Here is a 144,179-nt window from a genome sequence, read left to right as displayed (position 1 = left end):
ATTTTTCATTCTTGGTTCTAGTGTATTGGCACATACAGTGCGAACTCCATTAAAACAGAAAAATCTACCTTGGGTTGACAATTAAATGTTGCAACCTTGGTCAATTAGGATTGATTAAAACAGAACTACATTTTAGCGCCGTTACCGGGGATGGCAGTTGACGATACAGTCAACCAAGTTGTTTGTTTGATGATAGAGTGTTTTTAGTCCATAATCGTTGGGCAGTAAGACGAGAGGTAAGAACCTGCACATCACTCTAGCACACTTGGGCAGGCTCACTGTTGTGATCACTAGGGCACTTAGGGTGTGGAATTTTGGTTTTTTTTAGCATGTCTTCAACTCTTTAGTCGTTGGGAGGTAAGACAAGAGGTAATAACCTACACATCGCTCTAACATACTTGAGCAGGCTCACCACTATCGAAGACTGAGACAATTAGGGTGTGAATCAATACACATAGGGTCCATGTGTGCAATTGTAGGAATTGTATAAATACCAAAATTACCGCCACTCTAATTAGTCATAGGAAAAACAGGTCGTAAAAAGAAAAGGAAGAGTGTAGATTTGGGAAGGAAAACATTTATCCAGGAACTGATCTCCAAGGAAGAAAAAGAACAATCAAGTTATCTAATTAGTCACAGGAAAACAGGGCCACAAAAGGTTGTTACTCCCATAACAAGGACAAAAACATCTGATTCCTCTATCAAGGGGCCATACCATTCTAAAACTAGCAAACATACTCCCAAGATTAAGCATCCAATTCAGGAACAACAGGGGGAAGCTAGTAGCCAAAACTTTAGGACTGAGGGACAAGGGGAAACTGAAGGGGGGCATCAAAAACCTGAGATAGGAGAGCACCTATAAGTCTATCAATATCCGGATTCAAGGAGTGTGGTGAAAAAATAGCCCTAAAGTCACCTAAGCCATCAAATCCACCTGTAATACAATCACAAGAGTAGCTTGAAGAACGTCTATTACAGCAAGGACTAGAAGGATTAGCAATGGGGGACAACAATGACAACAACACTAAAACAAATGCTATTGTCACCACCTTTGATTTCCCAATTAGGGATATTATAGGCGAGGCTCCCATGAAAAATATTCCTTTATCATCTTTACCATCCTTTCAAGGGATGACTGTGGAAGACTCAAACACCTTCTTATTTGAATTTGACATCTTATGCAGGAGTTATGACTATGTCTCAGATGCTTAGAGAATGAAATTATTTTGTCTTTGAGGTTTTTGTGAGCTTCATGATTGTGTAGATTATCTTCCGAATACATCGCATTAGGTTTCTTGTTGATCGACGTTTCGAACCAGCAAAGGTGGTTCATCTTCAGGATGTGAAGGATTATTGAAAGACTGGTCTTATTTTTCAATTTAATGAAATTATTTCCCGCTACTTTAAAAGGAGAAGCCTTGAGATGGTTCATGGGGTTAGGATCTTCTTCTATTCGAACATGGAGCGATATGAAGGAGACATTCTTATCAAAGTACCAAGACTATTGTAGAACCAGGGACTTAAGGGAGGAAGTATTCAGAATGACACAGAAGGAGGATGAGAGCCTAGAAGACTATGTAGAGTGGTTCCACTATAATTTGTAGAGGTATAAACACAATGATTTAGACCATGAAATCTTGAAGACCATATTTATAAGAGGAATGAGGGACGACTGCCTTGATACCCTGAACCTACTAGGAAAAGGGGACATATCTTGGGAACCATTCTCTGAAATTTTAAAGCTCTATCTAAGATGCTCTAGAGGATCATCTAAGGGGAGGAGCTCAATCAGAGATGCCTCTGTACAAATACAAAAATCTATAGGTAGAGGAGTAACCTGAGCATAGATCGGGAATTTATTCGAAAATTTCAAGACCGATATCCTTAGTGCTCTATCTTCCCAGATAACAACAGCACAGATCAAGAAAACAAAAGAAGAAGTTGATACACCTCTGGCTGTGTTCTGCCTAAATTGCTGGAAGAAACATCCCTTGAGGGAGTGTGAAATGAACATACCAGCTTGTGCAATATTTTGAGCTGGAACATTCGATAGGTCAATGTCTAGAGATTCCTAGACTGAAATAAGTACTTATAGAATCGAGCAAAGAAGTGCAGTCCTCTTATTTCATTGCACCTAAGAGACCATGGTAGCCATGACCTCTAAGTATGTCCCAATATTTTTCTTCTTTCAGTTCATGGAAAAAAGCATATAATACTCAACAATATCCATGGAAATATTCTTCTCCTTCTTTAGCACAGTTTCCTTCACCCTAGAACCAGTGGTCCCCCTCTCCCTCTATCCAATATCCTCCATCTCAACCATACTCTTGGAACCAGAATTGTTCCCCAGAATATAGCTCCACCTGGATTACCAATGCAACAACAGCTATAATTGCCTCCTTTCCAAACACCTGCTCCTACACCACCTGTGCAACCTAACCCTAACCCAAACAATAAATTAGCCAAGGGCATAGAGGCTTTGAATACCTTCCATACCTACCTTATTACCCCTGTGGGAATTAATGAAATTCAATTGCCTTCGGGTAAGGTAATTAAACCAAATGAATCTCCTATCATTACTGAGGAGGGAAGTGAACCTTCCAGAGGAGGTACCTGTTGATGCCTCTAAAATCCTAGCACCAACATTGGGGATAACCACCCGGTCCGGACCTTAGTATAGCTCCTTTTCCATTTGGTGTGGTGGCTCCGACTAGATATTATGGGACCAGTTTCTTATGTTATGAATGGTTTGATGGATGATTGTTTTATAATGTATAATAAAGATGATAAGTGTTTTAACCTATAACTCAAAAATATACAAATATACTTATCTAACTCGGGTAATGTATTAACAATGCGATTTCTGATTATTTCTAATAGACAAATAATCATATAGATGAATTACTGATCGATAGAAAGATGCATTCATAGATAATGATTACTTTGTTTAAGAAATTAAACAAAGTAATTATTAATAAAACATATTGCATTCATAACAATGTATATTGCTAACATATATCTTTAAAGTATAACAATTCTAAATCTTCAGAAATGACATCATAAATAATTATTTGAAGAGCATACACACATCAACATTAGCAACTTTTAAAAGGAATGCTTCATCACATAAAGAAATAAGAAAAAAGAACAGTGATAGAAATACTGCACGCATTTGAGTCTTGCCAATGCAAATAACACTCCGATTCTACTTTCTTATTTGAGAATATTTCCAGGAGATACAAAAGTGCAGGTCTTGAAAAAGTTTCTTCACAAAAATGTAAAACCTTGATCCACTACTGATAAAAATATATTCATAAGTACAAAAGTGTAACCTCTCAAATCAAGTTTTTATGCAATTTGAGGGCCCTTTCTTAAAAGACATGAATGGTTTTTAAATAATAAAATAAAAACGAACTGTCAATAAAAATCGCTTTGAGGTGTTGAAACTGCAAACATGAAAATCTGGGATTTGATTTATGAAAATATCAGTGTGATAGCCTTTTAACTGATTCATTGTATCTACTTCTCCTCTTGCATTCGCACCTGACAAATTGAGAGCATTTGTTAAACTTTCGGAGGATGGCTCAGCCTAGAATGTAGTTTAGTTGTGTATGTAGCATCTGAAAGTTTGGGAACCATGAGATTGAGAGCATTGGCAAGGCATTTGGTGGCAATTTGGTGGTTGTGTGGCTTGACCAGGAAAAACCAAAATGCATCCCAAGTCAAGTTTTGCACTTTTCCGATTGGTTCTTCTCTGCTAGCCAGATCTTGTCTCCATTGATCTTCTAGCGCTTTTTCCTTTGGGAGCTTTCCCAGGGAGCAATCAGAGATCAAGTTAGCTAGATATAAGCTGTCATTTACCAACTCAATCACATTGTTAATTGTAGCCCTGGCTCTGGAAGTATCTCTTTCGGCCTTTATTAACTGTGATTCCCACTCCCAAAACAAGATTTCTTTGTGCGATTCTTGGATTTTCAATATATTAGCAGCCATGCCTTCTTCTGAACTTTGCCAAGAGAGAAATTTTGTGAGCTTATCATCTATGTTTTCAAATTCTAGCCTGGTGTCAACTACCTATTCAATGAGTGATGCAGTGATAGTGCACAATGGGTCAACCAATGATATTTATGGGAAAGGATATTTAGTTTCCGAGATAAGGCTTTGGTCACTTCCAGGGCTTCTGGCTTGAATTCACCAACTTTCGGATAACCCATGAATTTCTCTACTTGTAACTGCAACTATGCAATTTTTTCTTCTTTATCCTTCTTTTCCTGCTGAATTGCCACTTGAAGCTTGTTGAGTTCTTGAGACAACTTTTGTTGTTTCTGGAGAGCCTGCCAATCGATCTTTTATTTCTCCAGATTTAACTGTTATTTTAGTTGCTCATTCTTTTGTTTTTGTTCCGCTAGCTGTTGCTTAAGCTGACTGATCCTTTGTTGTTCACTGTCATTTGCTCTTCAAGTTGGGTGATCCTTAGATCCTTTTCCTTGATCAGTTGGCTAACTTCGGAAGCCTTGTCCATTGTTACTAGCGGCTATATAGGCGCCTGCATATCGAGATAACTTAGTTAAATACTCAGAAGGATTAACTTCTGAGTCTTTCCATACCACATTCATAAGTTCAGCTTGAGGAGTTTCGAATGTTCCCTAGTCAATTTTCCTCCTCTTCCTCTTCTTTTGATCACAACCCTATGCTTTGGATTGTAAAATACATTTAGGGGTGGTATTTCCTCTACCTTCAATACAATCTCTTCTGAAGGATTCTCTCGAATTATTTCAATTTCATGTTGAGTGTTCACTGTGCCGACTGCCCCTTCAATTGCAGTACTAGTGACAATAGGCTCTTTTGCTACGGGTGATTCTGGTATAAAGATGTTTTGGGAGTCATTCTGGTTCTTGATCATTTGATCAAACTGCTCCTATTCTTTGATTAAGCTAGAATCAATATGCACATCGATATCTAGGAGCTCACTGGTATTTTCATTTTTCTGCTCCTTTTCAGGACTCTTCTCCTTTTCGAGACTCTTCTCAGTAGTTTGTTCTTCACTATGGCCTTCTTGCTGCACCATAGGGGTAGTGACCAATAAATCCAGAGGTAGTGTTTGTAACCTCTATGTATTGAACTGCATAAACTTATCTATTCCCTCTGCTCCCAATTTGATCTTTGCTAGATGTTTTACTTGTGAAAATAACTTAGCTAAAGTGAACAAGTCATCATAGTTATCTTTCTCATGTTCAAATTTGGCAAGTTTCACCTGAGTGGTAAAGTTATAAGCCATTGCTTTTGGATCATACTGTCTCTTAGGAATGACTGCTAACTAAAGAAATCATGCAGTGAATAAGTACCACAGTGGAGGGGGAATGAAGGCCACATTTGTTTCTTAGACTTATTGAGGTTCCTGGACATTCCTGTTTCTGTTATCTGATAAGTTATTTCTTTGGCCAATAGCTTATTAGGAATGTACAAGGGGAGAACATGTGGATCTGTGGTGTTGCCAAAAATTCTAACATAGGTGAACTTTTCTTCACCGAACCAACTGTCGATTGCTATTAGGTCAATGTTGGCCTCATCAGATAACCACGGAGTAGGTTTGTTGACTATGGCCTGATGAACGAGTAAAACAAAACCATGGAAAATTCTATATATGTGATATTTATAATGGGCCTTCCATAAATACCTATGATAAATGTGAATAGGAGTTGGGTCTTGAGGATTCCATTTCCATCCTAGAATGGGGTAGTCAGAATTGAAGCAGATGGTATCCATAATGTAGGTGCTCATATAGAATGGGGGTATTATCCGAGTAGTTACAAACCTATTTCTTCTATAATCAAGGATTTGGTTGGCCATTTTATCTGATAAAATGGTCACCCAATCCATGATATAAGAGTTAATTGTTGCTTCCATTAAAAGCACGATTTCTATGGAAAACCTAGTTGACTCAGAGACTCCAAGGAGTCTACATATCATAGCACCAGCATAGCAATAGGGAGATGCTAAGGAGTCCACGGAGTACATACCAGAGGATTCATGCTTATGCTTGTTTGGGAAATGTCTCCATTGCTTGATAGGGTCCGACTCTACATCGTTCTCCTTGGTGAAAGCTTCTAAAAATGCCTTGTTGTAATGTTTCTAGGGGTCCTGCAAATGATACATCCTCTTGACATCTTCTGCCCTTAATGACCTAAACATCATTCCATCGGCTGTACAGAATGCTCTGTCAATTATGTTGATACTCTCTATTACCCATCTCGCCAAGTCATTGTATGGTAACACTTTCACATGGGCTACTATTCTGTGGAGGAAGGAGCTGGCTAGATTGTTAAGAGTATTTTCTGATTTATCGGTTGAATCAATTGTTCCTCTTTCTTCTTCAATTTCACTTGGATCCTTGGCTTCAAGTAGATTATATATGCCCTCGCATGAAGTCTTGCCAAGGCCTGAATAGGTAGTATCAGCTATCAGTACCAACTTTGCTGGTTCATCTTTCACTATGACAGGGACCTTTGCTTTCAGATATCGCTTAGACATTTTTACTGGACTGATGATTTCAGATTCGCTCTGCAAAATGAAATAGAAGGATGCAACAGTAGAAAAAATTGTTCAAAGCTAATACATAGCGCACAAGACTAACAACAATTAAGCGTAATAGATGCTACGGATCTATGATATATAAAGCCACCATGGATGAAATCCTTGAAGGATTCAACCATAACTACTTCTTACTGATTTCCCCATAACTTACAACGTGAAACTTTAATTCTGTGATGGTATGTCACATCGCAAATTTATAACAGTCCTTTTTAGAATGGGTATCGTGACTTCACGATTGGTGATTAGCGATAATCGCATATCTCATATCGGGAGTTACAAGTGCCATGCTTAAATGGTTCCATTGCATGGTTGTGATTGCGATCAGTGGTGAGCTGGCATCGGGAGGCAACATGCTTTAAAATTGATAAATCATTTAAATTTTCTTTATAGTTGACTTATAACTTTAAACCGCACATGTTCGTAATACTTCATGTTTTTCCTTTATTGAAAGTGCGCTACACGATAATGAAATTGCATTGGAATATTTCAAAGGGCCTTTTGGGATGTGTTTTATGATTTTAGCGATGCGTGATTACGACTGGCTTATCACATCAGAGGTTTTATATGGAACACTTGGAGTGATTTGTTGATGAGTAGCGATATGTGATTTCCAATAGAGTTATCACATCGACAGATCTCAATGGAACACTTTAAGTCCACTATTGAAATAAAGGATGTGTGCGATGCGATATATTCCTTTTATAATCATTTTCCTTCAATAAAGCTTTATGATAAGGTTTTATTATAATTCAAATCGGATCGATCCTTATCAAGAGGACTTTCATGGGTTCGATAGATTTGCAAATTGCGATTGCGATTTAACCTAATCTAAAAGAAAATTTTTATATAACCTATTTTAAAAATTTATTTTCAAACGTTTTGTTGATTTTATTTATATTCTAAAGGATACCCATTAAAGTCTTTTATGAAAAATTTTGAAATGGGGAGGGTTGTTGTATAGCACAACGATTGGTGATTCACTGGAAGAAATAGTTATCTATGAAAAATAATGCAATATCTAAAAATTTCTTATTTTGGAAACAATTGAGGATAAAGAAAACCATCTAATAATAGCTACACAAAAATTAACTCTGAATAAAATAACAATTTTTTGCAATTTCTTTTACAATCCCTTAAAAATAAAAACATTTTTGGTTTCTTCAAGCTTTGATTGGTTGATAAAGATAAAGTAGGGGGCTCCTCCAACTTATCTTTTAAATTTACTCTTTTGTCACAAGTAGTGCCTCTGCTGCTAGCAAATATCTATAGTCTTGACCATCAGTCATTCATTGTCCCATCCATCTAAGAGTATAAATTTTAAAAGATAAATCCATAAGGATATGTTTACATATACAATTTTTAATTTTATATTCTTTTAAATTTTTTTATGATAAAAAGCCAATGTCCTGGTTTGGGAGCTAGCTGATGACAATGCCATTCACTGGTTATAATTGAACTGAACAAGCTAGCTCGTAATGAGACCCCTTGTCTTATGATTATAAGCCATTACCCTGTTTTGATATGCAGTATTGGTAACGTTAGTTTAATTAGTTCCCTATGATCATGGTAAGCAGGCTCATGACGAGACCTCTTATCTTTTATATTAGACATATTTTAGAATTACACTCTGAAAAATCATAGACTTAGTGGATGGGGTGAATGACTTTCTCCTTAAGAGTTTATGGATGGCAATTTTTTAGTGTTATGGATGCTAAGTTTGGAAAAGTCTTTACTTTTTAAAAATAACCTCTCTTAAATTTATAAAACTTAGAATGATTTACAGTATTTTCAATGTTTTGAAAGATTTTACAAACTTTAAAGAGGTTCTCAGAGTTTCATGTTTTATTCAACTTTCCAAAATTGTAATCATTTCCTTAAAAGTTTCCACCTATTGAAAGCAAGTATTCACAATATTCTCTCTAAGAGCTTTTCAATAGTATAAGGCCAATGGAATACTCTTCACAACATTATTGTCTAAAATAAACAAACTTGCATAAAGAATATTTACAGGTAAGAAGGGGTTACCTTCTTAAGAAAATAATTTCTTTAAGATAAGCCCATTCACAGGAACAAAATATCTCTTTCCTAATAAATCTTGCAGTATGAATGTTGATGAGCCTATCTTTTCAATGATTTGAAATGGTCCAAGCCACATCTTTTGAAATTTGGTATGTTTACCTTTGTCTTCATGTGCTTTGTCCCATTTCAACACAAGATCACCAATTTGTAATGTTTTTGAGCCAGTAGAACTTGCATCAAAAGAAGATTTAATGACTTGTTGATGTTTAGCATGAGTGATTTTGGCCTTTTCTCTTTCTTCATCTAATTTGAGGATTTGATCAAATCTTAATTGAATAGAGGAAGAAGGATTTTCTTCAATAAATTGTACTAGGGCTAGAGATGGGAGTGCTAAGTTTGAAGGTATTACAACTTCTTTCCCATACACTAAGTTAAAAGGAGAAGTACCTATTGAGGCCTTCTGAGTTATGCGATCTGCCCATAATGAAAATATCAAAGATTTATGCCAATTCTTTTGATTTTGATCAACAGTTCTTTTGATAATCTTAATGAGATTCTTATTAGTTGACTCTGCCAAACCATTACCTTGAGGATAGTAATTTGCAGAATATTTTAATTTAAAACCTCTCTTAAGAGAAAATTCAACTATACTACTCCCAGAAAAATAAGATGCATTATCAAAAATAAGAGCATTAGGTACACCAAACCTGGTAATGATGAATTGATCAATGAATTCAATGATTGCATCAAAATTGGCTACCTTTAATGGAATTGCTTCTACCCACTTTGTGAAGTAGTCCATGGCTGTAAGGATGTATCTGTGTTGCTTGGAAGAATGTGGAACAATCTCTCCTATGATATCAAGCCCCCACTGTTCAAATGGTTGCTCAATGTTTACTGGTTGTAAATGAAAGGTCGGTTTCCTTTGTCTCCCACCAGTAGTTTGGCATATCTTGCATTTCTTGACATAATCATGGGAATCTTTAAATGAAGTGGGACAATAATATCCAACATGTATTATTTTGTGAGCTGTAGTATCTTCTCCAAAATGTCCACTCACTGGACCATCATGTAATTCCTGCAAAACCTTTTGTGCTTCTGTTTTTTCAAGGCATCTTAATAAAATTGAATCATAATTTCTTCTGAATAACACATCATCAATGATTTCGAAGTGTTTTTCTTTTAATATTAAGGCATGTTTGTTTTTGTAACTAAAATTAGGGGGAGCATATCCATTTTTCAAGTAAAAGATCAGATCAGCATACTGAGATTCAGAATTTATGATACTTATCTCGTTCACTTGAAGAGTCTTATCTGAATCTTCATGTTCTGGAATATTAGAAGCTCCTGCTAATAACCTGCAAAAACCTTGCCCTCTCACAACTTTTTTTGGTTTAATATCAATATCATACTCCTATAAAGTTGTTACCCAATTAGCTCTCTTTTCTCCTACTTCCCTTTGCACTAGCAATTGCCTCACTGCGGAGAATGGGACTATTACTTTTGTGTGTGTTTTTAGGAGAAATGGTCTAAAGTGTTTGATAGATTTAAACACAGAAAAATCTTGTTTTTCTACTTCCGAATAGTTGAGTTCAACACCCTACAAATTGGAACTAAAGAAAGATATAGGTGCTTCTACTTGCTAATCATTGATTTGTGTTAAAACAACAACATAAGATGTTTCAGTGGCCAAAGTATACAAAATAAAATGATTAGAAAAATTGGGAGTATTCAATGCAGGAGCATTAATAATTGCCTATTTGATTGAGTCAAAGGCTTCTTTTTTGTTATGTCCCCATTTGAAAACTGAATTTTTCTTAATCATAGTTTGCAAAGGTAAGACTATATGAGAAAAATCAAGAACAAATCTTTTTACAAAATTTATCTATCCCAAAAATGATTGCATTGATTTCTTGTTATGTGGCAAAGGAATATTAGAAATCTCTTTTATCCTGTTAGGATCAATATATATGCCATCTTTAGATACAATAAACCCTAAGAGTTTGCCTTCATTTAGAGCAAAGAATGATTTCTTGGGATTTAGAGAAATCCCATACCTTTTACATTGCTCAAAGATCTGTTTTAAATCATGTAGATGATTGGCCCTTTTCTTGGAAAAGACAGTTATGTTGTCTAAGTAAACAACAACTCACCTATTGATCAAACCTTTGAAGGCTATATCCATGGCTCATTGGAAAGTAGCTCCAACATTTATCAAACCAAAAGGCATTTTCTGATAAGCATATGTTCCCCATTTAGTTCTGAATGTAGTTTTTAGTCTATCATCTAGATGCACCAGTATCTGATTGTATCCTGAAAAACCATCAAGAAATGACATTAAATCTAAACCAGCTACTGATTAAAGTATTTGTTCCATTGTTGGTAATGGGAAATTATCTTTTTGACATGCCTCATTGAGATTTCTTAAATCTATGCAAATCCTAATATCACCATTCTTTTTTCTTACAGGTACCAAGTTTGAAACCCATTTAGAATGTCTGACCAGGAAAATTATTTTAGATTTCAGAAGTTTATTCAACTCTGCTTTGATTTGACTTTCCAGATTTGGGTGAATTTTCCTTAACTTTTGTTGTACTGGTTTTTCATTAGAAATCATTGGAATTATGTGTTGAATTATAGAAGTATCATAAGTTCTCAGATCTTCGTAATTCCAAGAAAAAACATTTTTGTACTTGCTTAATAATCTGATGAAAGCAAATCTTTCTTTTGATGTGAGTTCAAGCCCTAGATTGACATTTTTTGGTTTGGCCTCAGTGCCAAGATTTACTAATTCAAACCTTAAAGTAGAACTTTGAAGTTTTGCATTAGTTACCTTTTTGAATCTATCTTTGATATCATAAAGATCTTTTAGCTTGACCACATATTTAGGAATAGAATTCTCATTTAGTCTTTGTTTTAGCTGAAGATCATGATTGCTTTCATCTATAATCTGATCATCATAATATTTTTCATAATTCAAGAAATTTAAGATGTATTCATCATGATTAAATACTCGTCAATTGGTGACATTGTCTGGGACAGATGGTTGAAAAATTAATTCAATTGAAAACCTATCTGGACTATAATCCTTGGATGGAAGGAGCTTAGAAGCAACATTAGCCAATAAATCAGTTGTTGCATTCTGAGATCTAGGAATAGGAGAAATGTTGAATGCCAGAAAATGAGTTATGAGATCTTGAACAAGGGATTGATAATGTTTGAGATGTCCTGAAAGACAATGGATAGTGTTCCTTACTTGTTTGATGACAATTTTGTAATCACCAAATATTTTCAGATATTGAATATTCAGTCCTATTGCCTTATAGAGCCCTTGAATCAATGCCTCATATTCCGTAGTGTTTTTGGTACACTCAAATTCTAGTCTGCATGATAGCATAATTTTTTCCCCTTCTGGACTAACTAAAATACACCCTGCTCCTGCACCGTCATTGGATTTTGATCCATCAAAATATAAAGACCAAAATAAAGGCTTATCTACATATTTATTTACAAGTTCATCAGCAATACTAACACATCTTGAGGTATCAGTATGAGAGAAATTTTCAATTTGTGATGTGATACTATTAACAGGAAAAGGCGATTGTTGAGCATTAAAATTTCCAAAGAATGACTCAGCTGAGTAATTTCCGAGAATGTTGTTATTGAAAGCTACAGGCTGGTTTTCTTGTTCAAACTTCGTTACTGTATGAGTCATGTTTTTCCCGATCTATTTTGATTTGATTTGGTTTCCCTTTATAGGGAAGCCACATGTGAGACCAATCAGTGGAAATGTAACCATGGAGTTTCTCAGACCAATCCCTGCTTAGAATTAAACCATAAAACTCAAGGATGTCAACAATCAATATATCAATTCTTTGAACTACTCTGGGATCAACTGATAACCTAATAGTAATTGAATTAATCTCTCCTAAAACTTGAACTTTATTCTGATCTAATTGAACAATATGAACTGCAAATTTATGGGGCTCAATGTTTAATTTGGAGCAAACTGAAGCTTCCGTTATATTTGATGAAGCTCCTAAATCTATCAGACAGTTATGCAGATTTCTATTATAGATCTCTTAAGTCAAGAGAAAAGGAGGAGTATGATAATTAGACCTATCTCCAATAAAAAAAACGTCAGTAGCATCTACTTTATCCGATGGTTTCTTACCTGATCCTTTAGCTTCCTTGGATAATACACTGGTTGGAAGAGGAGAAGAAGGTACCACATTCAATTCTTTTAGTAACAACTTTTGTTGATATTTGAGCTTGCTAAGTTCATGTAAAGAAATATTTGCTCGAGTCTTCTTCATGTCTTCCACAATGTTGTAATCCATAGAGTCAGAGACTACTAATGTTTTAGATGATGAGGGTGGATTGGAGGATGATGGTTGATTTTGGGTAGGCACAACTGGAGTTTTCTTCATGGGAGCTTTGTCTTTAGTAATAGGGCTTGAATTTTTCTTCTTTGGATTTGTTTGAACAAGCTCTGCTGCATTTTTACTTCTAGTATTTACTGGGAGAGCTTCTTGTTCACTTTCAGTATCAGAGTTAGGCAAGATAAAGTCCCACATTCCATGACATTCAACTGTTTCATCTTCTTCCGTTTCCTCCGATGACAAAACTGTGTCTTCATCTACATTGTCATCTAGATTTGATTTTGCATTGGATATAGCATTAGGTGGTTTAGGGTCAGTTGACTGATTTCTTCTAAAATTTCTAAATGGTTTTTTAGTAGAAGTTTTAGCTACCTACTTTTTTATTTCCAACATTTCATTGGACATAGTTTTGAGAACCTTTTGTAAGCCTTCCATGTCATATGGGTCTTTAACTGCTCTCTTTTTTGAATCATCTTTGAAAGTAACCTTTTTAGATTTTCTTTCTTCAAGAGAGTGTTTCCTTTCCAAAGCAATGATACATTTTTCAATAGTGATCACTTCCTTCATATTTTCTGTTAATGTGGGTTTGGTAGCCCTATCAACAAAGATGGCTATGTTTGAAGGCAAGGCAGAGATATACCATTCGCTTCGGACTTCTTCACTAGGCTTGGATGTTGTAGGAATTTTATTCAACAGTTTATTAAATCGGGAGTTGAAGTCTTTGATGGGTTCCTTTGATTCAGATTTCAGATTAGAGAGATCATTAATCAAAGTCATTGTGGACCTATCATCTCCAAAATTGGTTAGGAATTGCTCCTGAAAAGCATCCCAACTATTGATGGATCCTGGTGGTAATGAAAAATACCACGATCTAGCTACTCCTTGTAAAGTGTATGGAAATAGTCTAACAACATCATCTTCTTCTATTACCCCATTCAAGTTTATTGACAACATGAAATTGTTTATATGTTCTTCTGCTAATATACCAATGTCAGGATTAAACTTTGGTAACCAATTTTCAGGATGAGATGGTAATTGACTCAAGGGTGCAGGCATTGCAATAGCTCCTGGATTGGTCCATGGCCTTGGTTGAGGTTGTGCCCTTGTTACGCTAACAGTAGAAGAAGGTGAGGAGGCAGTTGAAAGTGATTGGGTAGAGGATGTTGGAGTACTTGTACCCTTATGGACTATGATATTGAGTTGGGGAATGGATGGATCGATTTGCAATGGTTTAGATGGAATGGATGATGATGAAGAAAAAGTCTCACTGTCGGACTCTAAAGGTGTCTTCCTAGCTCTTTTTCGACTTGGCAGAGGAAATTCAATTGGTGGAATACCAAGCTTTTCACTCTGTGCTCGAGTAAGTGGCTAACATGGAATATATTGTGAAGTCACACTACCTTGGGATAACTCAGATTGTTCTTGGGATATCAAAAACACTTGGAGTTTATGAATCGAGGACTGTACTTCAGGGGGTTCAAGAGAAGAAGTGTCAGGTGTGTTTAAGTTTTCAGCAGTGGGTGTTGTATTTTACTTTTCAACTTCTCGCTTAAAAATAGGAGATTTAGAATGTGAAGGAGAAGTTGGAGGAGATGGTGAGGGAGTTTTACTCTTAGAATGGCCTATGGATTTGGATTCGCTCGCCATTCATAGTTCATGCCCTCCTTCTAGCACCAAAAATGTTGATGCCTCTAAAATCCTAGCACCAACATTGGGGATAACCACTCGGTCCAGACCTTAGTACAGCTCCTTTTCCGTTTGGTGTGGTGGCTCTGATTGGATATTATGGGACCAGTTTCCCATATAATGAATGGTTTGATGGATGATTATTTTATAATGTATAATAAAGATGATAAGTGCTTTAACCTATAACTCAAAAATATACAAATATACTTATCTAACCCGGGTATTGTATTAACAATGCAATTTCTAATTATTTCTAACAGACAAATAATCATATAGATGAATTATTGATCGATAGAAAGATGCATTCATAGATAATGATTACTTTGTTTAAGAAATTAAACAAAGTAATTATTAATAAAACATATCGCATTCATAACAATGTATGTCACTGACATATATCTTTAAAGTATAACAATTCTAAGTCTTCAGAAACGACATGATAAAGAATTGTTTGAAGAGCATACATACATCAACAATAACAACTTTTAAAAGGAATGCTTCAACACATAAAGAAACAAGACAAAAGAACAGTGATAGAAATACCGCATGCATTTGAGTCTTGCCAATGCAAATAACACTCTGATTCCACTTTCTTATTTGAGAAAACTTCCAGGAGATACAAAAGTGCAGGTCTTGAAAATGTTTCTTCACAAAAATGTAGAACCTTGATCCACTACTGATAAAAATATATTTAGAAGTACAAAAGTGTAACTTCACAAATAAATTTTTTATGCAAATTGAGGACCCTTTCTTAAAAGACATGAAAGGGTTTAAATAATAAAATAAAAACTAATTGTCAATAAAAATCGCTTTGAGCTATTGAAACTGCAAACATGAAAATATGGGATTTGATTTATGAAAATATCAGTGCGATAGCCTTTTAACTGATTCATTGTATCTACTTCTCCTCTTGCACCCACAGCTGACAAATTGAGAGCATTTGCTAAATTTCCGAAGGATGACTCAGCCTGGAATGAAGTTGAGGTGTGTACATAGCATCTAAAAGTTCAGGAACCATGAGATTGACAGCGTTCGCAAGGCATTTGGTGGCCATCTGTTGGCTGTGCGACTTGACTAGGAAAAACCAAAATGCATCCCAAGTCAAGTTTTGCACTTTGCTGATTTGTTCTTCTCTACTGGCCAGATCCTGTCTCCATTGATCTTCTAGCGCTTTTGCCTTCGGGAGCTTTCCTGGGGAGCAATCAGAGATCAAGTTAGCTAGATATAAGCTGTCATTTACCAACTCAATCACACTGTTCATTGTAGCCCTGGCTCTGGAAGTAGCTCTTTCGGCCTTTATTAACTGTGATTCCCACTCCGAAAACAAGATTTCTTTGTGTGATTCTTGGATTTTTGGTAGATTAGCAGCCATGCCTTCTTCTAAACTTTGCCAAGAGAGAAATTTTGTGAGCTTATCATATGCATTTTCAAATTCTAGCCTGGTGTCAACTGCTTGTTCAATGAGTGATGCAGTGATAGTGCACAATGGGTCAACCAATGATATTTTATGGAAAAGGATATTTAGTTGCCGAGATAAGGCTTTGGTCACTTCCAGTGCTTATTTCTTAAATTCATCAACTTTCAGATAACCCTTGAATTTCTCTACCCGTAATTGTAGTTGTGCAATTTTTTCTTCTTTATCCTTCTTTTCCTATTGAATTGCCACTTGAAGCTTGCAGAGTTCTTGAGACAACTTTTGTTGTTTCTAGAGAGCCTGCTAGTCGATCTTTTGTTTCTCCAAATTTAACTGTTCTTTTAGTTGCTCATTCTATTGTTTTTGTTCCGCTAGCTGACTGATCCTTTGTCGTTCCACTGCCATTTGCTCTTCAAGTTGGGTGATCCTTAGATCCTTTTCCTTGACTAGTTGGCTAACTTCAGAAGCCTTGTCCATTGTAGCAGCTGTATAGGCACCTGCATATTGAGACAACTTAGTTAAATCCTCAGAAGGATTAACTTCTGAGTCTTTCCATACCACATTCATAAGTTTAGCTTGAGGAGTTGTGAATGTTCCCTGGTTAATTTTCCTCCTTTTCCTTTGTCTTTTGATAACAACCCTATGCTTTGGACTGTAAAAGACATCCAGGTGTGGTATTTCCTCTACCTTCAATACAATCTCTTCTGAAGGATTCTCTGGAATTATTTCAATGTCATGCTGAGTGTTCACTATGTCGACTGCCCCTTCAATTGTAGTACTAGTGACAATAGGCTCCTATGTTGTGGGCGATTGTGGTATAACAATGTTTTGGGAGTCATTCTGGTTCTTGATCATTTTATCGAACTACTCCCATTCCTTGATTAAGCTAGAATCAATATGAAAATCGGTATCTAGGAGCACGGTGGTCTTTTCATTTGTCTGCTCCTTTTCGGGACTCTTCTCCTTTTTGGGACTCCTCTCCTTTTCAGGACTCTTCTCAGTAGTTTTTTCTTCACTATGGCCTTGTTGCTGCACCATAGGGGTGGTGGCCAATAAATCCAGAGGTAGTGTTTGTAACCTCTGTGTCCTAAACTGCATAAACTTATATATTCCCTCTGCTCCCAATTTGATCTTTGCTAGATGTTTTACTTGTGTAAATAACTCAGCCGAAGTGAACAAGTCATCATATTCATCTTTCTCATGTTCAAATTTGGCAAGCTTCACCTGAGTGGTAAAGTTGTAAGCCATTGCTTTTGGATCATACTGTTTCTTAGGAATGACTGCTAACTTCAAAATTTTTATCTTCTCTGCTTCTTTCTCTGCATGTTTGAAATCATGCAGTGAATAAGTACCACAGCGTAGGGGAAATGAAGGCACATTTGTTTCTTGGACTTATTGAGGTTCTTGGACATTCCTATTTGTGTTATCTGGTAAGCTATTTCTCTTGCCAATAGCTTATCAAGAGTGTACAAGGGGAGAACATGTGGATCTGTGGTGTTGCCAAAAAGTCTGACATAGGTGAACTTTTCTTCACCGAACCAACTGTCGATGATGTTAGGTCAATACTGGCCTCATCAGATAACCGCGGAGCAGGTTTCTTGAATATGGCCTGATGAACGGGTAAAACAAAACCATGGCAAATTCTATATATATGATCTTTATAATGGGCCTTCCGCAAATACTTATGATAAATGTGAATAGGAGTGTTGGGTCTTGAGGAGTCCATTTCCAACCTAGAATGGGGTAGTCAGAATTGAAGCAGATGGTATACATGATGTAGGCGCTCATATAGAATGGGGGTATTATCCGGGTAGTTACAAACCTATTTCTTTTATAATCAAGGATTTGGTTGGCCATTTTATCTAATAAAATGGTCGCCCAATCCATGATGTAAGAGTTAATTGCTACGTCCATTAAAGGCACTATTTCTATGGAAAACCTGGTTGACTCAGAGACTCCAAAGAGTCTACATATCATAGCACCAACATAGCAATAGGGAGATGCTAAGGAGTCCACGGAGTACATACCAGAGGATTCATGCTTATGCTTGTTTGAGGAATGTCTCCATTGCTTGATAGGGTCCCACTCTACATCATTCTCCTTGGCGAAAGCTTCTAAAAATGCCTTGTTGTAATGTTTCTGGGGGTCGGACAAATGATACATCCTCTTGACAACTTCTGCCCTGAATGACGCAAACATCCTTCCATCGGATGTATAGAATGCTCTGTCGGTTATGTTGATACTCTCTATTACCCATCTCACCAGGTCATTGTATGGTAACACTTTCGCACGGTCCGTTTTTCTGTGGAGGAAGGAGTTGGCTATTAAATCGTTAAGACTATTTTCTGATTTATCAGTTGAATCAGCTATTCCTTCTTCTTCTTCAATTTCGCTTGGATCCTCAGATTCAAGTAGATTATATATGCCCTCCTATGAAGTCTTTCCAAGGCCTGAACAGGTAGTATCAGCTAGCAGTACCAAATTTTCTGGTTCATCTTTCTCTATGACGGGGACCTTTGCTTTTCGAGATCTCTTAGACATTTTTGCTAGACTAATGATTTCAGATTCGCTCTGCAAAATGAAATAGAAGGATGTAATAGTGGAAAAACTTGTTCAAAGCTAATACACAGTGCACATGGCTAACAACAATTAAGCGTAATATCCTGGATACGGGTGTTTGAATGTAGTACAGGTACGTGGGAAGTAGAATGGGTGGGCACGTGGCTCATCTCCACCGCCTCTCGGCCTCTCACAGAACAAGTCTTTATTTCCCCTGAGCTCAAATTTAATGATGCTTCAATGCATCCTGTCCCTCCTCTCCGGCTTGTTTACTTCTTAATCATGGCGCCCTCAACTCGCCTCATTTGCGCTTCACCTTTGCGCTCAAGTCCCTCCTTTGTAGTTGCATAGATTCGTTCTCGAGCCATCCCAAGGGAATGTTGGGCTCTGGTTCGATGGGTGGATTTCTGGCTAGGGCTTCAGGTTTCTCACTGCCACACCTGAAAATTCGTTGGCTATTTGTCCTCTGCTCTCCCATCCGCCCATCTAGGTGCTGAAGCCAAGCTAGTTCTTATCCTTTTCTGCCTCCTTAGTTTAGCAAGTCGCCCGGATCTTCCTGTTCTTTCGGTAATGCCGAAACCTCGCCAGAGGATGAGTTGCAGAAGAGGCAGCTCTTGGGGGAAAATGGGCCACCAAGTCTCCTCCTCCATGATGGATTCTTTGACTTTTTGTTCATACTTCTGCATGGACTGGTATCTGGCTATAAGGAGTGGTCAGGGAAGGGGTAGAGGAATGAAAAATTTGGTAGCGATCTCTTTCAATTCTACTACTAATGCCGCTCGGCTACAGTTCCCCTGCACTCATGGCAATTTCTCCTTCATGGCCACTGTTACCATAGAGCTTAGCAAGATTAATGCTGGTCAGGAAGCAGCTTCCCTTGGGGTGACTAAGGAAATGCAGGCGGAAGACAGATTTGGCACCATTCAGATGAACTACGAGTAGAGCAAGGCCTCAGGCTCAGGCAAAGGCATGGCATCCCAGATCATGAATGACTAGGCAGGCTCGAGTGTCCCTATCGGTGGCGGCTCTACAAGCAAAGAGGGCCACCCCTCTAAGGACGAAGATGACTACAAATATGGATGTCAGATCGTCGAAGAGTAGCCCTCCACTTCTCATGACATTTAAACAGGTTTGCGCTCTATGGTTTTTTGGAATTCAGTATGCTTGAGGATATTCACTTATCACCTACTTGACTGTCATGATAAGCGCACCAGCTCTAATTGTCGGTTTCCCCTGTGAGAGGAGCACTCCGCTAGCATATGGTTTTTGGTCTCGGTTGCAGTCTCAGGTGCTTCTGAAGTTTGTACTCAGTTCTTGTTCCAGGTAGTGCTTCTCGGTTCACTTGCCATGGTCTAATCATCCTGTTACGGATGTTGTTTGGTCTCTGTTTAAATTTTAGTTCCAAGCACAACAATGGGGGCTTTTTGTTTTTTTGGTAATAGTCATGGTCAGGTTCCTTGCGGTCCTTCAGGGCAATAATCAGCAGGGTATTTTTTGGTTTTTGATCAGCTATGCTATGTAAACATGCCGCTTCTTTGGGCTAGCTTCGCGAGGCCATGGCCTCAGTGTAAAAATATTTTGTATCAATAATAGGAGTAGACAAATTCATAAATAAATAAATAAAAAATAAATTAATTAATTAAAAAAATAATAATTAATTAATTAATTAATTAATTAAAATAAATAAATAAATAAAATATAAAAAAAAATAAAAATAAAAATTAAGCGTAATAGATACTATGGATCTATGATATATTAAGCCACCATGGATGAAATCCTTGAAGGATTCAGCCATAAATGCTTCTTAATGATTTCCCCATAACTTCCAATGTGAAACTTTAATGCCGTGATGGTATGTTGAATCAAAAAATTATAAAGGTCCTTTTTAGAATGGGTATCGTGACTTCCCGATCGGTGATTAGTGATAATCGCATATCACAGATCAAGAGTTACAAGTGCCACGCTTAAATGGTTCCTTTGCATGGTGGTTCCTTTGCATGGTTATGATTTCGATCAGTGGTGAGCTAGCATGGGGAGGCAGCATGCTTTAAAATTGATAAATCGTTTAAATTTTCTTTATAGTTGACTTATAACTTTAAACCGCACATGTTCGTAATACTTCATGTTTTTCCTTTATCGAAAGCGCGCTACATGATAATGAAATCGCATCGGAATATTTCAAAGGGGATTTTGGTATGTGTTTTATGATTTAGCGATGCACGATTACGATTGGCTTATCGCATCAAAGGTTTTCTATGGAACACTTGGAGCGGTATGCGATTTCCGATGGAGTTACTGCATTGGTGGATCTCAATGGAACACTTTAAGTCCACTATTGAAATAAATGATGTGCACGATGCGATATATTCCTTTTATAATCATTTTGCTTCGATAAAGCTTTATGATAAGGTTTTGTTATAATTCAAATCGGATCGGTCCTTATCAAGAGGACTTTCATGGGTTCGATAGATTTTCAAATTGTGATTGCAATTTAACCTATCCTAAAAGAGAAATTTTATATAAAAATTTATTTTCAAACGTTTTATTGCTTTTATTTATATTCCAAAGGGTACCCATTTCTTATTAAAGTCTTTTATGAAAAATTTTAAAATGGGGAGGGTTGTTATATAGCACAATAGTACCATAGATCCTGAGGTGGTTGTTACACCTATAACAGCCGATACAGAGAAAATTGTTACATCTATAACAACCGAACTGCGAAGGACTGTTACTCCTATAACAACCAACTCGGGTAAGGCTGATACACCTATAACAGCCGAATTGACTGCTATAACTCAGAATCCTCTGTATCCTCATAGATTAATTGAGCATGTACGAATATGCGGAAATTGTCTGAATTAATGTCTGCTCAACCTTTTCTAACCAAGTATAATGATCTAGGAAACCCTACGGTTATTGTCTACATTAATGACCAGCCCATAACTAACACATTGATCAATCTTGGGGCTGCCACTAATGTGATGACAAAGAACCTCTTTACCACCCTCCGGCTACATGGGCTTTGACATACTCCTACTCTACTTGAATTAGTAGACAGGTCATGTGTCAAACTCGAGGGGGTGTTAGAGGATGTAGTAATCACAATATCCTCCTAGAGGTATCCAACTGACTTTCCTATCTTACAGCCTAAATCTAACTTGGGGGGGGAGGGGCATCCTTTGATCTTAGGGAGACCTTGGTTGGCCACTGTAGATGCATTTATAGAATGTAGATTTGGATCTATGGTGATCTCGGATGGCCAGGCTACAAAGAATCTTAATATTTACCCCCAAAACCAAATGTTGATTTGTATAATCCCTAGTGGGATGAGTTTGAGGCCGAATCAGATCTTTCCCTATCGCTCCTCACGCTGGGCAAAGCCCAATACTTCAAGGATGAGACAGAAGATGATATCATTAATGGTTTTATTAGTAACTGAATGTATGTCTCTTCCATTGGAAATTTAAAGGAGGAAGAGGAAGTAGAAGATAAAGATTTTGAACAAATGAGAACCACTCTGAATATTGACAACAGTCCAATTGAAATAGAATAGAAAATTTTCTGAACATTAACCCCAACTTGACTGCTGAGCAAACCCAACTGTTGTTAAAGCTGTTACGAAAATACAAAAAGGCATTTGCATGGGACTATATGGATATGAAATGGATTCATCCTAACTTGTGCACTCACCGTATTTATTTGAAAGATGGCTACAAACCAGTTAGACAATCTCAATGTTGTATGAACCCTGCACTGAAGGAGGTAGTGAAGGAAGAATTATAAAAGCTCCTGAGTGCTAAATTTATTTATCTGATATCTAAAAGTCAATGGGTGTCTCCACTTGTCATCGTTCCTAAGAAGAATGGCAAGTGGAGAGTCTTTATGGATTGTAGAGAACTCAATAAGGCCACTCAAAAGGACCATTTTCCTTTACCATTTATAGATCAGGTCCTTGACACCCTTTTTGGAAAAAAAAATCCTTTCTAGACGGGTTTAGTGGCTACAACCAGATACAGATTGCCCAGGAGGATCAAGATAAAATGACCTTTACTTGCCCTTGGGGATATTTCGCATACAAGGTACTCCCTTTTGGTCTCTGCAATGTACCAGCAACCTTTCACAGGGCAATACTCCCAATTTTATTTTTTTTGATTTGTTGAATGACTACCTTGAAATCTTCATGGATGATTTTACACCTTATGGTGATGCTTTTGAAACATCATTAGCTAATTTAGAAAAAGTGTTGCAACGCTACGTATAGACTAATGTTTCTTTGAGCACTGAAAAATGTCACATAATGATGACTGAAGGGATCGTGTTAGGACACTATATTTTTGCTGAACGAATCAAGGTAGACCCTGCTAAAATAGAGGTAATTCTGAAAGTTCCAACTCCCAAGACACAAAAAGAGGTATGTAGTTTCTTGGGGCATGCAAGGTATTACAAAATATTTATAGAAAAAATTTCAAAAATTGCATCGCCATTATTTTCTTTCCTCATAAAGGATGTCAACTTTTTTAGGACAGGAAAGTGTGAGCAGGCCTTTTTGAAGCTGAAATGTTGTGTATTGGCAGCTCCGGTTTTACAAGGACCTAATTGGGAACCGCCATTTCACATAGCTACAGATGCAGCTAATATTGATGTAGATGTTGTTTTGGGCCAACTGGAGGACAAGAAACCTTATTCTATTTACTACATAAGCAAAAAATTTGACTTCGACTTAGCTCAATTACATAGTCACCAAGAACGAATTATGAGCAGTAGTACACACCATCAATAAATTTCAACATTATATCACTGGGTATCAATTATTTGTACACACTGACCACTCTTCCCTTCATTTTTTAATGAATAAGCCAATTACCAATGGTAGAATTACACGCTGGTTATTGTTGTTACAGGAATTCGATATCACAATTGTCGATAAATCTGGAAAATATAATGTAGTAGCTGATTTCTTTTCTAAGTTAACTATTGATGGTAATTGCATTCTTATTGAGGATTCTTTCCCTGATTAATATATATTTTCTATTTCTACTTACTCACCCTGGTATGTAGATATATCCAATTATCTTGCTACAGGGAAGTTTCCCCAATATTTGTCCTCCAAGGAGAACAAAAAGATCATACAGCAGAGTGCTACCTATACTTGGATAGATGGGAATCTCTATCACACTGGACTAGATTTTTGGATCAGACGTTGTGTTAGAGAATATGAGATCTTTGATATCAAAGAGGACAAGATACAAAATCCGTTTGACAGGGTATTATTGGCCAACAATATTTCAATATGCCAAGAAGTTCGTGAAAGGATGTGATAGTTTCCAAAGAATGGGCCAACCACTGCAATCAGATGAGATGTCATTACAGCCTCAAATCGTCTTAGAACCTTTTGAGAAATGGGCCTTGGATTTTGTGGGACCAATTAATCCTTCATCCAAACAGAAATCTTACATCTTGGTCTGCACTGACTATGTCACAAAATGGGTTGAGGCAAAAGCACTAACTAGAGCCACAGAGCAGCCTGTTTTAGACTTCTTATTTGAAGACATCTTTATTCATTTTGGTATACCTAGGGAGATAGTCATAGATGGAGGGCCCTAGTTTACATCTCATATGATCCAGAAGTTGGTTGAAAAATACAAAATCCATCATAGAATCACAACACCTTATCATCCACAAGCGAATGGCCAAGTGGAAAGCACCAACAAATTCATTGAGGGGATTCTTACCAAGACCGTGGCCAGTCACCAAAGGAATTGGGCCAATAAACTTCCAGAAGTGTTGTGGGCATACAAGACTACATGGAGGAATACCACTAGATTCTCACCATATGAACCTCTGTATGGTAAAAATCCCTTATTCCCTATTGATTTCTAAATCAAGACATTGAGAATAGTATTGCAGGTCATTTTGGATCTGGCTACAACACAAAAGTAGAGGTTGAACCAGCTCAACAAATTGGAGGAGAAATAGCTAGCTGCTATCCAGCAAATAGAGATTATCCAGCAGTAGAGAGCTAAGTGGCATGACAGGTTCATCAAGAAGAAGAAGTTCCAGAAAGGAGATTGGTCTCTCTTATATGACTCAAGATTCAAGGACTTCAAGGGTAAGCTCTGCACCAGATGGCTAGGTCCCTATGAGGTAGATGCAGTCTTTGACAATGGGACTATAAATTTGGTTACCATTGATAGTGCAAGGACACCATTGCTTGAAAATGGGAACCATCTTCAATTATATCATAAACCTGCTTCAAGGGATTCATTTTTCAACATTATCATGAATTCGAATCTCCATATTATAGGAATAGGGGAAAACCCCCCTGTGATGCCAAAATTCTAATTTTTCAATAAGTGTAACAGCTGAAAACTAACCGATGTTGGCAGCTGTTATACCTTCTTCAATAATATATATATATATATATCTATATATAGATATATATATATATATATATATATATATATATATATATATATATATATATATATATATATATATATATATATAATAAAACAATATGGTTGTGAAAACCACTCTGTGGCAGTTGTTACACACTCTGTAACAACATTTTTTATTTCAAGCATACTCTACAATAATGTTGTTACACGACCTTTTTCTCTCTTTTTTTTTTAATCTTTTGTGAAAATTAATAACATATAAGAGTCATCTTGGTTGTTACATCTGTAACAGCTGACGACTTCTAGAAATAATCCGAGTAAATTATTTATTGTAACAAACAGCATGCATCATCATGGTTCGAGAAGCAGTTGCCTTGACCACCAGAATTAAGTTCGCGCACTTCGCCACCAACGTCTTCTCCCCACATCACACCAGGTAGGTCATACAAAGGTAATATCGTTATTCACTTTTATTCAGTAATTATGGCAATCTAATGTGATATCCATTTTGATGGCCGAGGTCGGTTGTCACATTTAAGCCAAGGGGGGTGAATTAAATGGCGACATGACCTTTGCATGACCTGTGAGTATTTCAAAATTGCAACCAAAGCATGATGACTTGTAATCATTGTTACTTAATAATCGACCATGCCAAAAAACAGAATTTTACCTCTGACTAGACCTCCCATAACCTACCATTAATAAGGAAACATTATTGTGCAGTATGAATCATGATCACAAATCTTAATTTGAAATTCTTGCCTGTGTTACCCTACCATTTACCCCCTGATGGAGCATTGCATCCACATTCAAAGTGCTAAGAGAAGTGGACAAGAACAGTTGCAGGGCTAAAACAACTGAGTAGTGTGCTGACTCCTCTGGAACTTCTAAAGGAGGGAAAAAGAGAGGAGAACAACATTGAATTTGTGTAGCGATGGGTGGAGTAGAAATTCGGCATGAACTAGGGTCAACAGAGGCTTTGGAGAACTACCCTAAAGCATGTCAAATTTTTAAAGACGTTGGCTGTTTTGAGTTTTTCCAGAGGCTGGAAAGGTCAGACGGGGAATTTCCATGGAGTTCACGAAGAATTTATAGAGGAATCAGACAGAGGTTAGGGGATTAAAGCTAGTTTAATAGGAAAGTGAATGACCCCTCCTTGAAGGAGGATTTTCTCCAAGGGGAGGAACAACTGGTGAAGAAAGGAAGGGGGATTAACAGTTTGTCACTTACCCAGCCATGGGACGGTGTCGCCCTTTACCTCATCAAGTATATCACCTATTATGGAAGGGAAAAAATAGTATTCAATTACCACTTTATGTTGCTAAACCACCTTCGGCATTGACGACTGATAAATGTTCCCAAATTTTTGCTAGAAAACATTAAGCATATGGTCGTGGCTGTAAAAATAGATGTGCATCGAGAGACATGCGTCACAAAACATGGCCTCATTAAGGTTATTGTGATGGACACCCTAAGTCACTAGCGTAGGAGTTGGGAGGAATTCATGAGAAAGAAGGCCAAAGATACCCGCAAGAAACAAACTGGGATGTCTGAGGAAGCTTCGGCGGCAACCAAGGAGAAGCCCCAACCCCCAAAAGTAAGGGTTGGAAAGAGGACAGTTGATAAGCCAATTGGTGATAGGGGGCCAAAACAGATTATAAGGGTTAGTGGGAACCCAAAGTCCCCATCCATGTCTAAGAAGAATAAGGAGGAAACAGAGTAGAAAGATGAAAAGAAGGCTTAGCCGAAGGAACCTTCCTCACCTAGTAAGAACGAAACACAATCCTTGCTATTAAAAATCGAAAATTTAGAAAAGGAGAATGAAAATCTAAGGAAAAGGTTAGTAGAGGAGAAGGGAGAGGCAAGGGCCCCGAGGTTAGACACTTTGGCCGAGGCTATAGATAGGGTCAAGAAGGGAAATGTCCTGGGTGTTGTGTGTGTGACCTGTGCTAAGAAGATAGTGGCAGCGGGGTATAGAGTCTGTGTAGTGGACACTATCTCGAGGGAAACAAAAATTGAATCCTTGGTAGTTGACAGACAAAAATCCGTTGAAGACACTGCTATTACACAAGAACTAACAGCTTAGACGGTGTAGTCCATAGAAAATAATTTGGTAGCTAATACATAGGAACCCTTGGTTGACACGACTGTTACACAAGGACCAGCAGTGGAGGCAAAAGTCAACCAAGTGAAAGAAGAAGAAGGTGATATCCATGAACCTGTGGTTAACAATGTTGTTACACAAGAACTAACAGTGGAGATAGAAGCTTACCAAAGGAAAAATGATACACAAGAACCTATGGATGACACTATTGTTACACAAGAACCTATAGTGGAAATGGAAGTTGATCAGGGAGAGAAAGAAATTGTTACACGAAAATCCATTGATAATGTTGTTGTTACACAAGAACCAACAAGTGAAATGGAGCAGTTTCACTCCAAGGAGTTTGTTACACCCTCAATTGTTAGTGCATGTGGGAGAACACCAAGTCCTGACAAAGGATGGTGTTCTGAAAGAATGTTGTTGTTACTAGAGTTACGGAAATGGAAGCAGCAGACACTCTCTCTACAAGAGGGAATTATCTCCCTCAAGGCACATAAAAGGATGATGGACTCACTCAAGGATAAATTGTTAAATGAAGAGTGGGAGAGAGAATAAGAAGCATAGAGGCATAAGGAAGCCACGAAGAAAAAGCACGAACAACTGTAGATGTTATAGCGGCAGGTTTTGGGTCTGAAAAATGACAAAACAAAGCTTCATGAGCTTGCCTTGAACCTGCTAGGATGCAAGGGGCCTTCCCCATCATACCCATTGTTCCTTTGGGAATGTTATTATTTATTTCAGATAAAAGCAGTCTTTGGGAACATGCCTTATTTGGGTTCTTCTACCCGTACTTTTCTTTAAATTTTTCATACCTGCAATTTTAATGAACAGAGCTTACTTTGTGAGCTATTTTTTTATAACATAATGTGTGAGTATGTTAGCACAAATATGGTAGCAAGTGTCTTCTCCTATATGGGAGATTTGCAGTTGTGGGTTTTCCTTTCATTTATGAGAAACCAAATCGAATGGAATATTTCCATGAAATTAGCCCAAACTAATGAAGAAGGAGCAGTATTATGGGACAGAGTAGAACCATGAATGGTTTATGAACAAAGGCATGAGTTTAAGTTGTTCCTGAGCACCTTGGGGGTCAAGGAACAATCAACCACTTATAGAAAGAGGATTGTGAGGATTTTCCTCAATTCTCATGCATAGATGAGAAGTCGAGCACTAGCAGGGTGCCTTAACTGCACCGAGGTCTATAGCACTGAATTGTAAGAAGGAGATCCTTTTGAATACAGAAGTTTCATGGTTACTATTACTCGGGTGTTCGAATATGCTCAGGTAGTGCAAACATTGGGGGTATTCGGGATCGGACTCAAATTTAAATTTTCTTTGATTTGGTTACCAGTAGAAGAATATTAGTCAGAATACCACCTATGGGACTATGAAGAAGAATCCTCGCCGTGACAGTTGATGGATACTCAGGGATATAGGGCTTCACGTGAAGACACTGCTAGCACCTATAATTTGACTGATTTTCATCGGGGGTATAGCAGAAGAAGATGAGGCTTTGCATGGGGACATGCAGTTGCTTTAGTTGGGGGGAGATGTTGGGTGTGACTTTTATACCTATTTTCTACACTTTCTTTCCCCAGTTTTGATCCTCTTTTCCTCTAGGCCCATGAAAATTCACATGTTAATCACCCTTTTTCTCATTTATACAACCTATTCCACTGTCATGTTATTTTTCCATGTTTTGTTGAATATTACGATACTATATTCCTTTTGTGGCTAACTGGGGTGAGCATTGGAGAAGTATTTTGGAACCTATTCTCTTTTTTAGGTGTTTCTTTCAGGGACAAGGTTATGGAGTGAATATGCTACATTGATCGGTTTCAGAGCAGGGTAGAGTAGATTGTTGTTACACCCTATACGCTGTTACAGGTTGATGTTACACATTGTATGTTGTTACAGGTTGTTGTTACACCATGTGCTCATACAGATTAACACTGTTACACCAATGATGTTGTGACCTGTTGATGCCCCGAAAATCGTTGTATCAACATTGGGGGATAACCACCCGGTCCGGACCTTAGTACAACTCCTTTTCTGTTTGGAATGGTGGCTCCGACTGGGGATAATGGGACCAGTTTCCCAGTAAATGGATAAAAGGGATGAATGAATGATTGGTTAACTAATCTAACGATAGGCGAATAATTTTAATCTATCGGCGAAATAAAAGGACTACTACTAATCCCGGGAACTATTGTATTTTTAAAGTGTAGCGCTTGATGATCTATGTTTATAAACGGGCATGTATATGACTCTATTCAACAAACATGGACTTTTATTCATTCAGAATTACTCTGCTTAAATCGTTAAACAAAGGATTAGCGCAATATTGCTACACTATTTATATCATCGATGCACATATGATCAAAGGAAAGGCATCCCATAAACATCCAATAGTGGAAGGAATACAGAAATGCTATTAAAACACATACATATATTCGATAATAGCAAAGGTAATCAAATAACAATTCATATGAAAAGAATGGATTCAAACATAGATAATAGTACCATATGAGCTGCTAAACACTCCCAATATCAATCGCTATTTGAGATTCTTCTTCCAACACAGAAATACTTTCAAACGAAGACAATAGTGCACATTTGCATAAAAGCTTCCTCGTCAAAATTAGAATAACTGATCCAGTTTTATAAAAGAATATGGCTGAAGCACAGTAGTGCAACTTCAGTCTTTAAGTCAAATACAAAACTTTATGACCCTTTCTAAAAACATGAAAGGGTCTTTAAATACCTAATTAAGCTAACTATCTATGAAACTGAAATCCGACTTAATTGGTATCAATTGATTTTGATAATATTTTTCTCAGCAATCTGGCAGTCAGTGGCATGAATCATCAAGTAGGTTGTTTGCCTTTAAATCTGAGCTGACTTATCGCAAGCATCGGTTCCACTTCGGGTGGTTTGTTAAGGTGAGAGCTGATCTGGGCAGCATAGGTGGCATCCTGAATATCGGGGATAATATACCCGATTGCATCTGTAAGGCACTTGAGGGCGGCTCTCTGAGTGTGTGGTTTTACCAAGAAGAACCAATAGGTGTCCCACGTTAAATTGTTAATTCCAGCAATTAATCTTCCCTTTTCCTCTAGATCTGGATAACATGACTGCTCCAATGTTTTCATCGCTGTCAATTTTCCTGGTGTGCATTGGGAAATCATGTTTGACAAGTAGAGAGTGTTATTAACTAATTCAATCAAATTGCTTGAAGTTGATTTGCATCTTGAAACTGCCCTCTCTACTTTCATTAACTGGGACTGCCATTCTGTAAATAGTATATCTTTATGTGACTCTAAAATTCTTGGTAAATTCGCCGCTTGTCCTTGATCAGTATCTTGCCAGTCAAGAAATGTCGCTATCATTTCTTCAGCTTGATCCAATTCCGTCCTAGCCTTTTCTACTTTGTCACTTATGGATGTCGTTAATTCACATAGTGGCTCTGCCTGGGCGATTTGTTGACATAGAAGCTTAATTTGGGCTATCAATGCAATATCTATCTGTAGTGCTTCTATTTCAAATTCAGTTACTTGTGGAACGCCCTTTGTTTTCTCGAGCTGTGCTGATAGTTGAGCAATTTGCTCATCTTTTGTTTTTAGCATTTTCTCATTTGCTGCCTTCAATTGCGCCAAGGCCTCTAATAATTCTTTCTGATTTTGGATTGCACTGTGGTCAATCCTTTGTTTTTCCGCCTGCAATTGTTGAGTTAGTTGATTGTTTAATTGTTGTTGTGTCAACAATTGCTGTTCTGCCTGCTCCGCTTTCTGCTTTGCTTCAGTTAGCTGTGCCTGTAATAAGAAGATTTCCTGGTCTTTTGTTTTCAGTAAAAGACTCACCTCCGATGCCTTATCTATTGTTGCTGCCGAATAGGCTCCAGCATATTGTGACAGTTTTGTCAGGTCATCAGAGGGGTCAAATTCCTCCTTCCAAACCACATTTCCCGTGACCGTCTGTTCTGGGAAAAGAGAAGGTTGATCAGTCCTTCTTCTCTTCCTCTGTCGTTTTACTACAGCTTTATGTCTTAGGCTGTAGAAGACATCCAAGGGAGGAATCTCTTCTACTTGCAAAATGATTTGATCGGAGGGGTCCTTCGGTATTATCTCTGCTTCTTTTGAAATGGGTGGGCCGCTGGTTCCACTTAGAACCTGTTGTGAAGTGGTTTCCTGTGTGTCTGCTGCTTTAGAAGTTTCAGTGTTCTTGGAACACTCCAGACTACTGATAATAGAATCAAATTGCTACCATTCCTGGAGCAATTTAGGATCGATATGAGTATCCACATTTATTTCAATGTTGGTCTGTTTTTTCTCTTTAGTCTGGGTCTCCTCCCGCACTTTCTCCTGCTCTTTCTCCTGCCCTTTAGTCTGAGTTTCCTCCTGTGGCTTCTCTTGTTCTTTTGTTGTAACCGGAGGTTCCTTTGACTGTTGTCGTTCAGGCTCGCTTGACGATGTTGTTGGGGTTGTTGCTAATAGATCTAGAGGCAGAGTTTGCAACCTCTGTTCTCTAAGTCTGTTAAATTCAATCAACCCTTCATCTTGATATTTCATTCTGGCAAATGCCTTAACCTGCATTATTGACTCAGTTGAGGAGAACAGGTCGTCAAACATATCTTCTTTATGATCAAATTTTGACAATTTGGCCTGTTCGAGTGCATTATAGGCGACTTTGTTGGGATCAAATTGCCTATTAGGGAGAGTTGCTAGAGTTAATGATTTCATTTTAGTAGCTTCTTTCTCTGCATGTTTGAGATCATGCAAGGTAGAGACACCGCATCTCAAAGGAAAAGAGGGCCAACCCTGTTTTTTATTTTTCTTGAGAGTCTGTGTAACACTCTCAACAATGATATGGTAAGCTATTTCCCTCGCCAGCAGTTTATCAGGTATGTACAAAGGAAGGACGTGAGGTTCGGCTTGGCTGCCAAAAACTCTTATATAAGTGAACTTCTCCTCCTCGAACCATCTTCCTACTGATGTTAAGTCAATTCCGGCTTGGTAGGAAATCTTGGGAGTAGGTTTATCAAAAATAGAATAACGAATAGATAACATAAAGCCATTGCAGACTTGGTATAAATGGTGCTTATACGAGGATTTCCACAATTTCTGATGGTATATGTGAATCGGCATGGGGTCTTGTGGCGTCCACCTCCAGCCGAGCACAGGAAATTCAGAGTTAAAACACAAGGTGTCTAAAATATAGGCACTGTAATAGAATGGGGGAATTACCCTTTCAGTAACGCGGGTCTTATTTCTAAACTCAAGAACAGCTGTTGCTAGTTTATCTGAGAGAATAGTGGCCCAATCCATTATTTCACTGTTGCACGCCGCTTCCATCAAGGGAACCATTTCTATAGTGAAATTAGAAGAGTCGTGCAACCCCCACAATCTACACATCATTATTCCAGCATAACAATAAGGAGAACATAGGGAATCAACCGAGTACTTACCGGAAGATTCATGTTTGTGTTTTGTTGGATTTTGTCTCCAATCCCTGATGGGTTCGAATTCCACCTCATTCTCTTTTCGGAATTTCTCCAAAAATGCCTTATTGTACTTCTTCTCTGGCTCAGGCAAATGATACATTTGCATTAAATCATCAGCCTTGAATGACCCAAAAATCCTCCCGTCTCTGGTGCAGAAGGTTCTGTCCATGATCGGGATTTCCTCAATTGCCCATCGCACTACATCTATATATGGGAGCATTTGCTCCCGAGCTGCTATCCGATGAAGGAAGGAGTCAGCCAGGTCTTTTAAAGTACCATCAGATTTTCGAGTTGAATCTGCAGAAGCTTGTACTGTTGTCACTTTAGATTCTTCGACTTCAATCAGGTTGTAGGTACTTTGCCAAGTAGTTCTGCCGAGACCAGAACATGTAGTATCAGATATCAATCCTTTCTTTCTGTTTGTTGGATCAGCGACGGCTTGTCCTGTGGCTGGCGCAACAGAAGCGACTGTGGTTTTCTTAGATTTCTTCCCCATTCTGCTTGAGTTTTCTTCTTTGGAAGAATTCTGCACAGAGGTGAAAATGAACGTAACACAGAGAATTGACAATGAAAACCCAATATGAGAAAGATAAATTGATCAATGCGTGGTGAGGGATTATCTTTCAAAATGGCCGCGAATACAATCTATGGGAAGATTTCAGAACTTATTATTACATTAAATGGCCATTTAAACCTGCCAATCCTTTAAATGCCCATCATATCATTAATCGGCTGAATGATTCGCTTAAGCGTGCCTTGGATGTTTTGGTGGTTGAGCGCAGGTAAATCGTTGTTCGACAGATCAAGCTTTTAATATGAATTGATCGTAATATCCCTCTGTCTTAACGACTTTTTGAAATCTGCGCTTTTGGCTTTATCGCAATCGGGCGTCGGGGAAAGCTTAACTTCTTATGTTGGCACCTTTTGAAATCCCCGATCGTCGATAGCGATATCGCATCGCATCGGGAGTATGGGCGCTCTATGAAAATATGGATAACATACCGTCGATCGCCGATAGCGAAATCGCATCGCATCGGGGTGAATGGCCTGGGGCGCTTTAAGAACATGCATAGAATATTGCCGATAGCCGATAGCGATATCGCATCGGCGAAAACCAATGGGCCATCAACTTATGCTTCCTATGTCATTGCGATATGCGATCTTGCGACCGCTTTATCGCAATGATCAAGGATTGATTATTTGTTTTATTATGATCAAAATGGGTTTATCGAAAAGGTTTTCATAATGTTTTTCATTTTGTTTTCGGACCTTTTTGAACAATATAATATTGATACCAATCAAAACGAAAAGGGACCCATTTCATATGATAGTTTTTCTAAAGAAATAATGATAAGAAATGGGGGGTTGTTGTAAAGCACAACATGACCCAGTGATTGTTGTTACATCCCAAACTATCATTTGACCACAGGATGTTGTTGCAACGTAGATGACAAAGCCGTGGGTACTATTCCACACAACAATTGTGGGGGGTTATGAATTGTTTATTTACAAGCAACAAATCCAAGCGGTTGAAATCTTAACCAATGTATCTGAGAAGTATTTGTATATAGAAATAGGCTATAACTACTTCTATTTTATGATCAGTACGAGAATCGTGAGAATCTCATGACTTATCTATTCCTGATTTGGGCATGTAATAATTATAAAAGAAACTCGATTTCTCATGTACAAAAACGACATATAGAAAAGCGTTGTTACTCTGATCTTGTAACTTTTAATTGTTTTTAATATTGAAGTCACTACGGTGATGTTGTTACTGCTCCTCATCTGATTCTTTAACTAATCTTGTGTTTATTCCGACGCCCCTACTAGGGAGGAAGGGCCCTCCTCTTTAGCAAGGACTACAACATAGAAGTAGTTGTATATTATTGTTTCTTATATCACCATATGGTTTTCTTGTTGTTGCTATATAAATTGTAAAATAAATCCACTTCAGTTCCATATTATAATATGTTGTTACACTAGTTTTATTAAATAGAATGATAGTGACCATTTGGTGTAGTCATTAGTTTATTGCGTGGCGCGCCCTTGTTCTGGTAATTGTGAAGCGTGATTTCATTTTTGTGGAGTGTTTTAATTTATGCATGAATGATTTAATTTCTGCAATTGATTCAGTGACATCCTTTACTATTTCTTTCTTTTTTTCAGTCTTGGTTGTAGTGTATCAGCACAAAAAGTGCAAACTCCATTGAAACAGGAAGACCTACCCTGGGTTGAAAATTAAATGTTGCAGTCATGGTCAATTAGGATTGATTAAAACAAAACTAAACTCCTCCTTTTCTAGTTATGATGATGGTGCCTCCGTGTGATGATAATAAAGTTGGGAAATATGGAAATCAAATTCCTTATCCATATTCTCATTCTTACATTGTTTTTCATGACTCAAATTCAATGGAGGAAATCGCAGGATGGATCATGAAGCCCATGGTGAAGACTAACTTCCCCATTCTGCATGATGATGTTATTATTCATAACTCTAGCCTCAAATATGATTTGGATTTTTGTTATCCTATATCATCTACATGCCTTGACTCTTTGTATTGTGATTTTCCCGATCAATCTGCTCCACCAGCCAGTTTTTCACAATCTCTTGATTTTCGAGTTACTCGTTCAAATTGCGATAAGATAGAAGGAAGTCACATTACACAGATAGAGGAGTGGGCATGTGAATATGCTTTCAATATTTCCTCTTTTTCAAGATCCTCCATGTGAAGATGGTGTACTTCCATTCTTGGAATATTTTCAATCTACTAATCTCAGTGGTGAATCAAATGCAATCAATTATTTTGATCAATATGTAGCCTTGGGAAATAATCATTATGATTATGAAAACTCTATTTATATATGCGATCATGAATTCCCAAGTGCATCATATCATTTTACGATTCCTCCAGAAGGTGTTGATATGACAAAATTAGATATGGAATCTGATCTAGCAAAAAGAAAGTCCTTGTCGAAACTTCCTCTTTATCTCACTATCCCTCTTTCTCTATTGTTTTCGATACATCTAGTTGCAATGGAGACACTCCATTCTCTTCAAGTTATTCATCTGATCAGTTAACTTTTCAATTGACACAATGTGGTGAGATTATCCATGATGAAAATTAAAACAATCAAATCATTGAGTACTCTTTCCATCCCTCATCATATCTTCTCTTGCATGAAGACAAATTTCCAAAACAACTTGCTCATGAAATTTATCTAATTCATACATCTTAATATTTGAGATCAGATGGATCTTTCAACTTGAGTAATCTAGTTGTTCAAGTTGAAAAATTCATTCAAGTCAATGACAAAGATGGCTTCCATGCGGTTGATAGTGATCTCATTTAAATCAATGAAAGCAACTATCCTCACACCATGCATGATCTGGTTCCATATAAGTAATTATCCTCACACCATGCATGGTCTGGTTCAATGTTCAAAATGTGATTTTACAATCCTTGAAAGTTTTGTGACTTGTCATGGATTCGAGGCAATTCAACATCTATTGATGGTTATGTAAGGACCTCACAACTCTGGTGAGACTCCAAAACTAAGTCAAATCTGGTTTCTCTCGCAAAATATTTCTCTTTGCATGGTTTAACAAGATGTAAATTCTTTCTTGAAACATGTTTGGTATTGCGGATGTAGTCTTTCGATCTTTCAAGATTTCATTTCGGATCGGATCCATGAATATTCTTCAGTTGATTAATCTTCATGCAAATCTCTGGTATCAAACTCGGGTTTGAAATGTGTATATCTCATAGAATCATGGAACTGTGAATTTGATTATTCTAATGATTATATTTGGCCAAAGGAGTCATACCTGCCACATTATTTTGAAAAAAATCAGCTCCTAATCCTTCTTGTGAATATTCTAATGCCACTATTTTCCTTCATCGCACCTGAAATCCTCTTGAGTGTTAGTGAATGCATGGACTATTTGATGAATCAAATTCTTCTTCACTCATTTTACCCTGATTGGTTTCATGTGTCTATTGTATTGGCGTTCCTTTTTACTTCTTTCTATGATTACAATACTAGTGCAGTATGTAACTAGTTACAAGAAAAATGGTTTTTTACACTCATCACATGAGGAAGATGATTATATTATGCAGAGCATTTGCTAAATTGTTCAAATTGATGTATCCTTGTTAATCACAAACTAGGAATATGATCCTTTAATCGACACATCTAATCGTGATTCTATCTTTGATGACTATCATTGAACTTATTATTTTCCCATCAGCACATCCAATGACATTCATTTTACATCTTTTGAATTTTATGGTTTAACATCTCACTATCCATTTACTTGTCAAGCGGTTGAGGCACTTCCACACTCATGGATGGTTATGTCAAGTCCTCACTGTCTCGACATGCCTACTAAATATGATCAAATCTATTTCTGCTCACAAGTTTCTCATCGTAATCCCATACCTCTAATTAAAAATTCATTTTTTCAAATATTTCAAGGTTTTCAAGAGAATTATCATGAATTTTACAATCCAATCGTTGAATGGTTTGAACAATCTTACCTAGCAATCTCCGTTGCAAATAACAATTTTCAGTATTTCCTTGTGCTTGCTAAGGAGTTCAAAGTGGATGGAGAAACCTTCATGAGAAGATTCTAAGGTTTGTTGAATGATGATTCCAGTAAAAAAGGTAAGAATATAAACTGGTTAGAAGCAATTCCTATGGCCTATCTTTTTGCTGATAGGAAATAATTTCAAATCTTTGTGCAAGTTATTGAAGATCCTATCTTTTCTGTTGCACATTGCTTTAAATAAGTTTTAAATGTTTGTATCTTTCTGTATGGAGGTAAGGAGAAACTATGGTGGCTTCATTGAAAATTTCATTACACTTGACCCCAACCTTCTAACCGGTTATATTAGGAGTAGGCTTAGCTTCATTCTAATTTCCCCTTTCTTGTGTTCATCCTGCACTTTCTTTTTGTAGCCTTTCCTTATTTTCTAAATTCTGCCTCGTGTTCTTCTTGTGCTTTAGTTCTTATTTCTTGGTGTGTTGTGTCTTTTCCTTTTGTTCTTTCAATCAGCCTTTGCATGAAGGGTGTCCTATTTTAGCTCGAAAGACAATGTGGTCAAATAGAAAAGGTCTATGTGACACTGGAACATTTGGCTAACTATTTTTCCTTCTTCCTTGTCTTGGTTACATCTTTTGGTCAATGATGTTTCAATTGAAAATATGATCCTGGCATTAAGAAATTCGTGTGTCAAACCATGATATCCATGTCTATTCTGGAAACCTCATGCCTACACTCAGGTTTTTACGTTTCAGTGTTTTCAAGATGATCCAGACAAGGACAAGGGGAAAGTCTAAAAGAGAAAACCAATATTAGAGGTATTATATATGCTCCTTTGAATGGATAACCTTTCCTGCTCTCAATAAGCCAGGTTCCCTCTTCCACTCATGAATTAAAAAGTGTCGATGAATATTCATATATAAATAAAGGTGAAAGAAGAGAAAGGCTTCTTGTGCATAGAGGTGAAGAAAGAGACTCCATCGAGGTACTATCCAAGCTTGTTGGAAGCAGAGCAATGTTTGTGTTCTTGAAGTGACTCCAACGGGGTACTCTCTAGGCTTGCTAGTAGAGGAGAAACACTAGATATGAAAAAATATACTCTTGAAAATCTAAAGCTCATGAAATTCATTAAGATTTCCTTCTTTGAAACATTGTGTGATCATTGGTCTTATGTTTGTGTTTAACTGAGTAAATGAATGAAGGGGACTATGTTTATGCATGGGTTAAATAGGGAAGCCATAGTAATCTCAACGATGAATCAATACTCCCTAAAGAACTAGACCCTGCATGAAAGAATTGACCAAGGTCTAGAAGCTGGAGTTCTACCAGTGTGTCACCAAGTGTTTTTGCTATGACAAACACCTCCAAATTTTTTCCTATACTTGAATTTTGGAGCCTACTGTGGATCTCGTTATCAATCGTTTGGTATTCACTTCTTAGTCAGTTGATGCTTTTGAGCTCCCTTCTTGGATTGAAAGTGTTGAAGTAACTTGCTCACACATGCTCAATCTGTAACAAGTGCATGAGCACATTATTTTAGTCAAGCTTAAACAAGCATATCATGGTCCATCAAGATTGCACCTGTGTGATGTCAGATCCATGTTGAGAGTCAGTGTGCCCTGACATTGATAGTTTCTCACTTTTAGCTGCATTTTTACTTTCATTTCGGTGAGTTGTCACCTCTGCACACCTTTTTCTTTGAAAGTGTCATTTTCATGTTTTCAGTTGTCTCTTTCACTTGCTTTCACTCTAATTAGTGTCACTTTTATGTTATTTTTTCTTTGGCATGTGTTACTTTCACTGTTGTTCACATATCGCAAGTGGCATTCGCACTGTAGAAATCATCATCTTTTTGCATGATAAGTGTCGCACAATGTACATAAGCTTGTTTTGGTGGTTTCAAGAGTTTATATTTGTGAAAATGGGTTAATATTACCATGTAGAAATATTTCATACTCATTTCCAAATTTTTAAGCACTTTTGCACAAGTGTCGTCACAGTTGTCGCAAAGTGTACCTTTAGTGTTGCACTTGCCGTAATTTGTTGCAAAGGTTGCCGCACTGAGGGAATTATGTGTTCATGTGTTCTAGATTATCTATGTTGTGTCATCAAATGTCTAAGTGTGTGATCATAGTCAAGTCCTATCCCTGTTTATATATGTTTCATTGATCCCACACTTAGCGAAATTTCTCAAAAATTCCCAACATCTTAGCCTCATCCAACCTTCCTGAAATTTGCATTGCACAGTCTTAACCCTCAACTAGCAACTTTGTCTCTTGGCACTGTGCAATGCACAATATCTTCCTGCAAAAACTATGCATTTTGCAACTTGAGTGCTCAAGCCCAAACCTTGACCTTCAAAATTACGTAATGTTTATCTCCAGCCAAGCCAGCACTGCACATTGCGCAGTCTCAATCCTCAAGCCTCAATATTTATCTCTTGAATTGCATATCTACATAATCACCTGAGCTCTTGTCCTTCTTGTACTGTGCTTGTTGTAATCTCAGTGCTTAAGCCTAGCCCTTGAGCTACAGAACTTCGTAGTCCTTGTCTTTTTCCTAGTCAGTATTGTGCATTGCACAGTCTCAAGGCTCAAGACCCAACCCTGAGCTCTTGAGTTGTAAAATTGTGTAATCACTAGGTATCCTCTACTGCCTAGAACTATGCAGTTGGCTGAATCAGTGAAAAGCCCTACACCCAGGCTCACTGAGTCCCAGAACTCTGCAATATTCCGACCCATTCTAGCCTTAAGTACGCATTGCGTAGTCTAAAGGATCAAGCTTGAACCTTGACAGCATGAGCTACACAATTGCGCAATAACTGAGCCTCCCCCTTAGTCTTCCACCCGGTTTCAGCTCAGTTGGTGGATTATCATGCAACATCTTAAAGTAGGGGTTTAACAGACTTATGTCATTTCCATGTGTGGATTACAGATGCAGTTACTCTATCATGTTATGGAAAGATGATGAAGAATGAGATGGAGAAGGAGGACATGCTATAAGAAACCTAAGGAGTTGAGGAGATAAAATGATCATCGAGCAAGAAGATGAAGGAACACTAGACTATAACAGAAGATCGAATAGCAAGACGACATGAAGACTCCATCTGATTCACAACCCTTTGGAGTATGGTTATGAAGAAAAAATCATATCTCTCGTCAAGATGAAGTATTGGATACATATCTTATTGAAGAAAGAAAGAACTAAGCAGTGGGAAGGACAGATTGGCACTACCACATCATAATGTAGTCCATGTCATCAATGTCATGTCATGTATTATCACAAGTCATCGTGTGCTGCATCATTTGTGGATTATGTAAATTCTATATTGGAAATTTTAATGTAAAGTGGAAGTCCAAGAGTCATCCATGTAATGTGAAAAGTCATGTGGGATTCGAAAGGTCATAGAGAAGTCAAACAATCATGAGGGTAGTCGAAGAGTCACATGGGAGGTGAATGATCACCCAATTTGTTATGTATACACCCTCATTGTATATTTAAAGGAATTTTAACCTTGGTGTCCCCTACCAAGAATTAGAGAGGAAGACAATTATTTTGGAATAGTAAGTGATTGCTCTAATGCTCCACTATTGGGGATAGTGGTGTTTTTTGTCTCGATGTATCTTGGAACTTTTACTTAATTCAGAAGTTCATTGAATTAATACACTTTCATGAATATGTATGAATATTGTAAGAATATTCTTTGAATGTTTTTTATGCATGTTGTTTCCATATGTACTAAGGAAATTTAACTAATTCGATGGCTTTCGTACTTATCTTGTTGAAGGTGTTTTGTATATGCTTTAACAATAATTGTTTCCTTGTGAACTATTTTGCTGGTTGATCAATGATTCATTCTTATGTATGTGCTCGTGTGTCTTTTCTATATTATTATTATTACTTGTCTTTAAAGGGCCTACATTTCTCTCCCCTTTTAGTAGAAGGATGTTGATACTTTCCACAACTGAACATTTCACAATGAATACTAACTCGTTGACCCAAAGATACATGTGTATTACTCTCTTGTGTTGAAATTTGTAGCCAAGGAAAATCTACAACAATACATGGAAACCAAGTCAATACTCTAGATGGGGCTCCTACTCCAAATGGTGTGAGGTATAATTGGGACTTCACATTAGGGAGACCCCTTGGTTGACAGATTTCTAGCACCGTCAACAAGAAGGAAACACTGCTAGATGGAATGCATATATGTTCCTTCGTGAAGCCACCTGATGGTATATGGTTGTGGGTGGCGTGTGGTTGGAAGGCCAAACCATTAATGACCTTTGTTGAGATGAATTTATTTTGGATCTCACTATCAGCATTGAAATACAATGGAGAGCCCTTCACCCACATCTATGAGTGGAGGAGACGCTCCTCCTCCTCTAGATCTTCGTGATCAATCTTTTGGACCTTGGTGGTGGAAATGGTGGCATTAGGTTCTACATAAATAATCTAATTCACTTTGTCATTCCCTTTGTCAGGTTCTAGCTCATAGTTGGAAAATGCATCTAACTTTGAAGCTTTTATTTTTGCCACCAATGACTACTTAATGCAACACTCATTTGTGTTGTGGATGGGGCTCTTGTCGAACTCACACCACTTTCTGGTATCCTTCTTCATCTTCATGGTGTTATTATTTTCTTGTAGTTTCGATGGGTTGTCATGGGTCACTCCACCTTGGCTCTATCCTTTATTTTGTAGTTTGGAGGTGCCTGTTCCCTACTTTGGATTTGAAAATCCAAAGTAACACTTCTTCTTTCTAAATTTCTGCTCAATCCTCACAGCATATTGTTATGTTGTGCCAAGTAAGGAGATGTCTAGGAATTGCATTTATTTCTAGATCTATTTGTTCATACATTTGTGATACTTGAGTATCAGATACTGCTTATAATCCTTGATACCCAACCTCATGTGTAGGGTATGGAAAATGTTTGTGAACTCTAGCACATCTTGGTCCCTTTCATGATGTAGTGTGGTCCACTTTATGTATTTTCCTTCATAGCTCCCGATAGGGTAATATTTTTCCTTAATGACATCTTGGAAAGAATTCCAAGAGGGTGTAATGAAAAATAGTGAGGGTTCCTCCTCGTCCCTCTGCTCATAATAAGTTTCCCACCAGTCCTTGACATGGTGGGAGGATTTAACGAGTGCAAAATTAATCTTTTCCCTATCAGAAAAATTAAGGACTGAAAAATATCCTTTCAGCAAATTTAGCCATCTACCCAAGGAATCTACATCTATTTTTCCTTCAAATATCAAAATTTAAAATTTGACTTGTACCTTAAAGGGGGTGGTGCCTCCAAAGTGACTATTGGATGAAGAAGCTTAGCCCATTGATACTTGTCAAAGGATTTGGGAAAAAATTTCCATCATCTCGTTCCTTTCTTGCTGGAGGGTTTCTTTGAGAAACATTTTGCAAGGATCTCTTGCTCCCTCATATTTATTTTCTTCTACCATGGGAGACCTTCAAGGTTGGTTAGGTAGGTCTTGCAATGGTTCAACCAATTCAAGTCCCAACTCATTATACCCCGACCTCGTTAGGGAAATTTACAGAAAAACAAGGAAAGAGAAGACTACTCTGATACCACTAATCTAAATTTATAAAAGAACGAAATGAAATATAGTTTCAAACCAAGACACATACATATAGTTAAACAAAAGTTTAATTAATAAATAGCAACTGCTGAAAATTGTTTCCATACATAAGAGAAACAAACTAGCTCAAGCAATGGAAGCTTATCTCTTAGAAGAGATGTGATGGATACATACCTTCTGAAATATGTTACAATGAGGCTTGAAGGCCTTTATATTATTGATAAATAATGGAAAACTCTAAACATACAAAAACCTAACCCTAGGAGATAAAGCGGCAAAAGTTTGTGGACCCCATTGGTATTAGTTGGAATGCCAACTTCTCATGGTCGTAATTTGGCATATGATCTTCGTCTCGCATGCACGATACATCATTAGAAATATTTATCTAATGAAAACAATTTTTCTTGGAATACCCAACCCATAAGCTATGGGTTTGGTTTATTTTCCGAAGAAAAAAAATGAAGGCCTCAAAATGGCTTCAGAAGTTGAGGACCCAAAAAATAACTAAAAATAGAAAGTTGTGCTAGAATTAAAGAAACTAAAAGGAAACAATGTTGGGGGTCCAATTGGAATAGGTGGGTGGCCACCAATATCAACCTCTATCATTCCTCCCTCCTTAGGAATCAATGGTCCCCATTGTGTTGAGTTCCTCCATGAGATGGGGAAACTTCTATTGAACTTGGTCCCTAATGAGCCACTTGCCTTGGTGTAGGAGTTGGCCATTTTTTAAAATTTGATACAGTTGGACCCTCTGTTGGTGAGTGTTCTTGATTTGTGTCTCTATGTTTTGATTAGTTGTGGCGTGTTCCATGCATTCTTGGTTGAGGTTTGTTGGTGTTAGCTGCACAACAATTTCTATGTGTCCAACAATAGTGGAAAGTATGGCCAAAGGTGGTCCACATTAAACATTGGGTGTAGGCCAAGGAATGGGGCGATGCTAAGCTCAAAACAATTGTCACTCACATCCTTGGCGATGATGTAAGGCCCATATTAGAGTGGTTGAATATTTCAATGGGCTTCAGTAACGTGTTCCTTCTAGAAATGAAACCAAACATTGTCACCCACTTGAAACTTATGTGGAATTCGATGCTAACCATGACATTGTTTGTACTTGACATTGGATTTATCTAATTTTTCATGAAATTGTTGGTAGATGTGCTATATGGGTTCAATAAATTGGTGGCTTTATCAACTTCAGATTGAACTTGTGCATATTCTTCTAGTGTAGTCACAATAGGTATTGCAACATCAATGGGACGCAATGGTTGAGACCCCATGCCCACTTGAAATGGGTTATGGACATTCGAGATATGGAGAGATATTTTATAGTTTTGTTTCACAAAGAGATGACTCTCATCCCATGTTTTTGGATGCTTGGAGTTGTACATGTGTAGTATGTGCACTATAATCTTATTGACAACCCCTATCTGGCTATCGGTTTGAGGATGGAATGCAATAGACTTGGTGAGATTAGTGTCCAACAAATACCATAGGATCGAACATAATTCACTCAAGAACCTCATATCCCAATCTAATATAATGGTATATGGAATCCCAAAATGTATCCACACTCATTCGAAGAAGAGTTTAACAGTGTATTCTGGTGTGATGCTCTTCTTACAAGCCATCAATATAGCCAGCTTAGAAAATATATCAATGACCAAAAATACACATTCATTACCATGCTTCATAGAAGGAAGTCCAAACATATAGTCCATGGGCATGGATTCCCAAGCATGGATAAGAGTATGCAAAGGAGTGTACAAACATTACGCATTAATGGTTAGGTTGGCAATGACACAAGTAGGGTAGAATATGATATAATTTCCAAAATTTTCTCAAATTTTTGGCCAATAAAAATAATTTTGCATTACTGCCACGGTTTTTTCCAAACCAAAGTGGCATATGACCTAACTAGTGTTCCGCCAAAATCATCTTGGCATTCTCTCTTGAAGGAACACAAAGGTGCCCCAAGTAGCATAGAAATGCATCCTAGAGGTGTAAGTTTGGTACTTTATTTCCATCCATTAGCATCTAGTAGATGGTGGAAAAATATAGGTCATGTATGTATAATTGTGGCCATCAAGAATTCTCATGCACACAAGAGTTGAGAACAGTGGTTAGTACAACAATCGGGGGCCAAGTGAGGCAATATACAACATTATTGATGCTACCCTTCTTATATTTAATTTTGAAATGAAATTGTTGTAGGTATGTGGACCACTTTTTATAGTGATCATTATAAAACATCCCCTCTGTCTGTATAAACTAAATAGATCATTGATTTGTGTGGATGACCATCTCCTTCCTAGAATGTAACGTTTCCATTACTGGAAAGCTTGCACAATGGATTAAATCTCCTTATTATAGGCGGCGTATTTCCAAATAGTATCAGAGAGTGTCTCACTATGATAGGCCACTGAATGCCCTTGTTGGGTGATAATTGTACCAATAGAATAATCGTAGGCATCTGTCTCAATTTCAAATGGTTATTTTAGGTTGGAAATGTGAGTATTGGCATAGAGAAAATGTGATGTTTCAACTCAATAAATGTCGTTTGTTGTGCCTCAAACCAAAAAAACTTTTCTTTCACTTTGCCCTTCATAACTTGACTGAAAAGCCAAGTGATTTGAGAGAATCCCAACATCAACCTTCAATATAGATTGACAAGAACCAAAAATCTATGAAGTTCTATGAGAGTTTTCGGGGCTGCCCAATCTTGAATGACTTGGATCTTAGCCAGATCCATATGCATGCCTTTCTTATCAATTATGTAGCCCAAATATTGGACATGGTTAATGCCAAAGGATCATTTCTCCAAATTGGAACATATTTTGTGCTACCGCAAGATCTAAAGGACCTGTTGAATATATTGCAAGTTCTCTACCCATACCTTGTTGAAGATGAGGATGTCATCCAGATATAGAACCATGAACCAATTGGTCAAAGGCTGCAAATGTCATCCATAAACCTCATAAAATTTTTAAGGGAATTTTTCAACCTGGAGGGCTTGAAAAACCACTCAATGCGTTGGATTTGAATGTGGTATTCCATACATCTGTGTGTTTTATACAAACCTGGTGATAGCCATACTTCAGATTAATTTTGCTGAGGTACTTGGACCCCTTGAGTTGATCCAAAAGGTCATCAATCTGTGTGATCAGGTAGAGGTTCCCTGTAGTGATCTTATTTAGTACCTGATAATCAATGTCAAGTCTCTAGGTCCCATCCTTCTTCTGTACAAGTATAAATGGGCTCCCACAAGGTGAGGAACTTTGTGAGATGTGCCATTTTTGTAGTAACTCCTCGATCTACAACTTTATTTCCTCGTTTTCCATAAGGGAGAAATGGTATATTGGCCTATAGGGTAGAGGTTCCCTAGCAGTCAAATCGATCAAATGCTTGAATTGATAGTGCAAGGGTAGTCCCCTATGGGTGAGGAGAACATGTCCCTGTACTCCTCCATGAACTTGTCAACTTGCCTCTGCTACATGGGGGGGCCTTTTCTAGGGGCCATGATCTTCCCCTTATTTTCAGAGTGAATCAAAAAGAAAATAAATTTCCCAGTCTCGGAGTTGATATTACAATGTTGCTTAGTAGTAATCAAATAAATGGTTGTAGGCTAGGCTACCTCTGATATCTTGTATAGTTTGTTGTCCAAAGTAATAATAACAAAGCAAAGTCTAGGATCATACACATCATGACACTTCCACATATATGGTTGGCCTAATAAAATATCACATACTTTAAGACTAGAAACATAATGCAATACCTATTTCATGAAGGGCTTGATGCTCTAGGGAAGGAAACACTACTCACTGACACATAGATCTCTTCCTTGGTGAAGTCACCTGATAGTGTATGGTTGTGGTTGTGGTGTGGTCAGCAACCCCAAGGACATAGTGACCTCTTTTGAGATGATATTCTTTTGGCTCCCACTGTCAAAAATTAAATATAGTGGAGAACCCTTCACCCACATCTGTGAGTGGAAGAGACACTCCCCCCCTCTATATATTTAGGCTCAATGTTTTAGACCTTGGTGGTGACAACATTGGAAATAGATTTTGCATCAATAATATGCTTCCCATTTTCATTTCCATTGTCAGGATTTGTCTCAAAGTTGTAACATGCATTTGACTTTGAATCTTTTAGCTCGTCCATTAGTGAATACTTAGCATGGAAATCATTTTTGTTGTGGGTGGGGTTCTTGTGGAAATCACACCACTTTCTAGCATCCTTCTTCATCTCTGTGGTGTTATTCTTTGGCTTGCAGATTTAATGAGTTTTCCTAGGTTTCTCCACCTTGGCTATGTCCTTTGTTTTGCGATTTGGAGGTGGCTTTTCCCTGCTTTGGATTCACAAATCCAAATTCCCACTTTTTCTGTTTAATTTTTTTCTCGATCCTCACAACATATCAGTATGTTGTGCCAAGCGAGGGGATGTACAGTAACTCCATTTATTCCTATATGTATTTTTGTAGACAACCATGGTACTTGAGTATTAGATGCCACTAAAAATCCTTGATACCCAACCTCGTGCATAGGGTATGGAAAAATTTTGTGAACTCCAGCACATCTTGGTCCCTTCCCTGCCGTAGTGTGGTCCACTTTATGTACTTGTCTTCATAGCTTATGAAAGGGTAATATTGTTCCTTGAAGGCATCTCGGAAATAATTCCAAGAGGGTGCAACTGAAAATAGTGAGGGTTTCTCATCATCCATCTACTCACAGTATGTTTCCCACTAGTTCTTGACATGGGGGTGGCTTTGAGGAGTGAAAAAGTATTTTTTCCCTATCAAACAAATTATGGAACTTCCAACAAAGTTAACCATCTATCTAGGGCTTCGTCTATTTTTCCTTCAAATATAGAAATGTCAAATTTAACTTGTACCTTAAATTGGGTGGTGCCTCCAAAGTGACTTTTGGATAAAGATTCTTCGCCCACTAATACCCGTCAAAGGATCTAGGATAAATTGTCCATCATCTCATCCCTTGTCACTTTAGGGCTTCTTCGAGAAATGTTTTGAAAGGATCTCCTGCTCCATCAACTTTCTTCTTTTCTACCATGGGAGGTCATTAGGGTCGGTAAGGTCGGCCTTCCAATGGCTCAACCAGTTCAAGTCACAACTCCTTATACCCTGACCTAATTGGGGACATGCACAAAAAAACAAAGAAATAACAGACAACTTTGATACCACTGATCCTTATTTATGATGGAATGAAATTAAATATAGATTCAAACCAAAGAAAAGAGATACAATGAAACATAACTTTAATTAATAAATAGTAGTTGCTGAAAATTGTTTCCATACATAAGAGAAACATACTAGCCTAGGTGATCATAGCTTATCTTTTAGAAGAGATGTGATGGTTACATGCCTTCTGAATTATGTTACAATGAGGATCAAAGGCCTTCTTGTTATTAAGAAACAATTCAAAACACTAAACATCCAAAAACCTAACCCTATGAGATGAAGCGCCAAAATTTTATGAGCCTCATTTGGATTAGCTAGAATGCCAACTTCCCAGGTTCATTTGGGCATAATTTGGGTATAGATAATTTCAATGTTTGAACCTCTAGTGAACATAATTGTGCAATTAGCAATTCTTGGATGATATAAATGATTATACCTCTATTGTATATATAGGAATATAAGGGGCACAATATAACCAGAGCCTACATAACAATAATAATGTAAGGGAACAATAATAGCAATAGAGGACTTCTATGGAGCACAATAATAACAATATGGGGACTACATGGACACAACAATAACAATAAGGGGGCTACACTGACAATAACAGTGAGCGAATACACTAGAATTGTAGGGACCTAACAACATATTCTTCTCACCATTCTACTTATCAGCATAGAAATGCTTCTAAAAAGCCTTTTTAAAATTTAGACGTAAAGTTTGATTTTCTCATGTTTAAAGGAGAATCTAATGCAGAAAATCTAAACAATTGGATCATACATATTGAAGTGTATTTCTGGATATAACATATCAAATAAGATGACGCAAAGATATAGTTAGTATCTCTTCGAGTGGGAGGAACTGCTCTTGTATGGTGGGAGAGATAAATTCAGAAAGGTAGAAAGCATATGTGTAAAATCCTTTCTTCTTGGTCTAATTTTATTTTTGCATTAAAATGTCAAATTTATCCATTGGGATATTAGCAAAAATCCATGATAGAATGAAAACATTTGAGACAAGGAAAAGGTTAATATTTTTAAAGTTTCACATAAGAATTTAGGAAGCATGCTTTGGCATTGATCTAGGTGGATATTGGTTGACACCTACCTATTCCACTTGGACCCCCAACATTTTTTTCTTTCAATTTCTTTAATTCTAGCAAAAATTTCTATTTTTAGCAATTTTTTCGGGACCTAAACTTTGGGAGCCAATTTTGGGCCCTCACACCAAGCCTATAACTCAGGCGCAAGGGCTTGCTAAGAAATTTTTGCCTGCACTATCATTCAATTCCATTAACATGAATAGAAGAAAATATCTTGGATTATGTTGGTATTAGACACAGAAAACTTTAAGGATACAAATCTATTTTAAAGTTTAGAAATCTTGGTGAATCTTACTAGTCATTAACATGCAAAGTATAAAATGTTTGAATATTTTGTAAAAATATTAAAATTTATAATGATTTTATATAGTGTGTGTAAAATATTTGGCAATTTTTAAGGTAAAATTATTTTATACTAAAAAGTTGGGCGAATCATTTTTAGGAAAAATGAAAATTGGAAATTTTGTTTTTTGGAAAAAACATGGAAAATCATCCCACTTGAGAATATTAGCCCCTAAAATTTTCCCTGGTATCAGAGGCGTACTGAATTAGGTTTGGTATCAAAGAAGTCTTCTTTCTAATGTGAATTGTGAGTGTGAATGATAACTAGGGCCAAACTAAAAAAGGGTGAAGGAAAACTTAAGCCTTTTGAAACAGGTATTGGATGTGCAACACGAAGAAAGAAAATTGTAGATGAAAATGCCCATACCAAGGAGGAACAAGCTTTCTATAAATATTTCTACAACGTAGAAAATAAGGTAGATAATTTTTTTTTCAAATTATGAGAGGAAATTGATAAAGAAAGGAAAAAAGAAGGAGGAGAAAGCAAAGGACAATTATTTGGTAACTCAAGGAAATGGACGAGAACCTCTTAAACCTCCAACTCCATCTTCAAGTGAATGTTCTACTTTTGCATCTGTTATGAAACCGACTCACAAAATAGAAGAGATAGATCAATGACTTCAAAATTAGCCTCTACAAGGGGGAAACCTCCTTTACATTACACAAATGAACAATTATTGGATGATTCAAATGAAAAAACCATCCTTTCTATATATAGGATTCTAAGGGGTCACAATATAATCAGATCCTACATAACAATAATAATGTAAGGGCGTAACAATAACAATGGTGGGATTTTATGGGGCACAATAATAACAATATGAGGACTACATGGGCACAAAAATTACAATAAGGGGGCTACACTGACAATAACAATAAGGGGGCTACACTGACGATAACAAGGGGGGGAAACACTAGTATTATAGGGACCTAACATGCTCCTCTCATTCAAAAAAGTGTTTTCCTTAACACATGAGTAACTTTGGATGCTTCTGTATAAAATTATCATCCTCTCATGTGGAATGTTGAGCGGGTAAGTTCTTCCACTTAATGAGATACTTTGAAATTGATTGATTTCATAGCTGTCGAGTTCTTTTTTCCATGACTTCTTCAGGTTCCAATTTGATTTTTCCTTCCTCGTCAAGTTCTGGCAATATTGTTTGAACTGGGAGCTTTTCACATGTGATCTTCTTTAAGCATGAAACATGGAAAACTGGGTTCACTTGGGAAGATGAAGGAACTTCAAATTTGTATGCCATAGTACTAATCTTTTGCAACACCTTGTAAGTACCATAATACTTTGGTGATAATTTATTATCCTTCTTAGCTTTCTTGACGGACATTCGTTTGTACGGTTGTAGCCGTAAAAATACCGAGTCGCCTACATCAAAACTTCTTTCACTGTGATGTTGATTTTCCTATTGATTCATTCTATTCTGTGCTAAAGTGAGGTTATCCTTTAAAATTTGGAGAACTTGTTGTTGATGCTCGATGTGATCTTCCACTGCTTGAACCTTAGAATTTTCTCTTAAAGATGATGTGGTGGATCGTGGATGATATCCATAAAGTGCCATAAATGGGGTCATTTTTTATGCAGTATGGAAGGAAGTGTTATACTACCATTTAGCCAGAGGTAACCACTTGACCCATTTTGTCTATTTATCATATACAAAGTAATGCAATGTATATCCTTCTAAAAAAAAATTCACTTTCTAGCTTAGGGGGTACTGACGAGGTTTAGAGTTAGTTATTCCAAAAAAAACCCTACACTACTGGCCCTTTTGGCATCAATCCGCGATGTGCAGACTGAAGTCTCACTCAAAGTAGTATGGGGCTATGTTGGAACCAAGTTTCCGCACCCAGAGATCAGTGTGATGTCCTTTTGTGACCTAGATCTACCTCCGCGCAGATATCTAAGCCTTTAAGGCTTAGCGTTGTAATTCCCCTCAGTTGGCCTCTAGATCTCCACAAAGGTCTATGATTGATTTTTGCGGAAACTTAACATATAGATTATCTACTTACTCGTATCATAGGTTAATAACAGATTGAAATCCACAAAGACTTGCTTCAGTGCTTAATAATCTTAACAGAAAGTATTATGATCTTCGTGTAATAACCTAGCATTAATTACGTTCAGTTAATTGGATGTATTCAGTAAACTCACACATCAATACATCATTATTTCATAAAGACATCAATTCATCATAGCCTATATCGCATTCATACTTAACAAAAGTAAAGAGATAAAACACAAGAATTTCTATAACAATCTTCTTTATTCTTTATTATAGGTTTACAAACTCAAAAATTCATTGTGCACTTAGCTGCAAGGGTCTTGGCGCTCAGCTGTAGACACTACTCTATGCCTCTGTGCACTCAGCTACAGAGCCTTTCCCCCTCTAAGACTTACTTCTCTATGCTAACTCTCTAGACTCCTTACGTCGTACCCATAGACAAAATACTTCTATCTGCCTTAGACTCTCTAAGACATATCTATTTATACAATCCCATGGTACGGGGACAATGGGTAGATCTCAAAAACCCACTCAAGTTTACATAAAGGAGGGTAAAAACCATTTTTGACTCTTAACTAGCTATGCACTCCACATCCACAATTTGCGGAGACTTTACATCTTTTTACATCAAAACTTGGGCTTTTTCCCAAAAACTGTCCCAGGGGACCCCATCCCAACATACCCCCAACAAAAAGTTCATGACTCGCCCTCGAGTCACTCGGCTGGTGCGAAGATCCCCTAGCTCTACCTACACAACTGATACTTCAGTCGCCCTCTACATGGCTACCTACTTCACTTGCTCAACTAGTTGCTCTGTGGTTGGTCCTTCACTAGCCTACTTTATCTTTTGCTGCATGAGCTGCAAGTTCGCCAGCTTTTCCTATATATTGGTGGAGACTTGGTAGGCTTATTCCAACCAAGGATCCAACTTGGCTTTAGGTACTGCCTCTTTCTTCTATATTGCTTCCACCTGTGCGAGGAGTTGCTTCCCTTCCTGCAACTTGGTGAGGCGTTGCGTGGTAGAAATTGAGCGCGTCGTCACCCTAACCTTGTCACTGTTAGAAAATTATATATTACAAAGAAATGGAACACGTAAAATATATTGTAGAAATATAAACAAAGAAAATTCATAAAACAAGGGAGACACAGATATACGTGGTTCACCCAATTTGGACTACGTCCATGGAGAAACAACCAGTCCTTCCTTTTATATTATCCAGCAAAATGAAGAGATACAAACTACAACATATCCACTGTAATTCCCTCTTCGCTCTCACACACTATCCTTTCTCTTTCTCACTCAGAATACTGATGTACATAGACGCAATACAATTCCCTCATATATAACAAGGGGTTTCCTTCTAGGGCAAAAAACCCTAAATTAAACATAACTTCTACCATCAAATATCTGCCTAATGAATGGCCCGGATTGACTACGAAATTACAACATTTTACAAGGAAATTTTACATCTATTTTTAGCTTCGGGGGTGCTGCCCTCGATCCCCCGCCAGGGGGGGGGGGGCTCCCAAATATTGCAGCCACCCCCCTGGACCCTCCTTGCAATGCAAATATTATGGGTGGCATTTCCACCACATTACAAACTGGGGTCCAATGCGGTGAAACCCCTGAATGAAAGAAGGTAATCAGGATCCACACCCAACAGTCATACTGCTTTTGGAGTTCGAGGATCTCTATATTGAAAATCTATAGGTTGGGATATTCCTACACGGTTGTCACCAACTCCATGGCCTATTTGAACAAAGTTGTTTAGTCCACGACTGCGACATCCACAATATCCATGCCTTCCTTGATGGTGGCTCTGCGCTATTCCCTAACTTTGACGGATTCGAAGGCTGTGACTTAAGTTCCAATTCCGTGATTTTCATGTTGAGTTCAAACTGAACTCTTGCCACTTCTGCCTTTACATCATGGATGCCTACAACTAGCTTCTGGATATTGGCCTCTAGTTGTGCATCCTTAGGATGTACAACTCTAGCACTGTCTTGCATGCCTCTACAACCGTGACTGCCAGTGGAGCGCTCTGAACCTGGATCGTATCCCTCTCTTTTAGGGCCTGTGCCTTCTAGGTGAACATCTACTCATTTTTCACCTGATACTCGCTGATTAAACTGAGAGCACGTTGCTCCCACATTCTCAATTCCATTGTTACTCCTATCTTTAGCGCGTGAAGATACTCATTAGGGAGCGCTGCAATATTAAGGCAGATGTTCTTCAAGGTGCTAACTATGATCTTGTCATTGGCCGAATCCATGCTTAGGGACCCTTCTGGTAGCGCAACTTTCCTGAGGTCCACCGTCCTAACCAGCTCGGCAGCCTAACTTGTCCCTGGTACTAAGCTCATCTGGGCGGTCTTCACCTAACCTGCACCCACTTGTATTCTGCTGGTCTGGATCTGCAGTTCACAAAGATCCTTCTGAACATTACAGAGGGACTGCATGTACTGTTTCTCGAATTATTGCAACACCTCGACTGTAGTGTCACACAATTTGTCCCCAATGATGCTCACCTCCATCAAAACCCAAAAAAAAATCATTTCTATGACCCACGCGGGGTCCTTCATAGCCCAAATGGAGCCAAACTATGTGGCCTCCGCTAATCTGCCTCCAATGGAGGAAATTGGTTTTCCTCCGGCAGCTCCCAAGCAACCAGCACAATGGAGAGTGGTATAGACATTTTTGTGCCCTACAAAATCAAGCATGAAATGTCCATAAACTGAGGGCTCCTAAGTCCCTAAAAGTGTTGTTCTAACCCCTAAAGGAACAAGGTCAACAGATTACAGCTTCTCCCAGAAGTTCTCCACCAGAAACTGCTCAGAATTGGTCAAAACAGGATCATTGCAGATGCTCCGTTGGCTAAGTGCGTTGCATCTCACCTAAATACACTGTGAGGGTGCGTTGCATTTCAAAAGTCCCTTCTATGGGGTGCGATGGGCGAGAAATGAAAAATGGCAGTGTCATTCCGCGAGGTGGAGAGGCAATGGAAGCTTCCAGAATCTTCTCCTGTGACACTTGCCTCACTGAATTCGACCAAGGATGAGTAAGAGGTCCTCAGTCTCCAAGTGGAAGTAAGAACTGACAGAGAGAAGACACTAATCAAATCACAACCTGACTCATCCCCCTTACAGATATCTATATATGGATCCGTCATCCCAGAGATCCAAAGGCTGGAATTTTGCATATTGTAAGGAATTGTTGTTGGTTTCTAGAGACAAACATCAGATTGTTGGGTGATCTAAGCTTTGTTTGAGGTGAAGAGGGGCTTCTTTGCTGGGAGGTTGATGCTGGGTCGGAACCACTAGTTGTAACTCCTCCTGGATCTTTTCTTGTTTATCAATAAAAGCTATTTGAGTTTTCCTCCATGCTTTTGTGTCATTGATGCTTGTTACATTTGTATGGTCAATTTAAATCTGATCCTAAATTGTTTATGAATATAGATCCATGTCTTTGTATAGTGCTATGCTTCTGTGATCTTATAGGTACTTTGTGAAGTTGGGCGTGCTAGGGAGCAGGTAGCTGGAGACTATCAAAGAAGAGAGGGATCGAATCAAAGGATTAGCGCAAGACAGAGGTTGGTTCTTTTTATTCCTCTCTATCTATAATTCATAAAGGAAATACAAAAGTAGCTTTTCTCTGTTTGTTTCTAAGGAAGCTGTCACACCTCAGTGGGATAGAGTAGTTCTAAATAGACACTTTTCCCTGTAACAAAATGGCGACTCCACTGGGGATTAATTAGTTTGTTTGTTTATCATTCTTTGTTGTTTGTTTCATAAACTTACAAGTAGCATTCGAACTGCATTTGCCATACAAATGCAAAGTAGATAATTGCTGCTTCAATCCATTCACTGGATTTGTTTATGGTTTAAACAACTGATTCACAAACTATCTGATTGCCCTTGTGATAGCTCGTAGATCCTCCTTAGATCTACCCCTGACTGTTGCATTACTGATTGCTTTTTACTCGGCCAAAAACCAAGAACTGAACTGCAAACTGTGACCCGGAACCCGGACAGAGTCTCGTTTCTGGCCCAGCGCAGGTACTGTTTAGAGATTCTGAATTTCAGCGCACTTCTCGAAAGGACAACCTGCACTGCATTTCAGATTCTCTGTGTTACAGGTGCGCTGATCAGACTAGCTCTGTGCAGCTGTGGCTTCTGTGCTTCATTCTTTCCAGTTCTATTCCTGAATTTTGCTGCCTGTGATCAGTATATGCCTGTTTGAAACCCCTTTTCCTTGTTGTTATTCTGCCTCCTTTGTACAAAATAATTATAGATGTTTTTGTGTGTTTGTTGAGTCATTTACAGTTCTCCTTTGCAAAAGTAGCATAGTCGTACTGTCGTCCTTTGATTTGAATCTGTCGCAAGTGTCGATTTCAATCATAGGAAAGAGTTTGATTGTTGTTGATGGTCGATTATCCTGTTACTATTGCTTTTGGTCTGAATTTGTAATTTTCTAGTGTCAAAAACAAGTATTCATTTCAAAACCATAAGGTGTCGTAATCATCTCTATTTTTTAATTTCGAAAAGAAGCTTGTTTATATTGGTCGCTTGAAAAGAAATTCAGATTTGTACATCAACTTTCTTTTTAGCATCTATATACTAAGAAAGTCGAAAAACAAATACATGCATGTGCATTTGCATATAGACAGTCTGTTTGGCTTGATTTAGGAAAGTGCATTTACAGTGTGCTCTTTGCTCTTTGTGAAAAGATTCTGTCTTTCTTTTCCCTAGTAGCTAGGATTTTCATTGCACAAAAGAGATAAAAAGTTTGTTTATCATCTTTAGATTGCATTTTAGGAATTACATCTACATCTCGTGGTGAACCCGAAAGGCAAACTTCATAAACAAGATCAACTTAAAATAAATTCAATGAATCTAACAACGCTTTGGAACTTAACATACAACATTTAGAGGTCTAGGCTAGAGACGTATTCCGGCGTCGTAAAGCCTAGTAACTGTTGTTCTCACTGATGGTTGGGTGAGTCCTCCACTTTGAGACGATAAGTGCCAGTACGGACTTGTGCTCCCACGTACCGTCGAGTATATTTTGGGAGACCCCTATAGGCTTAAATCCTTTATCCATAGGAAGCCGCGTCTGCCGCCCTATCGATCGCAATGCACTGAACACAGCATTCGGGAAGATTGACTGCTGTACCGTAAAAAGTATTCTGCAGTTTCGCGATTGGTTTGGTACTCTCTCTACCTAGACTTCCAGAGTAGTCCCTTTCGTTCCTTTTCAGACTCCTTAACGGAAAAGGTCCATCTGAGCACTTGTCACTTCAGGCTCATTAAAAATCGAAGGCGACTAGAGTCATCTTTTGTTTTTTCTCGACTCTTAAAAACTGAAAAAAAAAGTTGTGTCAAAGCGTCTAAAATTTATTTTAAATGGAATATTCATTACCCTTTCCTGTGTTGATCTTGAGTTGAGAAAATGGAGTCCACCAACCAAGGAATTCCCCTTGGAGGAAATCCTAGTCCCTTCTCCTCTTGGGGAGATGTTGGTGCACCCCATATGGCCACATTGTCGCTTCCAGGATTGACAATTGGTTTGCCCGTATGGCTCTTCTCAACCTCTGTCGTTCAGAACACCACTATTCCTGAACAATCGAATCAGCAATTAGATGAGTCCAGAGTTACCCACCAACCTTCTACTTCCTCTAATTCTTCCTCTCCTCCTTCCTCTTCGCTTGATGAGGCTGGTAAAGCCAAAAGTCAAGTTCCTAAGGAGAAGAAAGAAAAGAAGAAGAAAGAGAAGAAGAAGAAGGAGCCAAAAGCGAATGGGGGCAAATGAGTGTCATCTAACGAAAATCCACACACTGCACCGACCAGGCCTAAATCGCCATGTGTCATTTGCAAGGGAGACCACTATCACAGATATTGTCCTTGTATCCCTCGGATCTTAAGGGACTGGTCTCCTCGATTGCACAACCCGGTGTCGTCAACCTCTGATGATCATGTTGAAAACACACCGTCAACTAGTGAAAGTGAAGCCCCAGGACAAAAACGAAAATATAGATTTCCTTGTAAACTGTGCGAAGGCGATCACGCCATCCACCATTATCCCTTCTTAGACGAGGCTAAAAGAGTTTTGGATGATCGTCCGGTTTCACCATTACGACTTCCTCCTGGATAAAAAAAACTCTTGCTGAGTCCGTCACTAGTTGAAAATCCAGTTGGCCCGCTCAGGTGGTCGGCCGAAGCATCTGTCATTGAAGATAAACCATCTGAATCCATACCAGACGAAAGTCAAAAAGTCGAGGTGGCAGTTGACCCGGTTTTTCCTTTAGAGATTCCATCTTCAGATGATACAATCACTGAAGAGAACAAGGATGACACCATCCAAATTCTTTTCATAAGCACAGACTCCAATGAACATGGGGGCAATTTACCCGTTCCTTTACCGCAGGAAGGAATTTCGTCATAGTCGTACCCAGCCGTCTATTCGGTCCCACCTCCAAGCAACCTAGTTGTCTCCTTCGACTGGAATCAACTAGGCAGACCCCGTTTACCAGCTAGTGTACCATTCCGAATTATTGTTCAAATATATAGAATGGTTATGGCTGGTACCATCATTGATGAGGGGGCTTCTGTGAGTATCCTTTCCTCAACTGCTTGGAAAGCGCTTGGTTCGCCATCGCTTTTGCCTGAGATGAGAAATCTAACAGGCTTTGATAAAGGAACCAGTCGACCATTAGGGATCCTTCCCAATGTGCCCATAACATTGAGAGGGAAAACCGTTCACATGAACGTGATGGTAGTTCAAAGACCCCTGGATTACAATCTACTCCTTGGACGAGACTATATTTATTGCATGAGAGCCATTGTCTCATCACTCTTTAGAGTGATGTGTTTTCCGCACGAAGGAAGAGTGGTCAAGCTCGTAGACCAACTTTCATTTCCCGGATCACACATAGCAAATAGTCATATACCATCCCTAAATGGTGTTTTCACGCAAGAAATGTCTCAATCTCCAGTTCGTCCACCCGATGAGCGCGAGTGATTTGAGAGGAAATGACTGAAACCCAGGGGGCATGCACCCTGGTCTACTTCGGCAGGAAAACTTCGGGTATAGGGTAGGTTTCTGCGGGAGAATATGACTAGTCTGTACCCTCGTCCGTGATTGGAAGAGGGGGTTATTCTAGAACAAGATTCTCTTGTCAAAGTTATGTGAGTCGGCGGGCATCGCCGCTCACCTTTGTTTATTTCGGTAGACATCGCCAAATAAGTGTTTTGTTTACGTCGTAAATAGAACTATCTTTGGTAACCTGTAAGAGGTAGGCCTCTCTCGCTAAAACAAATGTTTTATCGGAAAGAAGTAGGGGTAACCTTGAAACTCTGTTTTATACCTGGGGGCATGCAAACCTTTTGGAGTGCAAGCGAAGAGCAACTATTTATTTTTTAAAATTTTTAGGACCTCTAACCCTTTAAACTCGTAGGATCGGTCGTCTCCTAACTTCCATAAAGAAAGGATGTGGGGCAAAACTCTAAAAGTTGTCGTTTTATATGAGACATTCTTATCACACGACTGGATTAATCGAGCAGTTTTAGCACATAGTTCAAGCTCATTAAAAAATAAACATAAGACATGAGCAAATGTTTCCACCCGCGTTTAAGCTCGTTAAAAAATGAACTATTCCCCGGTAAATAACCATCGTGAATGTAGTACTTCAGCCATTAAAGCCTTGGTCGTGTTTGCACCGTCACCTCCACTTTTTCATTGGCCGATCATTCACCTCCATTTGATTGTTTACCCATTTTGAGGAACAACTGCGAAGAGTGATTTCACTAGCCATCCTTGTGACACTGCCGTGATTGGAAAATTCCAAACCTTACCTGGAATCAGCTGCTACCCGTTTTATCACTCGTTCCTCAAAAGACGAGTCTCCTTTAAGCTCTTTTCAACTGACTCGTAAAATATGAAAAGATTGCCGAGCCATTGGCCTATCCAGCTCGTTAAAGGGACAGGAAGTGCTATCCCTCCTCTAGATTTTAATCTTTTTGGACCTGAGGGATTATTACAGAAAAAGATCGAGCGCTTGTTTTGTTCGGCTCGTTAAAACTATCGAAAATTCATCCCTTCTATATTGTTTTATACTTTTTCGGACTTAAGGGATTAGATGACGAAAAAGGAATTTTGGAGTTACCTTTACGTTCCTTTTCAGACTCTCTAAAATTGAAAAGGACCGAGTTATCTTTGTCGTTAAACTCGTTAAAAAGATTAATAGCGACAAACTTGTCTTTAGACGAGAACGAGTTTCACTATCGCTAGGCTCGTTAAAACATAGCGATGGGTTTTCTCGAAGGGAAAATTATAGAACAAGCATATGTTATCCTCCTCAAGCTTGACAAAAATAAAGAGGTACTGGTCAGCGATGACTGGGGAAAAATTGGGAAGAAAACTCAAAGAAACTTTGTTGGTAGCAAGTCGCTCTTGAACATGACACTTCCACTCCGTGTCCGAGTCGGGTTGGGTTGTTTCATTCACCGGTCACTTCACGATGGTCACGCCATACCATCCATATTTGGGGTTAATGCTACCAATCCATCACATCAGTGTCGTCGATATGTTCAAGAGAAGTCATCCAGAGAAGTCACCTATGTCTCACCCACTACCATACATTATACTCCATTCTTTCATGACCGCCACCCTGAACCTTATATCACCAGATCATTTTCACCTCCATCAAAATCATTTGCTCCGTTCCGTGTCATTGATGTGGGATTCATTAAGGCCCTCCTGTGAGGGATCACTTCTTGTCGACATTAGCTCATTATCCAAGAAGCTGATCTAGGAACACCCCATTCAGTACTTTGAAGCTTGCATGCCTCAATGGCAAGTTTCTCACTTCTGGCGACAGGTTTACATCAATGGCCTTCGACCGAAAGATTTTGCGTGGTGTTCGACACCAAGTCCTTTATTCACACCACGTGAACTGTACTGCAGTACCTTGAGGGTCATTATCATTATCGGTGATTCCTCTCGCGCTTGTTAACAGTTTACATCATTGACTGGTAATCAAGCGACGTCTTTCCATGTTCGACTTCAGAACATTTCTCACATGGATCGACTTGTACTTCGAGTGAAGATCGGACGAGATTGAAGACCCCGGATCTAGTTTCATCCATCCGGGTTGCGATATATATTCAGGGAAATAAAAACATTAAATGTACATCAGTGCAGCACAGATAATCATCCTACCAAAAGGATGATGGCTCTATCAGAATCATCAATCTACACTCAGACGATTGTCTGTCCTATGTACATGAAAATGAATTTATAAAGCTGAGCATGGGAATGCCCGCCTCAGCTAGATCATGAAAATATTTATGAAGATAATGTATTGTATTGTATCTTATTACAGGTCTCCTCCCAGCATTGAAAGAACTTTGGATCCTCATAATAAAGCATTTCACCCAACACCAAAAGGTTAACGGCCTCATACTTTAGGGGGCAACTGTTATAGACATTTTTGTGCCCTACAAACTCAAGCATGAAATGTCCATAAATCGAGGGCTCCTAAGTCCCTAAAAGTGTTGTTCTAATCCCTAAAGGAACAAGGTCAATAGATTATAGCTTCTCCCAGAAGTTCTCCACCAGAAACTTCTTAGAATTGGTCAAAACAAGATCATTGCAGCTGCTCCATTGGCTAAGTGCGTTGCATCTCACCTAAATACACTGTGAGGGTGCGTTGCATTTCAAAAGTCCCTTCTGTGGGGTGCGATGGGCGAGAAATGACAAATGGCAGTGTCATTCCGTGAGGTGGAGAGGCAATGGAAGCTTCCAGAATCTTCTCCTGTGACACTTGCCTCACTGAATTCGACCAAGGATGAGTAAGAGGCCCTCATTCTCCAAGTGGAAGTAAGAACAGACAGAGAGAAGACACTAATCAAATCACAAGCTGACTCATCCCCCTTACAGATATCTATATATGGATCCCTCATCCCAGAGATCCAGAGGCTGGAATTTTACATATTGTAAGGAATTGCTATTGGTTTCTAGAGACAAACATTAGATTGTTGGGTGATCTAAGCTTTGTTTGAGGTGAAGAGGGGCTTCTTTGCTGGGAGGTTGATGCTGGGTCAGAACCATTGGTTGTAACTCCTCCTAGACCTTTTCTTGTTTATCAATAAAAGCTATTTGAGTTTTCCTCCATGCTTTTGTGTCATTGATGCTTGTTACATTTGTATGGTCAATTTAAATCTGATCCTAAGTTGTTTATGAATATAGATCCATGTCTTTGTATAGTGCTATTCTTCTATGATCTTACAGGTACTTTGTGAAGCTGGGCGTGCTAGGGAGCAGGTAGTTGGAGACTATCAAAGAAGAGAGGGATCGAATCAAAGGATTAGCGCAAGACAGAGGTTGGTTCTTTCTATTCCTCTCTATCTATAATTCATAAAGGAAATACAAAAGTAGCTTTTCTCTGTTTGTTTCTAAGGCAGCTGTCACACCTTAGTGGGATAGAGCAGTTCTAAATAGACACTTTTCCCTGTAACAGAGAGCAACAACCACGCATAGTGGAAGGTCTTGCTCTCGTCTTGAGCCTCGTGACAATTCACAAGAAAATCAGTACATAAATAGCGCGACCAGTTAAACTACATGCCCTTTGCGCATTGTGCAGCTAACAAGATCACAGGCACCGTAACCTCGTTCGTGCGACACTTCCTCATAACCTTGCCGGCTAGTATCTAGGTGACAATTTTTACCATGGGATAGTTGATGGACGTTATGGAGTAACTGCATAGCTTCTTGAGAAGCTCAAATTTCTTCTTCATCTTCTCAACCAAGTCCCGCTCACTTGTCTTTCTGCTAAACTCCTTGGTCATATTCAAGCCTTCATGCAGCAGGAGCATGATCCTGTGGATGAGAATGTCCATGATGGGGATAGGCGTGCCAAGCCATAAACACCCATCATGCACCAGAGTCAGTAGCTGCTATATACAGGTGGTATTAATGTTGGAGTCTTGGTAATGAGGCACCCACAACAGGTTCAACAACCCAGATTGCTTTACTCCATGGATCCACTCAACTGAATCCAACACAGTGACACCAGAGTCTTTTTAATACACTCGTTTCATATAGTTCTCCATCACGAAGTGGGGGAACCTCTCATGGTCAGTTAGTTCCCAATCCTCCATCTTTAAAAGGGGAACCTACGTCAGGTGCGGACCTTCAAAGGTTATCTTTTCTGGGAACAGGGGCATGTGGATGACAAATTTTTCTGAGTCTAAGACATTGGTGACCTTCGCCTTTCCTTTGCACAGAGGGATATATTCCGGAAACTTGGAGATGGGCTCCATAGAAAATTTTAGGGGCGAATGTTCGCCCTTTGGTGAAATTAAGGGGTCTTAAATTTTTAGTGGGCGAATATTCTGTATCATAGTACATTTTTACAAATCACCTCAAATAGCCCACCTTATTTTAAGGGAGAGGGTAAAAAAGGTAAATTTAGCCCTTGAAATTAGGAGTTACAACCTTCCATTCACCCATTTTCAAGAATAGGTTTTATTTAAGTGAATCCATTCGCCCATTTTCAGGAATAGGTTTTATTTAAGTGAATCCTATGGGCCAAAGGCCCAAATACCATATTTATAAAAGAGGTATGGTAAATTAATAAAAATATAAATAAATGAGAGGTATGGTAAATAAATAAAACATTTTTTATATTTACTCCATAAGTCACCTTATATACATGCAAGGGTCTAAACAAATAAAAATATAAGTAAAGTGGAGGTATGGTAAATAAATAAAAATATAAATAAACTAGACGCATGGTAAATAAATAAAACCCCTTCTTATATTTAGTCTATAACCCTCATTCTATTTATGAAGACTCAATAAAGAGGTTTTATTTAAGTGAGTCCTATGGGCCAAATACCATATTGTAAAAGAGGTATGGTAAATTAATAAAAATATAAATAAACGAGAGGTATGTAAAAAAATAAAACTTTTTTTTATATTTACTCCATAAGTCACCTTATATTTACGAACACTCAAAAAATGTGTTATATTTAGGTGAAACCTATGGGAAAAATACTATGGGACAAATACCATGGACTAGATTGTTATTAATACCATGCAAAAAAACATTATTAACCCTAATATTAGTATTAATAAAAATAAAAATGGCACATGGTATTGACCCATGGTATTCACCAAAATGGCACATGGTATTGACCCATGGTATTCACCTAGAATGTAGCCTATTTAAATGGGGGAATTAAACCAGCATAGATCCATCTTTACTCTGCATCTACGAGAGGTATCAAATATCATGATATGAAAACTAGCATAGAGTGAAAAAATATTTGATCCGATCAAGAGTAAAAATTGATGTTGTAATTTAATGTATGTTAAACATTTTAGCTTGGTTAAAATAAAAAATAAAATAAAAATCAACTATTAATTTTATTAATTTTTAAGCTCCAGGTTTATGATAACACATGGTATTGACCCATGGTAATACCATGGTATTCATGTGAGCATAGACTATTTAAAGGGGAAATTCTATCATCTTAGATCCAAGGTTTATGATAACACATGGTATTGACCCATGGTAATACCATGGTATTCATGTGAACATAGACTATTTAAAGGGGAAATTCTATCATCTTAGATCCATCTTAATTCTGGGTCTACCAAGTGCTCAGAGGGATAAATAGATTTCATCCCCCAACAGTGGTAGATGTGGAGTTAAGATGGATATAGGTTGGTTTTTATGATAATGAAGATATTAAATAGACTTAGGAAATTATATCGTAAAAACATCTTAAGGTGAATGGTTAAAGCAGAGACATTGGACAAGTATATTTGTATACTTCTGTTTTAAACTGAAACAAATCTAGGGCTAAAAGGAATGGATTGATTGCACTAGTCATCCTTCTATAACTTTCCAACATATGCTGGAGTAAACAAATTGTAATTTGGATAATTTTTCTAATTACAAATAGGAACATACTTGCGTATTGGTAGGGTGGTTATGAGGTCCCTAGAAGTGATGAATTTGAATATTTCTTGGTTTTATATATAGTATTAGGTTTTTTCTCATGCTTTCTGTGAATGGCACGGGTGAATTTTATCCTACACCCACTAGGTTATCGATATGTAATTTCGGTAATTTTGATTTCAAAAGATATTTTAAAGAAATGCAATGATTTCATTTGTGTATTCAATAAACACAAGATTTTATAATTGAGTAAAATATTCGCCATGCCTGGTGAGAGATTCGCCAAAAAATTATATATACATATCATATTATTGATAAAATCGCCTTCCATTTTTCCTATATACCATGGAGATTCGCCCATTTATTATACATGTAAATTTAGGGGGGGTTCTTAAAATTTTCCCTGATGGGCTCTGCACCCTCAGCATCTAGATCTTCAGCGCCCTCTTCATCTTCCAAATCTACAACCTTCTCAGGCTGCTTGTCCTTCTTCTATGTCTAGGTAGCAGAATGCTTTCTAGGTGACTCGTGCACTAGCACCGGCCTTGTCTTCTTATCTTTATTTGGCTTGTGGGTTTCGTGCACTAGTGTAGGCTTCAACCTAGGTGACCTCGGCATCGTAGGCATAGGAGTTGGAGCCTTCATGCTCACAACATCTGGAGCCGCTCCTTCGAAGGCAACAGTTCTTCTGGCGCTTGGAGTCGTAGTGGGACCTGGTCTTGACATAGTACTACAAATGAATTGACGGGTTTCCTCGGGTAAAGTATCAAACACGGAGCTTGTGACCAAATACTCAAAAAACTTACGATTCATAAGTGACGGAAAACACAACTCAAAAGCTCTAAGGGTGCAAAGTGTTCTCTGCTAGACTAGCATGCAAAATTTATAGAAGAAATTGAATTCAAATCTGATAGTTCCCCCCAAAATCTGTCCATTAATGATGATTTGGCAGTAGATATCTGAAGATTTTAGCCTTAAATTTTGCCCACCTACTCCTCTTAACCGTCTCTTGGCTATCAAATCATGAATAGTGACTCTAATGGTCATTTCCTTGTTGTGTTACGTAGTATCTCCCTCCTCCGCGCAGCTCCCTCCGTGTAGCTTCTGATACTGTGACATCACCGTTTTTCGCGCAGACCTTCTGTCGCATAGCCCTCAAAACCAGGTAGTGTAGTTTATAGTTCCATGCTCCCTTACAGTTTCCTAGAGCACTATGACTGTGTTGCCATCATGTCGTCATTGTGCCAGATCTCCTCTATACTGCTTCAATCTATTTCCATTCACCTTTCCCGGAAAAGGTTCTCCATTCAGCTTCTCAAGCTAAACTGCACTACCATTTGTAATTTCTTTCATAACATATGGCCCCAGCCAGTGCATCTGAATTTTTCCTTGAAATTTAGTGAAATTACTATCATATAATAAAACTAATTCATTTACCTTGACTGTGCGCATCTTGATGTGCCGATCGTGCCAACCTTTTTCATGTTCCTTCTGAACCTACTGATGGAATCCAACCAAGAACCTGTCATCTTCGAGCTCCATTAGCCGTGTGAGTCGTTCTTCCAAAGCTCTGCAGTTTGCCATTCCGATGAAAGCTGCTATGCGGAGACTAAGCACAATATATTCCATATGTATCACGACTTCTATACCATAGACTAGTTGGGAAGGTGTCTTACCTTGTAGCTTTTTACAAGTAGTCCTGTATGCCCATAATACTACCGGTACCTGCACATCCCAGTCATTCCATTGAACGTTGCAAATATTTGTCAGCACATTCTCCAATATCTTATTGAAGGCCTCAACTATTCCATTAGTCTGAGGATGATATGTTGTACTTTTCTGATGATACACCTGGAACTCTTTTGTTAGCACGTTGATCATTTCATTGAGGAAGTGCGTACCATGATCATTCATCAACACCTTTGGGCAACCTAACCTGGTTAACACATATTCAAACAAGAACTTTGATGTTGTGGCCCTTGTGCAATCCTTCACAGGTTATGTCTCCACCCATTTGGTCAAATACTCTGTCGCGATGATGATATAGCGTGCCCCTGTTTTCTTGCCTGGGAGTTGAATCGGTCCCACAAAGTTGATCACCCATTTCCCAAATGGCTGCAATGATACCTAAGGGTTCAGAGACAGCTCATCCCTTCGCGATGCCCTACCCATTCTTTGAGATGCATCACACACCCTACAATAGGTTTTGGCATCCTTATGTAATGTAGGCCACCATAAACCTGTGCGCAAAATATTTTGCGATGTTGCTTTTCCTGCATAATGCCCTCCCACAGCTCCTCCATGAGGTTTAGCAAGGACTGTATTTCGTTCAAAATCGGGCACACATCGTTAGAGTATCTCGTCCAATCCCATCTTATATAAATTTCCTACAATTACTGAGAAATTTGTCATGCACACTACCAATTCTTCCTTTTGTTGGCTAGTGTATACTTATGGAGTCATCCCGGTAGTCAAGAAGTGGATAATATCCATAAAATGATTAGCCACTACATGCACCACAAAGTGTTGTGTGTCGTGCAACCCTTCCTCCAAATTAGTAGGCTCCTCCCCTGTCTCAATGCACAACAAATGGTCAGGTCCCACATTCAACCTTCTTGGCTTCACAATTACCTCAAAGTCATACTCTTTAAAAAAAAAAAACCATCTGCATATTCCCCCCCCCCAACACAGGCTTATTGACTAGATACTTCAAGGCAGACTGGTCTGTGTACATCTTGAATGTCCGCCCAACAGGTAGTGTCTGAACATTTGGAGCACATACACCATAGCCAATCCTTCATGCTCTATCGTCGAGTAATCCTTTCAAGCCTTTTATAACTTTCTACTCGCAAATGCTATAGGATGATCCATCTCTCCTTCAGCAACCTGTTTCATCACTACTCCTAATGCAATACACAAGGTATCAACATGCACATGGAATTCCTTCTTCCAATCTGGGAAGACCAAGATCAGCGCAGTGACCATTTTTTCTTTCAATACATCCAGGCTACGCTGACATTCTTCATCCCAATAGAATGTAGCATCCTTCTTTAATAGCTTCTCCATAGGCGCAGTAATCGAAGCATAAGCCTTGATGAACTTCTGATATTATCTAGTATGGCCAAGCATTGAGTGCAACTGTTTGACACTCCTTAGGGCATCCAAATTGACTATTACCATGATCTTGGCAGGGTCCACCATTAGTCCTTGCTTGCACACCACATGGCCCAGCAAAGTTCCAAAGGGGACACAAAATAATCACTTCTTCAGGTTCAACGCAAACTGATACCTTCAGCACATATCCAACATTGAGCGTAGACTGGCTACATGGAATTTTACTAACCCAAACATTGTCCAGTCATCAAAATATACCTCCAGGAATTTGTGAATAAATTCTTTGAACATCGTGATGACCACAAGAGAGAATATCACGTTGCATTCTTGAGCCCAAATGACATTACCGTATACTAGAAGCAACCCCATTCCATTGCGAAGGTTGTCTTACTCCTATCCTCCAGCACGATCTTAATCTGATGGTACCCAGAAAACCCATCAGTGAGTGAGTAGGCCTCCTATCCTCCAACATTATATAGTACCTCATCAATGAACGATGTCGGAAAAGGATCACGGACACAGACATCATTAAGCTTCTTAAGATCTACACAAATCTATATTTCTCCCTTCTACTTCATTTCTTGGACCACCTTTGGGCTCACCCAATCAGATTCCTCCATTGGTTCGATAATGCGTGCCTCAAGCATATTATCCAATTCCAAGTGGACCTTTTCCTTGTATTTGAGATTAAGGCGATATGGCCTCTGCTTAATCGGCTTCGCGTCCGGCTTTAAAGTAATATTCATCACGCCCAAGTTTCCTATGATACCTTTCAGGTCCAAAATATTTGTAGGAAACAAATCCTGATACTCACGGAGCAACTCAACAACTTTGTCTACCGTGGCATCATCCCAGAAATCTCCAATCTTCACAAATTTTGGCTCTACTTCTGTGCCAATGTTTACTTGCCTAGTTTTCAGTGGCGCGGTGATGTCCAGATTTTCTATCTGCAGACCTTCGACCTTGCGATGGCCTTCTACCTCTGGGATATTAATATTCCTTGGATCTTCATCCTCCCCTTCGGCAGTCACATTATAACATTCCAGCGCATGGCGCAGCTGGGTGCTCCAATCTGGTTGAACTAATTCCAAAGTATCCCATGGGATTTTGAAGATCGTTGCCTTAACTTCCTGCAAGGCTTCATCAATGCTTTTGAACCCATCCTCAAAACTAAAGATCATAAAAAATCCTTCCCTTAAGATATCCCACTCCGCGGTGTCATGGTGGAGATCCATTTCTAGGTACCAATTCATAGGGATTATATCCAGAGCGTGTCAGAATAAATGCACCCATTCTGGCTGTGGTTCCTTTCCATAAACTTTAGTCCACTTGGCTAAATGATTGCACGAATCATTCCTCCCATCATATTTCTCAGTTAGCCAAAATTTTGAGCGACCAAATTGCAACCTCATCATTCTCCTATACTCAAATCATTCATCAAAGTTGTCTTTGTGTGTACCCCACCACCGTGCGGGCATAGCACGCAATGCCAAATCCAGTGCTTGAAAGCGATGGTCCTGAGGTACTTCTCTTTCAAAGACATCCAAAAACTTATCTACATCAATTAGAACATCGTAATAAGGTAAATTTCTTACCTCCGATGACACACAACGCAATGATTTAGTCATCATGTTGTAGCATAACGTAGATACTTCACACAACCTTTTCTACCAATGCTCTAATTCTTCATCTGAGTCTAAGGTACAGGAGCTTTTTCGGTCCCATGCAATTCATCCATTAGCTGTTGGAGTAATCTAGTCTTAGTCTCATGCTGTAATTTTATAGATCTGATCCAAATCATCATCACTATCCTCATAGTCATAGACCGGTTCAGTATAGCACGGTCCTTCTGTAGGGTCCAATTGTACTACAATGGGGAGCGATTTCCTTTAAAACAATATTATCCTCTTCTTCAAGTTGATTAGCCCATTCATATCAATAGCCCAATCAATTCCAATGAGCGCGGGGTATGGATTGTTGTCATCAACAATTTCTATCACTTCAAAATCAGCCAGCGCACTCGCACCTCCTACATCTATGGTAACTCCATGCAATCATCCCATAGGGATAATCTTCTGCTAGTTTACCATCCTTAGTTGAATCAGAGACCACTACAGTGCAGGTCTCCTCATTCTTTCCCATGTCTCTTTAGGAAAAACGTTAGAATCATATCCCAGATCCAAGATAACTTGGTCCATCTCATAGTCTCCTATTTGCGTGGTGAGCCTCATCTCATACCCTATTCTTGCGTTATGTTTGTCGATCTTTCTAACTGTGCAGTGTCCTTCAGGAGAACTTTCCTTACCATCACACTTATTTATTAACTCTTGTATCCCTTTCACAACCTTGCTATCACGCAGCAGTTTCATACAAGTTTCCAAAAATGTGGTGAGTACAAAGGGATCAATCTTTGCCGCCGCACTAGTTTCTGGTAGCCTGTCCTAACTAACTAAGGTGGATGCTTATTTTCTTCACCTCCATAAACGTCTCCTTTGCACACCCTAGATTGAAATAAACTTCATTTTCTGGGGCCTTACGGACCCACCTACTTTCTTGAGGTTGTTTCCCTTTATTGTCACCAGTTGTTACTCCGCTTCTCAGCACAATATTCACGTTTGGATCTTGCTCGTAGGGCTTGACCCTTATCATTTGTATGTTCTGGGTAGGATGCTGAGGCTGCGCCTTCTTCTCCTGCATCTTAGCTATAAACATAGGGAATTCTTCTATTGTGTGGTCAAACTGAGTGCAATATTGACATGACGAAAGTGTCTAACTCATACACTCTAGTTTGTAGTTCCCTGATGTTCTGCAATTATATAAAATGACATGTCCACGAACTCTACCTGGTCCTCCTCCTCCTCGGCTTCATTCGCGCCCCTAATATCCTTCACGCACTCCCCAAGCACCCCGATCCGCAGGCCGAGTTTCTTCTTGCATTCGATACATAGAAATTCTTTCCATCATCAACTCGTAGCTTCGGCAGTGGCACTCATTGTGGCCCATCGGTTTGCGGAAATTGCAGAAAAATTATTGTGGTACCTACACAAATTTTTGCAGCTAGTGAAAATTATCTGTTACATGTTTTCCAGCCACCTGAAAAATAGCACACCATAGCACGGGTCTCGCACTTGGTCCTGCTAGAGCTTCCTACCTCAGGGGCATTAGTCCTCCCGCTGTCATATAATTCACAAAGACAGGGCAGTGATCTTTATCATGCCCTTGAATTTTACACTTGAGGCACCATACTTCCTCGCACACCTCTGGCCTAGTCTCTTTTTCTCTTTTCAAGCTCTGTAACTCCAAGCAGAGGTTCTGCAACTCTATGTGACTCTGTTGAACTCCCAAAGAAGCATCCTAAATAGGCATTTCATGCAATCTCATTGCGATTTATAGAGCTTCCACTTGAGTCACTATCTTTTTCTATGATAAAGCAATGCTTAAGTGGGGCAGGAGCGAGGCTATAAACCACTTGCAGTGCTGACTATCTGTGAGATGCATATTAGCTTCACAGATTATGCACTTCAATCTTTGATCTAACTCGTAGGGCATTTCACCAACCCTCATCATAATTTCCTTGAGCCCAATTATCGATTCTAAGTCAAACTTAGGCTTACCGAATTATTTGTTCAAAGCAGCCTCAGTGTCTGCTAAGGATGCCAACAGATTATCGGTGTAGCACTTAATGTACCACATCAGCGCGTGATACTGTATAGCGGTAACCAGCTGCGCATTCTTTATATTATCATCTGTAATATGTTTTTATGTCCACAAACCCTTCGTAACAAACCAAAACTAATCTGGATCCTCACTTCCTAAGCCCTTAAAACCTGCAAACTTCATTGTATTTGACATGTTGAACGATAGTGGTGGTGGTGTGGATGGATGATGTATATGTGGAAAACCCTGCCTTATCAACTGGACAGTGCTCTGCAGTGAGGCATGTACTGCTCCCTCATCGTCACTTGAAGGAGGTCTGATCAATGGGCTACATTCAGGACCTGCTTTTTCTTGATTTCTAAAGCTTCATCCACTTTGCGTAGATCCAAACATCAAGGCAATAGCATGACCTACTTTTAACACAAGAGCATCTTAATCCAAGTATTGAAAGATCTCAAATACTTACCTCATGGACCTTTGAAGAAGCGCCGCATTGCTTCGCTATAGCTGATTGAGGTGTCAACCACGAATTTTGTCACAAATCCTCCTATAACCCAATCAAGCCAATGATTAACAGCGCACGCGATCTTATCTTCGGAAGCTTCCAATCTCCGCACTAGCTTCGGGTTCCACACTATTGGACCATCAAGCATCCACCTTCCTTGGTCATCTGCCAACTTAATGATGCACTCGTATAGTTTGATTGGGAAGGTGCAGAAGAAAATCTCGTGTATTTCGGTGTACAAATATCTGTCCAACCACTATTCTTTTGTCAAGCACAAATTTGTGTTCTCCTGCACCACGAATTCATGGATCTTCCTATCCAACCACTTCTCAATTTCCTTTTTGGTCGGACTCCAGTGATGCAACATCACACCTCTCTTTATGTAGACCTCGATCCCGGCAACGGACCCATTTGCTAGCTTTGGGGGTCCTGACCCAGGTTCAAAGTTAGTTATGACAAACAAAACCCTACACTACTGGCCCTTTTGACATCAATCCACGGTGCATGGACTGAAGTCTCACCCAAAGGAGTATGGGGGGATGTTAGAACCAAGTTTCCGCACCTAGAGATCAGTGTGGTGTCCTTTTGCAACCTAGGTCTGCCTCCGCACAGATATCTAAGCCTTTAAGGATTAGCACTGTAATTCCCCTCAATTTGCCTCTAGACCTCCACAAAGGTCTACGATTGATTTTTGCAGGCCCTTACCATACATATTATCTAGTTACGTGCATCATAGGTTAATCTCAAATTGAAATCCACACAGACTTGCTTCAACACTTAATAATCTTAACAGAAAGTATTATGATCTTCACGTAATAACCTAGCATTAATTGTGTTCAAATAATCGGATGTATTCAATAAATTCGTGCATTAATGCATCATTATTTCATAAAGACATCAATTCATCATAGCCTATATCACATTCATACATAACATAAGTAAAGAGATAAAACACAGGAATTTCTGTAATAGTCTTCTTTATTAATCTTTAGTATAGGTTTACAAACTTGAAACTTCCCTACACACTTAGCAACAGGGGTCCACGCACTCAGCTGCAGACACTACTCTAGGCCTCTATGCACTCAGTTTGAAAATAGAATTCATCAAACCTTGAAATATAGAAGGTGCATTGTAAGGCCAAAAGGCATGACAAAAAATTCATAATGACCCTCATGAGTTCTAAATGTTGTTTTCAGAATGTCTTTAGTATTCATTCTTATTTGATGATATCATGAATGAAGATCCAACTTGGTGAAGTAAATTGCTCCATGTAATTCATCCAATAATTCATCAATGATAGGAATGAGAAATTTATCTTTAATAGTGAGCTTGTTGAGCTCCCTATAATTTGGACACGTGTGTCATGATCCATCCTTCTTATGCACCAATAATACTGGAGCAAAGAAAGAACTTTGACTGAGTTGAATTATACCAGCCTCTAGCATTTTTGCAACCATACATTCAATTTCACTCTTTTGGACATAGGGATATCTGTAAGGCCTGATGTTTGGAGGAGCACTTCCTGTAATCAAATGAATAGCATGATCATGATCACGAATAGGTGGGAGGCCTTTGGGAGTCTCAAATACCTTGGAATGATTGTCCAAGCTTTTTGGAGATCTGGAGAAATAAATGATTTCGATGTTTGAACCTCTAATGAACATAATTGTGCAATTACACCCTATTTATAATTGTGCCAACTTCCCGTAATTCATTGATCTATCTCTTCTTCTATTTTATGATATGGTTTCATAACAGATGCAGAACTAGAACATTCACTTGAAGATGGAGATGGAGGTTCGGGAGGTTCTCCTCCATTTCCTTGATTTACCAAAGCATTGTCCTTTTTTCTCTCTTCCTTCATTTTTCCCTTCTTTATAAATCTCCTCCCATAATCTGCAAAAAAAATTATCCACCTAATTTTCCATGGTGTAGAAATATTTATGGAAATCTTGCTCCTCCTCAGTATGGGCATCGTCATCTACAATTTTCCTTCTTCGTGTCGCACATCCAATATTGTTACAAATCCATTTGGGCACATCAAATCCCAACATTCAGATCAGTGTTTTAGGGCTCATCAAACCCTAATTCTAGTTGCTTCATGCCCTAAACAAGTCACCCCTTTGAATGCCTCCTTCCCAGATAGTTTCATGACTTCAAGACATCCATAAATAGCCTCTAGAAGATGCGCTGCAGAGCAGTTAATTCCACTACCAGAATGCTCTATAGAACACTTAGGCTTCCTTCCACCTGCGCTGGGTGAGAATGACCAAAATTCACATAGGGTTTGGGGAATATTCTTATCTTTTAGAGTCATCTAGAAGTTTCCCTTACTTATCAACTCCTATGAGCTCGAAAATGGATGAGGAATGAGTTAAGGTGCATCTTATCCTCTCATCCCTTCCTCCATGGAACTAATTCTAAGTATGGAAGGCCATTCAATGCCACCATTAATGACAAAACCTCCTTCATCTTCCTATAAATTGACTACTCATCTAAGTGATCAGGGGCTAGATTATGTTGAATTGTAAGGAGATAATGTTGCTATGAGATTTGGCTTTGAAGCAAGTATTGTGATGCTACAAGTTTGTCATGATTTTGATGTGATGTGGATGGGATCCAAGCTGGAGGAATGGCTTTGAATGAGACACCAGTGGTTGTATTTCCTTCTTCTATCTTATAAAGTGTTTGAACCTTTTTCCCATATGTTTGTATTGTTTCATAATTCTTATGTGTGTGAATTGTATCTGATTCCTTTCACTTATATTCAATAGATCGTATGCTTTGATAGATTTTTGTCTTTTGTTGTGTTTACAGGGTACTTCTCAAGTAGATTAAGTATGAGAAGAAGCGACTGAATCAATACAAGGGAGACGAGAGGAAAAAAGAACTACAGGTAGGCCTTCTATCTTCTAATCTTATCTATTTCTTATAGGAAAAGTCTAAAACACTTTAAACTGTTGTTCTAGATACAACTACTTATCTAGGGAATTAGATTTATCCGTAGATGCTAAATTCTACGAAACAAATTGGTGACTCCACTAGGGAAGAATCCTCTTTCCTAGTAGCTTATCCACCTCCTAAGACATCCTTGTAGACCTTATTTGTGTTCATAGATTGTAATTCAGTTGTTTACATTGAAAAATTGGTCAAAACTGTGTCAAATTGCCTCTTGAAATGGCTTATTGTCACCATCATAGGCTTGTGAGGGACACAGTGCATTGCAGAGCACCCCTGGCTTAGGGACAGTGCTCTGAAGCACACTGTCTCCCACTTTGGGCTGCGTTGATCCTCCTAGGATCAGTTTCCCACCTTTGGAAAGAGTTTTTTGCCAAATTTTCTCTGTTTGATTGTTTGCTGATTGAACAATGAATGCTATGTCTCAGAAAAATGAGTTGTTATCTCCTTGTCTAGCCTAACTTTAATTGGATTGGTTAATGTTTCTTCATGTTTTCTTTGTCATTATTAATCAATAGTCAAGGTTAGGATATAATTGATTAATCTTAATTCAAAAGAAAGTGTTGTGAAGTCTTCTCTTCCTTTGAATTAGAAATGTCGTAAAGGTCTTCATTCTTATGAAAGATTGATTGATTGTATGTGCATATTTCCTTTTTTTCATATTCACAATAAGGAAATAAAAAAGAAATACATGCATGTTGCATTGAAAATTTTTGTGTGTGCTCATAGGAATAGTGTAGGTAAATTTCATTTAGATTGCGTTCTTTGCTCTTTGATCAAAAGAAATCTAATTGCTCTATCCCTAAGTAGCTAGGATTTTCATCGTTAAATTGAATGGAAAGAATGTTTATCATGATAGTTTCATTCCTAGGAATTTCAAAATACATCATGTGGTGAACTTGAAAGGCAAATTCCTAAGCAAGATCAACTTAAAATTAACATCAATTTATCTAATGGAGCATTGTCATTAATGGGAACATTTAGTGGTTCTAGGCTAGAGACGTGTTCCAACGTCGTAAAACAAAGCAGCTGTCGCTAACTTGTCTACAATACATCCCGAGTGTGATACCTCATTGCACATACGTGAGTATATTGTAGCTCGTCCACATACCTTCGGGTATATAGGGCGGTGCTACAGTACATAAAGTATATGGGAATGCTCTCACTGTGCGATTTTTCATTAGACAACGCTTATACGGCCTGGGCCTCCATGTACCTTCGGGTATATATGAGAGGACAAATCTAGGTTGCTATCCATCCTTAAGTAACCGAGTCGTCTACCTTGTAAACTATGCTACATCAAACACAACATTCGGGGAGATTGCCTGCTTGTAATTCTTGGCTCACCAGGAGGTATTCTGCATTTCACAGTTGCTTGGTAAACATTTTTCCTAGTATACCCCTTTTTGTTTATTTCCTTTTTGATAATAAAATTAATCAAAAATTGTGCTGGAACATCAACCCTTACCCCATCGTTCGCAAAGAACAGTGAGCAAACCACCTTTGCCACCCGAAGCGACACCTATTCAGACAGAGCGGTCTCACTTAACTTAGTCTAGTACATCAATAACTCCTAGTTCTTCATCTGAATTACCTAAATCATCTATTTCGGTAAGTACTAAGACTCTAGTTACTCCAACCATTTCTGGTACATCTGTTTCTAAAGAAGAAGTTTCACAATTACCTGAGGACATTAGCATTGATCCTAGTGAAACAGTAACTGATATTGTTCAACAACAAGTTGTTCCTCAACTTGAAGTTGCCCAACAAGAAAGTACTTCTGAACTTGAATCAGATCAACTAGAAGTTAATCCAGAACCTATCCCAGTTCAAACGGAACTTACATCTGAACCTGAAGTTGTTCAGGAATCTCTTACTGAAACTATTGTTCATTTACCTGAACATCTAGACTTTGAATTTGAACATTCAGAAGTTGTTACTTTACCGGAAGACGATCAACCGGTTACCCCTCAGACATCAGTAACTATTGAAACTTCAACTTTATCAACACCAGAAATCTTTTATGAACCTGATGGTGAAGTTCTTCCACCAGGTCTAATTGCTATAGAGGAAGAATTGGAAGAAGATTCTACACCTGGAACCCCTTTCCACTTTGGAGCTGGGCTTTATCTTTACCCTCATACTCCTCATTTTACTGCTCCATTTGATCTTGCTTATTTTCAAGTACCCGTCGATTCTTTAGGACAACTTTTGGGTCAGTTAACTATGGCTGAACAACCGTCAACATCTCAGACTGTATCATCTAATGCAGCTACAGCAGAATCTTCTGTTGCAACCTCCTCGATGTTTTCTACCACACCTGAGTCACACCTTTATGGTGAACCATCCGTCCCAGTTGGTTACCAATCTTTATCTGGAACCCACTTAGGGGTTGCTTCTACACCATGGTCATCACCCATGTCCTCAACTAGAATTTTACCTAGTTCTTATCTAACGGGAACTCAACAGTTTTATCCTGCATATCAATATCAGGCTAGGCAATTTGGTCAAAAAAGACCTATGTATCCATTAAATACTAGATTTCCACCATATGGAGAGAAATATGCTTATTCACCGTATCCTCCTTATTCTGGAGGACCATCATATGGTAATATCCCACAGTATTCAGGTCAATCTGGAATTAGAGTTTGTCAATGGCAACCAACAATGCCAGTTCAACCCAGGCTTGTGTATCCAACACAACCAATGCAAACTGTGTCAGCTATTCCTACTACACCTGTTGTTACTACTATACCATAGTCACAAGTTCAAACTGTTGTATCTCAACCAGTACAAACTGATCCTTCTACCTTGCAACCACAAGTTTCAGGTCAAGAAGTTCAAATTCCTCAAGTTTCCATACAACAACCACTTGTTTCTAGGGTTCAGCAGCAACCTCAAGTTAGTATACCCTTATTTGGACTGACCCAAGCTTACACTGGTATAGTTTATTCACAACCTGACCAAACTTTCATTATTGGGCAACAACAACTGTTAAATCAACAACAATTGTACCAACAACAAAAACAATTGATTCAACAACCGTGGCAACCTCAATTTCAACAACCCCAATTCCAGCAATTCCAACCCCAATTTGGACTTGCTCAACAGGCTCAACCTGGGTTTGGTCAATATCAAGCTTACCAAGGTCTTGGTCAACAAGGCTTTGCAGGTTATGGACAACCACACATTCAACCTAGTTATCAACAACCACCTTATGTTGGTTTTGTTCAACAACAACCATACCAAGGTTACCAAATGCAGATGCCCTATGTTGGTATGCAAAGACCTATTTCTTAGGAAATTCCATCATATCCTGGGTATGCTCAACCTGACTTGAATCGGTAGTTGCCATTTTTAGCAACTTTAGAATTACCATATTTAAAGCGGCTCACTAATGATCCAATCTTATATGCACCTTGGTGGCCGATAATTCCGCATAAGTTACCATCTAACATTCCGAAATTTAACGGAAATCCTAGAGAATACCCATCAAATCATGTCATGACTTTTCATTTGTGGTGTTCATCAAACTCCTTAAATGATGATTCGGTTAGACTTCATATTTTCGAAAGAACACTTAGTGGTCCGGCTGCTAAATGGTACATTGAGTTACCAAGAGCTTCTTTCAACAATTTCACCACTTTAGCTAGTACATTTTTTACTCACTTCCAGTTACCCATCAGATACGAGACTGGAACAGAACTCCTAACCAACTTTAAATAGACTACTGATACCCATATATCATATCATATTCATGAGTGGAAACGTCGTTGTCGGATGGTTAAGACATATGTTACCGATCAAATTTTAGCTGAGTTGTTCATAAAATCCTTGTTGCCATAAATCACTAAGGATGTGGAAAAAGGTGGAGTTGTTAGAGAACAACAAGTAATTGATCATGCCCAATACTTGGATTTGATTTACGCATAATCCGACATGCTTTATGATAAAATTCCCAATGCACCCCGACCAGCTTTCATTGTTCCTCTGCTTCCACAATCGAGTAAGGACTCTCATGCTGGTGATGGTGTGATCAGTTCTTAGAGCATGCAAACGATGGAAAGACCATCTAGTCAAACCCTTTTCGTTACCAATAAAACTACCAATGCATCATAAAATACTCTTGCTTTTGAAATTTATGCCATGTCATCTGACAAAGGCAAAAAATCCAAAGAAACCAGGAAGCAAGAAAAAGGGTAAAAATAGAAAGAACTAGGATAATTCCCCTTTAGATAAATCATCTGATTCCTTTGCTTTGGCAAGGAAACCTCATTATCCATGTCTAATCTGTAATGATGAGCATTTTGCAAGAGATAGTCCACACCGCTCCCAGGTCTCTAAACTTTTAAAGACTTCAAACACATTGGCAGTGTTGACTTATCCGTTTTCAAACCCGAAGACACATTTGGTTGCAATATACCATGATTCCACATCTCAAGTACTCATGTTATCCATCACAAAGCCACAAAGTGAAGCTTTGGTGTCAATGAGAAACAAAGATTATGGAAATCCACCACCATCGTCGAATAATCAGGGCACTGATCAATGTCATCCTTCGGCTTGGACTTCATCTGAAAATATTCCACCTATTGTACCAAAATTGACAATAAAACCAGCAAAGGGAGTTGTGCACAAATCAACATTTAACCCTCAGGCTTGAGCAGCTCTAAATTATAACATAGTGGAAGATCTTGCTCAATCACCTTCTACTATGTCGACACTCGAGGTGTTACAAAATTGTCCCTCCTAGAAGCAGGCTTTGCCGTTAGCAATATGTGGAGTAGATCCTACGAATTCTAATCTTGTGGCTTTTAACCATGCAGGATATAAACCACAGTTACTGGTGCAGTTAACCTTCCTAATTCAAGTAAAAGCTCTCAATAAGAATGTTCACCAAAATATTGTTGATGAGGGGGCATCTACTTGCATTATGTCAATGAGTTGCTGGAAAGCACTGGGTTCACCACCATTGTCATGATCACCAACCACGTTGAAAGCTTTTGATGGAAGAACATATACTCCTTGTGGGATTTTGAGTAACCCGCAAATCGAACTAGGGGGAAAAACAGTTACTGTTGAAGTTGAGGTAGTTGACAGACCCTCGATTACAACATTTTACTGGGAAGGCCGTGGGTATATGTTATGGATGCTATGGTTTCCATGTACTTTCGTACTATTACATTCCCTTTTAAGGGTGGAATCACAGTCACTGATCAGCTAGCCTTCTTTGACAATATTTCATAGGCTACGAGAAGCATTTCGTTGGTACACAGACCCCCGCTGTCACTTCAAAGTGTTGGAGTAGGTCTCTTTAAAGATCCTTCCCTAATGGGTACTTTTACCCTACCATCACCATCTGATTTGGCGGAAGTGGCAAGAGTAGAGACTTGTAATATGATTTCCTCCACCTCATCTGATTTAAGGAGGATTACCAACAAGGTTGAAGTTGATAGTAGCATTAAGGTAATGCCATTAAGCCCCATTGATTCATCATAGCAATAAATTTTTCAGGCTTGTGCGGCAAACCCAAATCTGCACTCAACGATTGTATGGGTAGACCGTTCATTAGAATATGGTACTTCTTCATATTCCTTTTCACGTATACATTCTATGGATGAAGGAATCATCCAATCAATGATGATAGGAGAAGAACCATGGGAATATTATCATCATCGTTCCCATCTTCTAGATGACATCGAAGATTATTCAAATGAACTAAACCACTTGTCAGTCGTTGATTTCCTATCGAATTCAGTTTTCATAGACACAATAGAATCTGAGGGAAACTTGTCAAATATTGAAGAAACGATTTCTATTAATATTTCGAGAATATTGTAGGGAATATTCATGTCGAAAAATCTTGTTCTCCATCAAAACTTGATAATTATTGTACTCTCTTTCATGAATTTCGAGATATCTTTGCATGGTCTTACGAGGAGATGCCAGGCATTAACTCTAGTATTTCAAAACGTACCCTGATGTCAAGCTAGTTCGACAGCGGCTTCGACCTGTTCATCCAAAGAAAGCCACTACAATTAAAGTGGAAGTTGAAAAACTTTTGCGGGATGGTTTTATTTACCCTGTTCCTCTTATTGACTGGGTTTCCAATATTTTTCCTGTCATGAAGAAATAAGGAACGATACAAGTGTGCATCGATTATAGGGATGTAAATCAGACATGTCCGAAGGACAATTATCCTACTCCTTTTATCGATCAAATTATTGACGAATGTGTCGGATGTGAAATATTTTCGTTTATGGATGGTTTTTCCAGCTACAATCAAATCAATATACGCCCACAGGACCAACCAAGGACAGTTTTATTTGTACATGGGGCACATTTTCCTATTGGAAACTCCCATTTGGTTTGAAGAATGTTGGGGCCACTTTTCAGAGGGCAATGAATTATGCCTTCCATGACATCAAGCACATTGTTCAACTGTACCTTGACGATTTACCGGCTCATTCACGAAAGTGGAATGATCACCCGCAACATTTGAGAGCAATATTTTTACGGTTCCAACACTAGAAGATACAAATCAATCCACACAAATGTGTGTTTTGCATTGGTTCTGGTTAGTTGCTTGGATTTCTAGTGTCTAGAGAGGGGATCCAACTCGATCCATTAAAGGTTCAAGCAATACTAGATTTGCCTCCACCTTCAAATCTTTTACAGTTACAGAGACTCCAAGGGAAAGCAAACTTTCTGAGGAGGTTCATTCCTAATTACACTAAGATGGCTAAATGTTTTACACATCTTTTGAAAATGGAGACACCCTTTCATTGGGATTAGGTTGCGCAAGATTCTTTTGACGCTCTTAAAGATACCTTAATTAGAGCTTCATTAATGTATTCTCCAAATTACCAAAAAGACTATTACCTGTATCTCATCGCTGTAGATACAACCGTTGGCATGGTTTTAGTCCAGGAAGAAAATGGGATTGAACATCCGATTTATTACTTGAGCTGTAATCTCAATGAGACAGAAAGTAAGTACTCTTATGTCGAAAAGCTAGCTTTGGCAACTGTGTAAGCTGTTCAAAGATTTCGCCATTATATCCTGTTACGGAAAACAACTATCATTTCAGATTGCAACCCTATGGCATGCATTTTTTCATGTCAATTGCTGGGGGGAAAATACTCAAAATGGATAGTTATTTTACAGGAGTTTGATTTGGAATTCATCAAGGCCAAATCAAAGAAATCTCTAGTTTTTGTTGAGTTACTATGTGACCTTCCCTCGACCTCCATTGATTCAACATCTGAACCATCAATATTGGATGATTCTTTGTTTCTAATTTTGTCATCTGACGCATGGTATGGAGATATACTGATCTATCTCCAGACCTAAACTTTTTGGCAAGATACCTCTCGCTTGCAACAGTGACGTATTTGTTACCAAGCCAAAGATTATCTAATCATTGGTGACACACTTTACCGTCGTGGTATCGATACTATTTTACAGAGGTGCCTCACACATGAGGAAGCCGAGAAAGAATTGAATGATTTCCATTCTGGTGCCTATGGTGGACACTTATCAGGATATGTGACTGCATAGAGAATTATCCGTGCTAGTTACTTCTGGCCAACTATATTTAAAGATTGTATTATTGTTGTCAGAAGCTGTCATGCATGCCAGATATATGACTGAAAAAACAGTTTACCACCTACACCATTGCATCCAGTTGTTGTTGGCCCATTCGCCAAATGGAGCATTGACTTTATGACATGAAACCCACCTTGGCTAGGGGGCATGGGTATATTATAGTCACTGTTGACTATTTTACCAAATGGGCCGAGGCGATGCCAACATTGAACAACAGTGGCGAAATAGCTGCTCTTTTCTTTTTTAACCATGTGGTTGACCGGTTTGGTGTACCACAAGCCATGGTTACAGATCATAGGTCACATTTTCGTAATCACATGATGGTTGAATTGACTGCTAAGTTAGGACTATCACATGATAGTTCTACCCTATATTACCACAAGCAAATGGACAAGTTGAGGCCATCAACAAAGTCTTAAAGCAGATGTTGCAAAGAATGTTAGGGGTTCATAAGATAAAATGGAATTTAATCTTGTACTCTGCCTTGTGGGCATATCAAACCTCGGTGAGAAATGCAACTGGATTCACACCCTTTTAGTTGGTGTATGGTTTGGAAGCAATCTTACCGATACAATGCAAAATTTCATCGCTCAAACTCGCAATTGACCTGTTACCCGACACTTCTAAAGAAGAAGCACATTTCTTGGAATTAATCCATATGGATGAAACCCGTCGTGATGCTGCATTGGCTAACGAAGCGCATAAGAAACGTATTAAGGCGCAATATGATAGAAATGTCAAGCCTTGTATCTTCTCAAAAGGAGACCTGGTCTTGCTTTACGATCAGGAAGCTGATAAACTTGGAGCAAGAAAATTCGAACCAATGTGGATGGGCCCTTATGTTGTCAAGCATGTTCTGGCAAAAGGTACCTACAAGTTAGTAGATTATGATGGGATGCCATTGTCACAACCCCAAAATGGGTTGTACCTCAAATGTTACTATGCTGGATTAAGTGTAGTAAAACTCATTGTATATATGCTTTCATTGCATGTGTGTGTGTGTTTCTTTTAAAGATTTTTATCTGGTTAGTAATCTACTTTTCATTTGTTGCAGATGTCAGAGTCTTCGAAACCTTTTGTTGGTTATGCTGATGGTGCTAGTCATAGTACACATAATTGGTCTTCTGCAGCATAGGCTATTTTCGCTCCAAGTGGCGAGTTAGTGAGTTTCCAAGGGATTTGTATTGGTCGATTGAAAAACAATATCACTGAGTATAGTGCGATGATTTAAATACTCTTTGATGCCATTTCACTTGGCATTTTCCGAATCATCGTTAGGTTGGACTCGCAACTTGTTGTACTACAACTAACAAACATTTATATTGTCCGAAATCCAACAATTTTTCGTATGTCCCTTAGAGTTCGTATTTTGGAAAGACGCTTTGAACACATTCAATATCAACATATTTCTGAAAACATTAACACATTAACTGATTCTCTAGCAAATTATGTGTTAAATAGTCATTTGTGACACATGTAAATGTAGTATTTTCAATTCACATCATCAATTGAATAAGATTGTATATAACCATAGAAAAATTCTGAAAGTAAAATAGATAGGTGTTTTAAAAGTTTTTACAACATTTGTGCTCAAGACACATTTGGTCATCTCACCCAAAAACTCAAAAATGCATACAAAACATCCTAAGTAGATCTAGTGGTGCTCATGGTAACAGGTCATGGCCTGTGCTATCATGTGCAAAAGCCTAGCCCAATGGTTAGGAACACCAATAGTGTGGTGTTGTAGCCTCATAGGTAACTCCTCGATCCGGATATCCAGAATACCAAGAGTTAATCCCTCTAAGTGATCTTGCAACTTTGTTAAGGTTTAGGCCAAATCCAAGTCCTGGAGAACTACCCTCCCGATGTTTCTTTGTGCTAGCCCACCTACAACCTGTTGGTGTCCCACAGATCGAATAGTACCCACAATTGCATGCATAAGAATAATTTTAGTTTAGTCTTGGAAACATTAAAAACACAAAAAAACATGTAGAAACTTGAAAAATCAAAAAACACTTTGGTCAAACAACTTACCCATATCACCCCATTATGCTCCAACTGGTAAAATCAAATCTGGATCTCCATGGAAATCCATCGTTGAGTATGGATGCTTCTCGATAACAAGATGTTGTAGCTCAAGCCAGATGAAAAATGCAGGGGAGAAAATGATTGTTGATTGACTTGCATGTCGAGCCATCAATTCTACCCACCTCTGCATATGTGGATCTCTAGGACTAGCCACACCCAGTGAAACATGTTGTGGTTGCATCAATGGCATTCTTTCTAAGGCGAAAGAAATTAAGATAGAATCATAGCATAAATTCTTCATCTTACCGCTTTTTACCTTAGTCAGTAGTTCTTTCAACAATGAAAGCACAGCCTCGCACCAGTTGAAAACTTTTGGTTCTAAACACTCCAGTGCATACTACATATAAGATCTATTTGCCAGATGGAGTGTCACACTACTAGCGAATTTTTTGATTGTGAAGAGGATCGTTCTTAAATGAAAATCACCTACATCCCTGATATTTATTTTCCCATCTTTGCTAGGTTGTGTACTTGGCCGACAAAACTTTTTGATATAATCTCTCACCGATTCACGTCCATGGGAAAATCTAGAAAGTGAGATGGGGCCACCTCGCCTCGATAGTCTGGTAAGAAAGTAGATATCCTCAATGGTAATAGGGACCATCTTGTCCTGAATGTGAAAATTCTGATCTGTCAGATCCCATGCATGAACAAGGAACTGCAGTAGTTCTATTTGTTGCCTCATTGCAGACAACTTAAAGTATTTGAGTAACCCACAATTTCTGAGGGCCTCAACTGTACCCAGATTGTTTAGGGCAACCATGCCTTGTTCTTCATGCTCTCTTTCTCGCCATGTAATCAACATTATGGTCTGATGAAATCCTGAAACACAATCATAAGCTAAATTAGGATCCCTTCCATGCAAAAAACATGACAAATTTTGGAGCAAATAGCTAAAACAAACTTGGGAAATGTGCCCAACACAACCTATAAATAGAGACAGTGTGCTACAAAGCATGCAACCTTCTATTTGAGTGCTCTTTAGCGTAGTTTTCAATGTGAAAGCCTGCGCTGATCCCAGGGCAAAAAAATGAAACCCCAAGGGCCCCAAAAAACCCTAAAACTTGCATGAAATGATAAAAGAATGACTTGAAAAGAAAGAAGAGAGGTTTAGTTCCTACCTGGTCTGGACGGCTCAAGAAATGGTCTGCATAATCTCTCACAATCAGCTGGTGAAAGTCGAGGTAAAAACTAAGCTCAGAGCACAAAACTGAATGGTAAGTTCCAAATGGTAAAATGTCATGGTAAAAACTTGTTTTATGTTTATTTCATGTTCATTAATCGATTAAACATTAGTACTTACCTATTTTTTCCTATGAAACAGATATTTTTAATCCATTTGATGATGCCTTGAGCAGGTTTTGCAACTGATCTACAGAATTCAACGTGCTCAATTGTAAGTTGTACCTTTGACCACAGAGCACACTTTTATCTCTTTTTCGAGCTCTGTTAAAAACAAAAAAGGAACACCCCAGGAGTCCTCTTTAAGCTCTTTTCAGACTCCAAATATGAAAAGATGGTTGAGCACTTGTCCTTTCCAGCTCGTTAATGGATTGGAAATGATATCTCTCTTGTATTATTTTATTCTTTTTCGGGCTTGAGAGATTAATTCATGAAAAAGAACTTATGGAGCTTTCTTTTTGTCCCTTTTCAAACTCTCTAAACATGAAAAGGATTGAGTTATCTTTGTCGTTAAACTCGTTAAAACATCAAATAGCGACAAACTTGTCCACCTAGACAAGACCGAGTTTCACCTTCGCTAGACTCGTTAAAACATCAAATAGCGATGGATTCACCCAAAGGGTGAAATTATGTAACAAGCATATGTTATCCTCCTCAATCTTGATAAAAATAAAGAGGTACTGGTTAGCAATGACTGGGGAAAATGGGAAAAATGGGAAAACCACTTTATGGTAGTAGGTCGCTCTTGAACATGACACTTTCATTCCATCACCATGACTATATGGGTTGGGTTATTATCTTGATGGTTATCACACCATTCGTTTATCATACCATCCATCACTTTGTTTTGGGTCAATGCTACCAATTCATTTTAGTGTCACCGACATGTTCAAGAGAAGTCATCCAGTCAAAATTCATCCTTTGCAATACCATAAACCTTCATTTTCATGACCGCCATTCCTGAACCTTGTGTCGTCAGTCAAATTCCATCTCAAAAATCACTACACTCATTTCGTGTCGTTGATGTGGGATACATCAAGGCCCTCCTATGATGAGTCACTTCTTGTCGACATCAGCTCATTATCCAAGAAGTTGACTTAGAAACACCCTTTCAGTACCTTGAGGCTTGCATGCATCAATGGCAGGTTTCTCACTTTCGACGATAGGCATACATCAATGGCCTTCGACCGAAAGACTTTGTATGGTGTTCGACATCAAATCATCCATTCACACCATGTAGAATGTACTACAGTACCTTGAGGATCATTATCATTATCAGTGATTTCTCTTGCATCTGTTAACAACTTACATCATTGGCTAGTAATCAGATGGTGTCTTCCCATGTTCGACTTCAGATCACATATTCACATGGTTAGACTCATACTTGAGCGAACGATTGAACAAGATAGAAGACCCCGGATCTAGTTTCATCCATCCAGGCTGTGATTTCAGGAGTACTAAATCATATGTACAATGGTTTTACATTGATAGTCATTCTGATCATGGTTCTATATATGTAAACGATTGTTTATGTACATGTAATGAAAGTTTATAAGCCGAGCATGGGTATGCCTTCCCTCAGAAATTCATGAAAAATAAAATATCATGATATATGTATTGTAATTGATGCAAGTCACCTTCCACTTTGATATCACATCGTAAAGCATTTCATTCGACATTAACATTTTTCTGACTTCATGCTTTAACGGGTAGCCGTTACAGATCCATTTGGACACATCAAATCCAAGCATTTAGATAAGTGTTTTATGGCTCATCAAACCCTAATTTTAGTTGCTTCATGCCCTAAACAAGTCACCCCTTTGAATGCCTCCTTCCCAGATAGTTTCATGACTTCAAGACATCCGGAAATAGCCTCTAGAGGGACCAGCGCAGCTAAGCCCTTATGAAGGTGTGCTGCAAACCAGTTAAGTCCACTACCAAGGTGCTCTGTAGATAACTTAGGCCTCCTTTCACTTGCACTGGGTGAGAATAAGAGAAATTCACAAAGGGTTTGGGGAATATTCTTATCTTTTGGAGTCATCTAGAAGTTTCCCTCACTTATCAACTCCTATGAGCTCGAAAATGGATGAGGAATGAGTTAAGGTGCATCCTATCCTCTCATCCCTTCCTCCATGGAACTAATTCTAAGTATGGAAGGCCATTCAATGCCACCACTAATGACAAAACCTCCTTCATCTTCCTATAAATTGACCACTCATCTAAGTGATCAGGGGTTGGATTATGTTGAATTGTAAGGAGATAATGCTGCTATGAGATTTGGCTTTGAAGCAAGTATTGTGATGCTACAAGTTTGTCATGCTTTTGATGTGATGTGGATAGGATCCAATCTGGAGGAATGGCTTTGAATTAGACACTAATGGTTTTAATTCCTTCTTCTATCTAATAAAGTGTTTGAACCTTTTTCCCATATGTTTGTATTGTTTCATAATGCTTATGTGTGTGAATTGTATCTGATTCCTTTCACTTATATTCAATAGATCGTATGCTTTGTAGGGAAAATTTTAAGAACCCCCCCTAAATTTATAAATATAATAAATGGGCGAATCTCCATGGTATATAGGAAAAATGGAAGGCGATTTTATCAATAATATAATATGTATATATAATTTTTTGGCGAATCTCTCACCAGGCATGGCGAATATTTTACTCAATTATAAAATCTTGTAAGATCTTCGCGAGTCTTTCACTAAATAATAAAAATTTGTAAAGTCCTAGTGAATCTTAGCATAGGCTACATGCTGGTTTAATTCCCCCATTTAAATAGGCTACATTCCAGGTGAATACCATGGGTCAATACCATGTGCCATTTTTATTTTTATTAATTCTAATATTAGGGTTAATAATGATTTTTGCATGGTATTAATAACAATCTAGTCCATGGTATTTGTCCCATAGTATTTTGGCCATAGGTTTCACCTAAATATAACCCATTTTTTGAGTGTTCGTAAATATAAGGTGACTTATGGAGTAAATATAAAAAAATGTTTTATTTGTTTACCATACCTCTTGTTTATTTATATTTTTATTAATTTACCATACCTCTTTTACAAATATGGTATTTGGCCCATAGGATTCACTTAAATAAAACCTCTTTCTTGAGCCTTCATAAATAGAACGAGGGTTATGGACTAAATATAAAAAAAGGTTTTATTTATTTACGATACGTCTAGTTTATTTATATTTTTATTTATTTACCATACCTTTTGAGTAAGTATAAAAAGACGTTTTATTTATTTACCATACCTCCACTTTACTTATATTTTTATTTGTTTACACCCTTACATGTATATAAGGTGACTTATGGAGTAAATATAAAAAATGTTTTATTTATTTACCATACCTCTCATTTATTTATATTTTTATTAATTTACCATACCTCTTTTATAAATATGGTATTTGGCCCATAGGATTCACTTAAATAAAATCTATTCTTGAAAATGGGCGAATGGATTCACTTAAATAAAACATATTCTTGAAAATGGGCGAATGGAAGGTTGTAAGTCCTAATTTCAAGGGCTAAATTTACCTTTTTTACCCTCTCCCTTAAAATAAGGTGGGCTATTTGAGGTGATTTGTAAAAATGTACTATGATACAAAATATTCGCCCACTAAAAATTTAAAACCCCTTAATTTCGCCAAAGGGCGAACATTCGCCCCTAAAATTATCCTTGATGCTTTGATTGGTTTTTGTCTTATGTAGTGTTTACAGGGTGCTTCTCAAGGGGATTAAGTACGAGAAGGAGCAATGAAATTGATACAAGGGAGACGAGAGGAAAGCGGAACTACATGTAGGCCTTCTATCTTCTCATCTTATCTATTTCTTATAGGAATAGTCTAAAACACTTTAAACTGTTGTTCTAGATACAACTACTTATCTAGGGAATTAGTATTTATTTGTAGATGCTAAATTCTCCAAAACAAATACCCATTTCAAAATACTTAAGTTTTCCTTCACCCTTTTTGAGCTTGGCCCTAGTTATCATTCACACTTGCAACTCACATTAGCAAGAAGATTGCTTTGATACCAAACTTGATTTGGTATGCCTCTAATACCAGGGAAAATTCTAGCTGATAATATTCTCAGGTGGCATAATTTTCCATGTTTTTTTCCAAAAAAAAGATTCGTCAATTTCCATTTTTTTCTAAAAATGATTTGCTCAAATTCTATAGTATAAAATTATTTTACCTTAAAAATTGCCAAAATTTTACACACACTATATAAAATCATTATAAATTTTAATATTTTTACAAAAGTATCTTCAAACATTTTATAATTTTCATGTTAGTGACTAGTAAGATTCACCTTCTAAACTTTAAAATAAATTTGTATCCTTAAAATTTTCCCTATCCGATACCAGCATGATCCAAGATCTTTTCTTCTATTGATGTTAGGGGAATGTAATGTCCCCTAATAATAATAATAAATAATATAATATAATAAATGATAAACAACAAAGAAAATATAATAAAGGTAAATAAATAGTAAAAATTAAATAAAAGATAATAATAGTAAATACATAATAAATAATGAAGAGAATATAATAATAATAAATATATAAAATAGTAATTATACTGAAGTTCTAAATAAATATATATAAAATTAAAATAGTAAAAATAAGTAAAGTTAACAAAAAGTAAAATAAAAAATAAAGAGTTGAATTAAGAGAACTATAAAAATAGGAAAAATAAGTAAAGTTATTAATAAATAAAAAAGGAATAAAAATAAGAAAGAGTTAAACTAAGAGAAATATTAAATTAAGTAAAACTTAAAATAAATAAATAAAAGTTGCATGTTGACACATGGAATGTGTGCATGCGGACCTTTCCATTGTTTGATCTATTTAATGGACGATGAGGAAGATGACAGACATCATTCCTTCACCCATTCTCTTGGGAGAAATGTATTGTGAGACACAAGATTCCCTGGAAGTAGTACGTTGATTGAGGGCTCGGGGGTGGCTAGCTATAGAAAAATTACGTGCAGTTGAGCCTACAGTTGGGTGGAGAGTCATCTCCAAATTCTTTGTTGTGGTTAGAAAAATTCAAAGAGCATCCAACTCCAAAAGCACAAGTAAGGAATATCGTCAATACATGTAAGTTGTCTCTACTCGTGTTTTTTGAAAATTCTATGTTAAATAGTTGAATAATTGGGTGTTGATTATTAATCATATAAATTTATGTAATTATTTGTATATCTTAAATCGGGGATGTTACAAGAAATTGCATGAAAGAGAATGTAAAAACTATGTATGCAAACACTTAACGAAGAAGAAACATAAAAGAGATCATAAATACAATGCACACAAAAGTTTGATAATGGAGTTCGTCTAGTGTGGGCTACATCTCCGGGCCTTGCTTCAATAATGGAAAGGCCACTTCATTCATCTAAGCAAAAAAGAAAATGAGTACATGGAAAAATATATCATCATACCTCAATTTTTGAGGATGACCTGGAAATGGGCTACTCAATTGCAAAAATAGATTGCATTAATGAAATCATGGCAAAATTTAGGTTAAAATGAGTATAAAATTGGCTATATTCTGCATTTGTCAACTCTAGACCCCCCAAAGAATCTAAATATTCCATAATAGATTTTCCATAGGAATATTCTATGGATATTCCTCCTAGAAATATGTTGTTAAGTTTCCACTGCACGCAGGGTTCCACCAGGTCTGAGTTTTTCCCTCTTCTTATAAATCATTATTTTTCTCCACCCATGGCTCTCCAATTTCATTGAATGAAATTACGCGCTTTTATATCCCACCGTGCTGATGGATATTCCAATGTCCCACCTAGTGATCGGTTGGCTAGCCTGTGGCCTATAGTGCATTGGAAAGGCACCTAGCCCAGGTTCAATTCCCATGGCCTACCCTATTTGTTGGATTGTTATAACAATATTTATATGATATATAATAACAAAACCCATCGTTATAATGTGCTTCGACTTGCAATAATTTTTAACCATCTGTTGTTGTCGATATATATATATATATATATATATATATATATATATATAATGATTATTTAGGAGGGCCACCCAACTTGGCAGCCATGCAACCGTTGTATGTTTAACCACCTGACCATATATTTAAACAATATGTTACCTCCTACCGGCTGTCGGTCAATAGTTCGTGAGATTTGGATGTTGACCCATCAACAAACCATTGCATATGTTGGTTGCACAGTTATCTTTGACTGTTATCACACACACACACACAGATATATATATATATATATATATATATATATATATATATATATATATATATATATATATATATATATATATATATATATATATATATATATATATATATATATATATATATAATGTTATGTTCGCTTCAAACCATACTACTAGGTGTTTTAACCAAATGCTAACTTTAGCCATGTGCCAAATGCTTAATCGATGTCGCGTCTTGGGTTTTGATTGGGTCATTTTGGCTACTCCCTGCATGCCACGTGGAACCATCTTATTAGGCCACGTGGCTCCATATTATTAGCCAATAAAAATTCAACCATACTTAAAATTAGTGCCACCATATTTGGTTGTTCTACCAATTGTAGTGGTTCAACTACTTTTAACTGGAGGTTTTCTAAGTTTAGCCCCCATAAGCCAAACTGCAAAATTTAGTGATGACCAAATTTATGTGGAGCATTGCTATTTTTAGGTCCTTGTGCTCAATTTGACCAAAACTTTAACTGAGCATAACTTCAACATACAGACTCTGAATGAGGCGTCGTTTGTGACTTTGGAAAGCTTGTGAGAAGGTCTTCGATGTGGTCATTGTTTCATTGCAATCCAAGGAATTTGAGTTTTGGGCCATTAGGGATCCACCTAAATCACTACCCCCCAAGTTTCATAGTGAGGACACTCCTTCCCTTACTCCTCCTCAACACGTTCCCCTTTCAGGAACACAATCACATGACACCACCATGCATTTATGTTCACTTTGGTTAGACCCTTGACCCAGGTACCTCTACCTCGAGTTTTTAATAGTCACTTAAATATTTTATTATGCTTATATTTATAACATATAAAATTTAATTAATTAATCAATTAAATTTATAAGTTAATTAATCATAGTTAAATAAATTTACTAATCCATAGCTAATTAATTGGCATTATGACTAAGTACTTTTTCTTAATTAATTTTAAAACATAATTCCTCAATTTGGTATTAATACGTGATTGCTCTTATTTTGGTGTGTATTAACTGTTAATGTGATCAAGGTGGATATTGGTGGCCACCCACCTATTCCACTTGGACCCCCAACACTGCTTCTTTCAGTTTCCTTAATTGTGGCACAATTTACTATTTTTTTGTAGTTTTTCGTGTCATGAACTTCTAGAGCCATTTGAGGCCCTATATGACATTTTTTTTTAAAGAAAAATTATTACTCACACTAGGCATTTGCAATTGAAATTTATAGTCCTCAAATATATCTTTCTAATGGGTTATCATATGCATCAAACAAAGATTGTATGGCAAAGTTACGACCCTAGGAAGTTGATGTACCAACTAACCCCAATGGGGCCCACAAACTCTTGGCACTTCATCTCCTAGGGTTATGTTTTTGGGCGTTTAGGGTTTTCCATTGTTTATCAATAATAAGAAGGCCTTTAAGTCTCATTTTAACACAGTTAAAAAGGCATGTAGCCGCCACATCTCTTCTTGGAGATGAGCTACCACCACCAGTGCTAGTTTATTTCCATTCTACATATAAGTAGTTTTCAACACTCTAGATTATTAATGAATCAAAGTTTTGTTTTCATTGTAGCTGTGTATTTCTTCTTATATCTATATTTAATTTCATTCCTTCATAAATCTGGATCATAATGCTTAATGAACATTAGACATACATTCATACATTTTAGTATCATTATTAGAACATGAATGATTTTTTACCAATAATAATTTTATCATGTTAACTACGTCAAGTTTCCATGCAAGTAGTCTGACATTACACTGATATTATCAATTACAAAAAATGTTTATAAATATCATAGTTAAATTAGGGGTGTTACTAACCCCACTCCGTTAAAGGAACACTGTCCCTAGTGTTCTTACCAACTGGAAAATCCAACAAAAATTTGAGCTTTATAGAAACAACTATTTTCTATCAATTGCATATTAAACAAAAAGTGGTACAATTATTTCATCTCATTTGCATGCTCGTTGGTTTCCTCATCTGGTTCAATGTTCTTCCATTGCACCTTGACCTATGGTATTGGTCATTTATAGAGTATGTTCTTCTTGTGGTCTAGGATACACAAAGGTGCCAGTTGGAATTCTCTCCCAGGCTCCATCTGTATCACAAACAAATCAAACATGTGACTAGAAATGTGCACATAATTTTTCAATAAGGATATGTGGAGAAAATCATGTGTCTTGATGGCAAGATGCAAGGCTAATCTATAAGCCACTATTCCCACTAGCTCAAAAATCTAAAATGGTCTACAAAACTTGGCTGCCAACTTAGTGCATGACCCCATTTTCAGTGAGCTTCTTCTTGGTTTAACTCAAAGATACATGTGATACCCCACTTGAAAACTTCTATGCATTCATCATTGATATGGGTATCTCCTTTATTTTTCCTAATACGCCTTCAGCTTCTACCTGATGTTAATAATCCATTATTCCATCTCCTTTAACATATCAGGTCCTTGTTGGGTATGTCTTATATTCTTTCCATGACTAGTCCCGGTCGTTGATATGTTGTGTTAGGCATACCAGGGGAAGAAGATCCCTCGTGCATGGGGTTTGAGGCAGTGTCCCAAGGAAATATTTTATGTGGACCCAATAATGGTTGGGAAGACCCTAGGATGGGGGTAGACCTAAGGATGGTGGGAAAACCTACCCATGGTTTTGCACAATGTTGGACTAACTGGTTCACTTCTGCGAATCGATCATGTGGACTAACCAACACCCTAGGAATGCGAGACTAACTTCCCACTAAAGGTATTGGTAAGGGTTTGGAAGTTCACTAATGCCTGCCAGTTTTGGTGTAATGGAAAACCTCAACGTGGTATCAGAGCATTGGCCCAGGTTCGATTTCACCGACACCCTGGGAACATGGGACTAATAACCCACTCAAGGTAATGATAAGGGTTTGGAAGTTTACTAATGCCTGCGGGGTTTGGTGTAATGAAAAACCTCACCAGTCCAAGGGTCACCCTATTTACTGAATCATCCCAACTAATGGGTGCATTATACCTTTTTACATACAAAGCATCAAAGGGGCTTATCTTTAGTGATTCATGATAGCCATTTTTTATGAAAATTCAAATAAGAGAAGATATTACTCCCACCTCTTTGGCTGGTGCATCACATACAATCTCATCATGTTCTCCAACACCCTATTCACTCTCTCATTTTTCCCATCTTTTATGAGGATGGCATGTTGTATTGAATTCCAACTTAGTCCCAAATCCAATGAATAACACTTTCAAAATGTTGGAAGTGAACTCGACATCTGGGTCTAAGATTATGTTCTCAGGTGTGCCATGTACTCTGAATATTTCTCTCATTAAGATCTGCACAATATCAATGGTTTTTTGGGTAGACTTAGAAAATATGAAGTGATCTTCCTTTCTCAACTTGTCCTTCACCCCCATGATGACATCATGTTGTCTTGGTGTCATTGGCAGTCTTGTGATGAAGTCCATGTAAATTACTTCCCACTTCCACTTTGGGATTGGGAATGGTTGTAATAGTCTAGTTAGATGATCAAATTCCACCTTCACTTGCTAACACCCCAGACACTTAGAAATGTACTTTGTGAATTCCATTTTCATACATGGCCAACAGTGCATCTTCTTGATGATGGTAATCATTTTATGATACCTAAATCACCTAAATATGGCCTTTTATGAAACTCCTCCATAATTAGCCCCTTCAAGTCTTTTATGCAGGAAATTTAACATCCCATCATCTATGAGTGTGTGGTTCTTACCCAAAGGTACATATAGCTCTTTTTTCAAAAAATCATGTACATATTGGAAGTTTTCAACATGTGCTAAAGCCTCCTTGATCTTTTCTCTAATGCTAACATCACTTGTAAACTTCACTTGTAAACTTTCGTTAAGCACATCAAGCACCTTGTTCTCCTTACCCTTGGTGTACTTTATCTCAAATTCAAATTCATTTATTATTTCTAACCATATGTCTTGTCTTGAATTCAACTTAGGATGGTCAAGCAAATATTTCAATCCCATGTGGTATGACATCAACACAAACTTTCACCCAATATAGTATTGTCTCCATATTTTTAATGCATGAATGATTGTTGTTAATTCTAAGCCATGTGTGACATACTTTATTTCATAATTTCTCACTTAACTTCCTCGATTCATATAAAATTACATGTCCCTCTTGTGTTAGTACTTCACCCAATCTTTCTAGAAAAACGTCCTTTCAAACTAGGAAGTCTTTCTCTAGATCACCAATTCTTAATATGGGTGCATGCATGAGCGGATACTTGAGTTTCTTAATGTTTTTGTGCACTCAAATGACCATTGAAATTATATCCCACTCCTCTACAAAATAGTGAATGGTTGGCTAATTTTCAAAAATGTCTCAGATGAACCCTCAATAATATCCTTCCAATTGCATAAATGATTTGACTTTTGTGACATTTCTAGGGGCGGGCCATTTCATGATGGATTTGATTTCCTTGGGCTCCACAACCAGACATACTTCTCAGTTCACATACCTCAATTATTGAACCTAAGTACTAAATAAATCACACTTACTGAGATTATAATATAACTTATGTTCCCTCAGTAACTGTAGTACTCCCTTTAGATGCTTCTTCTTCTCCTCTCTAGTTGTTGAGTAGATCAGAATATCATCCAACAACACTAAAATGATATTGTCTAGGTATTGGCTAAGCACATTGTTCATTAAGCACATGAACATGGTTGGTGCATTTGTAAGTCTGAATGGCACCACCATGAACTCATAGCTCCCATATATTTTTCTAAATATCATATTATGAATGTCTTCAGTCGTGATCTTGACTTGGTTATATCTAAACCTTAAGTCAATTTTTGAAAACACAATATCTTCTCTTAGCTGGTCAAACAATATCTTCTCCCATATACCCCTTATCTAATAAATCCTTTAGTTTCAATTTCAATTCTATCTATTCAGGGGTGCTCATGCAATATGGTGTCTTAGACATTGGCCATGAACTAAGAATTAGGTCGATAGAGAAATTGATGCCTCTCTTAGTTGGTAACCCTGGTTTTTCATCTTGAAATAAATTGTGTACTATTGTAAAATGCGGTGGTTCTCAAGTTTGGTTTTTTTGTCTCTGTCTTCTACTACACTTTTCACCTGAATCATGAATAGAGTACACCCCTTTTTACTACATCTATTTTCTTGCAATTTTGAAATCTGTCTAACCAAAATAGGTTTCTTCCTTTCTCACATTGTTCTTCCTCCACACTCATCTTCAAGGAATTCCAATGACTTATTATAATAATCCTCCTTGTTCCTCTGGTCTACTAACCATTCCATGCCAATTAATATATCATACCAACCCAATAAAAGTATGTTGAGATTCATTATTGTGTCCTTTTCATCCAGTTCTAAGTGGCATGACTCCACTAATTCCGTTGATCCCTTCCTAGCTCCCATAGCAAACAAAATCATCCATAGCTTGGCATTCTCTTTCTTTCACATGGTGTAATATTTTACAAATTTAGGGCTAATATAACTAAGTTTAGATCTTGGATCAATCAAAATTGAAATATACCGATTAATGATCTTTCCTTCCATGTTGATGATTGAGGCCTGGTGATCTGCTTGTTGGTTGTCCAATATAGGATAAATGCAAAACACACTCTAAGGTACCTTGTTCACTGTAATCACTCTTCCATGTTGTATAACATTTTTCATTCTACTTCTGTGGTTAAGGGAAATCTCTTTGTAGGTGGTTTCCTCCACAGTTCCAACATTGAAAGTTTTTTGTACCCCTCAACTTCTTCTCTTAATGGTTTGGAGGATGTTCTTTGTTACTAGGATGTGTCCATTGGAATTCGACTTTGGCATGAGTGTGAATTTTCCCTCTTTTTACATTTGTGTATGCCCAAATGGTTTTGATCCTTTCCCTTTGAAGTTTCTCAAATCCTTCTTCTACAATTCCATCCAGTTCTCAATCCTTTGTTTGGATTGTTTTTAGTAGTAACAATTTTTATACATAGTACATTCCAATGTTCTGGGTTCATCAAACTCGATCTAGTCTCTAAATGGATTTCTTATTCTCCCCATTGAAGGTGGGTATTTTGTTTTCTTGAATTCCTTAGGTATTCGATTATTTTCATTCCTTCCATGTCGGTAATGTCTTTGATTTTTCATTCTTAATAGTTGATCAGGGTTGTATGCTCTTCTCTTTAGGGTGTTCCATGGAGTCTTAGCTCTCACAGTATGTTCACTATCTTTCTTGTGTCTTTTTTATTCACTGTCTTCCGCTCCATTAAATCCAAATCCACGCCTCTCTCTTTTAGTGGGGCTTTGCCTAGTTTTTTTTTTCCAAGTAGATGGCACTAGGCTCATAATTTCTTTTGTCTTTGTAAGCCTAACAAGATCTACATGATCATCATGTTCACTTCTGTTTTTCTATCATCAGACTTAATGATTCTTATTTTCCTTGCAACTTCTTAGCTCATCCTACAAACTCTTGAGGTTTTCCATCTAGTTAGGAGAATTTACCTCTAGCCTCTTGCCCATGGATCCCTCCTCCTTCTCATACAGGGATTTGTCTGTACTATATTGCACCATCTTGCTACCCATCTTTTACTCTTTTGCTGGGATATATGTTGCTTGCCTTGTGTTGTTACACACATGTTGTTTTCATTCAAATTTCACATAACATGTCAACAGGCTTATAGAGTATTCATTCATAATAATCATGAGTAAATTTTCTATGACTCATTTAATTTTATCCACAAATATTTCTTTTTAAAGGCCCATTCAGTCCAAGTATTGAACTTGGTCTCTATTACCACTTTGTAACACTACCTACCATACTACTTGTATACTTTATGGGTGATGGGGGTGTTTATGATGTCTTAATTCAAATTTCTCAATGATTAGTGATATACAAAGTTGCAAAAATATCCAATATTTAAAAACTTTGTGGAAATATTTATTAATGCATTTACAAGGTCCACCTCAGTGAGAGCTCCTTAGACAACGTAAATATTTGGCCAAATTGCAATCTAAGTAAATGAAATATTTCTTAAAGGAGAAGTGATAATAATTTAATTGATCCTACTTGCATCAGTATACGATGTGGATCTTACATGAATTGTATACCCTTAACCCACACCCTGTAAACAAATATGTGTATACATATAAGCAATTCATAAACAATTACTTCATACATAAACCAATGTGGGTGTGTGTAAACAATTATTTAAACCAATGTGGGTGTGTGTAAACAAATATTTAATACCATGTGTTTATATGTTTATATGTATAACCCACACTATATATCTGTATTTGTATGAACCATGGTTTGTAAATATTTGTTTAGAACAATGTTTTGCATGAACCAAGGTTTATAAACAATTGTTTAAATATTCTAAACATCATTTAAATCAAACACTACGCACGTGGCAACCAAGAGTATTCATATGAATGTTTACCAATGGTACTCCTCAACATCATACATACTACAAATATGTTATAATATGACGTTGGGACCCACCACATAACCCACTGGGGGTCAAGATCCTATGGCTACACATACCTCTCTTACTAAGCCCCACCGAATGTATAAACTATGGGTACACTTTGTAGTGTGTTACTCGCATAACCAATTTACCACTAACTTTATCTGGGTATGTGTTGGTACATGTATATATATACTTGGGCATTGTCTACCAAGGCCACAATTTTTTCTGGACAACAAATTTCTTACTAGAATTGGGTGAGAATTGTTTCAAAAAATATAATTGCTGGAGTGTTTGAATCACTTTTTTGATAGTGGAAATGGATTCAACGCCATCAAGAACCCTTGAATCACCCAAAATCCCAAAGCTTGATAGTTGTAACCCAAATTTCTAAAAATTTCAAACACTTTTTATCAAAATATTACCGAAATTTCTATTATTTTCTGAGAATTTTTTTCCCCTCATTAAACTACTCGTATATGGTGGTGTTTTGACAATGGATATAAATGGAGAACAGATTAAGTGGCCTACCCCTACCCCATCTTGGGTTCGGGGGTGGAATCTTAATGACACAACAGATTTAATGTAGCCCTGGTTTGTCAGATGGCATAAGGCAAGATGCAATATAGGAGGGCCATACCCTATTGCCCATCAGAGGTTTGAGAGTGGAGGCCCAATGGGACAATGTGTTAATCATAGCCCTAATCCATCAAATTACATAAAATTGTGGTGATTCTCAACTCACTCTTTTAAATAAATGGCTTGGGTCGATTACATCGATATCACAGAGTATATAGATATATCACAAATCATATGTCGAACATACTTATGAAACAAAAAGTATATGTACAACACATTAAAGTACAAATTATGCCTATATCATGACATGAATAAATATGGTTGCTAATACATGCTTTATCACGTTTTCATCAATGCATGTTAACAAAGTCCATTGTGTCTGTTTATATATATATATATATATATATATATATATATATATATATATATATATATATATATATATATATTAATAAAAAATTTATCCCATATATGTTAACTTGATTTTACATATATGTTAACATATTTTTAATGTTGAGAACACATTAGTTCTAGCATTCACATTAAATAAATGCATGAGAGGCCTCGACGAGTGTTTTATTCTTGTTAAATAATTTTAACAAAATATGGGGTTTACAAACCTAGAGATAGGTGACCGCTATGTCCACAAAATATTTTTACTAATAATATCCTCCCAAAGGGATCACTTCATGTTGGTTCAATCACAGAACCGGACGTTGACAGTGTTGAGAGAATTGAACCCATGAACTATCAATAGTAAAGGCTCTTTAACAACATGCATTTGACCAACTTAGCTAACCCTCAAAGCCGGATGGTTTTAACTGTATTATGACCTTTTCAGTTGTATTATGTATAGTATGAACATGTTTTTGTTGAGTTTACTATGTATGTATATATATTTCATGAATGACAAAAGTATGACATGGGCTAAATTTGTTGTGGCTATAGCGATATGATATACATATTGCATAATTGAATAATGAAGTTCAATTCAATTTTAACCCATATATCACATAGCTAGAGCAACTAAGGCCGGGTTGATTAACTTACACAGGTCTCCATACATACATATATATAGACACACACACACACACACACATTTCACCATATAATATCGTGCTAAATTACAAATAATATACATAGTTGAAAGTATAACTAAGGGACTTGGGTCATTTTGAGCTTATACACGTAATAATTACAAATTAATTTACACATACGAAAGTGTAAGGGGATGTCAATTTTTTGTATATGACAGTTGAACAACTAAAATTCCATATTCACTACAACTATGTCGACTTGGATCATTTTGAGCTTATACACACAAGAATTACAAATTGATTTACACAGCCAAAAGTATAAAGGGACATAGACTTATTATATATGACCATTGAACAAATAAAAAACCATATTCACTACAACCATGTCAGTTTAAATCATACAAATTCTATAACTAAAGGAAACACAAATAGGTTGAACATAAAAGACGACATTGGTTTAAAATCATACAAATTTCACAATTGAAAGAACATAGTCTAAGTTGAGTTTGAAATACTATTTTGTATACATATTTTTACATAGGTTTACTATAATTTAACATTTGAAATTCACATGAAAGGACCAAATTGCTTGTCTAGTAAAATTGACTTCCTAGTGGTGACAGGAAAAGATGTGTCATGTTAGCCGCCCAACTGTAGGTAGTCACAAGACTCTCTTATGTAACTTTCCACCTCGGTGCCAAGTCTAGAACACGAGATCTTGAATTCCCCGAAAAAAATCACCAGTTGAGTTGTAAGAATGTTGTTTCTTGTAGGTGGTTTATCATTTGGAGACAAGCATGGTGGTTTATGCGCTGTAACAGGCACCTGTGTTTTATCAGTCCCAACAAGCACTAGTGACCCATGGTGCAGGTGATTTCTCAGCCAAGGACAAACATGATGGTTTATTATCCTTAGAAATAACCCATGTTTATGAGTCCCAGCAAGCACATATATGTTCAATCAAACTTGTTCCTACTTAGGCTTGGGAATATCCAAGCAAGGAAAGTAGTGGTAGAAATTTCTATGTATTATCAATCCACAAGTAATTCTTCTAGGATTTCTTTCCAAAACCACCATTTTTTTGTATTAATCATCCTGAGTGTTTTTAAAGTAGTTTGGGTCTACCCTCGAGTGTGATCGTGAGGGCACTCTTGCCCCTACCCCCTCCTTAGCACATTACTATTTTAGGAACACGATCAAATCGCACTTCCATGAATTTATGGCCACCCTTCTCAGATCCTCGATCCATGTTCCTCCTCCTTTAGATTTTAAAAGTCACTTAAATTCTTTATTATGCATATGTTGATAACATATAAATTTAATTAATTAATCATTTAACATTATAAGTTAATTAATCATGCTTAAATAAATTTCCTAATCCATAGTTAATTAAATCACATTATGACTAATTCATTTTTTTAATTAATTTAAAATATAGTTCCTTAATTTAGTATTAATACATGATTACTTCTATTTTTGTGTTGATTAACGATTAATGCATAATGCACATTAAACACACATTCATAACTTTGGAACAAGAATGAATTTTTACCCATAATAATTTTATTATATTAACCACATTGAGTTTCCATGCAAGCACGTTAAGATAGGATGCTAAATTATAGAAAAATGTTTATAGAGATCATAGTTAATGTAGGGGTGTTAAGAGGGTGGCAGACATACTTATATGCTAGCTTGATGGGAAAAATATGATATCACGGGATGTGAGATAGTTGATGAACCATGTAAGAAAAAAAAGTATCATACAAAAGTGGCAGATACAACAATTGGTTACCCATGTATTTTGATGGATGGTAACATTTTTATAGGGACTTCAACAATGATATTCGTACTAGGTTAATATCCCCAAGTCAAGTTTAAAGGGGGGATTGTTAGTGCAGATCAAGTAAACTTGGCTCGGTCATAGAGTCAATTTACCATTGACAATTTCTAGGCTCTAGATTTTGATAGCCCATGGTTTTTCCCATGGTATTCTTATTTAATTTAGCCTATTTAAAGGTATGAAGACTGCATTATAAATTTCCTTTGGGCCACTAATTATATATTAGGTGGTTTATCCTAGATTTTTCTCTTCCATGATAAAACTCATGTGTTGTTGTTGTTGTGATTATTTTCTCTCACAATGTATTTATCTATAGTATTGGTATTAGAGCCAAGGAATCATGGCCTATAGAAGGATGTGATGGTTGCAATTTTTGGCACATTGTATTTTGAGGTTGAAGCTAACATAGATAATCCCAAGTGGGATTTGACCTACAAATATGAATACTTCCCAAGAGTAAATAAAGGTCCAATAGGGTGAGATGCAACCACAAAATAAAAATTTGGTGAGGAGAGCATTTGGTGTGAGCAAGTGTGCAAGTGTGAGAGAATGGTGACATAGAAATAACATTAAAAAAAATTACTTTTGAGATGAAATTTGTAAGTTACATGTATATGGGCATATGGCTATAAGACCTAGTTAGGCATGTGTTCCTCTAACTATAAAGAATTAGAGTAGACATAGATTATAGGAGAGGAGAGCATGTGGATTTCCTTGGTCAAGTTTAAAGGGGAAATGTTAGGGTAAATTTGACTTGCGAAAGAGTCAAATTTGTTAGATCCATAGTGATGGCTTTGGACACATGGTTTTGATGGCTCGTGGTATTAAATCCCATGAATTTCATATGATGAAGCCTTTAAAATGCTTAGGGATTTTACATTGTAAGCCTAAATTGGGGAGGGCTCACTTGGCCAAGATGGGATGTTGTCTTGGCTACTTCTAAGTCAAGGCATGGTTGCTTTGAGGCCATAAGACAATAATAGATATATTTTTGGAAATCCTACATAAATTAAGGATATATGGTTCAATTTACAACTTGAAGTGCATGGCAATATTATGCAATATTATGATTTAGAAATTGATGAAATTATTGAATAGAAATATAAAGTTACAGTGATCCCTGAAACTCTATTCACACTAGGTATATAAAGTTCCTAGAAGTAAGGAGAAACTGACCCTAATTCCTTGAAGGCATTTGGTTGATTTTATATATAATTTTCTTAAACTATAGCTAAGTAGGTCAGAAATTCAAATTTGGCTACTTCTCATTCCTTTTCAATTGTTGTATTTATAACTCCCAATATGCGTGTAGACAATACAACATAGAAGAAATATATACCATAAATATTTTGTTCTTATCATTATTACACAACAATCATCCCAACATTATTACACACTAAACATCTCCATTTTGAATAAGTAAACTTTATTATCTAATAAACAACCCTATATGGGATAGGTAAACTTTATTATGCTAAAAAAACATATATGGTATGCATCAAATATTCATCATCTATTTTATTTCGAATGAACTAAATATCCCAAATACTAGTTTATTGCAAAGGAATTAAATGTCACACATAAAGGATGTGCAAAACTAGATTTCTTTTAATAATCTTTATTTCATGGCTCTTGCACGACAAAATACTATGTAATTAACTATGAAGAAATAAAATGTCATTAACTTCTCAAGCCAAAATTTATACATGTTGTATCTATATTGACCCACTGCTCATGCCAAAACTTATGCATTGTAAATTCAATCAAAGTAACAAAACTCATTTAACACTTTTCAATGCTTTTGCACATTTTATATATATAAGAGTTTATATGGGGAACTACTTAGTCAGGATTGATGTTTTTATAAATCTAATAAGTACCTAAGACACAACCCTTAGGGGCTTGAAAGCCAATTATTTCCAACTGTTGTCACCATTTACAACCCTTTAATATAATAAAATCTCTGGAAGTTTCTTCCTTAAAAATATGGAATAAATATTTCAGAGCGCATTCACAACAAAATTATCTCAGAAAAAATGAAGAATATTAATACCAATCAAGAATATATCGCAGTAGGTTCGATTTGGAAGGTTGATCTGTTTTTATATTTTTAGTCGCTATGATCTATATATATTATTAATGGTGTACTCTATTTACATAGAATATTATCTTCCTACAGGAAGGAAAAAGAGACAATAGAAGGTATCAAGATTAGTAGGTTCAATTAGTAATATATAGTAACAATCAACAAAGTACCCTAGAATCTCTTGTTAATCTGGTTAGAAAGGTTATTTGATGTACACAGATTTTTAGGAGATATAGATAGTTGAATTTGTAACTAATTTTTTTTTAATTATAAAAGATAATTAGTTTTTTCTTGTGAAAATATTATCATTCTTCAATAGCTAAAAATTCCTCAAATAAGAGTGTAGGAAAGGACCAGCAAAACCCATTGCTTACTATTCAGAAACATCACCATAGGGGAAGAGATTCAAATGTGTGAAACTACAAAAATAAAATCAATCACTCCATGTTTAACTATACTTCTAACTCATATTAAGATATGTAAATATACATATCTCAATGCACTATTGTCCCTTCTAAAATTCCCAAAACGATTCTCAAAATTTGCGATCTAAAATATCCCAACACACAATGTTTCGATCAATTTAAAATAAATCGTACGATGTGAAGTTTAAGAGATATCAAAAACTCAGTCCACATTATCAACATTTAACTTGATTTCCTAAATCTTAATTTTTTGACTTACATGTTCAGTTGATTGAAATTTATGAAAATTCTAAGCGCAAACATCTTTTTATACAATTAAAGAGAAAATCAAGTATGAGTTGAATTTTTCCAGAGTCTGCATATATACGTGTATGGAAAATATATCATGATTCAGTTGTTTAACTAGTAGTGGGCTAGTCATTATTATCTTAAATGTTATTTGCTAATGCAAGATGACTCAACACTAACAGAGGTTTATGTTTTGGTGGTGGCGCAGAAACAACATGGGTGTGAGAGTGGGGATACATATAACTTCATTTAACATATAGAAGAGAGAATACAATCTCTCTATCTTGGGTTTTTTGGAATATATTAATATTTTTATTTTAATTAAATTTAAAATATTTTAAAATATGACAGACAAGAGTGACGAAAACAAAGCCAACTTCTCATTAAAATTTAAATTATTCCAAAATTTTCAATGGGATTATGCTTATGTCTTGGTCTCTCGTGAACCTCTGCAATGAAAATTGGAGGAAAAACTTTAAAGTGTCATCCAGGGCATGATTAAGAATCACAACAAATTAAAAAGATTGTTAAAAATGTAATTATGTTAGTAAATCTAGCTTTACTGTTCAGAGAGTTTCTTAACAATAAGAAGTTATGTAACGAAAATTTTCATATTAAGATGATGTTGCTCGAGAGGCTTGATGTATAGTTAGAGAGTCATAAATATTCATTTTTTTACCTTGAGTAATAATAATTCCAATCCCTTCCCTCATGGAGGTTTCCTTGACACATTATCAAGGTTTTACTACGTAAAATTCTGGTGTCTATTTGTGTGATTCATTTCTTTCTCCATGAGGACCATGAAATTAGTAGTGTGGAAGGATGGAACTGTGAATTTTTCATGAAGAAAATTTCATTTTATGAATCGAATGGATATTGAAGCTGTTAAAAAGTAATTTCATTGAAGCTAACTGTCACCACCTGGGTTGAAGGCCAAAGCTATAAAGAAATGCAAGCTCATAGGATAGCCAAGCCTGAAGCTAATTTTTTCTTATTGTAGGTCTAATTGTAGAAGGCCATAGGCTTAATGGAGCCCCACAAAGCTTTTTTTTGGAATTCATGGAGTTGCGTTCAAGAAGGGACTTGCATATAAAAACTATATAAAAATGAAATCCTTTCAAGCAGTAAGGTTATAAACCACCACTATGGCGAGACATTGATGAACAACTCGACTGATAAACGAGTTAGTCGATTGTTAAAAAAATGTGTCAATCAACTTGGGTGCTTTAAAACACCAAGGACATTCCAACTCCAAATAGAGAGGAACAACCAAGCACTTTGAGGAATCACGCATAAAGGGTAGCCACAATAGACTCATGGAGCCGTGCACAGTGAATGTCTCATAATTTCTCTGAGAATTTTTATACTGGAAATAATTTTTTTTTTGGAATTATTTGTTGAATTATTCAAAATAAATAGGGGTTTTGGAAGGATCAATGGAAATAAAATTTTTATTTTATTTCTGGTTTATGAATAAAAAGGGAAAAATGGGGTTTTGTTTGAAGAAAAGAATACAATTTTATTTGAGTATTTTGGAAATTTATTTGGAAAAAATGGAAATAGGTGTTTTGTGTAAAATTAGAAATTCTAGTGGAAAACCTAAATGACAGATATTTTGGAAAATTAAAATTCAAACAAGGAGCCAAATTATTTAAAAAGAAAAACTCTAGCTGAAAGCATAAATTTTAAAAGGGAGGAAAACCCTAAGTGAAGGATCCTTGAAAGAACCCACTCATTTTTTTATTTTCAAGGCTAAAAGAAATTTGAAAGAGCCCATGTAGGAAGAAAATGGCCAAAATGTCTAATGCCAAGTTTGAGGTTGAGAATTTCACTAGTAAAAAAAAAAAATACACTGTGGAAACTAAAGGTGTAGGATTTGTTGGTGCAACAAGGGTTGCACAAAGCATTAGATGGGGTTAGAAAGACACCTATTGTAATCACAACTGTGGAATGGAAGGAATTGGATGCTTGAGCTCTTAGTATCATCAAGTTGTGCTTGGAAGATGAATTTCTCTTTAACATTGCTGAAGATACCTCAACAATAGGTTTGTGGGGTAAATTGGAAACTTTGTACATGACCAAGTCTTTAACCAAGAAAATTTATTTGACGAGTTAGCTATATAGCCTTCCGATGAAGGAGAGCACTAAAACTGTAGAACACTTAAATGTATTTAATATACTTATTTGTCAGTTGACTGATATCGAGGTCAATTTCAAGAAGAAGATAAAGCCACTACTTTGTTTTGCTCATTCCCTAAGTCTTCAGATCACTTTGTGACTTATATCATTTTGAGCATAACCAAATCTCTATAATTTTACTCTATTGTGGGAGTTATATTATCTAAAGAAGTATGGAGGAAGTCTAGCATGAAAACTTCCATGTTGAAAGCTATGGTAGCCAAACACCGGTACAAGGAGAGAGGAGAAAAAGCAACAAGTTCTTCCAGATCAAAGTCGAGAGGCTAGAAGTGTAAAGCCAAATGTTGGTACTACAATAAAACATAGCATCTCAAGAAAGACTATTGGAAAAGAAAAGAGTCCATCGAAAACCCAAAGAAGGAAGAAAATCAAGTTGATTCAGGTATGATTGATGAAGTTTTGTCCGTTGAATCAGGTATGATAGATGAATATTTGTCAAATTGAAATTTTTCTCAACATTATGAAAATTGGTTGTTATATTATGGCACTTCTCGTCACATGAGTCTGCACGAAAACTGGTTCACTTGATATCAAGTTGTGAAAGGAATTTCTTTGTTTATGGGTAACAATGTATCTTGTCAAACTGTTGAGGTGGGAAATTTCAGAATTAAAATGTATGATGTTATGATTAAAAAATTGAGTAATGTTAGACATGTACATAAGTTCAAAAAGAATTTGATATCTTTGGGAGTATTGGATTTGGAATGTTATAAGTTTATAGGTTAAGGTGGAGTATTGAGAGTTTGAAAGGGCACTCTGGTAGTTACAAAGGCATAGAAGATTGGAAACCTTTACATACTTAAAGGAAGTACTTAGGTCAATGAGGTAACAATTGTATCTGAGAACGAAAGAGAAGATACCCGCCTACGGAATAAGTGACTGGATTACATGAGCGAGAAGGGCCTTTAGGTACTAATGAATCACAAATTACTTCCTAATTTGAAATCATTAAGTTTGGATTTCAAAAATTGTGTATATGGAAAACGATGTAGACAAAAATTTAAAGCCCGTAGTCATAATAACAACAGAATTTTGGATTATATTTATTTTGATCTCTAGGGACCATCTCTTATAGTATCTTATGGAGGTGCATCTCAATTCATAAAATTCAGTGAGGATTACTCCAGCAAAGTTTCGATCTATATGTTAAAAAGAAAGATTGATGTATTTAATGCTTTTAAATAGTTTAAAGCTATAGTGGAAAAGAAAACAAACAATACAATTAAATAGTTAAGAACTATCATTGGCGGCGAATTTAATTCCTTAGAATTGAACAATATTGCAAGGATGAAGGGATTATTAGGCATAAAATTGTTGTCTATACTCCTCAGCAAAATGACATTGTTGAACATATGAACAAGTCTATTATGGAGAGAGAGAGAGAGAGAAGAATGATCAATTGTGCTAGGCTACAGAAGGAGTTGTGGGAAGAATTAGTATCCACTGCTTTTTATTTGGTAAACAGATCACCTTCAGTTGTTATTAATTGTAAAATTTCTGAAGAAGTTTGTCGGGTTAGTGATGTGATTATTCATATTTAATAATTTTTGGTTGTAGTGCCTATTCTCTTATTCCAAAGAATTAGCGTTCTAAGTTACACCTAGAAGAAAAATGTGTTTCCTTTTTTGGATATGATGACAATGTGAAATGATACAGGTTGTGGGATCCTTCTTTGCATAATATTTTCATTAGTAGAGATGTAACATTTGGTGAACCTTCTCTTCTAAAATCAAATGCTGAAAAAGTTGAATAGGAACAAGTATCACTGAATCAACAAATCCAGTTGGAGACTCAACCTTTTTTGGAAAGTTGGAAGGATGAAGAAAAAAGTTAAGAATATGTAAAGGAAGTTGTAGAATTTTATGAACCAATTCAACAACCAGTCACTCCTAGGAGATGTACAAGAGAAAGAAGAAAACCCAAGAGGTATGAAGATTCTACTTCATATGTTGCGTTGATTATTGAGGATGAGAAACCTTCTTATTATCAAGAAGCAATGGATGACACAGATAATTTAAAATGGAAGAAGGTTATGGACAAGGAAATGGATTCCTTAGGCAAGAACAAAACATAGGATCTTGTGGAACTTCATAAAGGGAGAAGTATTTTCGGATGTAGATGGGTCTTCAAATTGAAGTGAAATGTTGATGGGAGTATTGAAAGATATATGGTGAGGCTGGTAGCAAAAGGGTACTCTCAGGTAGAAGGTGTTGACTTTCATGATATTTTTTCACCAGTTGTAAAAGTTGTGTCTATTCGTATTATGTTAACACTAACTGCATTCCTTGACCTTGAGTTAGAACAATTATATGTTAAAAAAAAAATTATTCTTCGAGATATGGATGAAGAGATCTATATGGAACAACCAGAAGGTTTTGTACAAGGTTACAACAAGAGATTAGTTTGCAAGCTCAAGAAATCATTATATGGCTTGAGGGAGTATTAGAGGTAATGGAACAAGAAGTTTGACTCCTTTGTGGTGAGTCAAAACATTACCAGAAGTGAATATGATCATTATGCGTACTTTAAAAGTTTCAATTGCATATTCATTATCTTGGGTTTTTATGTTAACAATATGTTTATTGCAAGCAAAATCATGGAAGAGATCAAGAGGTTAAAGGCCCAACTTTCTAGGACATTTGATATGAAGGATCTTGGAGATAGGAAGAATGGAAAACTTTGGTTATCACAATAGAAGTATGTGGAGAAAATACTTGGAGAGATCGGTATGAACAATTCGAAACCTGTTAATGTTCCTTTAGCTTCCTATTTTAAGTTTTCTTCAGGTTTGAGTCCCAGAAATGATGAAGAAAAGAAGTATATGTCTCATGTACCATATGAAAATGCGTTAGCCAACTTAATGTATGTGATGGTAGCTACAAGACTTCATATTTCACATGCAGTTGGAGGAATCAGCAGGTTCATGGAAAATCCAGGAGAAGAACATTGACAGGATGTGAAAAGGGTTCTTTGGCATTTGAGAGGCACAAGTGACTATTGTATCATCTTTAATGATAATTATGGAGATTTATTTTGTAGATATGTTGATGTTGATTATGCCATTGACTTGGACAAGAGGAGATCTAATACAAGATACGTCTTTACTCTTACAGGTGGATCAATTAGTTGGATGTCAAATCTTCAGGAAACAATTGCTTTTTCCACTACTAAATTAGAGTATATAGCCATTTTAGATGCCTATAAAGAGGCAATCTAGTTGAAAGGTCTATTAGATGAGCTTGGAATGACACAAGAGAAAGTGAATGTATTTTGTGATAGTCAAAGTGCTATTGATTTGGCTACTAATATGATTATCATAACAAGTCTTAGCATATTGGTATAAGATACCATTTTGTAAGACTTGTAATCGATGGTGGCAAAGTAGATCTCAAGAAGGTCCACACACAGGAAAATTGTGCAAATATGTTCACGAAGCCAGTATTGGTAGGGAAATTGTGGTGGTTTTTGGCTTCTCTTGGGTAGAACAAAAGATGATGAATGGGCATGGGCAAGGCATTAGGAAAATTGTTGTCAAAGTGAACATTGTTAAGAATGACAACAAATTAAAAATATTGCTAAAAATGTAATTATCTCAGTAAATTTGACTTTCCATTTAGACAGTTGTGTAACGATAGGAAGTTATATAACGAATTTTTTCATATTAAAATGATGTTTTCCAAGAGGCTTGATGTATAGTTAGAGAGTCATTTTTTTTACCTTGGGGAATAAGATTTCCAATCCCTTGCCCCATTGAGGTTTCCTTCATACACTATCAGGGTTTTACCACGTTAAATTCCAATGTCTATTTGTGTGATTCAGTTCTTGCTCATTGTGTATTTTTATTTCTAATTTAATTAATATTTACGAGCTCTAAATAGAAGATGGCAGAATATTTAGAGCTTATTAATTGTCATCTAAAACAAAATGTTTATATATGTTTACCGCATTTTGTGGTTAAAAAACTTGGAGCTCATTTTGGCTTTGATATTAAAATTTATCTTTACCCGTATATGTATATATGTGAATTTTTTTCTTAATTAATTATACTTGTTAGTAAGGTATGTGGAATATTTGATTTTCTTTGTGAAGGTATCTGTGATCCTCCAAGCTTGGCATGTGGCTTGAGGAGCTGCGACCCAAGGGAATCTAAGCTATCAAAGTCACCCAGAGATTGGACCTGGCCTTGCCCACACCAGCCCTTAGCTGACTCGATTTTTTAGAATGTCGCCTCCCCCTAGCACAAAGCACAACCACCCCTTGTGAGGCTTGATCTCCCTAGCACAAAGCACAACCACCCCTAATGAGGTTTGATCCTGGGTCACCTAGCTATGAAGCCCATCCTCAACCAGTTGTGCTAATAAGACTTATCAAAAATTATTTTATTAATAAAATATAACTTTTTTATTAATAATATTTCTTTAAATTATGTAAAATATTTGAAAACTATTTTATTCTAAAATATCTTTTTTTCTAAATAATATTATTCTTTTAATTTTACATTTAAAAAATATAATTCCAAATTTGAAACCTAATATATCATTGAAATAATCGACCCAACCGAAATAAAAACTAAATATATTCTTATATACATTAATTAAGCATCTTACAAATAAATATTACAAACATTAAGATACACCTCGATTCAAACCTACTTTTTTTTAATTTATAGGTCTATACCACAAATGCAATGATTCGAAGAAAAGCCAATATTTTTTATTTGTTTGTGTATATATGTCGAATAAGCTTTAGTTTATACTGCCTTTTAAGACACTTAACTATATTTAAAATAATAAAGCTTTAAAATAATTATTCACTATGTAAATAGTTTTCCTATAAAATATTTTTTTATTACATATATTACTATTTATTATTAAATATTTTAAAAATTAAATTTCATTTTATATAATGGTGGTTTATGTGAAATAATTTCAATGCTTGAGAATTTTGTGTAATTTTTACAAATATGCAACCAAAAAAATACATTTTTTTTCAATAGAAAAGTATGGTTATTTCAAATGGAAAATTATGGGTGAAATTTATTAAGAGTGAATAATTCTTTAAAACAATGCCAAAAGATTTACAGGTGAGATGTGCAAAGTGTGACAATCTTTCTCAAATTATGTAATTGTCCAGTCAAATTATAGAAAGTCCTAATAAATCCACACTTCTAAATAACATGATATAAAAAATCCCATACATAATAAATAAATGAAGAACTAAAAATTATTTGAATTATTTCAAAATAAATAAAAACAAATAAAAATTAGTCTAATATTTTTTTAACTAATATTTTATATAATTAGTAAAAAATATTTCTAAACAACTCAGAATTATTCACCAATATTTTAAAATTTTGAATTATTTATAAAACATCTCAAACTTTATCTTGCTATTATTTTAACCAATATTTTACCAATTATATTTTAAACCATACTTTACCATTATTTATTAGTTAAAGATTAATCAACCCCAATTACACAGACTCAAAGATACATGCTATAATGAATCTATATCATCAAACTCTCTAACTCATCATAATCTATGAAACCAAAGCGTGTTTGAGATGCTTAATTGTCTCAAAACCAGTATCAAATTATCGAATGAGCAGCGCAAATACCGCTTTATTATAATCAGTGGAGATAAATATAATAGCAAAGCAGCGCCTTATTTTCACCTTGGCTCCATAGTGCTCAATGAAAGATTACCACCTGCAGAGTCCACATTACATGGTGTCCGACAATAAGTCGCTCCTGCCAACGAGTGAGTGTTGGTTGACGTGTTGTTAAGGTGTTGAATAGGAGTAATTGTACCACGTTCCGCTTGGTCTGGTGCGGGCAACACACTCTCCTCATCTACGAAAGCAGGCCTTGTGGGCGAAGGAATATGTTGTTGCTCACCTGTTAGCATCAACACCACCTGGGACATTGAAGGTCTCAACGTTGCGCCTGCTTGTGTGCACAGAAGACCAATTTTTAATCACTCTAAGCCCTTCTTCCCCTGAGTAACTGCCCTCCAATGTCGGATCCATAACCTCTAATGCTCTATCTGCGTTATACAGTTTCCATGTCTGGTAATTTGACCAATATCCACAAAACGTAAAGCATTAGTTCGCAAGAAATCATAATTCTATGGACATTTTAGAAAATTTCTACTTCAAGAATGAGATCCACAAGAGGCAATGGCATACAGCTTCAATGAGAAACTCCATGTGTTGAAGCAAACTATGGTTCTTTCTTCCGCTGATAATCTCGAGAAGAAGCACTCCATAGCTGAATACATCTGCTTTCTCTGTCAACTGTCCGCGTAAGGACTCAGGCGCAATGTAACCACTGTGCAATGTGACGTACAATCAAATCTCCATAACTTAACTGTTTTGAAATTATATGATCCTTTCTAATACATATGAGTTGTAATAGGTTCAGATCCTCTAATTTATTAAATAAAGTTTTGAACTTCAACAGATTGAACGTAAGGGAGAACTCTTACCCGGTTCCTGCAATTCTAGTGCTAACGTGGCTTTCATCTTCTCCAAATAGTTTGGCTAACCCAAAGTCTGCTATTTTCGGTCGGTATTTATTGTCTAGTAAAATATTGCTTGCTTTGATGTCTCTGTGGATGATTCGAATCTCCGAGTCCTCGTGAAGATAGGCAAGCCCACGCGCTGTCCCAATTATGATTTCATACCTCTCTCTCCAATTAAGTAAATTGCGTTTTGTTGTATCTACATATATTGCACACATACAGTAAAAAGATGTATCTAAAACTTAAAGCTACGTGCACAAACTCGAACAGTTACAGGATTGAAGCAGAGATTAAGCAGTTAAAGAGCAAGCGAGAACAAACCGAATATAATCTTGTCGAGACTACTGTTGTGGAGGTATTCGTAAACTAGCAGCCTTTCTGATCTCTCAACAGAGCAACCAATAAATCTCACTAGATTCCTGTGCTGAACACGAGTAATGAGATTTGCCTCATTCAGAAATTCATTGTCTCCCTGCCTTGAACCTATATTCAGCCGTTTAACTGCAACCTCTCTACCATCAGGTAGAACCCCCTGAGGATCAATGAAATTCAAAATTATTTTTATTCTCCATTATAACTGACTTGGACCTGCTACCTACTAGTATCTAATTCAATGGAAGGCAATGATCGTAGGTCCTTACCTTGAACACGGATCCAAACCCTCCTTCACCAAGTTTGTTTTCAACTTTAAAATCGGAGGTAGCCTGCCTTAGAGTATCGTATTTGAAAATGAGTTCCAGATTCGCGATAGGAGGCGATAAGCTATCTTCTCCTTCCTCACCTGCGAAAGCAATTACGCAATGAAGAGTTCACCACATACAAGCTAATAAAGTGCACAGTGAATGATTGAGCAATTTTGCAACCTCTGGTTCGAGAAATCCATTCACAACGTTTTGGGCGAAAACGAAATAGGCTTATGGCTGCAATTAATCCAACCGAAGCGGCTACTGCGCCCAGAGTTATCACAAGCACGTTAGGTTTTCTGCCTTCTGCCAATTTTCACACCAAACATCGCCATGAAATTAGCCATGTTAAATTTCACCCAAAAAACAAAACCAGTTTATTCTTATGATTGTAAAATATGTGAAGGATGATACCGGATGATGGAGCCGGTGGCGAGGGAATAGGAGTATGAGTGCCGCGTGCCAATTTGCACACATTAAATTGGGCATGTTCTATTTCACAAAAACGTACAAAACTAGTACACTATGTGAAGAAAAATACCGGAGAATTGAGGCGGCGTTGAGGGGGTCCTACTGTGGAAAAACTGATAAGTCTCGTAACGCAAAGTGCAGCCCAAAGGATGGAATCGTCCACCAATTGATCCGGTTTTGCATCCAAATGAATTTGACTGATTGGTAGCTGTTATAATTGACCGACCCACAGATAAGCATGACTGGCAGCTTGCTTCGGATAGATCTGTCCAACACTGGGCTAAGCTGTAGATTAGCCTCGAAGGCGAAGATTCCGCTCGGAATACATCTGTAGCAAAACGTTTGGGACTCCGCACGGCTCTTTCGCTAATATTTGAGAGCACCTTTAAAACAGCAGACGCGAACGTCTCTGGCTCGTCACTGATATCCGTGTTGCAAGCACTATAAGGCTGGATACCCTTAGCACTATAATTGTAAAAATAATGATTGTCGTAGCGTAAGAAGCAGCCGTCTAGTAGAACAAATCCAGAAGTACTGTTTGGACATTTCTCAACAAGCGCTACTTGTATCGTGTTTGCACACTGCTGGCATTCCGAGGAACTTAAATCACCCCTGCACTGGAGAAGCCCATAAACAGAACTACTGCTGTTTTGCCCCGCAACAGTAGAGGTATTGAATCCAGTTGTGGAAACATTGGCCACCAATGACTCCAAGACCTTCATTAGACGAAGGTGGAAGACGCTATTCTCACAACTGTCCCAATTCGGACTCTCATCAGTGGTATTACTTATCTGTTGACCGACTGAGAGGTGCAGATAGGTACATAGAGTGAAGGTGAGTAGCATGCTTCGGATTAATTGTTTCATCTTCATCGCCATCGCAGCTCCGGCCATGACCTCAACGCTCTTCGCTGCTGCTCCTATGTTAATCCCGTACCTTGCAAAGTTCAAACGAACTTGACCTTTTATCATGGTTCTATTTTGTCGCCGGGTTGGAGTTTGACTTTTTATGGTTATCTTTTCATTTTATTTTAAAGAATTTAGAACATTGGTTGAAATTGAAAAATATTAATATTTAATTGTAAAATCCAATATAGTAATAAAAAATACGAACTAGTGGGATGTTAGTTCATTAAAGGACTTTATGGTGCTTTGACTTGTGGACTTTTTATTATTATTTGTTAATTATGATTTAAATATTGGTGGATTTTTTTATTATTCGTTAGCTATTATTTAAATATTATGGCATGGGAAGGTATATGACAATTTAATAAGAGAATTTTACTAGGAAAAAGTTGACATTATAAACTGTAATATAAGTTGTGGATTTTTATTATTATTGGTTAATTATTATTTAAATATTGGTGGATTTTTTTTATTATTAGTTATTTATTATTTAAATATTGATAGTGGTGTGGGAATATGAGAATCTAATAAAAGAATTTTATTAAGAAAAAATTGACATTATAAACATTAAGCCAATAAATCAATTATTGGAAAATATTTTTTTATCTTCTCATATTAATATATGTCAAAATTTTACATAATTAAAACATTAACATTATAAACATCAAATTAATCATTCTAATCAATAGATCAACTAACATCTCATTTTTAGAAAAAACCTTTCTTGTATTTTCGTGTTAATGTATGTCGAGATTTAACATAACTAATTTGAATTCATAAATTTAGACAAAATTTTATAACCCTCTGTAACATATACCACTAATCTCATTGACGGATCGATAACAAAAAAAATTAACTTGTCATTCTCATTGGACCTAATATATAGTACCTAATTTCAAACCCAAAAAACATAATAAATAAATTAAAATAAATAAATTTAAAATACATCTCCAATAAACTAATATCAATATAATATAATATAAAGTTAAATGATAAACATATAAACACACTACTTATTAATATAAATCGATAAACATTAAAAGACCTTACTAATTGAAAAAAAAACTCAATAACCAAGAACAATACAAGTCAATAAAACATTAAAACATATATATCATAATAGAACTCAATAATAAAATAATATAATAATTCGATTCAAATTATTATCGTAAAAAAATCAGAATTACACGTCTTGTGTCTTTATTTTTTTCCAAAGTCGTCACTTTTATAAGAAACAAATAATATAATTATCAAAACGTTCGATTTCAATTCAAAACCCTATGCATCCTGATTAAATATGGAATCTTTTTTATTTCTTGAAGGCGTGGAATGGGCTCTATACACGTGATGAGATTTATATACGAAAGACAACTTGCATTTTCGGCTTGCAATTATTATAATTGATAACTAAAATTTATTATGAGAACATTTTTATTTATAGCTAGTGTTTTAGATTTATTTTGTAATTAAAATTTTATACGCCAAAGGCATAATGTCATATAATTATTGATTATTATAGTTTGCAGAATTATATTAATTAATTGTGATTAATATATATTTATAAGTATATGCTGGAGAATTTAATTCTAATCATTTATTAAGTATTAAAATTGTTTATCTAAGTGTATAAATTCAGTTTAAGTTAGTCTGGTTTATTTAAGTCTTACTGTAATCATTTAATGTTGATATCTTCAATGTAATCTTATTTAACTAATTTCTAATATTGAGATGATTAATTCTCTGCTCCACATTTCTCTCCATTCTTTGTCATCATGTCTATATGAATGAATGATGCAAAGATAAACAAACAATTTAAAGGCTACATGATTTAGAAAAAGAGAAAAAAAAAAGGAGTAAATGTACTTGAAGTCAATTTTTTAAATTGTAAACCTAGTTTAGACATGGACCAACATGCATCTTAATTAAATTTTTATGTGGTTGTAATTAAGGGGAGTGTTGGAGATCTAATTCCAACCACCTGCTAGGTGTCAAAACCGTCTATCCAAGTGTCATAATTGGGTTCAGTTTAATTCAGTCTCATTGCAGTCATTTAATGTTGATGTCTCTAATGTAATCTTATTTGACTAAGTTGTAATATTGAGAAAAGAAACTCTATCCACATTTCTTTCCATTCTTTGTCATAGTATCAAAGCACAAAATCGTATAAAACTCGGGTAAAACAACGCTTCAAATAATTTTTTGAACTCGCAAAGAAGAAGCAAGTGAGAGGCCAAGGAAAAAGTGCGAAAGCAACTTGAATTCCACCGTTGTGAAAAAAAAAGTGCAACAATTATGCATCTATGAAGAGAACCGAAAACGTCACTTTTACATCTAAGTAAAAAAAAAAAAGAACTGCACAAAAACATCACCAACTTAAAAAATTGTAGAAACTTTAAAATATCTGCACCCCGTGAGTTAAATGAGTGGGCACAACTCCACAGAAAATCCATAACCATAAGTCGTTGATACTTGCTGCACTAAACGACAAAGGAGGGCTCGTTTTTTTTTTTGGAGCATAATACGTTTTATTAAGGGCTTTCAAGTCTTAAAAGCGTTTATTGGTTTTTTAAAACAAAGATGGAAAATACCACGTAAAAGCCTTAACCACTAACCTTTCACCAATTCCTAGGCAAATTAGAATTTTAATTCCCCATTAAATTCCAATTTCCCTCCCTTCCATTTAAACTTCTTTCCCCCTTGTTATTTTATCACAAAACAAATTCATTACTCTTTTCCGGACTTTGTTTTTCAAAGTATTTATCCCAATCATATCTGTCCCAGATCCTCATTCTAGGTTATTAGATCGCCCACCATTGCTATAATTCTATGAAATATTTCTCGAATATCGATCGGCCCATAATATAGAAATGTAGAGCCATTATATAGAAATGTAGTGCAGTGGTCAATGTTATTTTTAATCTCTCTAGCATCAATGGATTTGGTTTACACATATTTAATAATCTATAGTTTTTAATCTCTCTAGCATCAATGGATTTGGTTTACAACACATATTTAATAATCTGTAGTTTTTCTTTATGTATAAGTTCATGGTACTCAAATTTCAGATGCAAATTTGTTAATTTATTTACATTGAGGAATATTGGATAACTTATATTCATTTTGAAAAATCAAATGAGAGTTTAACTAGTATATGAAAGTTTATTAAAATTTGTTTGCATATAATATAAAATTAATTAACATTAAACTCTTTTATCATTCTTTATCATACCGTGAAAGAGGTGAAGCAAAACGGGAGGTCTTACCTAGAATTATGTTGAAATGATCTCAGAAACTTGAAGTGACGAGTTGGGTTGTTGGGCATCCAGGCCTACTCGCAAATTCCAATTCGACACCTTCAATCGACATGGGAAGACAGAGCCGCATGTCCAAAACTCAAACTACACTTGATTTGCTGCGAGGCTACAACATTTTGGTCTTGCAGTGAGGTAATGATTAACGAACATCAGATTAAATTTACATATCATTCGTATGTGTGGAGCCTCAAATGGTAGCTCTAGAGTTACTCCCGTTAATGATAAGTACTGGGTAGTAGGCGTAGACACTGGAGCATTTAAATAGCCTTAAGTTCAAACTGTGTCAACTGTGTCACTTGTGTACCAGTCTCAAGTCCCGACTCTATGTAAAAAAGGTATTATAGATTTTTACGTTTTACCAATAAAATTAGATGTCATTTTGACGGGTTGAAAGGTATATCACACGTCAAAAATAATTTTTCACCGGCCGTCAAATACATTCTAAAACTAAAACTACGTGTGAGGCGTCAAATTCCAAACTTGGCTCCAAATGATATTGTGATAGAGGGCCATGTAAATAGGGATGCGTGATTTTTTATTTTTATTTTTTTAAATGGGGTTTTCCATTTTAAAAGAGGGGTAAAGGGTTTTATTTACTGAAAGTTTATTTAGAATTTTAATTTTTTTAAATGGGGTTTTTTACTTTAAAAAAGGGTAAGGTTTTCCTTTTTACTGAAAGTTTATTTTAAACTAGAAGTGTTGTTATTTTAGGAAATTTTTTTGAAAAGGAAATTTTAAAACAGACATTGTTTAAATTTTATTTTAAACTAGAAGTGTTGTTATTTTAGGAAATTTTTTTGAAAAGGAAATTTTAAAACAGACATTGTTTAAATTGGCTCTTGGCATTGTGATATTTTTTGTGAAAGTTTTGTTAAAGTGTTGTTTTAGTAAAGTTTTTGTAGATTCGTTTGTTTGTGGAACACAAGAAGAAAAGCCATTTTTGTTGCAGTTAGTTGTGATGTCTATAGTTTATTTCGCTTGTTGAGTCGTTGTGAGTCAACACTCAACAAATGGGCAAATATAAGAGGTTAAGAAAGTCAAAGAAGTAGTAGGAGATGTTTGAATTGTTTTTTATGATGAGAAGCAAAGACAACCATGGAAGCCGAAGATAACCTTAAGAGGAGTTTTCGTGTAAGGGGGAGTAATCCAGTTGAAGATGAATAATTTGGTGAATTCCACTGTGCTCAGCCATAAGTGGATGATGAGTGAAGAATTTGCAAAAGAAGTAGAGAAGGAGGACATAGATGCTTGTCATCCCCACTATACACATTCACAAGTGGACGAAAATTTGGTGATTCTAGCAGCATAGCTTGTTGATGAAGATTTGTTGATTCCAGTAACAGAACTTGTTGATGACAATTTGATGAATCCATCAACATAAATTGATGATGACAGTAACGGTGCCATTGAAGCAACCAATGTTATGGTAAATCTAGCAATTAATATTGTCGATGTAAACTTTGATGAAGAATTGTTGGCTAATGATGAATGGTTTCCGGTAATGCAACGGAAACAACATATTGACATGATGCTATTTGGTGAGATAATCCCACTTGAATATGAAAATGAAGTGGAAGACAACTTGACTGCAGTAGCACAAGTTAGTACAGAAGTGGAAGAAACAAAGACAGAGAAAAAGACATAGATAGAGACAAAGGCAAAGAAGCAAGCCCACAAAGAGAAAACAGAGACAGAGGCAGAAGCAGATAAGGAAGTGCAACAAGAGAAAGATCTCATTGTAGAGCAGAAGGAACATAACCAATATGGTTCTGCAATTTTTTTTTACATTTACCATTGATTTCTAGTGTGCATGTACACAAAACGATTATGAAGAAGAGTTAAATTTCTTTGAAGCATGGCTTGCAACACCATGTATTGAAAATGTTTGCATAGAAGTTGTAGAAATGAATGTTGAAGCCAAATTGGATGATGAAAACATCAATGAAAATTTTCAAGTATTGGAGTCCTAAAGAGATGAAATTGTATTATGAACTTATGTTGCAGCAAATTGATTATGAAGATCACACAACAAAAGATGACATGTGGCAGTAGTCCACATACAAGCTGATTTTTGAAGAAGTCCAGGACATGCTTAGACAACCTAGAACAATGGAAGATCGGCACCAGTGACTGAGGAAACTAAGGTTTGAAGGATACACCAAAGAGAAAAAGATGAAATAATTTAGATGCTACAGGATTTGGAAGAAAAGAAGAAAAAAAGTAAATGTAGTTGAAGTCAATTTTTTAAATTGTAATCCTAGCTGAGACATAGACCAACAGGCATCTTAATTAAATTTTTATGTGGTTGTAATTAAGGGGGAGTGTTGGAGAATCTAATTCCAACCACCTGCTAAGTGTCAAAACTGTCCATCCAAGTGTCCTAGTTCAATTTCAGTTAGTCCAATTTAGTTCAGTCCAACTGCAATCATTTAACGTTGACATCTCCAATGTAATCTTATCTAACTAATTCGTAATATTGAGAAGAGCAACTCTCTGCTCCACATTTCTCTCCATTATTTGTTAGTATATATCAATTATATTAATAATTAGTAAAGTTCATAATATTATTTATAATAGGGCAAATTAATATTAATATTAATATCTGGTCCTGATGATGAACCACACTTGTTGGGCTCGAAACGCGTCCGCCAAAAAATTCTCTCATGTGATTTCTACCGAAGTACTTTGTTTAATTCATTATGGATCACAAAAGCTTGAATACAAAAATCATTGTTAATATGAATATGAATGTCAAATTTATCATGAACATCAAGGATAATGACAACCAATGGCCTCATCTACCGAGGCAGAGGAATTTCCCGGACGGTCAAAAGTGGTCAGCATCCGACCAAAAAAAATTCAAAACATCTAGTAGTAGCATTGTTTGAATCATGTTTTTGATGGTGGAAATAGATTCAACACCATCAAAAACCTTTCGGGCACCCAAAATCTTGAAATTTGATAATTGTAACCTAGATATACAAAAATTCTTGCCAAATTTTATCAAAATCTTGCCAAAATTTCCCTAATTTTTAGGGAAAATTTGCAAATTGGTTAGACTACGACACAAATAATTATCAAAAAGAAATAACTCCATTTAAATGTGGGTTGGTTAAATGTATTTCATTACGAGGTTTTTACATATAAGAAATAATTTTGATATATTCCCATTCCTATGTTCAACTTGTTTGCTAGTTTTTTGTTTTCAGAGCTGTTGTTTTGGAAATATTTACACTCACATTATTATTTGTAAGAAAAGTATGGAAATAAATTAAAACTAGATACAACAAATTTTCAAAACCAGTCAAATTGAACTGAGTTGCATAAACAATAATAGGCAGCGAAATTGCAGCAAAAATAACAAAGGAGTTGCAACAACGTATAAAGGAGTTACATAGCAACAATAACAACTATAGCCAATGGAGTTGTAGCAATAGTAACAACTATAATCAATGGAGTTGTAGAAACATTAACAACTACGGTCAATGAAGTTGCAACAATAGGAACAACTACAGTCAATAGAGTTGTAGCAATGGTAACAACTAGGGTCAATGGAGTTGCAGTAATAGGACAACAAAGTTGCAACAAAAAACAATAATAGGACATCTATAGTTGAGTTGTAGCAACTATGAGCTATAGCTAAAGAAAAAATACTTTTTTTATATGTTGCTACTCTATGTTCTTCTTCTCTGGCATTCATCCATATTTATACAAAACTTTCAATCAGTTAATTACTCTTAAAAATTGAATTTCCCCTTCGTTGATAAGCCTTCGAATCTCAATTGGGAGAGAGGAAAAAGTTGAAATAATTTCTATGGTGTTTTTTCCCTTCATATTTCAACAAGCTTAGGTAGTGACAACTCTTTATAATTTCATGTTAACCCTTCAGATTTTAACAAGTTGAGGTTGTGGTAACTCTTCACAATTTTACCACTAGTGAAATAACTACTATTGTTGGCATTCTCCCCCTTAATTATTTCAATCCAAAAAATAATTGTTGTTATATAAAAAATGGTATTATACCATACACACCCCTATATTTTTCCTATGAATTTGAAATATCTCTTTTGTCCAGGGTTTTGCAAACATATCTACAAATTGATCTGCAAAACTCCATACAAATTTTATTAGTGTTTACTAATTCTCAAATGTAATGATACCTTGTATCAATATGCTTAATTATTTTATGGAAAGAATGATTCCTTAATAACACAATGTCATATTTGTTGTCAAAGAAATATGAGTTGGCTCTTCTTATTCATACAACTACTCCTTCAAAATTATTCTTAGCTATATCGTTTGACAAGTTGTTGTTACAACAACATACTCTACCTTAGTAGATTATAAAGTCACAATGGATTTATTCTTTGATTCCCATGCTACTGCACCTAATTCAAAACTAAATACATACCCAAATGTGCTCTTCTTATCATCAACACCGCCTACAAATTAATTGTCTATATATCTAATCAACATAATCTAGATGTGATGTATACAAGATATCATAATTTGTTGTTCCAAAAATATATCTTAATATTTTTTCCCAACTTGCTAATGTGCACTCTTCTAAGACTCCATAAATGTAGAAATTAAACTTGTGACAAACATTATATCATTCCTTGTTATAGTCAAATGCATGATACTTCCAACTAATTTCTTGTACAAGATCAGATTAACGCTTGACCCTTGATCCTTCTCACTGAGTTTTCTATCCATTGGAATTGGTGTGACAACTAGCTTACAATCCACCATCCTAAACCTTTTCAATATATATTTTCCATAGTTAGATTGACAAATAAAAATGCCATCTTTAGATTAGGTTATTTCAATACCGAGAAATATTTCATCAACCCTAAATCAATCATCTCAAACTTTATTTTCATGGTTGTTTTAAAATCATATATTGAAAAATCTTCGGTGAAATTCAAATCGTCAACATACAAGAAAATTGTCAAAATTTTATCCTTACAATTTACCTTAGTATATAGGGTTGCCTCACTTAGACTTCTGTTGAATCCTTTATTATTCAAATATTCATTACATATTGTACAATAATTAGGGTGCTTGCTTGAGACCATATAATGATTTATTTAACTTGTATACTTTATCTTCTTGTCAATCAATTTCATATCCTTGAAGTAGCTTCACATACCTCTTCTTCCGAAAATCCATTTAAAAATGTAAATTGAACACCCATATGATACATTTTCCATTTATTTTTGCTACAGTAGATAACACCATCGTTATTGTATCGATTCTATCTATAGGTGCAAAAGTTTCATTATAATCATTGTCGGGTTGTTGATTGAACCCATGAGCTACAAGTCATGCTTTGTGTTTCTCAACTTTTCCTTTAGCATTCAACTTGATCTCGTAAATCTATTTAACACCTAGATTTCTTTTTCCTTCTAGTAGATCTATAGCATGTAGAGTATTATTTCTTTATATGGCATCAATCTCTTCATCCATGACGTTTAGCCAAACTTCTCCTTTAACGACTTCTTCTAAATTTACAGGGTCGTATGTAATTAATACAAAATTTTAAACTTGAACTATTTCATCATTCTTCTCATATAATTTTCTTAAGCTCCTAGTCTTCTAACTTTTAATTATGTTCCTTAATGTAGATAACATATGATTTCATTCATTACTTACCTTTAATCTTGTTGGCTTTTGTCCACCTTAACTTGATGGTTTGCCACAATCTTGAGTTCTGGGTGTTTTGAATTGTAATGCATTGACTCTTGGTGATTACCTTGTTGAAGTACTTGCAACAAGTGTATGTGCATATGGATTCAATTTTCCACCCTCTACATCATGCTCATATCCATAATCATCTTCATGAGAGGATACAACTCCTTATACAACAAATTTATTTATGCTTCCACCCCAATCATGTTCTTCATTGAACTCAACATCTATGTTCATAATATACTTCTATCTATATGACTTAGACTCATCACAATATTCATTAAAGGTGGACTTCTCACTTCTTTCACCCAAATTCCTTCTCATCTCTTTAGGTAAATGTGTGTAGGTCACACACCTGAAAATCCTTAAATGATATATATTGCAACTCTTACCACTCCAAGCTTCTTTGGGAACTTAGTCCTTCATGCTCTTAGTCAAACTCTCCTGTTGAGAATATAAAATGAACAAATAATTTCTTCTCCCGAATATTCATTTAGTAGATGCTTTTGCTTCAGCATGCTTCAATCCATAGTCATAATGGCTTGATTCTTCTTTTCTACCACTCCATTTTTCTGTGGAGTTAATGTGTATCAAATTGTCTCTAGATTCCATGATACTAACATAACTCCATGAAATCAGTTAACATATATTCACCATCTCTATCGGATCTTAAAACTTGAATATATTTACCACTTTCCTTTTCAACTATGACTTTAAAACTTTTGAATGCACTAAAAGCTTTAGACATTTGTTTCAGAAGATAAACCCAATTTTTTTACTGCAATCATCAATACAGGTTAAAAAATAAACATTACCAGCCAATGAAGGTGTTTGCATTAGTCCACACAAATATGTGTGTACAATCTCCAATGGGGCTTTCACCATATAAAAAACTCCAGATACAAATTTCTCTCCATGATACATGAGCTTACTGGTTTCTTAATATTGGGAAACCCTTTCACCGTCTACATCTTTTGTAGCAAATCTAGACTACTAAAATATAAATGGCCATATCTTAAATCCATAACCAGGATTCATCCAAACCCTTAGTTTTATAAGCATTCAAAGATTTAGTCAATTTATTTCTCATTATACGTGGGAACATCCCATTCTTTGTCATCTCCGCCCTTGTTGTTAGATGCTCACTTGGATACTTATCAAGAATAATACATACCTTTTTCTTAAAGAACATTCTATATATTTTCTCTATTAGTTGTCTAATGTCCAAAAATTTACATTTTAAACTAAATATATAATAAACATCATCGATCATTCTTCTTTCACCATTTCTAGTATATACATCAATCACTCCTTTACCTTTAACACATACCTTATTATCATTGTCCAACTTTACCTCAGACTAAATACTAATGTCTAGATTGGAAAATAAACTTATGTTTCCAATCATGTGTTTTTTGCACCCAGTATCCAAAAACAAACATCATTTGAACTTTCTTGAGTCACATTACAGGTCAAAAACAAAGGTTTCTGATTATCTTCAGACTCCTCTATAATGTGTGTAGATTGTTTGTTAGCATCTTCCTACTTGTTCCAGTCCTTGTTAGAAAAATTACCATACTTTTTGCAATATAGCATTATACCTTAGACTTAGCATTTCTCTTATTTCCTTGCTACCAAGTTTTGTTGTTACTCCCCCTTAAAATAAAAGGGTAATACTAAGATTTCTCCTCATATTCATAATTATTTGTGTTGCCTATTTGATCAATTATTCCTCCTCCTCTTCCCTTGTTAATAGAAATTCCTCTACCTCTTCCTATCGTAAGTTGTAGTTGAGTTTTAAAGGCATTCTCCAATGGATTAACATCATATCTTGATATCTTGTATTCATGTGCAACCAAAGAACAAGTCAACTTATTAATTTGCTTTTGACTAGTGTCTTTAAACTCATTTATGGATACAACCACAACTTAAAATTTATTTGGAAAAATTCAGAGGACTTTCTTAATCACTCTCTTATCTGAGATGTCATTACAGTATTCAATTGATTAACATTGCTCATGACTTGAGTCATAAAACTATCCACAATCTCACTATATTTCATTTTCGGATTCTCAAAATCTCTCCTCAAGTTTTATAACATTCTTCGCCTTGGATACACCCTAATAACATGTTTCAAGAATGTTTGAAGCTTTCTTTGAAGAATTTTCACTTGACACCTTTGGAAATATGATGTTGTTTAAGCATTCCTAAATAAGACCAAGACGTTTGTATCCTTCGTTTTGTTCTCTTTCAATAGAGTTTTCTCAACATTCGTTAAAGCCATTTTGGTTGTATGGTGAGTACAATCTAGATACCTATTAGTGACAAATGCCCAAAGTTCATGAGAAAGCAATATTTTTCTCATTCTGATAAAATAAGAATCATATTTTTTCTCCTTCATAATACCAACCTATGACTGAGCCATACTAGTGTTTGATGTCATTCCAATTCAACTTCAAAATAGTAGAGATATTCATTTGGAGGGACATAGCACTTTCTAGCTCTGATACCAAATTGAAAGAGAGAGGACACAACAGAATACACACTACAAATGCCAACTCATAAACAAATATTGAACATGTATAAAAAAACCACAGAGTAGCAAGAAAATTGTAGCATATAATACAAAATATTTCATCAATTTAATTAAATTTTGTAACAAATACAATACTCTATTTCCAACAATAAGTTACAACAGACTTGAGTAACAGTAAAACTAAGTAGAGTTGCAGTAACAGTAAAACTGAGTAGAGTTGTAGTAATAGCTAAATAGGTACAACAAAAATAAACACCAACAAAATTAAAACAATGATAATAAAGTTGTAGTAACGTATAGAGGAGTTGCAACAACTAAAAAATATTATGTTTTAGTCCCACTACTTTATCGACGTGATTCACATGGATAAAATAAATTATAGAGAAATAAATTGATATTACATTTTTTATTTTGAAAATCACAATAGGACCCTTCACAAGGAGACCCTCCTGGATGTGGTGGAGGAGTTGTACTTCATCTTTTGGAGACACATTCTTTCTCTCTAAAAAAGGGTTTGGAAGCAGGCTCAAACAACTATGCAGCACTCTTATCTCTAAAAATCATGCTTATGTTTGCAATTGAGAAAGCAATGAATCACTTACACTTCTTTGGAGTCTTCCGTTATAAATTGGGTCAGAGGATCTAAGAGATGCCAAAATATGAGATTATTACCTTGTTAAAATATTATTTTACTCATTTTTAGTGATTCATGTTTACAGCGACAGTAAAGTCGATGGTCTTTCTAATGAATGCATACTATTGGATTTGGGACCTGAATGATCCAAGAACATCAAAATGATCAACTCTATGAACTTTATTTGACCATTTATTGACAGAGATGATTTGTTTTAACATTCTTTATTTTGGCTCACATAATACATCAACATGTTTTGAGACTTTTTATTGTTTCCATCCATTTATAGTTATCTCATATGGCGATTAATGTTTGGAGCCTACTTGGATTTTTTTGTACTTAGTTGTATATAGGTTTTGGTTTAGTTTATTGGAGAATAATATATGTAATAGTCTTTTGAAAGGCTATATGATATTCTCTTTTTTCCAGATCCTGGTGGATCCATATACTGAAATACATACATATCATGTACGCATAGAATGTAATTTTATACATTAAATAAAAAATAAAAATATTATGGGAAATATATATATACACACCATGTATCAACTTCATAATTAGTATAAGAGATTCATATTGAATAACAGATGAATATATATGTGTGTGTATTACTCTATGGTGCACATAAAAATAATTAAGAATTTTTTTATCTACAATACACCAATAAAAATAAATGTTTTAATTACACTTTTTATACTAAATATACACATATGGCAATGCTGAATTTATTCCAAATTTGTTCCAATGGCAGATTCTGGGAATATTTAGAAATCCTAGGAAAAGTCAATCAATTAACCTCACACCAATTGACCTTACTACCATCCATCAACATACTCCCAAAATTTACAATCAAGATAAGGATTAGCATCTCATACAACACTGCATTTTAACTATATTTCTCACTCATATTAAATGTTCTCATACATATCTCAATTCACCTAGATATTCTCCCTCGAAAGATTTCAAAATAAAAATGATCATAGGATGGCCATCTCCCAAACACACCATGTTTTAACTATTAACTATACTTCTCACTCATACTGAAAAGTGTTCTGATGAGAGTTATGCATATCTCTCGTATTAAATTGTATAATATTCCTCGCAATGCAATAAAAAGTTTCCAGATAGAAAAAGAGTTCAACCAATGCGAAGAAAGCAGTTCACATATTCATTTCCCTAAATGTCAGTCAATTTTTTTAGTAAATGGAAGTTATCGACTTAGATCTGAAGTGATATTTTAAACTCAGTCCACATTATCAAAATTTAACTTGATGTCCCGAAACTTAATTTTTTTACTATAGCTTACATGCTCAATTGATTGAATTTTATGAAAATTCTGAGCGCGAAAATTTTCATGTACATTACAAAGAAAAAAGAAAACACGTATTAGCTGCATTTTGCCAGTAGTGGATAATATTCTATATATATGGTTATTTTTTATATATTTATAAAGGGATAATGAGATTGCAATGTTAGGTGTCTTGGAGTGTTCTATCACAGATGGTTCTCTATAGTCCTTATTATTTAAGATTTAATGGCTATCTATTAGTTTTGAATGTACTATTCAAAGAGTCATTATCTAATATTCAATGGATATCTATCAGTTTTGAATGTACTATTCAAAGATTCTTGCCCAACATGAAATATATTGGTAAGCATTTATTGAATGTATATTGAAACTGCGAATTGATAGCAGACCATATCCAACATTTCAACAACCTAATCATTAGTGAACCAACTCTACATAAGAAACATACATATTCCATACATATGGTATCCATGTGAGAAGGTAAATGAGATGAGTTGTTGTAACATGGTAGACGACCAGTTGACATGGAATGACCTTATCGTCAAAGGTCAACCTATTATCAAAGACATATACGCCTACTTGACTTAGGGACTGGCTGGCATTCCTCATTTTGGATGGTATTAAGCAGTTTGGAAGTGGGATATCCCACTAGAATTGACATGTTTTGGGTGGCTAGTGGTCCATGACATGATCCTTACATGGGATAATCCACTGAAGAGAGGATATGTGGGGCCTGGGAGGTGCGCTTTATGCAAGATATCTATGGAGGGCACATGTCATCTATTTCTTTAATGTCCATTTTCTTATGCAATATGGGACTCGACATCTTAGCTTCTTGAGGATCTTCTCTAGGTGAGAGGGATCCATAGTGGAATTTTGTTTGAAGGTATGGTTCAGCGAGCAGAAGGCATATAGGGCTCTCCCTCTATATCTATTTTGGGGCATATGGAAGGTGAGAAACGCATTGATATTTGAACATAGAGATATTGATATGCGGGAGACCTGTATCAGGATCTCCTCATTTTTCCTAGAGAAAGGTCATGTGACCATGGTACAAAACACCGATCACATTACACTCAAGGATGTGTGGGATAATTTCCCGATGGGTTTCTTTGATGGGGTTGCATTAGTAGGGATCTATGGAAGTGGGATGGTGATATATTTGAGCTCTGATGAATATTATTTTTTCAAATGGCATAGTGGTTAGGGCACAAATGCCAGGGTGGAGTTGTTGGCTCTGTGGGGCATCCTCTATTATGTTGCATGGTTGGGGATTGAAGATATCGATATTTTTGGTGATTCAAAGGTCATCATAGATTAGGCTAATCAGCGAGAAACTCTAAATAATTATGATCTGTATCACTCGCTGAATAAAACACTGTCTTTAATGTCCACTTGTCGAAGGGTCTTTCTCTTGCACATTTATATGGAACAAAATAAGTAGGCAGACAGATTATCGAAGGAAGGGTGTTGTGCGTCTATGGATCACATACACTTCCAAGGGATTTCTTTTGGGACACTTATTCTGGATGGTTGCATAGATATATAAGGGGTCTGCCCTATTTTTTGATTTGGATGCTGATTTTCTATCTCTTGAAGGACTTATGGCATCCTAGTCATGGGAAACAAGGATGTATTTTCTCATGGACATACATTCGGGGAGCTTCTTTACACATGTATCATGTATTTTTGTTTATTTACAGTGTGGTTACATTGAACAGAGGTGTTCTACTATTCGATTAATCTAGACTACCTATTTTGACATGGGGATGAGTTTTCTTGGTGGAGTGGTCATGTTTGATTTGTTGTATTTGACAGTGAAGTGTTGTTAATAGTGGGGCTCTACAACTCTGTGTTCTTCCATCATGGCTATTGCTCTAAGTTTTTTTTATCTTTTTCTGATAGGAATATGATAGATGGTAACAAGGTGTATTTATATTTTCTGTTGGTCACTATATTGGACTATAAATTGTATATCTTATTATATTAGAAGTCATATATTGGACTATAAAGTGTATATCTTATTAGATTAGAAGTCATATCTGATATAGAGGGTAGTTCTCCCACCTGGAATTTTTTTTTCAAAAGTTTGTATGGAGATGTATAACCTACAAATCAAGCTATGTACCTATTTTTCAAATGATATGAGTTTCTTTTAACATCTCCAACAGAAGAAGTACCTCGATATTGAATCCATTTAGCTCTGAATTGAATGTGAATCGTTGTCATCTAGACATGAATCCGACACAGATATCAATCCTTGGGCAGAGAAGAAGGGAATGTTTGTATTCTCATTTCAATCTCATTGTGGTGGTGGGATCAGGCTCGTCGTGGATGAGTACTTGTATGCATCGACACTGAAATTTCCAACTACTACTTCACTTGATGCAAATCAAAGGTTGCATGATTTCCAATTACTGCAAAACTTCAGTCAGGTTTTCCACACCTCCACCAGAGTGTGGTGCATCAAGTAGTCTTTCTTAAGTTGAACTTCAAGCTATGTCTCATGATCACATTCACACATATTTCATTCTCCCGATATGATGTTTCCACATTCCTATTAGTGTGGATTATTAAGAATTATCTCTCCTAAGTTGAATTCCAAGCTATCTCTCATGATCACATTAACATATATTTCATTATCTCAGTGTGACATTTCCACATTTGTCGAGCTTATCTCGATTGTAGGTTGCTCAAACTTGTTGAGGTGGCTAGCGGGCTCCATTTGTCTCAGTTGCACGTTCCGTTAATACTTTCAATATTCCGACAACTCCTTAACTCTCCTGATTTCTAATACCTAGAAAACTCTAACTACCAGCAGCCTTGGATAAGACATGAAATTAAATGCATTCAGTGCGACCTCCTCACTAAAGGATTTCAAAATTCAAATGCCTTCCCACCTAGCATTTCAAATTGAAATATTGCGCGCTTGAGTTTCTGCAGCAAATTATTGATTAGGGAAGAGATAGTTCTCTGCTTCAGTGTGAACCTCTCGTGCACCATCTTTGGCATTGTCCCCCATTGAAACAACATCCAAGGAAACTCCATAATGGACATCAGAAAGAAGCTCCTCATGTCCAGATCTCTTCTCCATCTATGGCTGTGAGTGCAATTTCAAGTTGGGGGGCATGGATATGATTTGGGATAAAATCTAGGAATTCAAGCTATGTAAGCTCCCTTCACAATGCCACTAAAATATCCAACACCATATTATGATCTCCAAACTTTTAAAATCAAATTTTATATTGGGAATAAAAAAATATTTTACTTGATGTTATTCCCTTTTAATTGATGTTCCCGTGCAGGCGAGGATACAATTCAGTAGCGTTGAAGGTAGAAAGTAGAGGATTAATTTGAGCAGAACCAAAACAAGTTGTTGATATGCTTGCTGCAGGTTATTAAAAGAGGTTTTGGATGTTGAATCCTGTAATGGGTTACTATATCCTGGGGTATCTATTCTCACGGTCGATTCAACTAATTCCAACCGAGTACCAAATTAAGGCTGCTCGATTCAATTTCAAATATAAAGCTTTAATGATGTGCAAGTCCAACAAACGCTTTTGGTAGGAAGAGATGTACTTTGGATGCATTTACATATCATTCCTATCATTGTATCATTTTATTAACTATTAATGAAGGAAGTGCCTTCGAACTTCTGAGTTTGAAGTTGTTGTTTGAGATAAACTACTTTGTTTGTATGACCATATTACACTTAATCCATAAAATTGGCCTTAATTCCCAGAAAAATCAGTCCAGGTTGGTTTCTAAATGGTTAAATACTCTAATATAATCCTAAAAACAAGAGCTAATCCTAAATACAAACAGGGCATTGGTGAATTTTCCCGCCCACTACAAATGTGTAAATTATTCACAATCCATGAAAAATTTACTAAATCACTCTCAAGATCAAGATCAGTGTGACACTAAGATTCGAATCGATGATGATTGTAGATTTACATTATATTCTTTTGTTAGATGTAGGGATTTCTCGATTCAGTTGCTGGTTTTAGGGCTTTCTCGATTAGGTTGTTGAAAACAAAATTTTGATAATAAAAAAAAATAATTATAATTTCTACAAGTCTTTGGATATAAATTAGTCGGTAACAATTTTTTGAATTGGTTGGTTCAAATTATGTGTTAATTATTTTTCTCAAGGGAGAAATTACTTTAATATGTTGGTTTTAGGGCTTTCTCGATTAGGTTGTTGAAAACAAAATTTTGATTTTAATCATAATTTCTACAAGTCTTTGGATATAAATTAGTCGGCAGCAATTTTTTGAAATGGTTTGTTCAAATTCTGTGTTAATTATTTTTCTCGAGGGAGAAACTGCTTTAATATGTTGGATGTTATAGCTTAGTTGATTCGAGAACTTCAAAGTAAAAAATTTTGACAAATAAAATGCGCAATAAAACAAATATATATCTACTACCAAAACTAACTTAACTATAATAAAAAAAATTATTCATTTACTACCAAAACTAACTTAACTATAATATAAAAAAAAATATTCATTTACTACCAAAACTAACTTAATGGCTAATAATAGCAATACAGGCTTGAAGTTAGAGGATTCCCAAATACAAAAATTCTCACTTTCTTGAAAATTGTAGGACCTAAAACAAGAAATTTTATTTACCAGAAATATACAAAAACAATAGAGAATATTTCTTATATCAAATAATATATTTATTGCTTATTATCGGGATAGTTTTTCTATTTATTAATTGAAAAAGAATACATTGTGAGATGTATTATTTTGAATTGTTAGTTCATTTTTTTTTTAGAATGATCATATACATTTTAAGTTATTTGTTTAATCTCACAATATACTTATTCATAAGAATATATTAGACATTTTTTTCAATAAATAAGATAAATGGAAAAATAGTTCAACTATTAAAAGAGGCTAAAATATTTATGGATTTTTAATTGTAATATGGTAAGTCATTCTATAGTACTCAATTTATTTTCATGAGTTTGACTCTAGAAAGAAGGCATAAATTCAAGGAAACATCAAAAAAATTGTTAATACATTGTTTTATGGCAAGGTTCTATGTGGTGATGGAATGCAAAGCTCTTGCCCTATAATTACAAACTTTTCACCTTGATTGGTATTTAAAATAGTGAAGTATTTAAATCATGTCTTTCATATTATTAAAAAAAAAAACTATAATTGCTTTAATTGATGGGTTTAAAATTTGTAAAAAAAATTATAGTAATTCAAATTAGTAAACAACCTTAGATACCAACACACTTTCTTTAGAAGTAAAATAATTAAGAAAGAAAAAAAACATATAAATTTAAATAATTTAATAAATGTCTTACAAAATAAATATAACTTATCAATTAAGTATTTATTAAGGATATAAGATTTTCTTTTTGGTTTTTACCTACTATTTTATATGTCTCTATGTGTGGGGCCTAATCATGGAGATGGATTCCATAGATTATATTATACTAATGACCCATATGATAGGATGTAGATTTCGTCTACTTTTGATTGTCATGTTGGTTTCTCATTGAGGGTCTCTTAGGTACGCACATCCTTTCCCTTATCAGAGGATGGTGTCTTAAAAAAATTGATGAAGTAGCTATCTATATAAATAGTGGCATGTCGACAATGGAGATTCTAGTTGTGTACACAAAGATTTCACTTGCTTCATGTGCAATTGCGCTGTAAACATTTGACTTTCTTTATTAGAAAATTTCATCATTATAGTTCTACAAGTTGCCTAAATCTACTTCAAATGGATGCTTTTTGGAAGTAGTAACTCAACAATCAACCTACTAATTGTAATGTAGAACATTTGAATACACTTATTTGCTGTAACTTGGAAGAGAATTAGAAAATAGGTAATTAGTTGCCATAATTAGTTATCCAAACTTGAGGTCGCTTGATATTTGAGATTGATAACTCGAGTGTACTAAAAAATTAGTCCAAATTGCCAATGAAAGACTCATTGTCTGAAATAACCCTTGTAAAATTGTTGTTAGAGAAGATCTTGAATAGAAAATGCAGAGACTATAGAATGTTCAAGATATTATTTTAAGACTTCTTCCAAAAGTGAAAAAGACACAAAACATATACTACAATGAAATTTCCATTATGGAGCCTCTTGCTTAGGTCTTGGCTCTACTTTCTTCCATCTCCCTGCATCGATTCGAACTAAACAAAGATTTTTTGAAATAGTCTCCGATACAAATGAGAGGTGGTATACTGCAACTTTATGATTTTGAATTTAAATTTAAAACTCAAAAAAGCTGCCCCATCACATTTAATATTTAAACTACCTTGTCAACTCACCATATCACTTACTCAACCATTTGGAAACTGTAGCGGTGATCCTAACGAAGATTACTTTAGAATAAGGGGTTGACAGAAAATGGATGACCAAAATATGGGAGGAAGAGGATGCTGGAAAAGTGCCAAGATTATCAATATCATACATGCATACATCTGGATAACATAATTTTAAGGACTCTTCATCCTGGTGGATAATTCTCATCGTTCTCCCACTTCTCATAGTTAAATAATGGATACATTGAAAAGATAGATTTTGGAATAAATTCAAGAAAAACTATGACCTTAATAACTATATCCAATAGGAACTGTAATTCATAGTAACTATAACCAATGAGAACTACTACCACAGTTACTCTAGATGACAAGAACTTTGATCAATGAACGAATAAGATGAGTATAGGTTGTTGGTCATAATAGTTATCTGATCAAGAAATTTCCTATAACTATGACTAATAAACATTGATTATAATTATTGTGAGTAGAGGTTCCTAACTAACAAAGGAATTATTCCCTAGAACTATGACTGAAAAAAAAGGTCCTAGTTTAATTTCATAGTCAAAGCTCCCACATCATAATTCTTGTGGTCATGATTCTTGTAAAATAAATTAAAAGTTCCTAATTGAAAAGGGAACTATGAACAACAAATGAATGATTCCTAAGGTCATAGTTCATGAGGATCAAAGTTGTCGAGGTCATAGTTATTATGCGCCATAGTTCGTAAGGGTTAAAGTTCTCAATTTCATAGTTCTTGTATGTCATAGTTACTATGGTCATATTTATCATGGGTCGTATTTTCTATTGGTTAGAGATTCCAATGATAAGAAAGCTCATAAAATTTCTTCAATGAGAGTCGATGAAGTGCTTGTTGGAAAATGAGAGAGAGAGGGAAATATAAATAGAGAGAGAGAGAGAGAGAGAGAGAGAAGTGCTTGTTGGAAAATGAGAGAGAGAGGGAAATATAAATAGAGAGAGAGAGAGAGAGAGAGAGAGAGAGAGAGAGAGTAGAAAATGTGTAAATAGAAATAGAGAGATAGAGAGTGTTGGGAATAAATTAGTCATAATGGTATAAACAACAATTACATCCATACAATTCCATTCCATCAAATTCTACAATACTATGGTTTTCAAATTCCATAAAAGTATGGTTTTCATATCGCACAAAATTAAGGTCTTCAAATTTCACTTCAATATACATTGAAAAACAACACCAACTTGTGAAGAAAGGTAAATATGGTTTGTTTACTTACATTTTCTAATTATGCACTAAAATTTGAACTCACCATATTGGAGTTTCCACATTCCACATTGATAGGGTTTTCAAATTCCACAAAGCTAAGGTTTTCAAGTGCATAAAGTTAAGGTTTTCAAATCACATAATGATATTTCCTAATAACTCACGTACACTTTTGAGTCATGCTAAGCCGGTAGCCTAGTTTGGGCCTTGCAGAGCCTAGACAACTAGGACCACACGTGCATTTCTAAGGACAGGCACACATTCTTGTGGGCATGTGTTCCTCATGATAGCCCCATTTGCACTTCTAAGGTCATCATTCTTGTGCAAGTTCCCTTAGTTGATTCTCACTAGTTTTTTCAATTATGCTAGGTGTTTTCTCATTAGTCTACATGGTTTATTTCTTTTTCCACATATGAAGTCATTTCCACACATATGTGATTCCACAATCACTTGCCACATGCTTATTTACAATATACGAGTAGAATGCTAAGTTATTTCATCATGACTATTCCCTAATTACAAAAGCCTCCGTCATGTTCTAGTTGATTTCTTACACTTGTTTGAGAAACTTTCACATATTTAACTTTATGTATCCATTTATTACTCTTTTATGTTCATATCATCATTCTATATTAATCATGGTTATGAGCGATGCAATAGGTTGTAATCGTTCATTTCTTAAAACCCCCGTTTCTTTATACTTATTTTTCTATCTTCTCACAGGTTTTGTATTCTTTGAGGGGTAAGTTTCTTCCAATTTTGACTTCATTCGTATGTAATTTAGGAAATTGTGATACTATTTCTCAACTATAATTTCTCTTGATTCATATTTAATTATTATATTGTTCATTATCTATCTCAATGCTTTCAGAGTGGAATAATTACATGAATGAGCTTGTAGGGTCTTTTTTTATCAATGGGTCCTAATTTGGAAAATTTGGGTATGAAATCTTCAAGATCCATTTTGAGGCATTAAATAATTTATTTTTTGGGTAAAAAAGTTATTGCTTGCGCGAGACCATCTAGTACTCGAAGTTTGTATGCAAAATTTATGCCTCTCACAAGTTGATCTACCATACTGACTCCCACGGTACAAGTCGATGTCACGTCAATCCCTGTTACTCATGCATATTGGGCTAGCCATGTATAGAATTTCAAAAAGACTCTAGAAGGGCTAAAATTGTAACTCTAATTGACAGTTGAGGGAGTCAAAACTTTCATTTAGTTAGATATTAGGTTATGTTAAATACTAGGCCACTAGGAGGAGTATGGGTTCCATTTCATGCTATTATATTTTCTTCCATATTTGAGCAAAGAAATTAGGAGTCGCCTGTCGGAGAGAAAGAAAAGGGGATTAAGATTGTGTAGCAACTTTATAAGGCATAGGTCTTAGGCAACTCTATAGAAAGTACCTCTTTCTTTGTATCTACACATTTTTTCATACTAGAGAATAGAGATCAAAGAAACCTCACCTTCTAGCTAGGTTTCTTTCGTAAGGGTTTCCATAGGAAAAAATGCCTATTTTGGTTAGTTTATGTATGTATTTTCAGTTTATATTGCTTGCATTTCAGCTAATTTATATTTAAGCATACAAACAATAAATAAATAATCTAAGATCTAAAAAGAATTAACATTCACATTAAAAAATTCAATATTTTATCAGATCTATTATGATGAATTGTTCCAATGGAATAACCACGACAATTTATTGATCATCTCCACATCTTGCCTGAACTACTAGTGTCTTCTTTACTACCACATGTTATGCCAACTAGTTTAACAAATTATGCAATTGTATTTTACTTTATCTTTGACATTATTTTCTCAATGTCCATGGTTAGGCTTTTATTTCCATTATTTGCATCTTCAAATGCAACATCCTCAAAGAAAGACAATCCAATAACCATTAATTAGGAGTCAGGTTCAACAATTATCTTGAATTTATTTTTTATTTGAACCCATCATTCATATCAATTGGAATTTCATTCTCAAACTATGCCATGATCGCTAGGTTGTTACTTTCATTAATAGTATACAAATATTCTATTATGAAGACAAGTATAAAAGACAATCAGTACATAAAATAACTATTAAAATTTATTTTCCCACACATTACAACTATCTATTTGTCATATCTATATCCCCCCGCCCTTGTGGCACTTAATAAGGTTCCATATTCCTTTATCCTTCCTTAATTAACTATATAAACCTCATTATATCTAAAATGTGATAATAAACCTTTATATTCACCTAAAGTTACTCATATTCATGAAGTTATATAATTTCAATTTACTTTTGTTTTTTTGAATGGTTATACATGTTTATCAATAACCAAATCATCCTCATCATAACCTAGTCCACAATAGTAAAATTATTATTTATACAAAAATATAAATCACAATAAAGATAAATGTAAAAGTATTTCCCAAAAATTTCATATGAAAATATTAACTTCTTATATATTAATTTGTTACATGTCTTACTTTTTTGAACTTGTTATAGAATATTTGAATTCATTTTAACCATTCTTCAAAATTGTGGAATGTGCAATTATCTAACTTTAAAATGTTGGTTTTAAACCATTGCACTAAATTATATCTTTAACAAATATCATATAGGGACATTACAAATTAAATAAAAATAAAAATAAAATAAATCTCATACAAAAATATATTAGTTAAAAGTAAAAAAATATCCTCTTTTAATTTTGTTTCAATATTTTATTTAATCACTAGATATGTAGGAGTTAGATGTCAGATGTTAGACATAAATATTTTCTAAATTCATTTTTTTTTTATATAGTAAGTTTGTTTTTATTAATAAAATTACAAACATTTTTTTAGATAAACCATCCTAAATCCATCTTGATCCCAATCTATCAAGTGTCGAGAGGGATCAAATGTCTTGAGGTGCAAACCTCTTTTTTGAGTGCAAAACTTGAGGAAAGTTTCTCATGTCGATATATTTGATCCCTCTTGGCGCTTTATAAGTCAAAGGTTAATATGGATCTAGGCTAGTTATATAATATCTATATTTGTATCTATGTGTCTCTTTCTTATTCCCTCTCTCTATCTCACCCCCAAAATATACACACTCTCTCTCCATATCTATCTATCTCTCTCTCACTCCCTCTTCCTTTCCCTCTCTCTCTTCCCCTTCTCTCCCCCTCTCTCTCCCCTCCCTCTCTCCCTCACTCTCTCTCCATCTCTCCCTTGTCACTCCCTCTCTCTCTCTCCACCTTTCTCCCTCTATGCCTTTCTTCTTTCCTCCCTCTCTCCCCCTCCAACTCCCTCTCTCTCCCTCTCCTTCTCTCTATTGAGTCCTATCTCTCTCCCTTTCTCTCCCACCTCCCTCTGTCTTCCTCGCCCCCATCACTCTCTCCCTCTCTCTTCCCTCTAAATTTGTCACTATCTCCCTCCCTCTCTCCTTCTCTCTCTCTCTCTATCTCCCCTCCATCTATGTGTCTCTCTATCTCTCTCTTCTCCTTCTCTCACTATCTCTCTCCTCTCCTCTTCTCTCTCTTCCCTCCTCTCCTCTCTCCCTCAATGTATCTCCACCTCTATCTCTCTATGACTTTTTTCTTTCCTCCCACTCTCTCCCCCTCCAACTCCATATATATGTCTCTCCCTCTCTTCTTCTCTCTCTCCCCTCCTCTCTCTCTTGCTTCCTCTCTCTCCCTTTCTCTCCCTCTCACTCTCACCTCCCTCTCTCCTCTCTCTTCCTTCCTCTCTTTCCCTCTCTCTCACCTCCCTCTCTCTCCCTCCCCCCATCACTCTCTCTTTCTCCTTCTCTCTCTCTCCACCCTCCAGCTCTGTTACCCTCCAACTATGATCTCAAGAACTTTGATTGATATGTACTATTCCCTAGAACTATGACCAACAAGTGAATTTCATAGTTCCTTTGTTTGTAAACATTCCTTCATCATATTTCTTATGGCCATAGTTCTTAGAGTTCTTGATTTACCACCCAACAAAGGTTAAATTAATAAATACTCTAACAATTCGAGCTATAATTCTTTTAGATAAGGAATAACTAGAACATGAAATTAACCATCTCAAAAAGATTTTATTAAATAATGGATACATTGAAAAAATAGACTTTGGAATCAATTTAACAAGAACTATGATTTTAAGAACTCTAGCCAATAGGAATTGTAACCCATAGTAACTATAACCAATGGGAACTATTACCGTAGTGACTCTAAGTGGCAAGAACTTTGATCAATGAATGAATAAGATGATTATAGGTCAATGGTCATAATAATTCATTAATTAAACTTCCTAATTGATAAATTCCCTATAAATAAGACTAATAAACATTGGTTGTACTTCCTATGAGCCAAGGTTCCTAGGTGGCAAAGGAATTATTCCCTATAATTATGACTGATGAAGAAATGTCATATTTCCATTCGTCGTCAAACTTACTACGTCATTGTTCTTGTGGTCATGGTTATTTCCAAATAAAGTTCTCATTAGTTAAAGTTCCTCATTAACAAGGGAAATATGGCCTTTGAATCTATGAAAAACAAAGGAATTGAAGGTTTTAACCCTTGTACAGAAATTACCTACAAATGAATTCTTAAAGAAAGAAAAATATACAATGGCAAGAAAATAAAATACACACAAAGATTTTTCTCCCAGAACCCAAAAAAGGGAAAACCATATTGATTTTTCATTATATTCCTTTCAATGTTAAAATACATTATATACATGTCAAATCATTCATAAACCCCCAATCCATTAACCATGGATTAGAACATAATCATAGTTCCCTTGACTAGATCTACAAAATATCATGGGTAAAACCATCATATCCAAAACCATGCACAAAACCATGGGTGGGTCCACACACCATCCTTGGGTCTTCTCCCATCCTTGGGTCCACTGCCATCCTTGGTCCACCCAACCATCCTCAGGCCTGCATAATTTTATTTTTTTTGGACGAACCCCTCGACAAGGGGGTTTGTTTCCCCCTTATAATCCCCCTGACATGGGGCACTTCCACCCCCCTTACGACTCCCCCGCTAGACCCTACGCACCATGACAATGCCCGATGCTATTCATGCAAAGGATATAACACATACCTAATCGTATCCCTCTTATTGTCTTCTTTGCACACAAGGGGTCGCAAGAGTACATAAGTAATTAGTCCAGGGCTGTAATGCCCACTGTTTCTCTACACCAAGAAAAATTCTCAGTGCTCACAAAATTTGTCAATGCATCTACAATATTCTTCAATGTTTCCACCTTTAATAACAACACCTTTTTGTCTTCAATCATATCCCTAACAAAGTGATACTGGACACCAATATGCGTTGTCTTCAAATGATAAGTGTGGTTCATTTCTAAGAACAATGCACTTTGGTTGTCGCAATCTATCCTTATAACTTGTTGTACAAACCCCATACCTATACACAATATCTACCACCAAAATGCTTCCATTCTTGCATTAGTGGCTACCATGTATTCAACCTCCATAGTTTTAAGTGCCACAACATATTGTCTCTTTGTTATCCGGTTGACCACTCCTCCAAATAGGTTAAACACATACTCACTCGTAAATCTTTTCTAATCCAAATCTCCAACCCAGGTTGCATAAACAAAGCTGCATATGTCCAACATTTTGTCCAATTCTTTTCTTCCTTGGTAGCACAAACCATAATCACTAGTGCCACACCCTGCTTTACTATTGTCCTATGTTCCTTCCCTAGTTTTGACATAAACTTGCTCAATACTCCCATTACATTTGTAATGTCTGGTTTGGTACATACCATTGCATACATCAAACTACCAACTACACTTGCACATGAAACATTGACATGTTCTCTTCCTCTTCCTATGTCTTGGGACATTATTCTGTAGGTAGATTTACACCTACAGGAATAGGAACCTTCACAGGTTTTCTATCCTGCATATTAAAATTTTGCAATATTTTCATGACATACTTCCTCTAGTTTAACCAGAGCTTCCTCTTTTCTCAATCTCGTTTAATTTCCATGACCAATGTTAAGTTTGCAACACCAAGATCCTTCATGATTAATTTAGAGGACAATTGGGTCTTCACATCCTAGATAGTTTCTTTATCATTTCTAATTAGCAGTATATCATCCACATGTAAGACCAAATAAATAACACTATCACCAACTATTTTAAAATACACATAGTGATTCGCTTTTCTCCTTGTGAAGCCAATTCCCTGCATATATGTATCAAATTTCTAATAACGCATCCTTGGTGATTACTTTAACCCATAGAACGACTTATTTAACCTGCATAACCATTCTTTCTTATCGTTCAATTCAAAACCTTCTAGTTTCTTCATGAAGATCTCTTCTTCCATATCCTCATGTAGGAATGATGTCTTCACATCCATTTGTTCTACCTCAAAATATAAAGTAGTAGCAACAGATAAACATAATATAATAAAAGCTAACATGGCAACATGAGAGAAAATATCACCAAAATCAATTCATGACACCTATGAATAAACTTTCACTACTAATCAAGCTTTGTACTTCTCCACTTTGCCTTCAACATTCATCTTCTTCTTAAACACCCATTTGTTGCCAATCAATTTTCTTCCAGCCAATAGTTCCACCAGATCTCACTCGTCATTCTTGTTTATGGCTACTTTTTCTTCCATCATGGCCTTCTTCTATAGTTTTCCATCCTTTGAATCCACTACCTCCCTGATAGTTCTAGGATCATCATCAATAAAAAATAAATAAAAAATTGAAACAAATTTATATGGACTATACCTCTCTAGCTTCCTTCTTCCTTGATCTAATTTCCTCAAAATTGGAGTGTGCGGTTCTTCCTCTTCTGATTCCTATTCTCTCATAGAGTTTGATTCTTCCTCATTTAGTTAAAACTCTACTTCTATC

The 144,179-nt window shown here is 36.3% G+C and overlaps 1 protein-coding gene across 1 annotated transcript; it reads right to left on the bottom strand.

Moving 5' to 3' along the window:
- Window positions 1-70,314: 70,314 nt before the first annotated feature.
- LOC149217508 (cysteine-rich receptor-like protein kinase 1) lies at window positions 70,315-116,339 on the bottom strand. Its single transcript, XM_089390244.1, has 9 exons — window positions 115,439-116,339; window positions 115,102-115,203; window positions 114,856-114,995; window positions 114,536-114,746; window positions 114,179-114,413; window positions 113,880-114,021; window positions 113,590-113,759; window positions 70,641-70,704; window positions 70,315-70,458 (listed from the first exon to the last, which is right to left on the bottom strand). The coding sequence occupies exons 1-9, from the start codon at window positions 116,337-116,339 to the stop codon at window positions 70,315-70,317; spliced, it is 2,109 nt and encodes a 702-aa protein (XP_089246370.1).
- Between the last annotated feature and the right edge of the window lie 27,840 nt (window positions 116,340-144,179).

This window comes from Pinus tabuliformis, chromosome 1_1, assembly GCF_031772625.1.
Source record: "Pinus tabuliformis cultivar Carrire ecotype Pingquan chromosome 1_1, CPIR1, whole genome shotgun sequence".
In the NCBI taxonomy this organism is placed as follows: domain Eukaryota; kingdom Viridiplantae; phylum Streptophyta; class Pinopsida; order Pinales; family Pinaceae; genus Pinus; species Pinus tabuliformis.
This window is presented reverse-complemented; position numbering and strand designations above follow the sequence as displayed.

Coding starts and splice junctions, on each gene's coding strand:
- LOC149217508 (XM_089390244.1), bottom strand. CDS start 116,339: ATGATAAAAGGTCAAGTTCGTTTGAACTTTGCAAGGTACGGGATTAAC. Junction 114,747..114,855: donor GGTTTGGATCCGTGTTCAAG/GTAAGGACCTAC, acceptor ATTGATCCTCAG/GGGGTTCTACCTGATGGTAG. Junction 114,022..114,178: donor ACTAGAATTGCAGGAACCGG/GTAAGAGTTCTC, acceptor CACATTGCACAG/TGGTTACATTGCGCCTGAGT.